The sequence below is a fragment of the Acomys minous genome (assembly GCF_964271855.1).
Source record: "Acomys minous genome assembly, chromosome: 5".
NCBI classification, from domain to species: domain Eukaryota; kingdom Metazoa; phylum Chordata; class Mammalia; order Rodentia; family Muridae; genus Acomys; species Acomys minous.
The window spans coordinates 27,856,634-27,960,782 of NC_140494.1; the positions used below are offsets into that span (position 1 = coordinate 27,856,634).

The 104,149-nt window shown below is 41.2% G+C and overlaps 3 protein-coding genes across 4 annotated transcripts; all 3 read left to right on the plus strand.

Annotated features, from left to right (window-relative positions):
• Positions 1–19,888: 19,888 nt before the first annotated feature.
• On the plus strand, positions 19,889–24,592 carry LOC311597537 (ral guanine nucleotide dissociation stimulator-like; the record flags this gene model as incomplete). The annotated part of the gene is made up of 5 exons (XM_084781730.1): positions 19,889–19,969; positions 21,743–21,939; positions 22,476–22,523; positions 22,986–23,194; positions 23,461–24,592. 5 exons carry the CDS (start codon positions 19,889–19,891, stop codon positions 23,505–23,507), a joined length of 582 nt encoding a protein of 193 aa, XP_084637856.1. The 3' UTR covers positions 23,508–24,592.
• A 13,606-nt stretch (positions 24,593–38,198) lies between these two features.
• Positions 38,199–94,075, plus strand: LOC311598730 (uncharacterized protein). Of its 2 annotated transcripts, none has more exons than XM_084784044.1 (17): positions 38,199–38,511; positions 44,972–45,086; positions 45,243–45,416; positions 48,370–48,476; positions 50,648–50,708; positions 51,794–51,861; positions 52,259–52,352; positions 52,449–52,597; positions 55,039–55,072; positions 55,527–55,662; positions 67,306–67,519; positions 68,288–68,366; positions 72,238–72,350; positions 78,085–78,142; positions 79,386–79,676; positions 80,744–80,987; positions 93,944–94,075. In XM_084784044.1, the coding sequence occupies exons 1-16, from the start codon at positions 38,258–38,260 to the stop codon at positions 80,984–80,986; spliced, it is 2,190 nt and encodes a 729-aa protein (XP_084640170.1). In that variant the 5' UTR covers positions 38,199–38,257; the 3' UTR covers position 80,987; positions 93,944–94,075. The 2 variants fall into 2 exon arrangements, with proteins under 2 accessions (XP_084640170.1, XP_084640171.1); XM_084784045.1 differs by lacking the exon at positions 93,944–94,075 and adding an exon at positions 92,890–92,993.
• On the plus strand, positions 93,816–96,464 carry LOC311598732 (ral guanine nucleotide dissociation stimulator-like). Its single transcript, XM_084784047.1, has 5 exons — positions 93,816–94,099; positions 94,246–94,442; positions 94,997–95,044; positions 95,474–95,682; positions 95,962–96,464. Exons 1-5 carry the CDS (start codon positions 93,923–93,925, stop codon positions 96,006–96,008), a joined length of 678 nt encoding a protein of 225 aa, XP_084640173.1. The 5' UTR covers positions 93,816–93,922; the 3' UTR covers positions 96,009–96,464.
• Positions 96,465–104,149: the final 7,685 nt, after the last annotated feature.

Here is a 104,149-nt window from a genome sequence, read left to right on the forward strand (position 1 = left end):
ATAGACTGTGCAGCTAGGGTAAGAGACCCCACTGATGTTAGACATGGTTGCAGCCCCTACATGTCTATTAGACAGAGAGTATGAGTAAGTAGTGGGGTAGCTCTGCACCACAAAGCAGGTTGTCTGCACATAAAACTAATTGCCCTGTAAAGAAAGAAAAAGTATCAATACCTGAATTCTACTCACTCCACATTGCGATTATGCATATGCAAGGTGTTTTGTTTATTTGTTTTTCTTTTGGCTTTTGCTTTTTCAGAACTGGGTTTCTCTGGGTAGCCCTGGCTGTCGGTGGACTCATCCTGTAGAGCAGGCTGCATTGGACTCAAAGAGATCCACCTGCTTCTGCCTCCACCACCAAGATATGGGCCACCACCACCAGGCTTGGTACATACAGCTTTATTATTTCAGTGTTTGTCACTGCTTAAGATGAATAATGTAGGCAGGTCATGATGCAGAACTTTCCAGAATCCAGGGCCATCTTGCCTTGTGGACTCTCTGTACCAAGAACAGTCTCCAGTGCCCTATCTTTTTAGTTGAGCACGGTAAGTAAAAGCACTTTTCATCTATTTCCTGAGACACAACAGCATTTTGAATGAATAACTGCCCTGGCTTTCCCACAGGTGTAGTATGTGTTTATGGGATGTGGGGCGGGGGTGGTGAGGTACCTGTGGTGAGCAGATGCTGCTATCTGCCATCCTACTTGTAACACAGGAGCAAAATGCGCCAACTTTATAGTCACTCATCTCCTCAGAGTTCCATTCTATGTGTCGTACCCTGTACCACTTAGCCAGATCTCCTAAACTCTCAGGAGTGTAAGAGAATTCTCCACAGACGTCCACGCAGTTACCTAACTTCCTCTCCCATCTGGCTCCTCAAAAGATTATAAAGCCCTTCATGACAAGCAAACACTTTTGTCCCACTGGGACTCAGCTCATTGGGAGAGCACTTGCCTTATACAAACAAAGGCCCTGAGTTCAATGCTTGCAGCTTCTTCCTGCCCCCACCCCACCCCCCCCCCCGCACACGAGCATATGCACGCCTTCTACAGTTCTCCCCATCCCTGTTGATGCTTTCACACTGTTTTATTTTGAGTGAATTCTTCTTGGCGACTCAGTTTTGAACAGAATGGATACAACTTCATCAATGAAAAAGTCGAAAGTAGGAAACACGCGAGAGGTATGAAGCTGTCCACATTCCACAGCTAGCTGTGTGTATGGAGGGTGCAAAGCAAATGCCCTTCTCTGTGCCTCAGAATCCTCTCCCGTTAAACAAAGAGGCTAGCAATGGTAAGCAGCCTCCCTGCCCTGTGACTCCCAACAGTGCAGACTTGGATACAAGCGGGCGTTTACATCACCTTCAAAACCCTATAGAAATAGCAAACGATAGATGTTTTCTTAGAAACAAAGTCTTTGCTCAAAGTGATGTCTAATCCTCTGAATGCCTTTAGATGGCTTGGGACTTCCCAGGTGGCTTCAGGGTTTCCCCCCTCCCTTGAGCTGAAGAAGATGTAAAGTGTGCACAATGCCACTGCCAAGCCAGCCTCCAGCTGGGACAAGGAGATGGTATCTCTAACGGGCGTGAGTCTTACCAGGGACGCTTTGCTTCCACAGCTGGTAGTAGTCCAAGAATCTGGCAAAACAAATTGGTCAGCTAACTTACCATAATTCCAGAAGCTCAGCTCCTCACTGGCAGGTGCAATTCATGCCTCTAGACTGTGGACTCATGAGGGATCTCCCACCAGTAGCAGGAGGCCTTTGGAAACACACTTCTTAGTCTATGGCTTTTTTTTTTTAAAGATGTCTCATGTTCTTATTCACCGTCAGAAGCATTACACAATAAAGTCACCATTAATTAAGGCATACTTGCATGGACATGCCCTGTATTTTTTTTTTTTTTTTCTGTTTGAGACATGGTCTCATGTAGCCCAGGCTGGCCTGAACTCAATGCAGCCAAAGATGACCCTGAACTTCTCTTCCTCCTGCCTTCACATCCAAGTGGGATTTCAGGGTTTTGTTGCTGTATGTAGGTGTTGGAAATCAAAGCTCCCAGCATTCTAGGCCAGTACTTTACCATGAACTCCCTCCCAAGCCTCCAGTCATTAAAACTACTAAGGAGAGGCATGCCCTCAAGTTGCCCATAATCCACCTGCCTCATCCTAAGGGGCTGCCCAATTTTATTATATTTAAACATTCCTAGCTATCACTTTATTTATGGGATGATCAAACCCAGGGCTTTCACAGGCTAGGATGATTTGCTGCTATCTTTGTGTGTGCAAGGTACCTTTGAGCTATGCAACTAGCCCCAGACCACCTAATTTTAAGGTGGGTTTGAAGAAAGGGTGGGAACGCGCACCTTGTATTCTTTTTTCTTAACCTTAGGTTAGATATCTGTAGTTTTCTGGAACTAGCCCTTTCAGTGTAAACAGCACAGAGGAAAAAGGCTGTGCTTTGGGATAATACCAGAGGGTAAAGGAAACAACAGAAGTATTTTCAGGTCAGGTCTTGAATCTTTCCATCACCCAGTCAGAGTCCAGCCCCAGACAGCTCATAGAGAAGGAAATAAAGGTTTTTGTTGTGTTAAAAGGGTGAGGAGCACCCAACCAGAGAACTGACCCAAGGAGTCTGTATGTGTGTATCTCAGCACCTCCCCCTTCCTTGCCAACCCCCCCCCCCGCCGCCCCCACGCCAGCCCCTGCCCTTCTGTATGTATGCGAGTCTTATGTTTCGTGTGTGTGTGTGTGTGTGTGTGTTTGTGTGTGTGTGTGTGGGGGGGAAGAACTGGTTTCTGTTTTATTGGAATGCAAAAAAGAACGCGTATATATTAATTATAAAATAAATGCTTACATCGAAAAGGCAAAAAAGTAGTCTCCGTATGTTTCCCCGAGTCACCACCCGGTCTATAGACAAATACATCCCATGTCCAAGAAGACAAGGGGCCAGAGAGCTAGAAGACAGATGCTCAGCCTCCAGCCATGAGTGAGGAAATGAAGGACTGAGACGTGGCGAGCTCCCTGGGGGAATGCGCACGCTGGAGAGCACCAATTATCATAATTGAAGGTAATGGTGCCTAGGCGCCAAGGAGCGCCGCTGTTTCACTTCACTCAGCCCGACCCAGACGCCGGGCTTGGCTCCTCCCCCCCGCCAAGCACTCTCCCTCCGGGGCTTTCCGGGGCGGGTCCCGCCTGAGCTGTGACGCCCAGACTCAGTCGCCCTCAAGTTCAGGTGCACAGGGCCCGCCCAGCTGCTACCACCTGCCCCTCTGTCCCTAAATGAGAGCTATCCAGATGAAACTGGGACAGAAGCTTTGGTCAGGACATGTTTCCCAACTCACTCAGGGGTTTGAGCCAACCCTATAGCCAAACCTATAAAAACAAGAGAATAAGCATTTTGGTCCCAAATAGTACCCACCCGTAGCCCTTCTCCTCTTTAGTCTGAAAGACCTAGGGACTTTGACTAGTAGACTGTGGTTCCGCTTTACCATGCCCCAGCCTCACCAGCTTCCCTCATCAGTGTGCAGGGGGCGGGGGGGGGGGGAGGAAGGGGGAAGGGAAGGGGACCTCAAACACTAGGCATCACACAGGCTAGGCTAGCACTGTACCCCTAACCCTAAGGGATTTTTTTAGAAGTCTCAAAAACAGCTCTGAAGCTCAGGGTGAGCGTGCTGGGCAGGGATGGGCTCTAATGGACATTAGACCTAGAGTTACAGACGGCTGTGACCCACCATGTGGTTTTTGAGAGTGAAACCTGGTCCTAGGGAAGAACAAACAGGCTCTTAACGGACTGGGAGCCCTCTCCCCAGCCTGTCCTTTGCTTGCCGCCTGTTCTACAGAGTTAACAGAAAGACTCTGTCTGGAGGGAAAGAAGGAGAGGGAGGGAGGGAGGGAGGGAGGGAGGGAGGTAGACAGTCTTTTTAAAATGCCAGTTGGCTTCCTTGCATCTTTCAGGATTTTCTTCCTTTAAAATGCAGCAGCTTGATGTAGACTTGTCTTCAAACTCCAGCCTCAGCCAGGGAGGTGGTTTGGGACCTGAGAGGAAGCTTAGGGGTTAACTGTTTGCCTCATAAGCAATGAGAGAGTGAGACCTGCAGTTTGGACCCCCAGAAAACACGTAAACACCTGAAATGTGGTGGTCCACTTGTAAGCTCAGCACTCAGAAGGGATCCTTGAAACAAGCTGAGTAATTAGACTAGCTGTATTTATGAGCTTTGGGTTCTGTCGAGAGACTCTGCCTCAATAAAGTAGAGAGTACTTCAGGAAGATTCGTTTTTTTAAAATATATTTTATTAATTTATTCATATTACATCTCAATGGTTATCCCATCCCTTGTATCCTCCCAGTCCTCCCTCCCTCCCATTTTCCCCTTACTCATCTCCCCTATGACTGTTTCTGAGGGGGACCTCCTCCCCCTGTATATGCTCATAGGGTATCAAGTCTCTTCTTGGTAGCCTGCTGTCCTTCCTCTGAGTGCCACCAGGCCTCCCCATTCAGGGGACATGGTCAAATATGGGACACCACAGTTCATGTGAAAATCAGTCTCCACTCTCCACTCAATTGTGGAGAATGTCCTGTCCATTGGCTAGATCTGGGTAGGGGTTCAAAGTTTACTGCACGTATTGTCCTTGGCTGGTGCCATAGTTTGAGCAGAACCCCTGGGCCCAGATCCACTTGTAATAATGTTCTTCTTGTAGGTTTCTAGAACCCTCTGGATCCATTTCCAGGGAGATTCTTGACATCACTCTCAGGCCAACACATGAATTAGCACACATTACATGTATACAGAGCATGTAAACACACACAAACACATATACACATACACATGAAAAAAAAAGAGTCTAGTCCAAAATTATGACTATTCTGCTGGAAATGGCACAGAACAGGCTATTTAGGATGTGGATTTGGTGCTGAGGTTGTCTTTTACAGTGGTCTTTGATGAGCAGGAGACACAGCTCAGCGATCAAGGCTGTATTAGCCTGAGACCTGAGTTCTACACCACAGACCTCATGATAGAAGAGGAGAATGAACTCTTGAACCTTTTCCTCTGAGTTGCACACACTGTGATATGCACCCATCCATGAATACATATGACATAAAATTTTAAAAATGTGATTTAAGCATCTTTAGGAGATCTTTGAGGAAATAGAGTAATCAAGTTGGCAAAGACATTTACTAGGACATCTAAACGCTGTGTGAGAAGGGAAGGCAGTCAGGTAAAGAAAGGAATCATCTGTGTGCTGTAGGGGACACACAGACCATGGGTACCAGGTGAGAGGAGTTACGTCAGCTGAAAATGTCACTGTGTAATACAATGCCATGTATAATAAATATACACAATAAGGGCAAAAGAAAGACCTTTCCAGAAATTAATGTTGTCTGAGTACAGGACAGGTAGCCTGGGACTCCCAAGTGCCCAACAAGTCCAGCAAAGGACACATGGAGCAAATGTAACTTTACAAAACTCTTTCAACACCATGGTACTATGATTACAGTTATAACATCTAATAGTCATTTCTTTTAATATTATAGATGACAGTGCTGTGTCATTTTCTGGGACAACAAACTATGCTGTGCAGTAAATTCTTTGGGTAGAAGGGCCAAGTGTTGTTTGTTCTCCTGTGCTCCTCAAGATCAGGCATGGCGGCTGTGTTGGAGGACAGGGCAGTTTTGCACTCAGAAAGGACCGTGCCACCCATGTGGCTGGGGCTGTTACAGGACACCCCAGTTTGTCTAAGCCACAAAGAAAGTATGCAAGGCCCAGCCTGTGGCCGCACCCTTACTAACATAAGTAGATTCACTGCTGTAATTACAGGCAGGACTGAAGAAAGCAGATGCGTTGCCTAAAGACAGCTGAGATCCCACAATCTTAAGTAAACTTGGAGCTGTTCTGGAAACTAATGTGGAGTCTCCCAAACCTAAATTGCCTGTGACCCTGAGACATGTGCCCACGTGTGCACACCAGTCCCCACTCCCATGCTGTCCGTTGTCTAAAAGACACTTTTTCACACTCATTCTTTTTGGGAATAAAGACAAATTTTGTTTGGTGGGTTCCAATAGACCTCACCTTATTAGACATTTCGTAGCATGAAATTCCAAACAAAACCAGCAGATTAAAGGAGACAATCCAATGGGTCTATTTTAATTTATTTTCTTTTAGTGTTTGGAATGGAACCCAGGGCCTGACATGTGGATAGAAGTTTCACTACTGAGCCCTGGCCCCAGGCTGCTCACTCTCGAGCACAGCTGTAGTCCGTTCTATTAGGTCTTGCTAAGTCCCTATTGTTTGATAAGCGTTGTTGAGAGGCCCCCTAGACCCGAACCCTCCTGAGGCAGGAACAGAATAACTGTAACAGACACAGTCTAGCAGCCTTTCTCTCCTGAGAATGCTGTCTGCCGCTGTCCCCTCTACCCCCTTGAAAGTCCTGCAAGCCACTCAGCCTCGGAACAAAACCCGGCAGCTCTGGTAACAGGGGGTTTTTGTGTTGAGTGATCCGATCCTCTTTTATTCCATCTTTTTGAGTTCTTACTAGTCCATAATTCAGACTGGATGTGTGAGCCTGTACTTCCAGCACTTGGGAGGCAGAAGCAGGGGGTGCACAGGTTTGAGATCAGACTGGACTTGTCATAGAGAGACCCAGCCTCACAAAAGCCAAAGCAGAAGGAAGGAGGCATCTTCCAATTTATTTAAAACAAAGTGTTTAATTTCTGAAGAATAGTCATACTCCAATCTCTATACAAGGTTGGGAACTCTGAGGCCCTAACAACCCATCAGGATTTGGGTGTGCTGTGGAACATCTGTGGTCCCAGGTTTCCTCTGGAAGCTGAGGCAGGAGCATTGCTGGAGTCTCAGTTGAAAGCTGGCTAGGGCTAGAGAGCAAGCCTCCTGAGCTTTGCCAGCATAACTGTTCTTTCTTAAGTCAACACAGAAATGTTGATATCTGTTACCACTTTAGTTTCCAAAGAATAAAATGATTACAGCCTTCTTTTTCACGGCAGGCATCCTCCCAGCCAGATGTCCTGTTGTAGGTCAACATCACCCTCTGGTGGAAAACCAGAGCCACTGCTGTTGTTCCTTCATTCACTCCGCCAGCAGCTTTTAGAGCTGGAGAAAAGCAAGGTTCCCTGTATGTATTTGGTGGAGAAAACATTCTCCTTCTGTATGCTATGAATGACAACAGTGACCACTGTTGTAAATAAAACCCGTTTACAAATGGCTGACAGTAAGAATACAGTAGAGGAGTCAGGAACAGGCCCTACCCAGCCCTAGCCACCAAACTTTCAACAGTGGTGACAAACTATACATTGGAAATAAGAAAGACTCTTCAATAAATGCTGCAGGGGAAACTGGATCTTGGACCTGTAGAAGAATAAAACTAGATCCCTGACACTTTGTAATTAGACTATGCAAAGAAATACAAAACTGAAACACCAAAAAAATGAGTTTTCTAACCAGCCAGTGAACCGATGAATTGAGCAGACAGTTCTTAAAAATAGAAACACAAATGGCCAAATATATGGTTGAAAAGATGTCCAACCTTCTGAGCCCTCAAGGAAAGGCAAATTGCAGCTGTATTACTGTTGGGTGCCAATTATAATTGGACTTTTTTGGACCACCAGCTCCCAATAATGACACAGAGACTTTTTTATATTTAGTATAAAGCTTGGCCTTAGCTTAGGCCTGTTCCCCAACTAGCTCATAACTTAAACTGTCCCGTTTAATACTGATCTGCCCTCTGCTCCGTGGCTTGTTACTTTTCCTCAGTTTCTTACTCCCTCACCCTGTTTCTTCCTCTGAACCTGGCTGGCAAATCTCCTACCTCAGATTCTTTCCCAGACTTCCCATCTCTGTCTGGAAGTCCGACTTTTCTTTCCTGCCTTCGCTATTGGCCATTTAATCTCTCTATTGAACCAATCAGAAGGTGTTGGAGGGCGTATTCACAAAACAGGATGCAGCAAAAGAATAACAGTACCAAAATCCACCCTGTACTCAGCTCTCTGCTGGTACGGAAATCAACATTCAAATATACAAAGGCAGTCTTTACACAGTGTACAAAAAGATCGTCCCAACGCAGCTGCTTTGATAGTCCATCTTGTCCCAGTCAGAATGGCTATCATTAAGAAAACAGGAAAGTGATGGCTAGATCTGAGCCCAGGGATTCTGCTTGATCTAAGGCACCAACCATGGACAAAACGGGCAGTCATCATCAAACCCCTACCCAGATCTAGCCAAGGGACAGAACATTCTCCACAGCTAAGTGGAGACTGGGGACTGACTTTCACAGGATCTCTGGTGCCCCATATTTGGCCATGTCCCTTTGTGGGGGAGGCCCAATGGCACTCGGAAGAAGGATAGAGGACTACCAAGAAAAGACTTGATACCCTAGCACCATATTCAGGGGGAGGAGGTCCCCCACAGCCACAGTCATAGGGAAGGGGGATTGGGGTGAAAGTGGGAGGGAGGGAGGAATGGGAGGATGCATGGGATGGGATAGAAAAAGAGATGTAATAGGAATTATTTTTAATTTTCAATAAAAATGTGTAAAAAAAAAATAAAAAATAATAAATAGACAAAAAAAAAAAAACAGGAAAGTACTCATGGTGGTTGGGAAGGTGAGATAGGAGAACCCGTATATAGGGCTTGTAGGACTGTAAGTAGTATGAACACCACAGAAACCAATATGTGTCGGCAGGCGCTTTGTTTGCTTGTTTATTTGTTTGGGATGGGGTTTCTTTGGGCAGCCCTGGAACTTGCTCTGTAAGCCAGGCTGGCACCCAATTCTGAGGTCCACCTGCCTCTGCCTCCCCATTAGTTAAAGGTGCACCACCACCAAAAATAGAACTACAATATGACTGATGTATACTACTTTAGAGGTGCTTGCACATCCATGTTCATTGCTGCTCCATTAACAATAGCTAAGAAATAAAAATCAACCTGGACATTCAGCAACACAAGCATGCATAAAGAGCATGAAGCATACATACACAATGGAGTTTCATTCAACCATAAGAAAACATGAAATCAAGACATATGGCCCCAGATTTCCTGGGTGTTTTGTGCCAGGAACTTTTTAGATTTAACATTTTCTTTGAAAGATCTATCTCTTCAAGCATGTCCTCAACACTGGAGATTCTCTCCTCCATCTCTCGTATTCTGTTGGCGATGCTTGTGTCTGTACTTCCTGTTCTCTTCCCCAGGTTTTCCATCTCAAGATTCTTTCAGTTTGTGTTTTCTTTATTGCTTCTATTTCCATTTTCATGTCTTGAGAAGTTTTATTCATTTCCTTCATTTGTTTGATTGGATTTTCCTGTATTTCTTTAATGGTTTTATTCATTTCCCTTTTAAAGTCCCCTATCATCTTTATAAGTTTAGATTTAATGACATTTTCTTGTGCTTTAGCTGTGTTAGCATATTCAGGGCTTGTTGCAGTAGGATAGTTTGGCTCTGATGGAGCTATATTCCTCTGGTTGTTGTTGGTTGTGTTCTTATCCTGGCGTGTAGCCCTATACTTATTCCTGCTGCTAGCCGGTCACCAGGGATGCAAGTAGAATTGTGTGCTGCAGGATATTTGATTTCCATGTGATCCAAGAGATTGTGAATTGTAAAAACCTGTCTTTGATCCCATGGTTATCCCTGAGATTGTGAACTGTAAAAATCTGTCATTGATCCCATTGTGACCCCTGAGATTGAACTGTAAATCCTTGTTTCTTGTAGTTGAGCCCTAACACACCTTTATTCCAAGAGCTATCTGTGCACAGGATTTAATAAAGTTAACCCCAGGTTGAGAGGTGGAGCAAGAAACCAGCTGCCAAGTCTTATGACCTGAGTTCAATTCCTGGGACCCACACAGTGGCAAAAGGGAACCGATTCCCACAAGTTGGCCTCTCACAAATGCTCTCAAGCTCATGAGGAACAGCAACACTTGCACGTTGCTGGTGTGAATATAAATTGGCACATCCACTACAGAAATCAACATGGAGGCTCTTCACAAAACCAATAGCAGAACCACCACCCAAAGGGCCCAAGACAACACACCACAGAAGTACTTGACTCATGTTTATTGCTGCACTAGTCACTATAGCCATGAAATAGAACCAGCTTGATGCCCAGCAACTGATGGCTAAATGGGTAAAGAAAGAGAGATGTGTCTGTATAATTGTAATTTTATTTGGCTTTAAGGAAAAATAAAATTGTGTTGACAGGAAGATGGTTGCAACCAGAGAGTCTGTTAAGCAGAGTAAACCAGACTCAGAAAACCCACACTGTCTCTTGAGTTCAGATTATATATTTCAGTGTGTGCTGGAGTGGGCACACAGGCACTGAGAGCAGACAGGGGACCATAGAGAGGAGGAAGAGGTGTTAGGGTGGAAGATGATGAAGAGAGAGAAGTGAGTACATGTGGCATGAAAGCAGGAGGGGGAGCTAGAGGACCAGAAACTGGAGAGAATGGGGCAGATGTGGGGAGCATGAGACAGGGGATTGATAAGAAGTAAAATGACATATGTGTGTGAAAGTCCTATAAGAACAACTATTATTTTGAATGAAAATTTAAAAATTGAAAACCCATGCTTAGTGGAGCTGGCTCAGAAGGTAAACAACATGACTTGCAGGAATGGAGATCAAAGTTAGACTCACATAGATAACCAGACACAATGGGATCTGGGAGTAACCTCAGCCCTGGAGTGCAGGTGGGGACATACTGGGCCTCACTGATGAAACAATTTAAAAGCTGGGGAAAATGAAAGTATGTGGTTTTGCTAATGATTTGGGGTATATAACTCTAATATACAAATGTGTATTTGTGTGTATATGTATATACTTATATATACATATTTATATATATGTATATACACACACATATATACATATATATGTACACCCGTGTGACTTAAAATAGAAATATTTAAAAATTTCTAGCAGAGTATCTTTATTTGCATTTATTTAAATTAGCTAACTTGGTGTTATACGTGGGACCACACTATAAGTTTAAAGTCCGGCATACTTTCATTGCAGTAGAATTGTAGTTTCAATAGGTCCCATTTATCAATTATTGATCTTAGTGCTTGACCTGTTGGGGTTCTGTTCATGAAGTTGTCTCTTGTGCCACTGAATTCAAGGGTCTTCCCCACTTTCTTTCCTAATAGATTTAATGTGTCTGGTTTTATGTTGAGGTCTTTGATCCATTTGTTCTTGAGTTTTTTGCAGGGTGATAAATATGGATCTATTTGCATTCTTCTACGTACAGACATCCAGTTAGATCAGCATAATTTGTTGAAGATGCTTTCAGGGGAGGTCCAGGAGAGAATGAAAATCTTTCTGGGAGCATTTCTGGGACAGGAGAGGCCTTCAGGGGCCTATGGGGGTGACTAACTGAAGTCCCTAACAATGGGGGATATGAAGCCTGGAGTGGACACCTTTTGTAACCAGGTGGGACTTCCAGTGGAGAGAGGGTGACACCAACCCAACCATAAAACCTTTGACCCAAAATTTGTCTTGTCTACAAGAAGTGTAAGGATAAAGATGGAGCAGAGGGTTGGAGAGATGGCTCAGAGTTTAAGAGCTCTGCTACTCTTCCAAGGGTCCTGAGTTCAATTCCCAGCAACTCCATGGTGGCTCACAACCATGTATAATGAGATCTGGTGCCCTTTCTGGCCTGCAGGTCTTACATGCAGGTAGAACACTGTATACATATGTAATAAATAAGTAAATATTTTTTTAAAAAATCATGTCTTTAAAAAAAAGATGGAGCAGAGATTGACGGAATGGAAAAATCAGTGACTGGCTCACAAGAGAGAGTCAACCCCTGACACTAGTAATGATACTCTGCTTTGCTTACAAACGGGAGCCTGGCATAACTGTCTGCTGAGAGGCTTCGTCCAGCAGCTGATGGAAACAGACGCAGAGACCCACAACCAAACAATAGGCTGAGCTTGGGGAGCTTTGTGGAGGAGTGGGGGCAAATAGTGATGCAGCCAAAGGGGTCAAGGACACCCCAAGAAGACCCACAGAGTGTTGAGGCACACTAATATTGAAACACCAAGACATGTCTAGCCCTTACTGCCTTGCATATGCTAGCGTAACCATAGCCATTTTGTTTTTAAGTCTCCATTTTGATCATAAGGTATAATTAAGTTCTACCTGCCCAAGAGAGAACTTGAATAGCCCTTTACTTACAGTTATTAAATACTTACTGAATGTTCTGCTTGAATTAATGATATGTTTTGCTTAAACAAAACCACAATACCCTGTTATGTTCCTTTCTCCTGGAACAATGGGCAACTGGAAAGTTCCCACTGCAGGACCAATCAAAATAAAGGTCAGTTAGAAATGCTTTGTTTAGCTGGCCAAAATGGTGTATTGATGCTCTCCCTGGCTTCCTATACCTGGTTCCCCGGCTACGGTTTTTCTTTTTAAAATCTTTCTCCTTCTCCTTCTTTCCTCCTCCTCCTCCTTTTCTTCTTCTTCTTCTTCTTCTTCTTCTTCTTCTTCTTCTTCTTCTTCTTCTTCTTGTCTTCTCCTTTTCCTTCTGGTTTTTGAGACAGGGTTTCTCTGTGTAGCCTTGGCTGTCCTAGACTCACTTTGTAGACCAGGCTGGCCTTGAACTCACAGAGTGGCTTGGTAAGCGTCATTGTTTGAGCTGGGTTCTGTTACCCACATAGCAAGGTATGAGCTAAAGTTAATGGTATGCATGTCTAACCTTGTACATGAGGTCCTTGAACATGCAAAGCATGCACTATGCTGCTGAGCTCCACCTCAGCAGAAAGCTACATGATTCAAAAAAATTCAGGCAGAAATTTCTCAGTGGCATCACACAAGTGAACTTATCAGAACTGACATCATTTCAGACTACACTGCTTATTTCTTTTATGGCTGCTCAGATTCCTTGTCATATTCCTTTAAATTGTACCTCTGTAACTGATCTTGCATCTCTTCTGTTCTTGCATCTTCTATAAGTAGCTGTATTACCCTCTGGTACTAAAAGAGAGATGAAGATGTTAGTCATAGGCCAGAACAAAGCTTTGCAGTCCTGTTTTGTGCTAAAGTGTTCTCAGGAAATATACACATGTCTTCCCCTGCGTGGATTTACTGTGACTCTTCAGTATCTGTATTTAACGGCCATTACAACTGAGCTCTTTTGGCTCTAAAGCCTAAAATGAGATTATCTGGCAATTTTACTCTCAAAATATGTTATTCCTATTTAAATCTTTTGCTTTGTCTGTTACTGAAAATTTCATAATGGACAAAATGGGGAGAAATAGTAAATTACATAAAGTAATCATCCATACTTTTATATGTCACTCACGACTTCACTGACTATAATTGAAAATATAACCATTATTATATATGTCTCAAAGAATGAATTATTAATGTGTTTTTAGTAAATAATTTCCCCTAACAACTGTTCAGCAAAATCTGTTTGAGGAGAAGTACTATCTACATAAGATACTCGTCTCATCATGCCATCATGTACAAATTCACATGTGGACAATGTTTTCTCTCATGTACAAATAACCAGGGCAATGTAAATTTAAGGGCTAAAATGTTTGGAGTACTGGGTGGGCGGTTTGTTTGAGACAATAGTTTTTTTGAGTGTTGCATTGGCTCTGCTGGAACTTCCTCTGTAAACCAGTTTGGCCTCAAAATTCAGAGATCTGCCAACCTCTTCCTCCTGAGTGCTGAGATTAAAGAGATGCACGAACACACCTGGCTGAGAACCAAATTGTTTTAGGCAGGTAAGAGATCCACCTGCCTCTGCCTCTGCCTCTGCCTCCTGAGTGCTGGGGTTAAAGGTGTGTGCCATTATGTGTAGCTTTTCTTATAAAAAGCCTGCTTTTGAAACAGACTGGCACCATTGTTTGGCTACTGAGTCCGCTGTGTCCCTGACCACAGAGTCTGGGGTGCTACGTTAAATAAACCACCCATATCTGACTGAGGTTGATGTCTGAGTGGTTTGTGTGGCTCCTCTTGTCCTAAAAACATTTGCAGGTCCCAGTGAGAAGGCCCCATACATCTACTGTCCCTCAGGTTGATAAACGAACACTAACGAAACAGCCAGCTCAGCCGTAAGGAGGGAGGTTGGGTTATTTTTTTTCTTGGTTTCTTGTTTTTTCTTGATTTCTGGGTTTGGTCTTTTGTCTGGTATGGTCTAGACTCTTGTTGACACATGGAAGAGAATCTCAACATGGTTCTGATCCCAAACTGGCCACCTCCCTGAGCTCAGAAAATAAAGCTTTCATTTTAAGTTTTGTGTCTATGGTAAATTTTCTCAATTTCCACCCTGAACCCAGAGAGCACTCAAACCTGTGACTTGTAACCTGTTGTGTTTTAAATCTAGACCAATCTAGATCCCAAAGAGTAGTGCTACATGCAGCAAAAATCTGGGGTCTCAGCAGCTTGGGAGGCGTTCTGGACACTCACTGGTTGCCTTTGGGGGAACATCTGGTTCTGGTTCTGGGCATGCAGGTCTGTCTGTGGCTGTCAGTCTGTGTCTGTAGTTTTGTTTAATTGCCTGATTGTTGCTCTGTGTGTCATATTCTTGGGGGGGGGGGGGGCCGGGAAAGGCCAGACTTCATCTGCTGGCTGCTTATGCCTGACTAAATTTTAACTCACTGAAGAGTTTGTTCTGTTTTGTTGTTTTTGTTTGTTTGTTTGTTTTTGGTTTTGTTTTGTTTTTTAGAGAAAGATCTGAATTGTGACAACAAAAACTGATAAACTGCCTTTTGAGCCTTGCAGGAGTCTAACACTCCTGAAAAAGTCCTGCCTTCTGCCAGGATCAAGCTGACAGCAAGCCAGTAGCTGCATGATCTGTACAAACTACTCTTAAAGGGACAGCAGCAGCTTCTCAGCTTCTCTGGTAAGAAAGCTGACGGCTAGTCTTCATTCAAAACCTCTGTGCCCATGAGAGCTGGATTCAATAGGTAGAAGGATGCTCCTCTCTCAAAATTACAGCTGGAAAAAGTAAGAAAAATCTTTTCTGTTTTAACTATATAAATTTACTATGGGGCTGGAGAGGTGGCTCAGAGGTTAAGAGCACTGGCTGTTCATCCAGAGGCCCTGAGTTCAATTCCCAGCAACCACATGGTGCCTCATAACCATCTATAATGAGATCTGGTGCTCTCTTCTGGCAGGCAGGTACACAGGCTGAACATTGTATAATAAATAAATAAATAAATCTTTAAAAAAAATAAATTTACTAGGATCTGGCTATCTCGGTTATAGTTGTTCTCTGACCTCCAGATATATACCACAGTTCTCACAATCACATGCAGACACCTCTCACTCAATGAAAAATGTTTTATAAGAAAGAATTAAACCTTGAGGCTGTGGAGACAGCTCATTTAGTAGTTAAATGTTTGTCTTGTAAGTGTGAGGCACTAAGCTCAGAGAAACCCTGTCTCAGAAAAAAAAAATCTGACCTTCATGTATATGTGCACATGCATGCACATAACATATAAACATACAAAATCACATGTTGGCTGAATACTTCATGCTGCAAGATATTGAGCATCCTTCATGCTTTCCAGAGTTGATTTATAGTCTAACTTTATCATCATCAATGCTTAAAACACCAATTCACACCAATGTATAGAACCAGTGGTTCAAGTATGTCTAGGGCCATCTCAAAAATTGTCAGAAATTCTACCCTAATCCCCAGTCAAAATTCACTTTTATGACTTTGAAACCAGTGACTCAAAAAGAACAGCTGAAAATAAAAAACATTATAGCACAATCCAGTTCTAAGATTCTTGATTCCTACATGACAATAGGAAAATTTGGAAGTCTTTGCTTTCTGCTACTAAACCACTGTGTCTGTATAAGTTCTGAAACCATTCTCTGTGCACTTAAAAACAATAACTGTAATTCATAGCAGACAGCAGTGTGCCAGAGCCGTGTTTGCCATGCTCAAGCTGGATAGAGTGTTTTCTTTTTTAAAAATTTTTATTATTAATTTATTCTTGTTACATCTCAATGGTTACCCCATCCCTTGTATCCTCCCATTCTTGCCTCCCTCCCATTTTCCCCTTATTCCCCTCCCCTATGACTGTTCCTGAGGGGGATTACCTCCCCCTGTATATGCTCATAGGGTATCAAGTCTCTTCTTGGTAACCTGCTGTCCTTCCTCTGAGTGCCACCAGGTCTCCCCCTCCAGGGGACATGGTCAAATGTGAGGCACCAGAGTACGTGAGAAAGTCATTGGATAGAGTGTTTTCATCCCCACCTTTTTGTTTTATTTTTGGGTCACTGGGTATAGGGTAGTTGGGTGTCATTCTCTCTGGCTACTTCCTGCTAACAACATTGGGGTATCATTGTTAGGGGACCCAAGGAAGTTTCACTTGTTGCACCGTAGGGAAGTACAGTCTGTGAGGCTGAGCCAGGATGTAGATCTGAGGAAACAGCTGAGGCTGGCATAGAAAAGATAACATTTTAAGTTTAAGGAATTGTTTACCAATGGGAGGGAGAAGCCCATGGCACAAGGTGGGGTGCTTTCATAAGCAGCTTGGGATAGAGAATGTACTAGAATTCAATATCCAGGGACCCATGAGCAGAGGAAATTGCCATGTGAGCATAGGTAAGACGTGCAGGTGGGCAAGGTGGCTTAAAGTGAGGTGTTTAAGAGTTGGCATGAGGTTTCTTTAAGATGGGTGACTTGGGGAGAGGAGAACCATTGTAACAGCGCCCCAGATGTTAGTAGACCACCAGACCTTGGCACAACTCACTGCATGATGGAAAGATAATTCAGGCCATAAAACTAGCGCGTAGACAGCACTACCTACCAAAACAAAGCCAAAGAACTAATCTATTAATGTCTATAAATTTGAGAAAGTGTTTAAATGTATTAACCTTGCCTTTTGGCTCTTGTAAGTCTGCTTTTGGCTAACTTTTCTCATTAATTGGAGTATGTAACATAGAACATGGATTCTGTGCTTAAAAGATCACCCCAAGAAAGGCTCAATGCTACACTGGAATGCCAAACATCTGGTGTAGAAGCCAGCAGCTATTGGTGACTATTGGCTGAAAGCCATGTAGAAATCTTCTCTGGTGGATACCTCACAACACCATCAGCTTCTTTTGGCGTGCACGGGCACTAGGTGAGTACAAGTTACAACACACATTCAGAGAAAACTCATGTCACATAAGATGAAAGAACCTATTTTTTCCCTAAAAAATAAAGGCTCATGTATTCATTGCCACCTAAGACCCCCATGTTTCCTTAGATTTCCTTGTTAGTAAATGACTTAAGTGATTTTCCATGCATTGTCCACTTTATGCCCACTAACATATACGAGAGGTATGATTTCTTCTTGCTGTCACAGACAGCTGCTGTTATCAACTTTGATTTTTTTTTCTTACTCTAGCATATGTGTGTTGCCTGTAAATCGAGGCTTGTGCAGATTTCACTATTGCAGGATGGAGATGGTGTCTTTCCTGCTGATTATTTTCCATGCTTTGTATCTTTGCTGAAACATCTCTTCAGCTTATTTGTTATTTAAAAATTATGGTGTTTTCCCAGCCACAAAACCTTTGACCTATGCTCTGTTCTGCCTGAAAAAATACGCTAGTGCAATGGTGGTGCAACACCGTGAGAGTAACCAACCAATGTCTGTTTTGACTTCAGACCCACTCCGCTAGACAGAAACCATATGACACTGTTTGGGTAACCAAGAACCAGAGACTAGACGTCCCAGAGACCTAGGGGAGCATCAAATACTGCTGGTCCAAAAAAAAAAAGTAACTATAAAGTGACCACTAGTATATTCTGCTACATTCGTAGATCAGTGCCTTTCCAGCCATCAGCACAGAGACTTCCTTCTGCAGCAGATGAGAGCCAGCAGAGGGACCCATAGGCAGATATTACTCAGTGAGAAGACCTTGGAGCACACAGCTCTAAATCAGATGTCTCCATCATGCTGTGTATACAATTCTGGTAGGTTCCCATCTGGGCTCAGAGAACCCTACAGAAGAAGAGGCGGAAAAAGCGTGGGAGCCAGAGGGGATGGGAGGGGATGGGGGCACACCGGAAGAACAAGGTCCAACAAATCAACTGAGCAGAGCTCATGTGAACTCACAGAGACTCCTATAACATTCATGTTACTGTTATTGACCCAATGGACACGTCGGTATCTCCTCTCTCATGAGGTTTAATGTTCCCTGTCAGACTGAGAAGTATGTCTATTACCAGGCCACAAAGATAATGTCTGTGACTTCTTGGAGACTTTTGGTTGGCTGCTTGTTTGTTTTTGAGACAAGGTATTTCTTTGGAGCTGTGGCTGGACAGGCTCGCCCTCAGAGAGATCTGCCTGCCTGCTTTTGCCTCTCAAAGTCTTGGATTAAAATGATGCCCCACCACATCCAGCTGTTCTAGGAGTTTTATTGTTGGGATTTTTCCATTTGGAGCTAGGATCTATTTTTGAGGTCACTTTGGGTGCATTGTGAAGTACTAATCCCCAGTCACTTTCTGAATATGAATATGGGCTTGTTTACATGCTGACAAGGAGGTGCATGTCTGCTCTACAGTCCCTGTCTTTTCCAAAAGGGGATGCTCACTGATGTGTAAACAATTCCTGTAGTTTCTACTGCATTCCTTTGATATATTTGATGTCCTTTTAACTAGTATCACATTATTTTATGATCATAGGTATGTGTTTGAAATCACTCCTTTCTCTTGTTATCTTTTCAGTGCCATTTTGTCAATACACTTTTAAAAGAACTTACTTTATTTTTATGCACATTGGTGTTTTGCCTACATGTATGTCTCCTTGGGGGTTTCAGATCCAATGGAATTGAAGTTACAGGCAGTTATAATTTGCCATGTGCATGCTGGGAATTGAATACAGATCCTCTGGAGCCAGTGCTCTTAATTGCTAAGCCATCTTTACAGTCCTACGTTAACAGTTCTTGAGCATGTTCAATTACGTATGGTTTTATTTAAACTTTCTGAGGATCATTTCCTAGTCCCAACCCCTGTCAATCAAGTACTCTGCCACTGAGCTCAACTGGCAGATTTCTTTTGGAATTCCAGAATCATTGTGGGGAAAAAAAAGCTATGTGTCCTACTAGGAACAATTGTGGGGAGAATTGATATCTTTTAAGCAAATCTTTCAGCTCTTGAACCAAAACTCTCCATATCTTCAGGCTGTTTCATTTGTACCAAGAATGCTTTGTACATTTTAGATATTTTATTAGATGTTTAAGATATTTTGAAAAAGGTTTTAATATTCATTTGAAGTCTGTTTTTATGTTTAATTGGCACATAGCAATTCTACCCATGCATGGGGTTTGCTGTGTCATTTCAGTTTATACTTTTTGTATCACCTCTAGTATAGATGTAAAATCATTGTGAACTTTCTACACAGTCACTACTCACAGTTTCCTCCCTGCACATCTGCATGTGTGCATCTGTAATGTCTACACAACTGATGCTGATTCATCAAATGTGTCTACTCTCTCACTTCTCTTGCCAGCAGACTCAGGATTGTGTTCTCACTATAAATGCACTAACACACCCAATTATGTGCACACACACACACAGACACACAAGCACATGCACACACATGCATGCATGCAAGCACGCACACAAGCACTTAGGCACACTTGTACCTATGGAGGCACACAAACACACAGAGATTAGGTAAAAACACATCAGTTTGCTCTAATTTTACTTAAAATTCCTGTGAGATATACTGAGGTACACTTCACCTGCTACAAGATCCAACTAATATGAACTGTAGGTGCTTTCATAAAGTCACCTCATTAATTTAAGCAGTTGTAAGAACAAAGGCTTCTACGGAGCTAAGTTAATTTTTTTATTTCTTTCATTCATTCTTTTCTCACTTTCTTGAGGCTGACCCAACAATGCAGAGCCTTGGCCTCAAAGTGGCAGAGATCCACCCGCAAGGATGGAGAGTGAGGCAGCAGTCCCTGAAGAGCTGCCTCTGACTCACTTCAGACTCAAGCACTGGGAAAAGTTATTATGGGATGTACAGAGAGAACTGACATTAATTACCTAGTCTGTCTTTTTTTTCATGCCTAGCTCTTATGCCAGTGAAATCTAGATTTCAGACATTCTTACACATGAAAGAATTGCACTGCGTTGCAGGTGACTATTTTTAATATTCTCATTCTCTTATCCTTTTCCTCCACATGAGGGCAGTGGTGAGTCATAGCAGCCATAGGGAAGGCTGGGCAGTGGTGAGGAGCTGTGGCACGCTCCAGGCCTCCTCTCTGGATCTCTTTGCAGTGTCTTTCCCTGCACTGCTTTTGCTGTGAACCCAAGGTACCCAGACTGGAAGGAGTCTGGGTGACAGAACCGCACAACTGCACTTCACATCGACAAAGGAGACAAGATTTTAAGGCGCTCTCTACCTGCCCCACTCTTTAGTTCCATGTGAAGTCCCAAAACATGCACATGGTGCTGACCCACCACATCACTGGCTTGTTAAACACTGGTCCAGATCCTCTGTGTGAATGAATGGCCTGTCCAGGGGATGGATGAGTGTGCAGTGGGGACCACTGGGACCACAGAAAAAAAACGGGGAGTAAAGCAGAGTGAGGAAGATGAGGAAATGGAGAAGAGGTTGGCTGCCAAATAGCGTAGGATGGTGGCAAAGAAAATGTGGTGCGCAAGTTTCATTCTGATGCTGTGCCAAGCACTGTGACTGAAAGCAACTTAGGGAAGAAGGCTTACTGCAGGTTCCAGGCCGCAGTCCATCCCTGAAGAAAGTCAGGACAAGAACTCAGGCAGGAATTTGAAGCTGCAAAAAATGGAGGCTGAATCAGTTCTGAAACAGCGTTGGGGACCTGTATCCATTTTGTCAGCTGGGGATGTGGCTGAGCCATCTGTTTACAGAAAGCTGCAACTCTCTCTGGCCTTGAGCCCTGGGATGATCATGGCATGGGAACTGGTCCAAGGGAATAACAGTTCCTATGCAGGACACCGACACTGTGAGGCCGGTGGCTGGCACGGGTGTGCATGTGCTCGCATCCCAAGCAGAACACACACAAGGTGCCATAGACACAAGCCAACACAGCTGGGGTTTAAGGTGGGCTAGGGAAAGCAGAGTTGAACTTGAGATTATTAGGGTTACAAATCCTGTGCGGCAGTAAGGATTCTGATGGCAAAGCTGGGGTGCTGTGCGTATCCAGGCATCCCTGGGAACAGTGGAATGGTAAATACTAGTATAACTGTGCCCAGTTGTGCATCTGGGAAGAGGGAAGGGACCTAGGAACATTTAGGGAAAGCTCTGTGTGAAGATGTGATAGTAAAGGGACCCAGGGAAGTGACCTCACTTTCTTGAGGATGACCCAATAATACAGAGCCTTGGCAACCAGGCATCAACTGCTTAGAGCCAGCCCACTTGTCTGAGACCCTAGAGAGATCACGATGTTTTTTTGCTGTCTTAGGAGTACTCAAGGCTCAGGCCTCAGAAAAGACAAGCGTGAAGGCCGTGGTGGTGCCTGGAGACGCAGGCTTCACACTTGCCTCCAACGTCTCTGGCCATTTTGCCGGACAAAAACAGATCTGACCCAGGACAGTGAGGACCAGGGCTACATTAAGAAGGGAACCTGTCTGAAATCTCAGTTTCCACTGGTTTTCTCTGTCTGTTTGGCAGTGTAATGATTCAGGAGAACTTGTAATAGTAATAATAATAATAATAATAATAATAATAATAATAATAATAATAACAATAACAATGCATGAGAATGTTGCAGACCTGAGCCTGTTTCAAGCTTAGACCTTGATCTCTCCTCAGGGTGCGCAGGGTCCTACCCCAGAGGACCAGAAAGAGCGCTGTGAACAGTCCCCCATCAGTGCAGACACCTTGGAAAAGCTGGTGAACCACCTGTTGCCTTCCCTGCAGGCTGGGGACCCCTTCTTTGTCCCTGCCTTCCTGTGCACATACCAAAGGTTTGCCACCACCCAGCAGGTGCTGGACCTGCTGTTCAAGTGGTGAGTGTCCACCTCCAAGCCCAGAGGTCTCAGGTCCTCTTGTTGGTTCCAGGAAGGACTCTGTCTACTGACAGCCTACAGTACTGTCAGGACTCAGCACCATGAAGTCAGAAAATGTGTCTCTCAGGCTTGGCCCAAGGGAGTGGGTGATCCAGAGCTGAGACCCTAATGAATGTGCCTGTCCCCTGCACCCTTGAAAAGCTTTCTATCCCTGTCTTAGAATTTTTGAAGCCTTGGGTAAAATCTTCCTATTTATAAAGGATGTTTTATAACAACTGTTGGAATATCCAATAAGATGGGCCCAGGGCGGAGACACATGGAAGGCCATCCGATGGACCCTGTGCCCACTGAGATGTCTGTGTTCACTTATTGCATGAGCATATTTGAAACACCCACTGTATGCAGGTGAACTAATAATTCTGAGAGCATACAGAAATACAAGATCAATTTGAATTCCCCTCTAGGAATATGCCTAGATATCTTTTAGGTGGGGTATGCAGGATTTTACAGGAGACATCCTTTTTGGTGTCTTCTAGGTATGTACACTTCCACCCTTCCTGTGAAGAGGATGAACAAGTAAAGATGTAAGTGGGCTCTTCAGCCAGCAGGACAGTCTTGGGTCTCCAGTGTGGGATCATTTGGGTTCAAAGGGTAAAGCTTGGCCAATGCTGTGATCTCATTCTTTTCTGGTTTCTAGAACCATACTGCTGTCTAAGCATTGACTGCAGAGTGAAAAGAAATGCATGAGCAGGGTTCTTGCAAGCAGTGATATGGCATAATCCTGGGGCCTCAAGTGCCCCTGTGAGACTCTACCCTCATCCCAGCCAACGGCAGGCAGGCTTGCTCAGCTGGTCTCCATCAGAGGCTGGAAAATGGGTGTGTGGAGCTCCTTGTTCACATGGACCTCACAGCCATGCTCACCCTCAGTACTCATATGCACAAGGGCTGGACAGCTTCTTCCTTGCATCCTCCCTGCAGGGAGCCAAGGGAAAGTTGGAAAAGGAAAGGCCTGGCCAGTGACTGTGATGTCCATCTCCTTTCCCCAGCACCCTCTGCGCCTTCCTGGACACGTGGATAGATAAGAACCCTGAGGAGTTCTGTCAGACCTCAGACCTGTCCATTCTGAGGAAGCTGAAGACCTACCTGATTGTGAACATGCCTTACTCAGATCTCATCGTTCGTGTCCACACGCTTCTAACCAAGTTGCAGAAAGAAGAGGCCAGTGAGTCACAGAGAGAGGATGAGAAAGACTCAAGTAGGTGCTTGAGCCCCTGTGTGTGAGGACAGTGCAGTAGCCAGTGTGCTGGGCAGAGGCTTGTGAGTCTCCTGTTTGCAGGAGCTGTCACTGGACCCTGGGTGGGTATGTGTCCTCTTGTAGGACAGGGTCTGGGTTCATTGCAGACGTGGGTCTCCTCTGTCTTTGGAAAGGCTGCAAGGAACCTGAGATATTGACTCCTCCTGCAGCCCCAATGCTGCTTCTTGAGATGCCTATTTCAGCAGCACATCTGTCTCCATCCTTAGATCAGTGGAGCCACGCCTCTGAAGACCCAGAGCTTGAAGTGTGTTAACTGGCAGTGAAACCAAACACTCTGGGGACAGAACCAGCTTGTGTACCAGAGTAGGAGAACAGGAAAACCACAAGAAGGTTCTTTGACACCTCTGCTCTTGCAACCAGATGTGGCAGCAGAGTCCAGCCAGCACACCTGGCAGCAGCTGTGGCACCTGTGTCTCACCACATCAGCAGATACAGTGTGCCTTGCACACGTCTCACCCTTGCTGCATTGGATCCACCTCTTTAGAGAATGGCCCTGCCACACTCTCTCTCTCTTCCCTCCCTTGACAAATAGACATTTTTACTCTTAAAGCCCTTTTCAATGTTTGTTTATTTTTTAGTATTGGTTTTAATAATTTGGTAGCTTTTGTTTTTCTTTTTTTCTTAATGTTTTTTATTAATTCATTCATATTACATTTCAATTGTATCCTTCCATTCCTCCCTTCCTCCCACTTTCACCCTATTCCCCTCCTCTATGACTGTGACTGAGGGGAACCTCCTCCCCTGTATATGATCATAAGATATCAAGTCTCTTCTTGGTAGCCTGCTATCCTTCCTATGAGTGCCACCGGGCCTCCCCATCAAGGGGACATGGTCAAATATGGGGCACCAGAGTTCCTGTGAAAGTCAGTCCCCACTCTTCACTCAACTGTGGAGAATGTCCTGTCCATTGGCTAGATCTGGGTAGGGGTTCGATGTTTACTGCACGTATTGTCCTTGGTTGGTGCCATAGTGTGAGCAGAACCCCTGGGCCCAGATCCGCCTGTAATAATGTTCTTCTTGTAGGTTTCTAGGACCCTCTAGATCCTTCTATTTCCCCATTCTCCCATACTTCTCTCACCTAGAGTCCCAATAGGATGTCCTCACATCTATCCCACTTTCCTGGTAGGTGAAGACTTTCATGGGACATGCCACTTGGGCTAGTGTCCAGATATAAGTGAGTATATACTATTTGAGTCTTTCTGCTTCTGGGTGAATTCACTCATTATGATCATTTCTAGTTCAATCCATTTATCTACAAATTTTGGGAATTCCTTGTTTTTAATAGCTAAGTAGTGTTCCATAGTGTAAATGTACCACAGTTTCTTTAATAATTCTTCTACTGAGGGACACTTAAGCTGTTTCCATGTTCTGGCTATTATGAATAAGACCACTATGAACACGGTTGAGCATATGTCCTTGTTGTGTGCTGGTGCATCTTCTGGTATATTCCAAGGAGTGGAATAGCTGGATCTTGAGGAAGCTTTATTCCCAGTTTTCTGAGATAGTGCCAGATAGATTTCCAAAATGGTTATACAAGTTTGCATTCTTACCAGCAATGAAGGAGTGTTCCTCTTTCTCCACATCTTTACCAGCATGTGGTGTCACTTGAATTTTTGATCTTAGCCATTCTGATGGATGGAAGATGGAATCTCAGTGTTGTTTTGATTTGCATTTCTCTGATGACTAAAGATGTCAAGCATTTCTTTAAGTGTTTCTCAGCCATTCAATATTCCTCTGTTGAGAATTTTCTGTTTAGTTTTTATCCCCATTTCTCAATTGGGTTATTTGGTTTGATGGTGTTTAATTTCTTGGGTTCTTTATATATTTTGGATATTAGACTTTTGTCAGATGTAGGGTTGGTGAAGATTGTTTTCCAGTCAGTAGGCTGTCACTTTGTTCTGTTGACAGTATCTCCTGCCTTACAGAAGCTTCTCAGCCTCATGAGGTCCCATTTATTAATTGTTAACCTTAAGGCCTGGGCTGTTGGTGTTCTGTTCAGGAAATTGTCTCCTGTGCCAATGTGTTCCAGGCTCTTCCCCACTTTTTCTTCTAACCGATTTAGTGTCTCTGGTTTTATGTTCAAGTCTTTAATCCACTTGGACTTGAGTTTTGTGCATGGTGACAAATATGGATACACTTGCATTTTTCTACATGTAGACATCCAGTTAGACCAGCACCATTTGTTGAATAAGCTATCCTTTTTCCATTGAATGGATTTGGCTTCTTTGTCAAAAATCAAGTGACCATAAGTGTGTGGATTAATTTCTGGGTCTTCAGTTCAATTCCATTGATCCACCTGCCTATTGCTGTGCCAGTACCATGCTGTTTTAATTACTGTTGCTCTGTAGTACAGCTTGAGATAGGGTATGGAGATTCCTCTGGAGGATCTTTTATTGTATAGGATTGTTTTTGCTATTCTGGGTTTTTGTTTCTCCATATGAAGTTGAGAATTGATCTTTCAATGTCTTCAAAAATATTTTGTAGGTATTTTGATAAGTATTGCATTTAATCTGTAAATTGCATTTGGTAATATGGCCATTTTTACTATGTTAATTCTCCTGATCTGCAAACAAGGGAGATCCCTCCATCTTCTGATGTCATCTTCAATCTCTTCAGAGATTTAAAGTTTTTTTCAAACAAGTCCTTCACTTGCTTGGTTAGAGTTACTCCTAGATATTTTATATTGCTTGTGGCTATTGTGAAGGGTATAGTTTTCCTAATTTCTTCCTCTGCATGTCTGTCATTTGTATATAGGAAAGCTACTGACTTTTTTGAGTTAACTTTTTATCCAGCCAATTTGCTGAAGGTGTTTATCAGCTATAGGAATTCTCTGGTGGAATTTTGGGGGTCACTGATATACACTATCATATCATCTGCAAATAGGGATAATTTGACTTCTTCTTTTCTCATTTGGAATCCCTTTGATCTCTTTTTGATGTCTTATTGCTCTGGATAGAACTTCAAGAACTATATTAAAGAGGTATGGAGAAAGTGGGCAGCCTTGTCTGGTCCCCGATTTTAGAGGAATTTCCTTGAGTATCTCTCCATTTAATTTGGTGTTGGCTATTGGCTTGCTGTATATAGCCTTTATTATGTTTAGGTATGTGCCTTGTATTCCTGATCTCTCCAGAACTTTAAGCATGAATGGGTGTTGGATTTTGTCAAATGCTTTTTCTGTATCTAAGGAAATGATCATGTGGTTTTTTTTCTTTCAGTTTGTTTATATGGTGGATTACATTGATGGGTTTCCATATACTAAATCATCCCTGCATGCCTGGAATGAAGCCTAGCTGGTCATGGTGAACATATCTCTGATATGTTCTTGTATTTGTTTTGTGAGTATTTTATTGAACATTTTTGCATCAATTTCCATAAGAGAAATTGGTCTGAAATTCTCCTTTTTTGTTGAGTCTTTGTGGGGTTTAGGTATCAATGTGACTGTGGCCTCATAGAATGAATTTGGTAATGTTCCATCTGTTTCTATCTTTTGGAGTAGCTTGAAGAGTATTTGTATTAGCTCTTCTTTAGAAGTCTTGTAGAATTCTGTGCTGAAACCATCTGACCCTGGGCTTTTTTTGGTTGGGAGACTATCAATGATTGTTTCTATTTCTATAGGACAAATAGGACTATTTAATTTGTTTATCTGATCTTGATTCAATTTTGGCAAGTGGAATCGATCAAGAAAATTGTCTATTTCCCTTAGATTTTCAAATTCTGTAGCATATATGCCTTTAAAGTAGGATCTTATAATTCTTTCTATTTCTTCAGTATCTGTTGTTATGTCTCCCTTTTCCTTTCTGATTTTGTTGATTTGGACAGTGTCGCTCTGCCTTTTAGTTAGTTTGACTAATGGTTTGTCTATCTTGTTGATTTTCTCAAAGAACTAGCTCCTGGTTTTGTTGATTCTTTGAATTGTTTTCTTTGTTTCTAATTTATTGATTTCAGCCCAGAGTTTGATTATTTCTAGATGTCTACTCCTCTTGGGTGTTTCTGCTTCTTTTTTCCCCCAGAGTTTTCAGATGTGTCATTAAGTTGCTTATGTGGGAATTTTTTTCTTTTTTTAATTTATTTTTTTCCATTTTCTTTATAAAGGCACTTAGTGCTATGAATTTTCCTTTTAGCACCACTTTCAGTGTGTCCCACAAATGTATGTTCTTTCATTTTCACTGAATTTCAGGAAGTCCTTTATGTCTTTCTTTATCGCTTCCTTGACCCATGTGTCATTAAGTAGAGAGTAATTTAGTTTCCATGTGTATGTAGGCTTCTTGTTATTTCTGTTGTTGAAGTCCAGCCTTAAGCCATGGTGATCTGATAGGATACAAGGTATTAGTTCAATCTTGTATCTGTTGAGGCTTGCTTTGTGACCTACTATGGGATCAATTATGGAGAAGGTTCCATGGGGTCCTGAGAAGAAGGTATATTCCTTTGTGTTTGGGGGAAAAGTTCTGTAGATATCTGTTAGATCCATTTGATTCACGACGTTGGTTAATGTCATTATTTCTCAGCTCAATTCTTGTTTCAATGACCTATCCTTCAGTGAAAGTGGGGTGTTGAAGTCTCCCACTATTAATGTGTGGGGTCGTTGCATGGTTTAAGTGTTGTTAATAGTTCTTTTACAAATGTGGGTGCACTTGTATTTGGAGCACAGATGTTCAGAATTGTGATGTCATCTTGGTTGACTTTACCTTTGATGAGTATGAAGTGTCCTTTTTCATCCCTTTTGATTAATATTGGTTGAAAGTCTATTTTATTGGATATTAGAATGGCTACACCAGCTTGCTTCTTGTGACCGTTTGCTTGGAACATTTTTTTCCAGCCTTTACCCTGAGGTAATGTCTATCCTTGTGGCTGAGATGTGTTTCTTGAATGCAGAATAATGTTGGATCTTGCTTATGCATCCATTCAGTTGATCTGTGTCTTTTTATTGGAGAATTTAGTCCATTGATGTTGAGCGATATTAATGACCAGTGATTGTTAAGATCCTTAATTTTGATGTTAGTTACAGTAGGGAGTTTGTGTGGTTGTATTTTTGCAATGGTGTAGTTCTCTATTTCCTGTGTAGTTTTTGCTGTAGTTTGTTCCTTTGGGGTGGAATTTTCCTTCTATTACTTTCTGTAAAGCCAGATTTTTAGATATGTATTGTTTGAATTTGGTTTTGTTGTAGAATATCTTGTTTTCTCCATCAATGGTTATTGAAAGTTTTGCTCGGTACATTAGTCTGGCCTGGCATCTGTGGTCTCTTAGGGTTTGCAGGATCTCTGTCCAGGCCCTTCTGGCTTTTATGGTCTCTCCTGAGAAGTCAGATGTGATTCTGATAGGTTTGCCATTAAATATCACTTGGCCCTTTTCTCTCACCACTTTTAATTTTTTTCTTTGTTCTGTATATTTTGTATTTTGATTATTATATGATGGGAGGTTTTTCTTTTCTGATCTATTTGGTGTTCTGTAGGCCTCTTGTATGTTTATAGACATCTTTAGAATTGGCAATTTTTCTTCTGTGATTTTGTTGAAAACATTTTCTGGGCTTTGGAGTCTGGTGTCTTCTCTTTCCTTAATGCCTATTATCCTCAGGGTTTGTCTTTTCATGGTATCCTTGATTTCTTGGATGTTATGTGTCAGGAATTTTTCAGATTTAGCATCTTCTTTGATGGTTGCTTCGAGACTTAGAATTGTTATCTTCTAGACTCGAGATTTGTTCCTCCATCTCTTGGATTCTGTTAGAGAAACTTGCCTCTGTGTTGTTTGCTTTCCTCTCTAAGAATTCTCTTTCCCGTTTTTCTTCTGTCCAGGTCTCTACCATTGTTTCCATTTTCATCTTCAGATCTTGAACTCTTTTATTGATTTCCTTCAACTGATTGGTTGAATTTTCCTAGATTCCTTCCAGTGACTGACTATAGGCCTCTTTTATGTATTCTACCTGTTTGGCTGCCTCTTCTTGCATTTGTTTATGGATTTTATTTGTTTCCTCCATTATCATATTCATTACTAGGGATTTGAGGTCTTTTTCTTGTATTTCAATTGTGCTTGAGTTCTTCAGGTTGTTTTCTTTATGATAATTGGGATCTGGAGATGCCATATTGTTTTGGGTTTTGTTGTTCATGTTTCTACGCTGGCCTTCAGTCATCTTGATGTGTCTGATGTTGGCAGGTATCTTCTGGAATCCTTCACTGGTCATTGAGAGCAGTTTGTTGGTAATTTTAGGTCGAGATCCTTTGCCCATGGTGGTCAGGTAACTATTCCCTGACAGAGGCAGGCACCTTGGCTTTGGCTCCTGAAGGTTTTACTTCACACCCTTGGTTCCCCACTGGGTCATCCAAAGTAGGTGCTGGTGCTCTGCAGCTCCAGTATCAGTTTAAGGTAGCGTATGTAGAACCAGTTTTCCTATGTTTGCCTGATCTTTGAATATCCTGCCCTCGGGCCCTGGGGCTTTGGGTTCTAGGCTCCAGTCACTCTAGACTGCCTGAACCCCTGTTGGCTTCTAGAAATTGTTTAGGTTTCTGCCTGCTCCAACCAGGTAGTGGGGACTAGGTTCTGCCTGCCAAGGAGAAAGCAACTACTGCCTTTTGATGTTTGTTGGCTAGATATTTGTTCTATCTCCTCTGACCTGCCCAGCCACTCACAAGAGTGTGAGAATCCCAGGTGGGCTGTGGAACGTGGCTAGGCTGGGACAGTTGTGACCTGTTGTGCCAGGGTAGTCTTCTAGGGCTAGCTGTTTGGTTTCTGCCCAGCCCTGGTCAGAGGGCTGTTGCGGTTCTTGACTCCTGGCAGCGTCTCTGGTCTCAGATCACTCTACTGTGGCTGTGTATCCCTGATTTCAGCAGCTTGCAACTTGCAGGCAGGGTCCAGACCAGGCTCTGGGGCCTGGATTGCTCTTCATTTGAGTTTCGTTCTCAAAGCTTGCAGCAGCTGGGGACTGTACCCACTTCTGACTGGGTGCCCGACTGGCGCCTAGGCTTTCTGTGGGCTTGTGTGTGTCAGGGGGGACGTTCTAAGGCTCCAATCCACCCTTATAGCTTTCCCTAGTCCAGGAGGTTTGAGGCATCCCTGTCATAGATTCAGTCCAAAAACTGAGTTTGCCCTCCAAGAAAGGTCACCGTATTTCCTTCTCTGGGAACACAGTGGCTGGGACTGTACCCACTGCAGACTGGGTGCCCGACTGGCACCTAGGCTTTCTGTGGGCTTGCATTGGTCAGGGGGTGGGTCGGAGGCCCCAAACCACTCTCGTAGCTTCCCTAGTCCAGAAGGATATAGGCACCCTCGCCCAGATTCAGTCCCAAATTCTGAGTTCACCTGCCAAGCAAGGCCACCTCATTTCCTTCTTGGGGCACATAAGCAGCTGGGACTTGTACCCACTGCAGACTGGGTGCCCTACTGGTGCCTAGCCTTTCTGCTTGTGTGGGTCGGGGGCGCGGTCAGAGGTCCCAATCCACCCTTATAGCTTTCCATAGTCTGAAGGAGAGAAACCTGTTCTTTAGGATCCCAAGTGTGGGATCGGAATGGTCTCTTGAGAGAACAGGTGATGTTAATTCACTAGAAGAGCAACCACCTTATGCAGGAGCTTAATTGCTGCCATCTGGAAAGATCCCATGAACAGACTCTGGGAGGAGATATATAAATGAGCCCAGAACTGGCGATGGGGCCGATAGGAGACTTGGGATAGATTTGACTGTTCATCGCTGCCCTTCAAGACACTCCTAGAGAAAACCACTCAACAGAAGGCTTCAGAGCTCCAGCTCCTGCTGAGGCTTTGGGGTCTAGTTACCCCAGGTTCCAGTGGAAGAAATCCTGCACCTCCTGACTAGAGAATTGTTCCTCGGAACTGATATCCTTAAGGTTTTGTTGTTGTGTCAATTAATCCTCATTTCCTACTGTTTTGGTTAATCGGGTTATAATTGACGTAGGCTTGGTCAATAAGTTGTTAATAAAATATTTTGGTTAAAAAAAATTGAGTCTACACTAGTCCAGGAGGATTGAGGCACCCCTGCCGCAGATTCAGTCCTAAATTTTGAGTTTGCCTGCCAAGCAAGGCCGCTGCTCAGAGCTTGTCACTTACAGCCTGGGTCCTGTCCAGGCACTGGGGTACTAGTCTGTCCTTCTTCCTTGGGTGCTGGATGACCAGAGTTCTGACTAACCTGTGGTCCATACTGTGTGGATCTCTCTTGACCAGTTATCCACAGCACCTGCGGTCCGTAGGTCCAGTTAGCGTCTGTGGTCTCTTCCCTGTAGATCAGGCAGCATGTGTCTTTGTGGACACCATCTTGGTTCCCTAGCTTTTGTTTTTCATCTCCTTAATTGTGGTTACTGTGTCCATTCAGCATGCTTGTAGATGGAATAGCAGTGTACCCAACAGATCACACTGGTGCTGTGAGAGGTTACAAGGAGACAGACCATCCTAGAGGAATGGAGGGGAAAGCCCCTGCTTTAGCAGAGACTGGGGGGATGCCTGAGAGTAAATATAGATAGTGACTGCCTTCACCTGAGGTCCTGATGGCTAAGGTCATGTGCTTTGAGGTCAGCTGACCAGGTGTCCCTAAAAGGGGTTTCAGATTCAGATTCAGGCTCCTGAATCTCAGGAGCAGTACTTTTCAAGGTCTGATGAGGACAAATTGGAATGTCATTGGATCCCTGCTTCCCAAGCACACACTCACCTTTGCCTGTATTCAGTACACAATTTGAAGGGAGGAGTGGCCAGAGTTTCAGAGGTGTTTCATGTTTAAACCATTCTGATTTTCTTGAAGGACTCTTGCTTCCGTGCTGGGGGACAGTGTGTGAGTGGCAATGTCATGGTGTCCTTTGTGTTTGCTCCTTTGTTGGTGGATATGACTGGAAACTACCCAGATGCACTCTGCATGCTTTTGTGGCTCTCCTCAAGACAAGTGCACAGACAACACCACCCACTGGTATCCAGCATATGTGACCTTGGTAAGCTAAGGTGCTTGTCTCCCCTGAAGCCAGGGAGATTGTGCAGGACCTCACAAATCTGCTCATCATGGCTTCCTAGGAATGAAGGTCCCTGCCCATGAGTTACCATGACATTGTACATGGGAAAAGATCACATAAGTCTCAGTTCTCTAGAAACAGTCTCCATATTTCAGAGAGCCCACCTCACAGTGTGGGAGTTTTTCAGTAAGGGATGTCAGGGTCAGATGGGGTGGTGCCGGTTGTTCAGGAAGTCAGCTGAGAGACTCCCATCCTGACTTAGGTAGAATCAGGCTTCCTGGTGAAACAAGGAGTCAGAGTGTGCCAGTCCATCATAGCAGGGGCCAGAGCCAGGAGTATCTGTGGACTGACTGTGACAAGGTATTAAAGGAAATACATGATGGATAAGATATCTGTGTGTCCACACACGAACAGCAATGGAAACTGCTCCCACAAGTCACAGATTAATTCGGTATTAAAACAGTGAGTCTTCATATATTCTAATTAGAGGTAACAAGGGACTGCGACATCAGAAGTTAATTATAGATAAAAATGGTATCTTAGGTTTTATAAAGAAATGAGCTGAAAGTGAAATTAACCAAGATTGACATCAAATATACAAAAGTTTATACTTAAAATGAACACAGTAAAAAGTGGAACATTTCCAAAATAAATTTAGGAGTATCTAAGTTACAGTAAAGAGATACTGTATTTCTCTGTTCATGGATTGAGAGGCTCAACAGTCTCTCCAAATGGGCAGTTCGTCTTTAGTTGGCATCATCCTTGTTGGGACCAGGTACTTGCCAGCAGCTAAGCTAGGAGAATCATATCTTGGTTGTCAGTTTCAGAGGCCGTAGTCCATCAGAGCAAGGAGGGCAAGGTGCAGCTGGGTACTTCACACCCCACTGAGTCAGGAAGCAGAAGAGAATCAGGGCGCTTGTCTGTCTTCTGTGAGTGTGGCCAGATGCCAGATGAAAGGGGGCAGTGCACATGCATGTGTGTGCCCTCATCAGTGAATCCTCCTCACATCCACCACTGCAGGCTACACACGCACATGGTCCTCCCCAGCCTCCTGCGGTTTTCTTTCTTTTTAAAATATTTTTTATTTATCTATTTTATTTAATGTTTATGACTGCTCTATCTGCATGTACCCCTGTGTGCCAGAAGAGGGCATCAGATCCCAGGATATATAGATGGTTGTGACCCACAGTGGTTGTTGGGAAATGAACTCTGGATCCTGGAAGAACAGACAGTGCTCTTAACAACTGAGACATCTCCCCAGCCCCGCTCATGGAGTTTTCTAAATGCCCTCAAGTCTACAGTAAACACTGAACATGAAAAACACAGAACAGTGAGTGTGGGAGAAGAAAGCAAAACAGGACATAACAGTTGGTGATGTGTTCTCTACCTGCTTATTTCCCTTTTTATATGTGCTGAAAATGCCTTTTAGCTATTTGCTATTTACTGCAGCTTGATGAAAGTTGGTGTGGGGAGCATTCACCAAGGAGGAGGCAGTGGATTCCAACCAGAGCGCAGATGCTCTGTGCTACAGTGAGAAGGGCACATGCTTCAGAGCTAACAGAAACATGTGCTTCTGTTCCACAGGGCTGTCCGAGTTGCAGAGTTCATGAGAGTGGGACAGCCTTACTGTGGCCTCCTGCCACTGCCTTCATCCTGGCCCCGCTCAGTCTTGCTGACTGCCTCGTCTGTTTCTGTTACTAACTGGTGAGGAGCAAAATCCATGCAAAGTATTCTATGCTTTAATGTCTACTCCCAGCCAATTATTAGGGCTCATCTAGACAAAACCCAAGTCCTGCTCAGCCTGGATCTTTATAAGAAGGCAGGAACCCGCCCTTGTCTGGGTGGCAGATGGTCCTCCCAGGGTCTGTCATCCAGAGGGACATGCAGCCATACCAGGGTGTAGTCCTCCTTTCCAAGGCTAACTCTTGATGGTGCTGTCATCGGCTGTGTGGCCTCTCTGGTCCCTTTTCCCAGTCTGGGGACTGGCGAGCTGCAAATGGATCCCTTCTTACTTAGATGCTCAGTGAGCTGACTCCACAGCTGCCACTAGGGAGGTGGGAGCCTGGATCTGGCAGGGTGTGGATCCTGGGAGCAGAGGTGTGGATGATGGAGACTCAGAGTGACCACAGAGTGAGATGTGGATAGAGGGGCTGAGGACGCGGGGCTCAGGGGCTCAGGGATTGGACATGTGGGAGTTTGAACTGGACACAGCCTCAGGGAATAACATCTACGAAAGGAGGGGGAGTGAGGTGACAGAAGGACAAGGAGGGCAAGTCCCTGCCCAGAGTATGTTCAGGGTCCAGTGCTGGCATGCAGCCTCTCAAAGCAGCATTTCTGCACAGTGAGGAGACTGAGTTGCCAGACAACTGAAGTGTTTATGAAATTAATCTTATGCAATGATCTAAATTCATTAGAAGAAAATAAAGGTCAAGAAGACATGAATTTAATGCTTAGCAGAGACAAGATCCAGAAGCAGGCACAATGCTTTCTCCAGCATCTTCTGAGGCTGCGCTTAGCCTCTCTGAAGCCTGAGCCAACACCTCTTGTTACTGCATCTCCAGTCAGCAAGGCAGCCTCCAGTTGCTGCACATGTGGTGTGTTGGGGCTTAAGCTAGAGGAAGCTATAGGGAGTAAGAGGAGATTTTTTTCTGGGATTGCAGTTCCCTGTGGTCCCCTCTAGGGAAAGTTCAGTGCTGTCCAACATCTGCTTCATGGTGGGGTGTGAGTCTGCATTGAAGGAAGAATATGATGTGTGTCACCTGCCACAGAGAGCTGGTGCTAGAGTTCCAGGTTGTCCACGTGACCTCTCTAATGTGACTGGGCTGATGTGGCATGTGTATGCCAAGCACTGTCAGATAATGTATACCCCATGAGTGTGGGGTATACCTGCAAACTCCTGGGTCTACCACTGTTGTGCCTGTCAGACATCCTACAAGAGAGCAATCCTAACCATCCATCTCAAGTTACAGTGCTTAAAAAATAAATCAAAAGTGACACAGAAAATCAGACATTTGTTCAGTACTCACCAGAAACACAGCTGCTTTGGAAAGCAATGACTGTTAACTTGGTTAATACTCAAATAGCATTTTCTTTCAAACAGGAATCTCTCTCCCAAAAGGTTTTCTGATTAAATAACTAGTTGGATTAATTATGTAAAACTGTATTGGAATTTCTCTGTGGTTGGACACATAGACCAGTTTCCTTAAGGACAAAAGCAGTGCTGACATCCCGCCATACCTGGTATCCCAGCACCTGGAAGCAAAGGTAGGAAAGTTCAAGAATGCCCCGAGGATGCCAAATCAGCTGGAAGGAACCTTAGGAGAATTACACCCCATTTCCTTCCAGAGAGGTCAGGTAGGTTTTTGGTTACTTTCTTTGGTTATTGAGGGTTATTTTCAATGGGAGTTGGTTGCAAGTTTTTATTGGTCTTATTTAGAAAGAAAATAAGATTGGACTCAGGGATGTCTCTCTTTTCCTTTATCTTTCATTCTTAGGTTTGGAGATAGGGGTTGAATAGATAGAAGGGGGAATATAGAAATATATAGGGAAGATAGGAAAAAAAGTAGATTAGTGAATCTACTCCTCAACTTAATGCCTCAATTGTCACTCACAAGGTTATTCTTAATTCACTGGTATAGATGCAAAATAAGTGTAATTTTAGATACAGTGGTATAGAATTCAAATGTAAGATTATTCTTCACACACATTAGATATATTTCTACTTTAATATGAGGTACTATACCCATCTAACTCAATTATAATACAATATTTACTTACAGTACTTTGAAAGTGGTATCGCAGACTGTTTATGACAAATAAGTCCTACAAGTTCACTGTTAGTTGATCAAATCATGGTCATATAAATTACTAGACTATTTTAAACACAAGAATATACATCTTAGGCACAAAAGATAGATATGAATATATAGAAAGATGAGGGAAAATAGATAAGGTCTTAAAATACCTCAGAGACATACGGAATATGGCATTTTAAAATGTTTTTATTTTAAAGATTCACTGACAATGAGACAGGTTAACTCCCGGCAACACCCAGTCTACCTCAAGGAGGAGGATGAGCATAAAAGCAGCTCCTTATGGAGAAGGTGTCAAATGTGGCAAACTCTGCTTGGATGCAGGCAGAGTCGACAGCCAAACTCTACTAAGACAGGGTAAGCAAGTCCTCAATTGTTCCTGCCTCACAAACATGTCTGTCAGATGTATTGGGATAGAAGGCTGAAGATGATGCTCCAGCGTTATAGTTTTGGGTGACTGTTCAGGTAGCAAGCTGTCTCTGTCGTCTTCTTACTTGGAAAGCTGCTAACCTGCACTCCCAGTACACTCAGGTAATCAATTTTATTACTTCTCAAGTCTCTGACGGGGTTTAAGACCAGATAGTTTAGTTTTACAGGTAAGAGTTGTTTAGGAGTTAAGATGTTTTTAGGTCTAGATAGATGTTTTAAGTTGGTAATGAGGAAATATGATAGATATTGATTTACATCCAGAATTTTAGATGCACCAAGATGGAAAGATATTTTCTTCAAGGGTGTCAAATACAAATAGCCAAAACACTAAGAATGTAACATTTATATAATTCCTTATTGTGTCATGGTTCTTCTTGCTATAGGCAGTTTATTGTATATATGTGAAATAATATAAATGTATATGTACATAGTATAAATATATTTAATAAAAACACTGAAAAAAGATTCAAGATTGTGAGAAAAGTCAATGAGGATTAAATGAGAAAGTCATTTCCCCCTGTGGTTCTGGTTAAATGCTTATTTGACCTGTAAGTAGATGATGCTTATGCAAAAAGCAGATGATAATAGGAGGGCTTCTTTACCATGGGTATCCGAGTGAGAGTGGTGATAGTAGCTTCCTGTCCTAGTTCCTGGCTCTGTTGCTGTTCTACAATACTGAGCATAAACAAGACAAAGGAGGAGAGGGTTTCTTTGAGTTTACAAAGGAAAGTATTAGGTGAAGGCAGGAAAGTGGAGGCAGAGACTACCACTGTTTACTGACTCCTTTCCAGGCTAATGTTTACTCACATTTCAGTCTGACAGAATTACCTAGATAAAATAATGAGTTTTAGGCTCCTGCGGAATAAAGTAGTGAAAATTAAAATATTGAAAATTTCCTCAGTAAAGAAGACACATGTGACATCATGGAACCAGAGAAGGCAAGATTGCTCCAAGGGGAGTAGAGGAGAGAGACGGGCACCACTGGGCACGGTGGCTTCGTATTTCATCAGGAAAGGAGGTGCATACATTCTCGCTGAAAAAATGGCAAAGATGGCTAGGGTATCATGGCGCATGCCTTTAATCCCTGTTCTTGAGAGGCATACACAGGCAGATGTGAGTTTGAGGCCAGCCTGGTCTAAGATATGAATCCAGGATAGCCAGGGCTCAGTTATACAAAAACAACAACACTAAAATCTGTCTTGAGGGACCACCAGCCAAACAAACAAAAATAAACAAATACCAAAAACCCCAGAGATATCACTCTTGCTTCTGCTTCTGTAGTCACCAAAGTCATTGTCTTTGCCTTGTTGGCATCCACTAAGCTCCCATAGACAATAGTAGGGGCTCGGTGGCATGTGCCTTTGAATGGAAGTAAAACAATTAGAAAACTACTCCTGGAGACTGAACCAGTTCAGCAAAAGCTTTGTTTGCCTCCCAGAGCCTCTGCTGTTTGAAGGCCCGGATGGGTTGAGCTAGTAAGTGGAGTTCCCAGATAACGTTTTGCGCGTGCGCGTTAAGCACGATAAGAAGCCGTGGCCGATCAAAGCTGTTGGACCTAGGCAGTCTCATTGATGGGAGTGCGCGTGTCTCTATTGAGATGCGTTGCTTGGCGACAGTTGATAGAAGTACCTGTGCTGCTTGGACTCTGTCTTACAAGCTCCACTGTGGGTGCTTTCTTGTGGTCCTGGTGGTGGTGGTGGTGGTGGCTCAGGTGGCTTCCTTTCAGAACTACATTACTGTGTTGGTTCTGAGGGTGGCAAAGAGCCTACAGAGAAAGCAAGGGGTAGGGGCGGGGTGACAGGGGCTGGTGGGGAGCTCCACCATGGGGAGGAAGTTCTTGGGCTTCTGTAATCAGGGGCAGTCTTCCTCGAGCTCATCCACCAGCCAGAGAGAGTCCTTCCCAGGCGCTGGGAGGCAGTGTGGGAGTGCTAACAGCTTCCGCTCCCCGAGACAGCTCAAAAGCTACACAGCCTGTGGAAAGATCTACAAGGCTGCCTGCCGGGGTGATGATGCCACGGTTATGAGCAGACTCAAATTTGGGAAAAATGGCATCAATGAACCAGACAAGAACAACAGGTGACTGGGGCTGGGAGTCAGGAGCAAGGGGCAGGCTGGGAGGCAAACAGAGAAAGAAAAGTGTCAGCCTCGCTAACTAGCCCAGAGGAGGACTGTGGGAGGAGGGAACTGCCAAGGCTTTCCGTGGTGCTGTCCAGTATGTCGACGTTGACCATTGTTATTAAATGTCTTGGTCATCAAAGGTGGTAATGTCTGTGCTTGGCAGTTATTCTACTGTTCCCTGAAGGCGAGCCATCAGAGCCTCTGACAGTAGAGAAGTTCACCACCCAACTCGCTTGACAACTTGAGTTCATGTTTTGATATCCAGCCCTCTTCTTTCCTGTGACTGCTTGAGGCACATGTTTCTCACCCAGGCACTATAGTAGGTTGACCCCATGCTCACCCACTTGTCCTTTTATTGTCTTCTTTCAATCCTTCATAGAAACTCAGTTTAGAAAACAGCCACCCTTTCAGATGGCTGAGTACAGCCATGTGGAAAACACCGAGAACCAACGTGGACTGCTCCAGTGCTAACTTTACTCTCTGGAGTCATTTTCAATGGGACTCTCCAGCTGGACTCCAGGATTGTGGGAACTAAGGTCTTAATATGTGTCCCAGGGCAGACTTGGTATGCATGGCTTGTCTTTGAGAAGTTTTGGCTCATCAGGCTGCTTCCTTGTCACTGTTACCCACCCTTTCTATTGGTCAGTGTTGACCATCATCTGAAAATTATACTGTGGCTTCAGCGTATTCCCCTATCTTTTGCATACATTCTTTTGTTCCCTTCATTTTCTCAATCTGGCTATTAGAAAGAAATCACTTCTAGCTGCCATTCTCGGAAGATGGCACCTTCCTTTTTTTTCTTATCTGTGATTTCTGCCATGAACGCATGAAGAAGTATCGTTACACATTTAACGAAAAAAAAATGTTTCTGGGAAGAGCAAATTTGTGAATATTTTACACAAAGTCATTTCTTTTTAAAAATTTTAAAAATTTATTCACTTTACATCCCGATTGTACCCCCATCCCTCATCTCCTCTGGGTCCTAACCTCCCTCCTCCCTTTTCATCTCCCCCTCCCCTAGTCCTCTGAAAGACGGAGCCCTCCTCCCCTACCATCTAACCCCACCCTACCAAATCTCATCTGGTCTGCCTGGTCCCTCTTCCTCTGTGGCCTGGAAAGGCTGCCCTACCAGGAGGAAGTAATCAGTGAGTGGGCAACAGGGTCCTTATTAGAGGTAGCCTCTACTCCCCATATTATGGGACCTACATGGAGACTGTGCTGCCAATTGGATACACCTGAGCATGGGGTCTAGGTCTTCTCTATGCATAGTCCTTGGTTAATGCATCAGTCTCTGCAGACCATCCTGGGCCCATATTTGTTGGCTCTGTTGGTCTCCTTGTGGAGCTCCTGTCCCTTCTAGCTCTTTCTATCCCCCAACTCTTCCATAAGACTCCCTGAGCTCTGCCTCAAAGTTTGGCTGTGAGTCTCAGCATCTCCTTCCATCCCCTGCTGGGTGGGCTCTTTCAGAGGACCTCTATCTTAGACTCAGTCCTGTTCCCTCTCTTCAAGTACTTCCAGTGTCTATTCTAGGTACCCTTCTGAATGAGCATTCTTCCTAGGGTGGTCCTTGTTATTTAGCTTTGTTAGGTCTGTGGATTGTGGTGTGTTTATCCTGTACCTCATAGCTAATATCCTCTTATAAGTGAGTATATACTATGCATGTCTTTCTGGGTCTGGGTTACCTTACCTGGGATGATCTTTTCTGGTTCCATCCTTTTGCCTGCAAATGTCAAGATTTACCTTTTTTAATAGATGAGTAGTATTCCATTGTGCAAATGTACCACAGTTTCTTTATCCATATCCATTCTTTGGTTGAGGAACATATAGATTCTGGCTATTACAAATAAATTTGCTATGAACATAGTTGAACAAATGTCTTTAGTGTATGATGGAGCATCTTTTGTACAAAATAATTTCTTATATCCTATTTGTTCCTATATTTTGATATATTCTGTGGCCACTTAATCCCTTACAAGTAAAGAACAGCTTTTAGTATAAAGCTGTAGATTTATTGTGTAATCATAGCATTATATACACCCAAGATTTATTACATCAAAATATTAAATGTCATCATTGTAATTGCATTTTCCTAAAATTAGATAGCAAAGATGTTTTTCACAGATGCGTATTTTCCTTCAATTTCTGTAACTTTTCCTTAGATATGATTAATAATGAGCACATTCATAAGAGAGATAAGGAAACCATGGCTTCAACATGAAAATCTGTCTTAAATATGCCCATCACTTTTTTTAAACAATAAAAGAAAGAAGATATTTAATGCTAAAACTACTAAACATATATAGTGACTGGTCCCAGAACAAGAGGAAGACAAAAGCTTAGGTTTGAGACAAGGTAATGAGAGAATCAGAATTATTAACTGAAAAGAAAAGAGCTTGTCAAGAAAAGTGAAACATAGAAATAAGAGGAGACTATGAGATTTTTTTAAAAGTTGTATTTGCACATTGGAAAATTTTAGACACAGCAGACATATCTATCTATATATATATATATCCTCTAAGAATGCTGGATAAACACTGAATGATTAATGTAAGTCCATATATGAAAAACCACAATTTGAAAATACAATTTCATACTCTATTACAACTTTATTCTTTCTTGCAGAGTCTACATATTACTGTATTTGTTTCTCATTAGTCATTGATATATTTACTTATATTTCTGGTAAATTTTGAAGTTTGTCCAGAAAATCAATTACTCATTATGAAACTTTATAAAGGTCACACACAAACACCACCACAGAGAGAGAGAGAGAGAGAGAGAGAGAGAGAGAGAGAGAGAGAGAGAGAGAGGAGAGAGAGAACATTCATATACACACAGACACACAGACGGAAATGACTTCTGTCCAAAAAATGACACTAGAGTAAAAAAAATGCTAATGTTGAAGTTTTAAAGTTAAATTCATTGACTCTTTGGTTGATGTAATTTCTTCACCTTAAGTGAAGAGAAGGATTACAGACAGTACATCATTTTATACCTCATATGCCTTGCTGATAGTTCTAATGTTAACCTCAAACATTACTTGACTTATGATTTTTGAGGTAAAATTAATAAAATTAAAAGTAAAACTTCACAATCATTAAATGTAAAAATTTATCTATTCTTTTTATCAAAGTTTATCAGATACAATTTTTCTACTGCCTATAAATGTCTCTCACCCTTAAAGTGTCCAGATTTCCCTACCCTGTGTAGAAAGTTTAAGTAATAGAACTCAAGTCCAACTGAACCTGTGCCTCTTGCCTTCTAAATAATATTTCTGAAATTAAATTGTAAGGAGTAGCCATTTTGAAAAACTCTAGCAGCACCATGTTCGTATTAATTAAACATTGAAACAACAACTTATTTCTTCACATTGTATAAATGTAAACATTGAATGAAAGGGTCCATAGTGTCTCACTTGAGTCCTGATAATTCTTTATCTGAAGATCATAGAAATGAAAGAGTTATTTCTTTTGATATCATTTTGTTATTATCATTTCCTCTTTACCTACCACACTACTCACATCTTAAATTTATTTAAATATTAGGAGTAGAATTCCCAGAATCATTTAGAATATATCATATGTTTAATATGAATGCCATGGCTTGTGATGTCCACCTACACTATGCATTATGAAATCTAAAAAATGCTGTTAAGTAAGACTTAATACATCATGAATTATAAGTGGCACGCTAATGCAGAGTTGTCAGAGAGTGAGAAGAGGTAACAAGCATAGCACCTGTGCACACTTACAGTGCCAGGTACCAGTTGCCTAAAGTGGGAAGCATGTTAGGTTAAAGGCTCTGAGATGTGCGGTGAATTCAAAATCAGACTGAGCTCTGTAGCAAGACCATGTCTCAAAATGAAAATACCAAAACATCTAAATACTGAGCAATTTTGTGGTAGAAACTGTTGTAAATGCTTTGCATGTCCGCTTGTTGAATCCTCCTGCTGTGTCTTATCATCTGATATTTTGAACTACATTTTATGTGTGAGGGGGTTTAGGGACGGAGAGGCTCAATAATGGTAGCAACAGAGTATAAGGTAGGATTAGCATCAAACTTAAGTTCTAATTCAGAAAGGTTGCTTTGGCCAAGAGTGTTGGATAGCTTAGATCAACTTGACACAAGCTAAAGTCATCTGATAGGAGGGAATAGATGAAAGTTATTTTTATAAAACTGTTTTTGTTGCTGGGGTGCACAATACAGAGCAAATCCTTTCATTTGTTTTGCTTTTGGTTCTCTTCAATCTGGCACATAGCTGCTCACTTTTCTGAGCTTTCTCAACGCACATGAGTTTCACAAAGACAGTGGCAACTTCCAGATCTTGCTTCATTTTAGTTATACTCTCTATAAACCCAATTTTGTAAGATGTACTATTGATTTTTACAAAGAAAGGAAGATTTTCTTTGATTTCTCCTGTTGTTGTGAAATATATTGCCTTGTTTTAAGTAAAAAGTAAAAATTGAATTGTTTCAAGTTGATCAAATTGAAATCATCTACATCTCTAGGCTCTAATTTTAATCTTTGAAAACATATATATTATACATATGCACATATGAACTAAATATATTTTCACCTGTTCAGAGATACATATTCTACATTCTATATTTTAGAAATATTTAATATCTTATCACTATGTTACAATAAGATATTCATGAAAGTTCAATCATAAAAATCAATTCAATAAACCACATGAATAATACTAACATATTACAATTCCTACCTATAGAAAAACTCTTGTTATTAAAACTATGAGTTACATATAAATAGATACCAGCCTTAGACATACTAAAGGACACAGTATTTGGGGAGGGAGTAGAGACAATAAGTTTATTTTATTTTAGAAATTTTACTTTCCTAACAGTATAAGAAGCTTAATGACATATTAGTTTAAATATTGACCTATGTTCTTTATACTTAAATCTTTGTCAAGTACTCCATAAAACACAAAGTAAGCAAGCATCAGTTAGTCAATTATACATATGTATATGTATAAGTAAATTGGTTGTGCATATATGTATAACATACAGATACATGACTATATGAAATTATTAATGGCATGCTTCTAACATTTTAACAGAATGAAAGTGCTGTGTTCAATTACATTTTGATGTGGCAATTAAAATTAAATAGATATCAAAATAAAAAAACAAACTGTTTTTGTTTTCCAGTTCCTCTCTTAGCCCAGCTATCACATAAGTAGTTGAGAGTCTTTTATTTTTGTTTGATAATAAGATTCACAACACGGTAATATTGCAGTTATTACTTTAGTCTAAAACCTCTAAACTAACCAGATTTCTTGCAAGCATACATCCCAAAGATGCTTGAGCTTTGTAGCTTTGCTTGCTGCGCTCTCTCTCCTGGTACATGCGGGACGTCTGAGAGCTGGTGAATCCCCCACTTCCTGCTCTCCGTTATTGGCTGTAAGCTGTTTAGTTGGCATAGCAAACATTCGGGGAACAGTGCCTATGCAACACTGAGACAGGAAATTTCAACCATATATGAGGGGGCGGGGCACAGAATTTACCATTTGGATTACACAATACCCGTATGCCTACAAGGAAACTCAAGAATATGTCTCCATAATATCTTGCTGCATGCAAGCCTACAGGGAATCTTCTTAGTTACTGACTACAGACAGAGAACCCAGTCCACTGAAGTTGGCACAATCCCTACATTTGTTGTCCTGAGTTCTGTAAGAGAGCAGGTTGAGAGTGGTACGAGAATGCCAGTCAGCTGGGCCTCTGCTTGGAGATGGCGTCAGTTCCTTTCTCCAGGTTCCTGCCCTGCTTGAGTTCCTGCTCTTGCTGCCTTTGGAAATAAACGGATATGTAGAACTGTGAATAAAATTAACCCGTCCCTCCACAAATTACTATAGACACTGTGTTTTGTCTCAGCGATGGAAATTCTAAGGCAAGTTGGTAACAGCATAGTGGCATATTGCTGCTTGAGGGAGGATTGCGGAAGGGATTTGGAACACTGTCCACAAAAGACACTGAGTGTTCAGTGCTTTGTGAGCTGCTCCATAGGAGCTGGGAAGATGAGGATGGAGGCCTGGCCTGGGAAATTTCAGAGAGAAATGGAAAGACTATCAGGGTCATTTGTCACTTCCTCCCCATGTTCCTTTGATCATGGCATTTCATCACAGCATTTGAAACCTAAATGAGACATCAGGCGTGCCAGTCAACAAGGGCATTCTTATTTCCCAGGCATAAATGTGTCATGTGTCTAGAACTGCACGAAAAAATTCTCTGAAGTGGCTGCCCTAACTAATTGAGATGTGTGATAAGGGCTGATAAATATTGTCCATACATCAGAAGAAAATTGCTCACATGTTAATAATATTTACAATTAGATGAATACTTGTGTGTTTTTACTTAGTCTTGTTAAAATTCTTAAAATGTCCTCATTTTCACAGAACTATTTTGCATTATGCTTGCGCACATGGCCATCTTGATGTAGTGTTTATCCTAATGGAATTGAGCTGTGACATTGATCTCCGTGACAGTGACAACAGCACGGCGCTAATTAAGGTAGATTGTAGCCAAGCATTCCAGTAGGACATGGATTTGATGTTGATGCTGAGAATAAAGATGATCTCAGCTAAATGCACATTATTAGTGAACTCCATGGAATGTTTGTCTTGCTTTCTCATCTTTCCAATCTCTTTCTTGCTATAATACCCACAGGCTTCCCAGTATGAGCATGAAGAATGCATGGCCATTTTGTTAAGACATGGTGCTGATCCAAATGCAGCGGACAACCGTGGGAACACGGCTCTGCACTATGTCGTTTGGAGTAACAACGCCTCGATGGCAAAAATACTGCTGGCACACGGTGCTAACATCAGTATAAGGAACAAGGTAGTGACCACACAGCTTTGATTTCCAGATTATTTGCACTGGAGTTGCTTTACTTTGACTTATTTGCATATGTATACAGTTTGATTCATAGAACCTTACTAAGGTATGCTTATGGATATTTAAAATTTTCATTAGGATTCTGATATACCTCTTACAGATCAACCTCTGAAAAGTTAAATTTAGTATGTGAATACTCAGATCTCACAAACTTAAGACATCTCTAGCAGAATTTGGATTGATGGGAGCTTCTTCCCCCAAACTCTGCTTCCTAAAGTCACTACACTGTCTTTTCTTTCTTTATTTCCCTTTATACACAGAATTAATGCCTCACTCAGTTCAGAAGATCTTTCCAGTTTCCTCGTGGGTACTCTCGTAACTGTAGCCTTTCAGGATTCCATGTTGTCTCATACTTTCAGTGCATTAGATGAGCCAGCATCACAAAGACACAGGGTTTCTACATTAGAAGTGTGCAAACCACCAATCTTTCTGTCAGTTTAAGCCACATGCTATCCATCTCAGCTTGTCTGTTCAGTTCAGAGAGCCTTGGCAACACCAGCTAGCATTTGTAAATAGATGAAATAGAGCTTATTTTTTTCCCTTAGGGCACGAGGCAGAATCCCTTAGAGTACAGGGTGGCTTTGAACCTTTTATGTTGACGTGCATGACACTGAACTTGAATGTTCCTTTCTTCACCTCTGAAATGATGAGCCTATGGACATTTGCCATCATGCCTGCCTGTGAAACCTCATAGTTTAATTTACTTTGACATTCTTTTCCATCTAAATACTTACTGCATTGACATCCCAAGATAATTCAATATCAGTGGAGTAAAAAGAAGTGCTGGATAAGTTGTTCAAGGGCATATTTGAAATTTACTACATTCCATGCTGTATTTTTTTTTATCATGGTATTATTGTAAAGAACATGACAGAAAAAAGTCAGACACTGAAAGTAGCCAGACCCCAAGTCTGAGCAGGTCAATGAACTCCTGTGTGGTGAAAATTGCTTCACATTAGATTTAAACTTTTACTATAAAGCATATTTTTATGCACTTATCTACCACTATAAGATGAAAATAACCCTGTCATAGATTTTTTGTTCTGTGTAGTTTTGTTTATAATTAAATAGTTAAAGAATTCATATGTGAATGCCTTGTAGCCAACCATTCAGAGACCTCACTGAATAGTAGAGCTCATGTGCTTTGCACTCAGTGTGACCCATAGAGACACTTAAGAGTTCTCTGTGAATTGGATGTACATTCATATTTCAGGAGACCTGGCAAGAAAACTGGACTCTGAACTGCTATAAAAAAGAACCAACTCACCTGTTGTCTGAGCCCCTGTGCTTGAGACCGATGTGTGCTTCAGTTTGCTAGGTGCTGACCCCAGTATTCCCTCATGCCATCAGGTTTACTTCTGGGAGTTTTTAAACTCAGAATTGGTAATTTATACCAATATTATGAATTCCATTTTATTTTAATAGTTAGAAAAGGTATTTTAAAGACTTTTAATTCTTAAGAAGTCACACCCCATTTGAATATCTATAAGACTGATAAATTTAATTGTGGGAATATTCAGAGAGCTTATGATTATTGCAAAGATAATTATATTTATATTCAGCATTATTTCTTGAACACACACAGATAGCTTAGTAACTCTCTGTCTCTCTCTCTCTGTCTTTCTGTCTGTCTGTCTCTGTCTCTGTCTCTGTCTCTGTCTCTGTGTGTGTGTCTATCTTAGTCTCTCTGTCTGTCTGTCTCTTTGTCTCTGTCTGTCTCTCTGTCTCTGTCTCTCCCATCCCTCCATCCCTCCCTCTCTCTCTCTCTCTCTCTCTCTCTCTCTCTCTCTCTCTCTCTCTCTCTCTGTAGCCTCTGTTGTTAGGGAACTTTGTCTCTGCTTACCAAATGCTGGGACTAAAGGCATGCACTCCCACACACAGGAGGTTAATGTTTTCATTGTCCTAAAATGACCCACATGGATGATTATAAGACTCTGTATTAATAAACAATTTTATTGTAATTTCTGTTTTATAGTTTGCCTAAAAATATCTTTAAGTAGTAACTAAAAAGGACATTGCGTAAAAAATAAATTTTAAATAGATGTCTACTAGAGTCACTAAGAATTATTAATAAAGAGATTTATCTTCATGTAAGTAGAAAAATCACACACATCCTTTCTTCATAAACCATCAGAGTACAATCCATTCCTGTGTCATTTAATCCACTACCTCTGTCTTAGTAAACAAATTGAAACAGAGTGTCTACCATGGGCTTCTGATAACATAAGTAGAGTCTAATGAGTTTCTTCCTTACCCTTGTGAGAACACTGCTCTGTCAATGCTGAGTCACTGAAACAGTGAATGTTTTCCATGAAAGCACCTTGTAGGAAAGATTAGGCAAGCCATGATATTTCTTCTATACTTGACTTATTGTGCTCAGGTTTGTAATATTTCTCTAACAGCTCAATATGACACTTATGTGAGGCTTGGTATCCCGAGAAAGTAAATATTCCTTAGAATATGGAGAATTAAAACTTGATCTAGAAATGCCATTCATCTTATCACTCAAGGGAAATAATGAAACCATTTACTACTGTAATTTATTCTTTGTAGCTGTAGAGGCAAAAAGACATAGCTCCTATCCTCAAGAAGCTTTGGTTTAGTTTGCAGCAATCACATGACTCAAACACCACGTGAATGCCAGGGTAGGAGCAAAGTTGATACTCATGCTTGAACGAGCGTCAAGAAATGGCTTTCTCCGGCAGATCCTGGCAGGTTGAGGCTGTGCAAAGGGAAGAACAGTGTACATAAAAGCAACAGGGGTGGTGGTGGTGAGAAGGGCAAGGCTAGGGCTCACTTCACCTCAGAAGACATGAGCTCTACGGTATCATCCAGACGACTTTCTGTTACCTGAAACATTCAAATTCTGAGAGTTACAAGTTATTCTTTTCTACAGGACGGCATCTCACCACTTATACTGGCTTTAACAGAAAACAATAAGGACCTGGCAAAAATTCTAGTTAATCAGAGATCAAAGCTAAAGGAAGTTGATGAGCTGGACAGGTAGAGTTGTTAACTCTTTTGTTTTTATGTCTTTTGGTGTTCTCTATTGAGTACAATCACTCAAGCCTGGATCATTAAATTGGTATGAAAGACAAATACACGTACTTATTAGGATATCAACACATAGTTCAAATTAGATTGAGAACCAATTATCCAGACTGGGCTACACAACAAAGAAAATAATAGAATTCGTGTTACTTTTTAATAAAGTCCAAAGAGTATTACTCATAATCTTATGTTTTTACATTAATGTTTCAATATTACATGAAGATGTTTAATAGTGGAGTTTTTAAAGTACAGGCTTTGAAGTATACATTTTAATATTTGATTGAAAATGAACAGTTTAAACATTTTTTAATGTGTCACCCTTTTTGCTTGTATTTTATTATGTTTCTTTTTTAACATATACATTTATAGTATTACACATGAATAAAATAAACTACAGTCAGCAGGAAGAACCATGAGACAATTAGGAATTTATATAAATGCTACATTCATAGTGATTTGGCTATTTGTATTTGGCAAACTTGAAGTAAACATCTTTCCTATCTTGTTGGTTCTAAATTTCTGAATGAAAATTCATTATTTATCATATTTCATCTCTATTAACTTAAAACATCTATCTTGCTCTTTTAGTTAGTTTGGCTAAGGGTTTGTCTATCTTGCTGATTTTCTCAAAAATCCGCTCTTGGTTTTTGATAGCTCAGTAGTACACCATCGTGTAAATGAACCATTTATCCATTCTTCAGTGGAGGGACATTTAGGCAATTTAAGAGCTGGCGTTTGGGATCCCGTGGTTGCAATGTGGCTACTTAGGAACCCAGGAGCTCTTTCTGTGGTTTTCCTGGGAGACCTATGATTATATCTGCTTTTGATCCTGACTGTGGGGTTGGCTCAGTGCTAGATCCCACAGATGCTGGTGATTTGGCAGTCCCCAGCTAGTTCTGTGCCCTAGGGAATTCAAGAGCTGCCCACCAGGCAGGTGTGTGGTGCTAGCCTTTGGAGGCTATGCACCCGTTTCTGTGGTGACCAGGGACTTTGTGGTTTTTCCAGGGGGCCAGAGGCCAGACCCACCTGTGCTCTACAAAATTTGGATCCCTCTCACCTGTGGGTCACCAGTGTTAGTGTTTTGTGGTTCTCAGATCAGTCCTTAGGTTGTTGAATAGTCACTGTTGTCCTGATCAAACAAGGTGTTGTTAGGAAGAAGAAAAGAAGAAGAAGAAGAAGAAGAAGAAGAAGAAGAAGAAGAAGAAGAAGAAGAAGAAGAAGAAGAGCAACAACAACAACAAGAACAAGAAGAAGAAGGAGAAGAAGAAGAAGAAGAAGAAATCCTCTTGGTCATTTAACCTATCTTTATTTCAAGAATCTGTGCCTTTATAGATCATATAGGTTGAGAAGTTATATGTGAAAACCTCTAGGGAAAACCTCTAGAGAAACATTGGTTAAAAACAAGCAGGAGTCTGCTTCTCCTACACTCTCTCCACTTTATTGCCCACCCAGGGATGGTTTACTGTTTGCTAATTTATGTGGACCTCGACGTGTAAGACCTATATAAAAAAGCTAAATGTCATTCAAAAATTTAATGTTTTTATAACCCCTGAGACTTCTCTCAGAAAATATCATATCCATTTGTTCTTTAAATTTCTACATTTTATCTTGAAAAACTTTCAACTGTTTCTTGAGACTAACTGTACATCTTGGACAAAATGAACTTGTGAGTTATTTTTACAAGTATGCTCTGAACTGAAGAATGAAGATGGCTAATTCTGAGTTGCATAGCTTAGATCTGCAGCAGGGAAACTAGGTGGTACACCTCTCTGCCTTGTGCCTTAGTCACAGGCTTGTTTCAAGTCAGGTAGCAAAATTATGTGAGTCATTAATGTGGCATCAGTGTAGCCTTCATGACCATGATTTACAGATTTTTCTCTTAAGCTCTGCCAGTACATTGATGTCATTCTCTTAATTAGAATTGCAAGTGATGTTTTACTGAATATTTCATGTGTGGAGAGAAGTTCGGGCAGAACACGATAAACTAAAGCTCATTTATAGGAGAAATGAAATGAAATGGCATCAGTGTAGAAACCTCATTTAACACATAGTAGCACAGTGCACAACAGTATTTTAAAGAAAAAAAAACTCAGTCCTGTCTGTTGCATATTTTTCCTCTGAAGGAAGTCCATTGGATCCAATGCTTGTGGTTTCAGTCATTCATTTAAAGAATATGAAGACAAGGTAAAGTTCTTTTTTTATGAGTTAATTTTCTTACCTCTGAAACATGTTTGTGTGGTATTTACTTACCTGTCACCATTTTATTTGGATACTTTGTATAGAAAAAGTATTTCATGAAACCTTGGCTGATTTTACTTTCCTGGCATAAGATTCTTGTGCTCTGAGCTATTTATGTGGCTTTAACTACTTCACCTGTGCTCTTCTTTCTGTTTCTTTTTATTTAGCATTTATTAATTCTGCCTTTTTTGTCCAGAAATTATGAATAGTTGCTTCTATATCTGAATCTTTCTTTGATTCTTCTGATTCACTATATTTTTTTTCAATACTTATCTGCCTAAAACAATTTGGTTCTCAGCCAGGTGTGTTCATGCATCTCTTTAATCTCAGCACTCAGAAGGAAGAGGTTGGCAGATCTCTGAATTTTGAGGCCAAACTGGTTTACAGAGGAAGTTCCAGCAGAGCCAATGCAACACTCAAAAAAAACATTGTCTGAAATAAACCGCTCACCCAATACTCCAAACATTTTAGCCCTTAAATTTACATTGCCCTGGTTATTTGTACATGAGAGAAAACATCGTCCACATGTGAATTTGTACATGATGGCATGATGAGACGAGTATCTTATGTAGATAGTACTTATCCTCAAACAGATTTTACTGAACAGTTGTTAGGGGAAATTATTTACTAAAAACACATTAATAATTCATTCTTTGAGACATATATAATAATGGTTATGTTTTCAATTATAGTCAGTGAAGTCGTGAGTGACATATAAAAGTATAGATGATTACTTTATGTAATTTACTATTTCTCCCCATTTTGCCCATTATGAAATTTTCAGTAACAGACAAAGCAAAAGATTTAAATAGGAATAACATATTTTGAGAGTAAACTTGCCAGATAATCTCATTTTAGGCTTTAGAGCCAAAAGAGCTCAGTTGTAACGGCCGTTAAATACAGATACTGAAGAGTCACAGTAAATCCACGCAGGGGAAGACACGTGTATATTTCCTGAGAACACTTTAGCACAAAACAGGACTGCAAAGCTTTGTTCTGGCCTATGACTAACATCTTCATCTCTCTTTTAGTACCAGAGGGTAATACAGCTACTTATAGAAGATGCAAGAACAGAAGAGATGCAAGATCAGTTACAGAGGTACAATTTAAAGAAATATGACAAGGAATCTGAGCAGCCATAAAAGAAATAAGCAGTGTAGTCTGAAATGATGTCAGTTCTGATAAGTTCACTTGTGTGATGCCACTGAGAAATTTCTGCCTGAATTTTTTTGAATCATGTAGCTTTTTGCTGAGGTGGAGCTCAGCAGCATAGTGCATGCTTTGCATGTTCAAGGACCACATGTACAAGGTTAGACATGCATACCATTAACTTTAGCTCATACTTTGCTATGTGGGTAACAGAATCCAGCTCAAACAATGACACTTACTAAGCCACTCAATGTGACAATTTTTAGAAACATAAGATTATATCAGAGACTCTGTGTTATTTTAAAAATTGATCTGTGAGAATAATTGTTTTAACATATAACTTGTAGACTCGAAATTGAAAACCCCAAGCTAAGAAATAAAACAGAACATCACACAGAAGAAACAGAACAGTTTCAGCCGACCTTGCTTGACACAAGTTCGGTAAGTCAGTCATACAGATATACACATGCTAGCAAGATGTCAATACACTTAAAATATATGAAAAAAGTTAAAAATAATATCAAACTTTCATCCAAGGTCACAGAAAATGCTACGAAGCACAAAGCCAACACGGTGCATGAATCAAAAACACAAAATTACAGTACTGCATCTCCTGTTCAACAAAGACAGGATGGAAAAGCTGAAGAGCCACAGACTCCTGTTGAGGAGAGCCAAGTTCATGACGGGTAAGGCCCTGCTGATATTTATCAGGCCCATGTTACTCTCCACGGAAGCTCATTTGTATGACGTCTTATGTCATTACTTCTTAAACCTGGGACACCCAGTCTTTCACAATCATAAGATGCTAATGAACAATCAGATATTATAACTTCCAATTCTGCTGACAGCTTTTAATACAAAGAAATCCATGGTTGCAAACGTGAGGATAACGCATTGAAAGCAATCTTAGTAACTGAAATCAATGAACAGAATTTGAAGGGTAATTCAGTGAAGCATGTGTCAAAACTTCAAATATTTAACTCTTTTACCTAATTCTTTATGCTTGAAGGAGATATTCTTAGAAAAAATTACTTGTGAAGACGTGCACATGATGTTAGAGACATTCATGTGCTTTATATCTAACATACTACAGATGAATGTACCTATCACATGGACATATCATGTGCATTTTAAGGATGTATAACATACACATTAAACATATTAATTGCATTATGCTCCATATGCATATATGCTGAGTATATTGCTATCTATGGTGAAATCATAAATATTCTTGAATCTCTAAACAGTCATCGAAATGTTGAACTTGTCACATTCACAAAATAATGTATTTTAAAGTTTCTACATGAAAGTCTTTAGACTATAGTAGCAAGTTGTCAGATTGACACAACAGAGAAGAGCATATTTATTTAATTTATTGTGTGTTAATGTCTAAATATTAGGAATCTTATATTAGGAGATTTACAGTGGACAAGGAACCTATTCATATCCACATCTCTGTGGTAAGAGGTTATTTTTCAGGTGGAATATTTTCATCTAATTCAATAAGAGAATTATGACATAAAAGATGAACTGTCACTCATCACATTTAAAAATTAGAAAACCCTATGTTTTCAGATTGCCCATTATCCAAATTTGCCAAAAATGGCTTTATGTAAAAATAAAAATCATATTAACATTCATTTCAAAATTATGTAATAAAAGTAGAATTCAATTACTCATTAAGGGATTCCATAGTATCATCATGAGAAGCTATAATTAAATCAGAAGTGAAAACCAGTGGTCTAGATGCTACAGAAATGGGGAAGCTTTGGTTGTAAATGATAGAAAAGCAGCTGATGTTTTACAGTGTATTGACAATATAGCACAGAGTTATTGGTGGGGAGGTTGCAAAGTTCTAAGTATAAAGGCTTTGACTCCTTGCATTACTTTTGTCATTGACATGTATCTTGTCTCATTATTTGTTGATAGTGTCAATGAAATTAAATAGCAAATGAGATCTATTGAATAACATTTATAAAATATGTTTAATTTACTGAGTGGGTGTCCAAAATTGCCTAGGTATAAAGTGTTCTTGTGGTTATCCGTGTATGTATATGTTCATGAATGTTGAGGCCAAATGACAATCAACTGTCAAACCTCAGGCTCATGCATCCTGTTGAGTCGGAGTCTCTCATTTGCTGTATTTGGCCAGGAAGCTCCAGGGATTTTCCTGCTTCTGTCCCAACAGATCTGTGATTACAAGTGCTCATGGCCATACTCAAGTTTCTAAAAATATTACCCTTTAAAGCTGTGTGCACATGTGTGTGCATGCTCATGCCACGGTGCGTGTGTACATCAGAGCACAACTTGTGGGAGTCACTTTTCTCTGTTTACTGTGTACATCCTGAGCATTGAACTCGGGTCTTCAGGCTTGGCCATGGGCGCCTATAGAACTGAGCCATCTCACCCGGCCACACTTGGCATTTTAATTTCCATTGGAGGGTTGAATCTAGGGACTCAGGCTTGCAAAGGGAAAACATTACCAGCTGAACAACCATTGTCTCCAGCCTTTAGTTTTGGAAACAAATAGTTCAAGATAAGCATGGTGTGTGTTTTCATTTTGTTTTGATTTTGGTTTTCTGAGCCAGTGTTTCTCTGTGTAGCCTTGGCCATCCTGGAACTCACTCTGTAGATCAGGCTTGCATTGAACTCAGAGATAAGCCTTCTTGTGCCTCCTGAGTGCTGCTTGGTTCGTAATTCTTACACTAAGAAAGCTGAGGCAGGAGAACTGGAAATTTTGGCTACACAGACACTTTCTCAGGAAAACAAAACAAAATAACAAAAAATTTGGTTTATGGTCATCCCACACTAAGAGAGCATTTTATCTGATCTCAAAAGCCAAGCAAGGTCACACTGGGTTAATAGCTGGACAGGGCACACCCCCAAATTATCTGTGATCCTATGTTATTAGTTATAATTCTAATAAAATAAAATGATGGTATGATTATCTTCTATTATGTAATTTAAAGTAATGTGAAGATCCTTCTTTTCCTGTATACAGTTCAACTCCCTCATATTAAGTAATTGTCATTGAAATAGCCAATACATTTTAGGAATAGCAGAAAATAAACATAATTTGTGTTTAATATATTTAACATTTTACTGAAAGGATTTTATGTTTTTGTAGGTCCATAGAGAAAAGTTCCAGTGTAAAGAACAAGGTATGGAAAGTAAATTTAAAATATAATTATTGAAATATAAAGTCAAACCAATGCATCATTAAGCTAAACTTATATTATCAAATTATATTTGATTTGATAAACTTATATTATCACATTAAAAAGTTATGGTTATTTTAGTTATATTAAGACACTTCTAAAATTCATGAAGAAAGAGTAGCCACAGTAAAGCTATTTTCTATGAATCATGTTTATATATTTTCATTGTTTGTATAAGGTCTTCCTATGAAGTCTGACTGTCCTGAGCCTCAATATGTAGACCAGGCTGGCCTTGAACTCACAGAGATCCAGCAGCTTCTCTCTCTTCAGTGCTCAGATTAAAAGCATGCACAACCATACCTGACAACCTTTGGGCTACCCTTAAAAATGGATATTTACCACATCTTAAGATTCAGTGTCTGGTATAAATCTGAAATTTCTTTTCCTCACTTCCTAGGTCAAAGAACCAGTCAATCACATGTTTGACCCAGCTGAACTAAGCTCACCATTGGAAAGAAAGGCAGAGGACAGTGAGGTGTTCGGCTTTGACAGTCTTTTGGCTCTTACAGAATGTCTCAAGAGGCAGCGGGAAGGTAGGGGTTTTGCGTGCGGCCTCTGTGTGTGCTCTAGTGATGGGTTCACACGCTGCTTTGCGCTGCCTGGTAGGAGAAGGGAGTATTAGAGTGCCGTTCATGTCACAGATGTGTTTGACATCAAAGAAGAGAGAGAACTAGTCTCAGCAAGTGTTGACACCGAGCTCCAGTGAGCATGTGCAGTACAGATAGCCTGCTCATCCACTTTGCTTCAGTCCTGTGCTCTTCCTAGATCGTGTCTTCATCGTCTCTGAGTATAGACTGACATTGGACCCGTTTTTCCTGCTACTGCAACTCACTTCTGGAAAGCATAGCATCCTTTGGGCCCATTATTAAAAATTTCCTATGAGAATTCCATACATGAATACTACAGTACCTTCATTGAACCCTGTCCCCATTTCCCACCACCTGCCCATGCCGCTGGTGTCCTCCGCATGCATTGAAATGCAGGCCTCCCCTTCTTTATTACTGTTCAACACACACACACACACACACACACGCACGCACGCACGCACGCACGCACGCACGCACGCACGCACGCACACTATACTGAGTCCATTTGGTGAAGCTGGTATGCTCATGTGTAAAACTGACAAGTTTATATTGTGTGACTAATAAAAGGGCTCGTCTCTAGAGAAAACTCATTTCCCACTCTCTCGGCAGCCATTGATTTCCTTTAGCTCTTCCTTTAAGGGTGCGGCCTTGTGGGACTTCCCTGTCGGTGTTTGCATGTCAACTAGTACTGTCCTTTTGCAGGTCTTGTTTAGGCAACCGTAATGCTGAGGTTTCATGGGGGGGGGGGCAGCATTCCTGCGTTGCCTGGAAGACGTTATCTATCTTACAGCAGGCATCCTAGCCTTCTGGCTCTTACCTTTATGCTCCCTCTTTTTGGCAATTTTCTATGAACCTAAAGTGTAGCTGTTGCATTGTAGATATATCAGTTTGGAATGTATACTCCACAGTCACTTGCTCTCTGTATTTTTACCAGTTGAGGATCTTTGTTAACAGCTACTATGTGCTGCAAATAAGCTTCTTTAATGAGGGGTGACAGCTAAGCTTAACAGTGGGTAAAAAGGCACATATCTAGAAAGCAATGGTAGCTCTCTTCTAAAGGATGACAACCATTCTACCCAATGGGTAGTTGTCTGTATTTCTATCTCCAGTCATAAATTCTATCTTATTGAGCAGGCTGAAGTTTAATCACACCCCTGTTTGATTATCCCTAGAAAGACGTCTAGTGTTGTATCCTTGGGGCTGCCTTGGCAGGCTGTATTCCCTAAGCTTTGAAGCTAGGTGGGGCTATCGATTGCTTTGCTCATTAGGTTGCTTGTGCCGGATACTCTGATACTATCAGAGCTAGTCTTTAGGAAGGAGACCTTAGGGTTAGCTCCATCTCACTTTCTCCGCATAGTGTCTGAGTCTTTGGTAGGTTCTTACCTTCAGTCACTGGAAGGCAGCAAGTCAAGGGTAATAGCCTATATTGCTTTAAGATCCTCTTGTATACTGACCAACAACTCAAAGGTATATTTTATTTTTCTGCTGCTATTTGTTAGGTTTTAGATAGACTACAGCTTGTTGGGGAAGCCTTTCATCTTATTCTCTCTCTCTCTCTCTCTCTCTCTCTCTCTCTCTCTCTCCATATATATACAGATATACATAAATATAAACATATGTATATGTATTTAATATAGTGTATATTTTACTATATAACATATATGTATGTGTTTGTATACACATAGAGTAACATATGTATATTTGTGCACTTTAAAATACATAAAAATGATTATTCCTGTCTTTTTCAGACATCATTAGTATTATTTATCTCTCCTTCCTTTCTCCCCTGTGTTCCTTTGTTCCCCAGCCCATGGCTAAAGTAACCCTATGTTTTCCACCTATCTCTTTTCCTAGCACCCACATATTACCATCACCTTCTCCAGAACTTATTACAGCTCCATACCCTCATGGTCCCTCTACTCTTCTGTCTCTGGCAGGTACCTCATCTTGTATGCACACATTTTACAATCCTGGGTCAGGAGATGCTAGTAAGAGAGTACATGCTATGTAGGCCTTTCTGGTGTAGGTTACCTTACTGGGTATGTTATCTGGTTCCTTTCATGACTTCAACTTCACTAACAGCTTAATAGAATCTCACTGTGTGTCTGTACCATGTTTCCACTCTCCATCCATCAGTTGAAGGAGATTTACGTTGTTTCCATCTCCTAACTATGGTGGATAGAACATCACTGAACACAGATGAGCATACATCTGTGGAGTTGGATATCAAAACTTTGCTCATATGCCAATCAGCCATCCATTCATTCTTGATATTTGTCCTGTCCCAGTTTTCATTCAGTATTAAGTTTTAATTGTTGTTGATATCCAGCTTTAATCCATGGTGGTCAGTCAGTAAGGACAGCAGGATGTTATTTCAGTTTTCATATTAGAAGATTGCTTTGTGTAATAATGTGTAATCAATTTTGGAGAAAGTTCTATGGGCGGTTGAGAGAAAGTACACTCTTTCCTATTATGGTGGAAGGTTCCGTTGATGTCTGCTGTATCCATTTATTTCTAATGCTATCCTACTCCAGAGTTGCTATGTTTAGCTTTTGTCTGTAGAGTCTGTTTCTTGATGAAGGTACAGTATTGAAGTTAACCACTATCACTGTGTTATGGTTAGTATGTGGTTTTAGATGCAGTGTGTTTCTTTTATGAAGTTGGGTACACATGCGTTAGAATTACAATATCGTCTTGGTGGATTTTTTTCCTTTAATGATCATGTAGTCTCCTTCCTGATATCCTCCAATTAGTTATTTAAATTTTTATTCTTTTAAGTAAAATGTAATTACATCATTTCCCTTTTTCCCTTTCTCCCTCCAACCTCTCCTGAGTTCCCTCTCTGACTCTTTTTTCATTTCTTCTCTTAAGCTAATACCCTCCTTTTCCCTGATTATTATTTTTATATATACAAATGTATGCACTAATATATAAAAAAGTCTGAGTCCATTTCCTATTGTGTGTATATGGATTTGGGACTGACCACCTTGTCCTGAATGGTTAAGGTGTTATTGCTGCAAGAAACTAACTCTCCCTCCCTCAGTTACCTGTAGTTTTTCTGTCTAGGGATGTCACCCATGAGAAAATCCCCTTTACACAGCAGTATGCCAACTGATGATGACCTTGTTCAGATCTCTTTCATGAACACATTTCCACAAGAGGATTTCTGTTGTTTCACACCAAAGCCCCTAATATTCTGGCTCATACAGCCTTTCCCCTACTCTTCTATGATGTTTCCAGAACCACAAATCCAGTAGCTGTGGTGTAGATGTACCAGTCGGGGTTGAGCGCCCCATAACTCATTCCTCTCTGCACTATGTTCAGTTCTGGTTTCTGTATTGCTATCCATTTGCTGTAAACAGATGCTTTTTTCATGTGAAAGATACACTTATATGGTTACTTTTAATTTGAAGTCTCTTTTGTAAACTATTGCAATATCTTTGCCTTCTTGCTCTTGATTCTGTTTGCTTGGAATACATTTTTTTTTTTTGAAGCAAGCAAAATAAAGTGTTTTTATTTTATTTTATTTTTTTTTTATTATTAATTTATTCTTGTTACATCTCAATGGTTATCCCGTCCCTTGTATCCTCCCATTCTTCCCTCCCTCCCATTTTCCCCTTATTCCCCTCCCCTATGACAGTTCCTGAGGGGGATTACCTCCCCCTCTATATGATCATAGGGTATCAAGTCTCTTCTTGGTAACCTGCTGTCCTTCCTCTGAGTGCCATCAGGTCTCCCCATCCAGGGGACATGGTCAGAGGTGTGGCACCAGAGTGTGTGAGAACGTAATATCCCACTCTCCACTTTACTGTGGAGAGTGTTCTGTCCATTGTCTAGATCTGGGTAGGGGTTTAAGGTTTACCGCCTGTATTGTCCTTGTCTGGTGCCTAGTTTGAGTGGGACCCCTGTGCCCAAATCTGCCTATCATAATGTTCTACTTGTAGGCTCCTAGGACCCTCTGGGTCCTTCTACTTTGCCTTTCTCTCATGAATCTCACATCTAGAGTCCCACTAGAATGTCCTCTCCTCTGTCTCTGTTTCCTGGTAAGTGAAGGCTTTCGTGGGACATGCCCGTTGGGCTAATATGCAGATATAAGTGAGTATATACCATTTGAGTCTTTCTGCTTCTGAGTTAACTCACTCATTATGATCATTTCTAGCTCAATCCATTTATCCACAAATTTTGGGAATTCCTTGTTTTTAATAGCTGAATAGTATTCCATAGTGTATATGTACCACAGTTTCTTTATCCATTCTTCTACTGAGGGACACTTAGGCTGTTTCCATGTTCTGGCTATTATGAATAGGGCTGCTATGAACATGGTTGAGCAAATTTTCTTGCTGTGTGCTGGAGCATCTTCTGGGTATATTCCAAGGAGTGGAATAGCTGGGTCCTGAGGAAGCCCTATTCCCATTTTTCTGAGATAGCACCAGATAGATTTCCAAAGTGGTTGTACTAGTTTGCATTCCCACCAGCAATGAAGGAGTGTTCCTCTCTCCCCACATCCTCGCCAGCATGTGGTGTCGCTTGAATTTTTGATCTTAGCCATTCTGATGGGTGTAAGATGGAATCTCAGCGTTGTTTTGATTTGCATTTCCCTGATGATTAAGGAGGTTGAGCATTTCTTTAAGTGTTTCTCAGCCATTTGATATTCCTCTGTTGAGAATTCTCTGTTTAGTTCCATGCCCCATTTCTCGATTGGGTTATTTGGTTTGGTGGTATTTAATTTCTTGAGTTCTTTATATATTTTGGATATTAGACCTTTGTCAGATGTGGGGTTAGTGAAGATCTTTTCCCAGTCTGTATACTGTCGCTTTGTACTCTTTACGGTGTCATCTGCCTTACAGAAGCTTTTCAGCCTCATGAGGTCCCATTTATTAATTGTTGACATTAATGCCTGGGCTGTTGGTGTTCTGTTCAGGAAGTTGTCTCCTGTGCCAATATGTTCCAGGCTCTTCCCCACTTTTTCTTCTAAGTGATTTAGTGTCTCTGGTTTTATGTTGAGGTCTTTAATCCACTTAGATTTGAGTTTTGTACAAGGTGACAGATAGGGGTCCAGGTGCATTTTTTTACACATAGACATCCAGTTAGACCAGCACCATTTGTTGAAAATGCTATCCCTTTTCCATCGAATGGATTTGGCTTCTTTGTCAAAAATCAAATGACCATATGTGTGTGGATTCATATCTGGGTCTTCGATTCGATTCCACTGATCAACCAGCCTGTTGCTGTGCCAGTACCATGCAGTTTTAATTACTATTGCTTTATAGTACAATTTGAGATCAGGTATGGAGATTCCTCCAGAGAACCTTTTATTGTACAGGATTGTTTTAGCTATTCTGGGTTTTTTGTTTTTCCATATGAAGTTCAGAATTGAACTTTCAATGTCTTTAAAAAATTGTGTAGGTATTTTGATAGGGATTGCATTGAATCTGTAGATTGCTTTTGGTAGGATGGCCATTTTTATTATGTTAATTCTCCCTATCCATGAGCAAGGTAGATCCTTCCATCTTCTCATGTCATCTTCAATCTCTTTCTTTAGGGATTTGAAATTTTTTTCAAACAGGTCCTTCACTTGTTTAGTAAGAGTAACTCCTAAGTACTTTATATTACTTGTGGCTAATGAGAAGGGTGTAGTTTTCCTAATTTCTTCCTCTGCAAGCTTGTCATTTGTGTATAGGAAGGCTACAGACTTTTTTGAGTTAATTTTGTATCCAGCCAATTTGCTGAAGGTGTTTATCAGCTGTAGGAGTTCTCTGGTGGAATTTTGAGGGTCACTTATGTAGACTATCATATCATCTGCAAATAGGGATAATTTGACTTCCTCCTTTCCCATTTGAATACCCTTGATCTCCTTATGTTGTCTTATTGCTCTGGCTAGAACTTCGAGTACTATATTGAAGAGATATGGAGAGAGTGGGCAGCCTTGCCTTGTTCCTGATTTTAGAGGAATTTCCTTGAGTATCTCACCATTTACTTTGATTTTGGCTATTGGCTTCCTATATATAGCCTTTATTATGTTGAGGAAAGTGCCTTGTATTCCCGATCTCTCTAAAACTTTAAACATGAATGGGTGTTGGATTTTATCAAATGCTTTCTCTGCATCCAAAGAGATGATCATGTGGTTTTTTGTTTTCAGTTTGTTTATGTGGTGGATTACATTGATGGATTTCCGTATATTAAACCATCCCTGCATGCCTGGAATGAAGCCTACTTGGTCATGATGAATGATATCTCTGATGTGCTCTTGTATTCGTTTTGCAAGTATTTTATTTAGTATTTTTGCATCGATGTTCATCAGAGAAATTGGTCTGAAATTCTCTTTCTTTGTTGAGTCTTTGTGAGGTTTAGGTATCAATGAGACTATGGCCTCATAGAATGAGTTTGGTAATGTTCCATCCCTTTCTATCTTTTGGAGTAGTTTGAAGAGTATCGGTATTAACTCGCCCTTGAAGGTCTGGTAGAATTCAGCACTGAAGCCATCTGGCCCTGGGCTTTTTTTGGTTGGGAGACTATCAATGATTACTTCAATTTCTGTAGGGGAAATGGGACTATTTAGCTTGTTTATCTGTTCTTCATTCAACTTTGGCAAGTGAAATTGATCAAGAAAATCGTCCATTTCCCTTAGATTTTCAAATTTTGTGGCATATATGCCTTCAAAGTAGGATCTTATGATTCTTTGTATTTCTTCAGTGTCTGTTGTTATGTCTCCCTTTTCATTCCTGATTTTGTTGATTTCAATACTGTCTCTCTGCCTTTTAGTTAGTTTGGCTAAAGGTCTGTCTATCTTGTTGACTTTCTCAAAGAACCAGCTCTTGGTTTTGTTGATTCTTTGGACTGTTTTTTTAGTTTCTAATTTGTTAATTTCACCCCTGAGTTTGATTATTTCCAGGCGTCTACTCCTTTTGGGTGTTTCTGCTTCTTTTTTTTCTAGGGCTTCCAGTTGTGTCATTAAGGTGTTTATGTGCGATGCTTCCAATTTCTTTTTAAAGGCACTTAGTGCTATGAATTTTCCTCTTAGCACTGCTTTCAGTGTATCCCACAGATTTGGGTATGTTGTTCCTTCATTTTCATTGAATTTCAGAAACTCCTTGATTTCTTTCTTTATTTCTTCCCTGACCCAGGTGTCATTTAGCAGAGAGTTGTTTAGTTTCCACATACGTGTAGGCTTTTTGTTATTTTTGTTGTTGTTGAATTGCAACCTAAGCCCATGATGATCTGATAGGATACAAGGTATGATTTCAATCCTCTTGTATCTGTTGAGGCTTTCTTTGTGAACTACGATGTGATCAATTTTGGAGAAGGTTCCATGGGGTGCAGAGAAGAAGGTGTATTCTTTCTTGTTTGGGTGCAAGGTTCTATAGATATCTGTTAGGTCCATTTGACCCATGGCATTGGTTAGTGATGTTATTTCTTGGCTTAGTTTCTGTTTTGATGACTTGTCCTTCAGTGAGAGTGGGGTGTTGAAATCTCCCACTATTATTGTGTGGGGCTTGATGTGTGGTGTAAGCCTTTTTAACAGATCTTTTACAAATGTGGGTGCCCTTGTATTGGGAGCATAGATGTTCAGAATTGTGATGTCATCTTGGTTTACTTTACCTTTGATGAGTAAGAAGTGTCCATTCTCATCCCTTTTGATTAATCTTGGTTGAAAATCTATTTTGTTCGATATTAAAATGGCTACGCCTGCTTGCTTCTTGTGTCCATTTGCTTGGAATATTTTTTTCCAACCTTTTATCCTGAGGTGATGCCTATCATTATGGGTGAGATGTGTTTCTTGGATGCATAAGAATGTTGGATCCTGTTTATGCACCCATTCAGTTAGTCTGTGTCTTTTTATTGGAGAATTGAGACCATTGATGTTGAGAGATATTAACGACCAGTTACTATTAAGAGTCTTAATTTTGATGTTGTTTTCAGTTGAGCGTTTGTGTAGTTGTCTTTTTGCCATGGTATAGTTATCTATTTCCTGAGTAGTTTTGGTTGTAGCTTGACCCTTTGGGATGGAGTTTTCCTTCTAGTACCTTCTGTAAAGCTGGATTTGTGGATAGGTACTGTTTGAATTTGGTTTTGTCATGGAATATTTTGTTTTCTCCATCAATGGTTATTGATAGTTTTGCTGGGTAAAGTAGTCTGGCCTGGCATCTGTGGTCTCTTAGGGTTTGCAGGATCTCTGTCCAGGCCCTTCTGGCTTTGATGGTCTCTGCTGAGAAGTCGGGTGTAATTCTGATAGGTTTGCCATTAAATGTTATTTGGCCCTTTTCCCTTGCAGCTTTTAATATTTTTTCTTTGTTCTGTATGTTTTGTGTTTTGATTATTATGTGACGGGCAGTTTTTCTTTTCTGGTCAATTCTATTAGGTGTTCTGTATGCCTCTTGTATGTTTATAGGCACCTCTTTCTTTAGATTGGGGAAATTTTCTTCTATGATTTTGCTGAGAAGAGTTTCTGGGCCTTGGAGTCTGATATCTTCTCTTTCTTCAATGCCTATTATCCTCAGATTTCTTCTTTTCATGGTGTCCTTAATTTCTTGGATGTTTTGTGTCAGGAGTTTTCCAGATTTGGCATTTTCTTTATTGGTTGCTTCAAGATCTGTGATTGTATCTTCTAGACTTGAGATTCGCTCTTCCATCTCTTGGATTCTATTAGAAAAGCTCAGCACTGAGTCATTCACCTTCTTCTCTGAGGCCTCACGTTCTCGTTTTTCTTCTGTCTGTGTGTTTATCATTGAATCCATTTTCATCTTCATATCTTGAACAGATTTTTTAATTTCTTTCATCTGGTTGCTTATGTTTTCCTGAAAAATTTCCAGTTCTACTCTATGTGCTTCTTTTATGTCTCGCACCTGCTTCGCTGCTTCTTCGTGCATCTGATTTCTAATTCTATTTGTTTCCTCCGATACCATCCTCATTACCAAGGCTTTGAGGTCATTTTCTTGTGTTTCCATTGTATGTGAGTTCTCCGTGTTGTTTTCTTTGGGATAGCTGGGAGCTGGAGACTCCATGTTGTTTTGGGGTTTTTTGCGAATGCTTTTACGCTGTCCCTTAGACATCTTGCCGTCTCTGTTTTTGTTGGGTAACTTCCAGAGTTGAGTGGATGGAGTCTGATGATGGATTCACTTGTTTTCTCACGATTTCCGTAGGCTGGAAGCCCTGATACTTCACTGGTGTGGATGGCAGGAGGTTAGCCCTGTAGTTTTGGGCTCTCACCACCAGTGATCCTCAGCTCCCCTTTGCTGTGGATCCTGCAATCTTTCTGGGTCTCTGAGTGATCGTTGGGTCAGGCCAAGGTAATCACAACCTTTTGGGTCCCTTGCCAAGTCCCGCCAGAGATACTGGGCCCGAGCCACGTGGCGAGCTCAGCTAGTTTCTCAAGGCCTGAACCGTCTGTCACAGCAGGAGAACTGCGATTGCACTGAGCAATCACCCCGGGTGGAAGTGAGTGCTCCACCCACCCCGTGTCTCCGCAGGAAAACCAAGGCTGCTTGAGCAAGCACCCAGGGTATAACTGAGTGCCCCGCCCAGCCCGCGTCACAGCAGGAAAACTGTGGCAGTGCTGCGCACTCACCTAGGGTAGAAGTGAGTGCTTCTCCAGGCTTGTGTCACAGCAGGGAAACTGGGACCTTGATGAGCAAGCACCCAGGGTAGAAGGGAGCGCTCCACCCAGCTTGCGTGGTAGTAGAAAAACCAATGCTGAGCTGGGCAAGCACCCAAAGTAATACTGAGCGCTCCGCCCTGCACGTGTCACAGCAGGATAATTAGGTCTGCGCTGAGCCGGAGCGCAGGATGGAAGCCGGCTCACCGCCCAGCTTGCGTCACAGCAGAAAAACCCAGGCTGCCTGAGCAAGCACCCAGGGTATAACTGAGTGCTCCGCCCCGCTCGTGACCCAGCAGGAAAGCTGAGCTTGCGCTGAGCCGGAGCCCAGGGTGGAAGCCGGCTCACCTCCCAGCTTGCGTCACAGCCGAAAAACCAAGGCTGCTTGAGCAAGCTCCCCGGGTATAACTGAGCGCTCTGCCCCGCTCGCGTCACAGCAGGAAAACCACGTCTGCGCGGAGCCGGAGCTCAGGGTGGAAGCCGGCTCTCTGCCCCGCCTGCGTCACAGCAGGGGAGCTGCGCCTCAGGCAGCCGAGCCAGCCTCTCCACAGCCCAGCTCACTGAGCCCACCCAGGATTCTGGGGCCGAACCGTCCGCTGAGTCCAGCCTGGGTCTCAAGGCACCACGCGACCCAAATCCTGTCCAGAGTCCCCTCTCCCGCAGCAACTCCCACTGTCCACCGCACTAATCGCCTCCACTGGAAGGCTCTGAGCTGCAAACCTCAGCCACCGCCTCTGGCGCTGCCGGAGCCGCTGTGGGCACTGTTGTTCTCACCGCCGCCGCTCTGATCCGAGAAAGTCCTCGCTCCTCCTGTGTGCAGGGGCCGGCAGGTCCTCCGCACCCTGGTCCCTCCGGACCGTGGAGCACTTCTGCTGCCGTGGTGTGGGGACCTTGGTGTTCCTGGCTCAGAAATCTGTGCAATTCCCTGAATTGTTCGCTGGAGCTTTCAAACACGGTCCACACTGCTCGCCGCCATCTTGGATCCAATCTGGAATACATTTTTTCCTTCCTTTTACTCTGAACTGTTTTCTGTTCCTGAAAGGTGAGGTATGTTTCCTAGAAGCAGCAGAAAGGTGAATCCTCTTTTCTTTCTTTCTTTCTTTCTTTCTTCCTTTTCTTTTTTCTCTTCTTCTTCTTCTTCTTCTTCTTCTTCTTCTTCTTCTTCTTCTTCTTCTTCTTCTTCGACAAGGTTTCTCTGTGTAGCCTTTGCTTTCCTGGACTCACTCTGTAAAACAGATTGGACTTCAACTCACAGATATTCCCATGGCTCTGTTCCCAAGAGCTGGTAATAAAGGCCTGTGCCAATACCACTTTTCTTGAATTATTTTTCTAGTCTAATTTGTTAGTCTATGTCTTTTGATTGACGTATTGACATTATTCATATCAGTAATGTCAAGAGTTATTATTGAGCAGTGTTTAGTAATTCCTGTTATTTTGTGACTGTAATATTTTTCCTCATTTGGTTAGCTGTTCTGGGATTATTAATTCCTTGTTCCTTCTTGTATTTCATTAACCCGCCATTTACACTAAAGTTTTCCTTCAGTATCTTCTGGTGTTGGATGAAAGGGTAGAAATTGCTTAAAGTTTTCTTTATTGTGAAATATATTTTCTTCTCCTTTGTGTGATAGTTTTGCTGGATATAATAATCTGGGCTGACATATGTCACATTTCAGAGCTTGTTGAACAACCATTCAGGCCCTTCTGGCTTTCAGCATTTTCATTGATGAGTCATGTGTTATTCTAAGGGCATTGCTTTATTTGTGACTTGGTATTTCCATTGCAGCTTTTAATTTCCTTTCTTTGTGTTGTATATTCAGTGGTTTAATTGCTACTACATGTTACAGAACTCTCAAATAATCTTTCTCTTTCACTTATAAAATGGTTTACATTCTTGTGTCATACAATAATTATATGATTTTTATGAATCACAGTATGATATTTAAATAACTGTTTAATATGTGTTGATTTATCACCTAAGGTTTTTACTGTTTATGCAGATCTTACCATCCTCCCAATAGTCTGGAACAGCATTGACTCATATAAAAGATCAGTGGAACTTCAAAATCACAACTTTGAACTGCTTTGTGAGAAAACTAAAACAATGGAAAATCATGTCAATTTACTACAAAAGAAACTTTTAGAATCAAAAGAAACAAAATTACAGCCAGAGTTTGTGAAGCCTCAACAGCCAGGAGAAATGTCCAATTTGAGGTATGGTATCCCCATTTTAGAGGCACATTGGACCAGTTACCATGCTAAAACTCTTCCACATTCCTCTAAAATGTCAGTTTTATTGCTGCAATGGTGATTTGAACCATTTTTTTCTAGTAGTTACTTTTCCCTTTGCTGAGAAAATATATCCCAGAACAACGTGAGGGGAAATGATGTACTTTGACTCCAGTTCTAGGAGATTTTAGGCCATTCTTGCAAGCAAAGTCTGACAGGCATCTCTGTCAGGGTCAAAAAGAGCATGAGACAGTTGGTTTCTAATATTGCTTTTAGTGGCAAGGATCATGGCATGGACACGTAGAGGCTGTGATGTAAACTGATGGGACGTGTGATCAACTATCATCACATACAGCTAACGCACCAGCCTGAACAACTTGATTATATAACAAAAAGTGGGGAAGTTTGTGGAATTATAAGTACATACTGTGAAACTAGTGAAAAACCCTTCTGACAGTTAACTCCACATATTTTGGGCAGTGGATGGAATTGAGTTGAAATATACATGCGTCATATATCCCTGCATTTGATACAGAGAACCACAATGACACAGAAGGTGAAATGCGTATTTGTTCCATGGCCTATGCATTTTGTGTGATTTCTACATAATGCCACTAGATGAAAGAAAACTTCCACACAATTAGTTTTCAAAATATACAGAATTTATGCAGTTAATACTTCAAATATTTATTCAGAAACTATGTGATATTTAAATGTTTTAGTTCTGATAGTTACTTTTTATGTGCCTTTTAGGACTATACACGAGAATTCAAGTTTAATAAATACAGTCAGACAGAAAGCAGAGAATACTGAACAGCTTCAGAGAAACTCAGTGAGTATACATTTGTTAATAATTTTCACTTCAGTGTTACTGAAAAAGAATTTCTCTTTCACTAGAAGTAGTAATGACAATATTTTAGGCAATATGACTTATCTGGCTGATGTTAAATATAAAAATATATTTTCTGCACTCTGTTGTTTCTGCTCATTTGTGGCAGTGCAGATCCCAACTCATAGAGGTTTCCTCTCAATCCACAGACTTGATGATTTAGTAGTAGGATTTGACATTAGATAATGACTCAAAGCACTTTTCTTGCCTCGTGGCCCAGAGCAACAAAAGCTAAATAAGTGTCCACCTGACTTTACAGAGTTCCCCTGCTACTCACAGATTCTTTCATAGAAGTTGAGATTACAGACTGCATTGTACACGGAATTGTAACAGTGATAAAGCCATTATTTAGACATGGTTTCCATAAGCCACCAAAATTCAGCTTCTTCAGTTACGTTAGACAGAGACACCTATCAGGAGAAGTAGCCATTTTCAACTTGCTGATCTTTGTAATGTAATGTAATTTTGAAGACCTTTGTAAAGTAGCTTTTATTCATCTCTGTAGTCGTCATCTTGGAAGTTTATTGCCTGTCTGCAAACCTAGGCCTAGTCCCCTTTACTAGCTATACGCTTCTAGCCCCCATACAATCTAATCTAGGCCTACAATGTTTTCAGTCTCTGAGACTGTGAAAAAAACTCACCCTTTCTTTTCCTTTCTGAATGTTTGCTTGCTGGTTGAATTCAGCTTTTCTGGCTAAAACTCCTCTTAAAGATGTATAGCTCAACCTGGTTTCTCTCTTGACCTCAGACTAACTCTAGCCATCTGCTCTAATCTTCTGGCTCCTTCTCATTCTCTGGCTCGTTCTGTCTTCACCTGTGTCTAGCTTGTTCTGTCTTCTGCCTGTCTCTGTAAAATTCTCCTGGTCAAACTGCCTTCTCTAACTCTCAGTCTCCATGCTACTCCCTTAAGTATATTACATTTCTTTCTTTTTTTTTTTTCTTATGAGAGTTGGGCACAGCCTATTTTGTCAAATTATCTCTGATTCATCACTTTGTCAGACACTCAGTTAAACATCACTTGCAAACATGGGTGCTTCCCTCTACAAAATAACTTTATCTTCATTATTTGAGATTAAAAGTGAGTAGTAACAGTGCCGTGTCTATGTTTCACCCAGAGTGCTTGGAATAAAGCCCTGTACCCTCATGTCTGGCTTGGGTCTTTAAGAAACCCAGACCCAGAATGAAAATGCCAGATTGATTTCCAAAGTGCTTGTACAAGATTTCACTCTCACCAGCAATGGAGGAGTATTCCCCTTTCTCTATGTCCTCACCAGCACGTGCGGTCACTGTAGTTTTTTATCTTAGACATACTGATAGTTGTAAGATAGAATCTCAGAGTCTTTTTTATTTGCATTTACATGATGACTAAGGACATTGGGCATTTCTTTAAGTGTTTCCCAGCCAAAATATGCTCCAACATATAAGAAGGACATTTGTTCAACTATGTTCATAGTAACTTTATTCATAACAGTCAGAATCTGGAAACAACCAATGTATCCCCTGAACCAAAGAATAGATAAAGAAACTGGTACATTTACACAATGGAATACCACTCAGCTATTAAAAACATGGAAATCTTGACATTTGCAGGCAAAGAGATGCAACTAGAAAAGATCATCATGAGTGAGGTAACACAGACCCAGGAAGACATGCACAATATACAGTCACTTATAAGTGGATATTAGCCCAACATAGATGTCTTCTTAGAGACTCCACCCAGCACAGGATCTGGAGAGATAGTAAGACTTTGACAGGACTCTGTGCCGTGCTCTGAAAGTTGTATGGAAGAGTTGGGGGATGGAAGGACCCAGAGGGGTAAGGAGCTCCACAAGCAGACCATCAAACCAGGAGAATCTGGACCTGGGGTGGGGGGGCTATTCAAACTGATGCACATATACCAAGGACATTGCAATCAGAGAACCTAGAATCCCTGTTCAGATATAGTAAGTGCACAGCTCATTCTCCACATGGGGGAAGGGGACCAGAGACTGCCTCTGACATGAACTCTGGTCCCTTGGGAGGGAAGCCTTGTGGGCATATCAAGGAAGGGGGTGCAGGCTATCCTGATGGGAACTGAGAGGCTGAGGTCAGAAGGTGGGGGAGCGAGGCCCCTCTTTCAGAGGTCTAGTGTCTAGGTCAGGGGAATATGGCAGAAGAGAGAGGCAGTGTGGGAACTGAAAAATAAAATCAAGGGGACAAGAATCAGGATGTAATATAAATAAATTATAATTAATAAAATATTTTAAAAATAAATTAACATGAATTGATGTTTCTTTACCTAATCCCCACATCTACATAATAGCCTTTTTTTTAATTTCGTGACTGATTACAAAGGAGTAATAAATTGTAATGCCCTTTCCATTCTTGTTCTTTTTTTTCTTTCTTTCTCTTCCTTTCTTCCTTCCTTTCTCCTTCTCTTGACTTTTCAAGACAGAATTTTCTATATATCCTTGGCTGTCCTGGAACTCAAACTGTAGACCAAGCTAGCCTTAGAATCACAGAATCTCTGACTTCCTCTGCATGTTCATCATGCATTTCCTATGCTCACCGTAGCTTATTAGCTCATTTTTTTCTAGCATTGAGTAATATTCCTGTATCTGAATGCAACAGTATATTTGTCCACTCTCCTACTGAAGAATATCTTAGATGCTTCCAAGTTTGGGCAATTATAAATTAAAGTTGCTATAAGTATTTCTGTGGAGTCTTTTATGGGAGTATGACGTTCCTGTTGGGAAATTCCAAGGAGTGGTTGCTGGACTACATGCTAGAGGTTTACTTTTGTGAAAAGACTGGCAAACTCTTCCAAAGTAATTGTTTTATTTTCTATTCCTACCAATGTGCACAACACAATCTTTTCTTCCCACAATGTGTCGGTCCTCATGAATGTATAGCTGGAAAAATGGTGTGAATCTATTTCTGGATTCTTTGTTTTACTATATCTATGCACTTAGCAGCTCTTTTAGCAATAACATGCTGTTCTGATTATCATACCTTTATAAGAACTCATTGTTTTTCTTGTTTGTTCTATTTCTCTATTTAAAACTATAGAATCAAAAAATAAAAATTAAGTAAAACATGTGTTTGATAACCTGAATTTTTTGTTTGGTTTTTTTGTTTGTTTGTTTTTCAAGACAGTGTTTCTCCGTGTAGCCTTGGCTGTCCTGGACTCGCTTTGTAGACCAGGATGGGTTCAAACTCATAGTGATCTACCTGCCTCTGCCTCCTGAGTGCTTGGATTAAAGGCGAGAGCCAAGATAATCTGGATATTTTAATAGCAAACATAGGATTGAAAAAGTACATTTAGGGCTGGAGAGATGGCTCAGCGGTTAAGAGCATGGACCTCCTCTTCCAGAGGTCCTGAGTTCAGTTCCCAGCAACCACATGGTGGCTCACAACCATCTATAATGTGATCTGATCATATTGTATACATAATAAATAAATCTTTTTTAAAAAGTACATTTAATCCACATGAAGATAACACATGATGAAACTACTTGTAGATGAGGCCATGTGCTGAGGAATAATTAGGATCCCCCAAAAAGGGAGCACCCCAAAGGAAGCAAGACATGGTTACCATATTTTTAAAAACAAAAATAAAATTGCAGAAAAGTTAATAGTGAAGAAAATGAATGAATTTGATATGTCTTGAGGACGGTGATTATTTTGAAGTCTGTACTTAGTTGTATCAGGCTTAAAAATGTGTTTGTGAGCCTGTCTAAAGGGATATTATTCATAAACCCTTTAGAAGTAATATTTCTAAGAAATAAAAGAGTTGTCTCTATATTTCTGAAAATACTTTTCTTCATTTTGTCAGTCTGAAAATACTGAAGACAAATTAAAGAAGTACACTGAGGTAAATCATACACTGAAATATAGATTGGAGGAAGGAATGAAGAAAATTAACAAACATGAAAATAAGCTAACCAGGTAACATTCAAGATTTCAAGGCATTTATCTATTTATTAAATGAATACTCTGTAACTTTCCCAAAACCTACACAATTTTTTTCATTTCTACATTTACATAGGTAAATTATTCTATGTATAAGTATACTACGTCATATATTTTTGAACTCCTATTTCTGAGCACATTTCACACAGTTTCTTTTTCTTGGTAGTGTCATTTCTTTCTGCATTCCAGTCCACTAATATCTTAATGCCTGTTTCTGTGATTATTTAAAATTTTTTTTCTTTAGAATCAGGTTTATAAAGAAACATGGTCATGCCCTACCCATCACTTCCCCCTCCATCTCCTCTGTTCACCTCCAAGGTGTCCTCCCTCCATCTCCTCTGTTCACCTCCAAGGTGTCCTCTTCCCCACCTCAAGATTTTAGAAGACATAATCCATCTATTGCAGGCAGTGCTGCCTGTTTGTAATTACATGCAAAGATTTCAGGCTCTCCACTAAAGCATAGCAAATCTAGTAGAAATCATATTCAGAAAGAAAAGCATAGACAGAAGGGAGAAGAAGGGAGGGAGAGAAAGGGGGAGTGGGAGGGAAAGGAAGAAAAGGAGAGAGAGAGAGAGAGAGAGAGAGAGAGAGAGAGAGAGAGAGGCAGAGACAGAGACAGAGACAGAGACAGAGACAGAGACAGAGACAGAAAAGAAAAGAGAAAAGAAACTGAGAAAGAAAAGAGAAGTTTCTCTTGCTGACATTTTGGCTGGAGTGACTGTGTGCAGGTCTTACAACTCCACTGTGAGCCCATGAGTGTCAGCCATGTCCAGAAGACAGCATTTTGCAGTACTCTTCCCCACCCTCTGCTCATACATCCCCTCTTCCTCCTCTTCTGTGATGTTGTCTGTGCCTCCTCTTCTGTGATGTGTGTATGCGTGTTGTTTCTTTAACTGTCCCATTTGGAGCTGAGCTCTTATTCTCAGCACTTTGAATAATCTATGCATTGGCTTCTATCTCTGCACAATGTTGAGTGCAGCCCTGTTCTCATTTCAGATCTGATCTCCATGCTGGCTTCGTAGGTTATGCTGAAAAGGTTTCAGGACTATTTTTTTTTTTACAATTTCATAAATTTGTACAATTGATTCTGATTACTTCTAAACCCTATCTTTTGTTGTCTTCTTCTTGTTTATCTCCACTTCTTCCTACAAATTCCTTCCTCACATTCACGTCTTCTTGTGTTGTTTTGGGATCCCCTAAGATTAATCAGGACCATAAGTTGGTAGCTGGTTGAGCTCAGCAGAGGACATACCACTAAGGACAATGACTTCTTCTCTCCCAGCATCCATTCATGGTCAGTGGTTCACCAGGCAAGAGTCAGACTCCATAAGCACCTTCCCTGGCCACGACCAATCACTGAATGGGCCAGTCTTGTGCCAATTCATTCTTGATTGCAATGATTAAAGTGACAAGAAGATGTCATTATATAGCCTTTCTTCCTATCTTCCTCCTTCTACATTCTATCTATCTATCTATCTATCTATCTATCTATCTATCTATCTATCTATCTATCTATCCTGTGAAGGTCTCTTGCATCAGACAGTGCAAAACAATATTTTAAGGCTGAGACATAACCTTAAAACAAACTCCCTATTCCCCTGGCTCTCCTGATTTTTCCTACCCATCTTCCGCAATGAAGTCCTATACAGAAAGCCTTCCCTTACACCTAGATCCTGTGAGAAACTATATGCTTTCTTCTAGGAATTTCAAGCTTAAGTTGTTTACGTCTTTGATCCTTATGGAGTCTGTTTTGATCAAGGTAGTCCATATAGGTGTAACTTTGTTCTTCTTCATTTGGACATGCAGTTCCCCCAGCATCAATTGTTGAAGATGCTTTCTTTTTCCAGCTTATGGTTTGGGCATCTTTGTCAAATAATAAGCGGCTACAATTACATGCAAATATGTTCGACTCTCATATTTTGTTCTAGTGTCCTACAGGTCTATTTTGGTGCCAGTACCATATTAGTTTTATTACTATGACTTGGCAACTTATCCTGAGATCTGGAATGGCAATCCCTTCAGCACTGTTCTTTTTGCTCAGGGTTGTTTTTTTCTATCTGGGGTCTTTTGGGATCCATATGAAGTCTATTTTCTATTTCTATAAAGAATGAGTTGGGTTTTTTGATTGAGATTGCATTGAATATGTAATAGCTTCGGGTAGAATGATAATTTTCACACTATTAATACTGCCAAATCACGAGAGTGAGATGTCTTTCCATTTAGAGGTGTGTTTCAGGGCTGAAGATATGGCTCAGATGTTAAGAGCACTGGCTGCTCTCTTCCAAAGATCCTGAGTTCAATTCCTAGCAACCACATGGTGACTCATGACCATCTAACAGGAGATCTGTGTGCTCTTCTGGTTTGCAGGTGTTCATGCAGGCAGAACACTGCATACATATACACATAATAAATAAATTATTTTAAAAAATAGAAGTGTGTTTCTCTATCCCTTTCTTCAGAGGTTTAAGGTTTTCTTGAACAGGTCTTTCACCTACCTGGTTACGCTTCTTCCTACACATTTCACTTTCTTTGAGGCTACTGCAAATGGAGTTTTTCTATGTTCTCTTTCTCTATACATTTCTTGTTGGTGTATAGAAAACCTAGTGAACTGTACAAGCTTATTCTGTATCCTGCTATATTGCAGACTTTGTTCGTCATCTCTACGAGCTTTTTAGTAGAAATTTTAGAATCTCTTATGCATAATATCATGTCATTAGCAATCAAAATGGTTTGATTTCTTTCCCTAATTGAATCACTGAACTTACTGCACTTGTCTTATTTATCCAGATAGTGCTTTAAGCACAGAAAGTGTTCTCTCTTTATCTCTTCTGGTTAATTTTAGTTTGAAGCTTATATTATCTGTTATTAGGGTAGCAATTCCTGCTTCTATCATAGTATCATTTGAATGGAGTATTTCATGCAGCCTTTTAGTATAGATAGTAGTATCTATATTTCCAAATAAGATGTATTTTTTAAAGATTTATTTATTATTATGTATACAGTGCTCTGGTGCACATACACCTACAGGCCAGAAGAGGGCACCAGATCTCATTATAGATAGTTGTGAGCCACCATGTGGTTGTTGGGAATTGAACTCAGGACCTCTGGAGGGTCAGTCAGTGCTTTCAACCTCTGAGCCATCTCTCCAGCCCAGATGTACTTCTTGTAGGCAACAAATAGATGGATTTCTCCTGTCTCTTCTGTAGTAAAAGCCCATGCAATAAAAATAAAGATCGGAAAAAAATAAATAAATAAAGATCGAAACAACCAACTACTATGAGAATTTCAGACATTATATTTTCTTCATATTCTTTTTGATCCACCAACTCCTCCCAGATCCTAATCTCCTGGCCCACAAACTTTCATGTACTTTTGCTTTCTCAAATACAAAAGCAAAACAGAATAGGACATACATATAAACATGCACTCACATGCGCGTGCGCGCGCACACACACACACACACACACACACACACACTGGAGCTGACGTTGTGTTGCTCCACTACTCCTGATCACAAGCCCTGCCTGTAGTGTAGTTGATGTGTCCAGTCACACTACATTGATGAAAACAGATTTTCACTCTCTCAGAACATATCGGTTATAGACAGCTTGTTTGGGAGGTGAAACATTTTGTCCACCTTTTCCTCTCTGTGCTGGCAGTTTGTCTCACCTGAGCTTGTGTAGGTTGTGTATGCTATAAAATTCTCTTGAGTTCATGTGTGCACTAGCCCTGCTGTGTCTGGAAAATGCTGTTTTCTTGGAGTCGCAGACCACCTCTGGCTCTTATAATCTTAACATCCTTTTCTTCTGCGTAAATTCCTGAGCCCCAATGGTAAGAGTTATTGAGGACATCTCATTTAGAGTTGAGTGCTCCAATGGCTCTCACTCTCTGCAGAATGGCCAGTGGTACATCTCTGTGTTCATCACCACCTACTGCAAGAAGAAATTCCTCTAATGAGAGTCCAGCAATACCCCCATCTATGGGTATAACTACATGTCTTTAAGAGTCATCTTGCTGCTGTACTAATTTACCAGAATAATTATAATGGGTTTGTCTTAGGGCCCATGATTTAACTAGTCTTTGAGTCTTAGCCTCAGTTGTATCTCATTGCCTAGGCCTTAAACTCAATTTTCAAAAGTGTCTGGTAACTCTCATTACATTTGCACCTCTTCTAGAAAAATTTTTTTTTACTTTACATCTCAGTTGTAGCCCCCTCTCACATCTCCTCCTGATCCCACCTTCATTTCCTAACATCCTCTCCCTCCCTCTTGTAGTCCTCAGGAAGGAGAGCCGTTCTCCCCGAACGTCTGACCTCAGCCTATCAAGTCTCACCTGTACTACCTGTGTCCTCTTGCTACGTGGCCTGGCAAGGCCGCCCTGCCAAGGGAAAGTGATAAACATGGTGGGGGCCAAGTCCATGTCAGAAGTAGGCCCTACCAGCCGTACTGTGTGACCCACAGGGAGACTGTACTGCCTATCTACTATATGTGAACAGAGGTTCTAGGTCCACATCATACATGGTCCTTGGGACGGAGAAACTTCCAGAAGATCTTTTGTTATACAGGATTGCCTTAGCTATTTGGTTTTTTTTTTTTTTCCAAATTGAGTTGAGAATTATTCTTTCAAGATCTGTAAAGAATTGTGTTGGCATTTTTACGGGAATTGCATTGAATCTGTAGATTGATTTTGGTAAGATGGCCATTTTTACTATGTTAGCCCTACTGATCAATGAGCATGGGAGATCTCTCCAACTTCTGAAATATTCTTCAATTTCTTTCTTCAGAAATTTGAAGTTTTTTTTCATATGGATCTTTAACTTGTTTGATTAGAGTTACACCAAGATACTTTATGTTTTTTTGTGGCCATTGTGAAGGGTGTTGTTTCCCTAATTTCTTTCCCAGGCTGTTTGTCTTGTGTATAAAGGAGGGTTATTGATTTTTTAAAAATTGATTTTGTATCCAGCCACTTGCTAAAGGTGTTTATCAGCTGTAGGAGTTCCTTGTATAATTCTTGGGGTCGGTTATGTATATAACCACTCTCACAAATAGAAAGATTGAGACAGAAACTAAATGGAGAAATAACAAAACCAATAGACATCATGAATCAAATGGACCTAAAAGATATCTACAGAACATTTCACCCAAGCACAAAAGAGTATACCTTCTTCTCAGCACCTCACAGAACATATACACCTCTTTATACCAATATGCACACATTGAAGGTATATTGTTTCCTTAATGTCTTTCTCAGATTGTTTACCATTTGTATATGAAGAAGGCTTCTGTTTTTTTTTTTTATGGAATTGTGGTAGTATATCTTGAGAACCATGTCAAAGACAAAAAAAATGTGTGCACAATAATATATACATTAAATATATGGATATGTGTGTGAAATGTCATGTGGCATCTTTGATTTTTCATTTGAAGGTTTTTTATTAATAGTAAATCTTTTTAAAAATTCCACACATGTATTTTATGTAATAAATCTAACATCAGTTTTAAAATGATCAAGCATGTGCTCTTTAAAGCTGAGTGTGCTTATATAAGCCTGTGATCCCAGCTCTTGGGAGGTTGAGTCAGAAGGACTTGGATTTCACCATCATTTGCAGCCACATGGCAAAACTGAGACAGCTTATGCGACATGAGGCCCTGTCTTCAAAATCAAGGAAAAGAATAGCACTTACTCTTTCTAAACATTTCTGCCCCCTCAGGGTGAAGAACATTTTTAAAATGAGAGAAAAGAAGTTACTGGAACAAGGGAAGAGAGAGGTTAGTTTTCTTGGAGGTTTAAATACTAGTCAATTTCAAAGAGGTAATAAGATTAATATATACTAAGGCAAAAGGTATGTTTAAATTGATTTAAGAATGAAAAATCTGTTACTATAAGTCTTTCAATGGTTTTACCTATATAGCAGAGAATCATAAAATTTTTATAACCAGAGGTCATTTAAATTGTTGTTTTTTTCTATTCAAATATATACTCTACATTTACTTATGTCTTTACTCTAGGCATGTGATTTAGAGTAGTGTAGGCTGGGCATTTTGGTGCATACCTTTGTTCCCAGAACTACACTAGGAAGGTAGATGCCGGTGGATGTTTGTGAAGTTGAGGCCAGCTTAGTCTCCATGTCAAGTTCTAGACACCCAAGTCTACATGGTGAGACCCTGTCTCAACAGCAGCAAAATCAAAATAAAACCAGGTGGTATACAGCGACCTAAATCTATTTCACAATTACCAAGCAATAGATTTCCCCATTCTCTTCGATGAGTTTTCTGTACTCACCATCTTTTAGCCAACAGATATAGATGTATATACACTTTATATCTCTGCACAAGAACCACAGAATAAGTGGTTCAACTTACCTGAAGAAGGCGTTGTCAAGAGTAGAAGCTTTGGAAATCAGAACGCTGAGAGGATATGTCAAAGACAGTGCCCAAGGCTGTAGACAGAATGTCCAAGTTTCAATGTCATTTTGTATGATATGGAAAATTAATGTTCCAACATAACATAGTATTGCATTTCAACATCAAGGAGCTAGAAGCAATACGCAATAAGCTGTAGTAAGCATATCAGTAAACAGAGAACATGCTTTCAAATACTTTGTATTCAAAAGACACATTTATTTTACCCTGGAGGAGATGGAAAATGAAGCTGGGTATAGCTTATTGTGATAGGGTTCGACCACATAGGATATATCTTTTTGCAGCTGAGTTTATATCAAAGCTTATTTTTAAAAGAATAGTAAATCCATCTCTTTCTGTTTATACATTTATACATATGTTATGGTGTGCATGTATCATGATGATCAGGTGGAAATGGTACGACCACTTGTAGGGACCAGTTTTCTCCTTCCACCATGTGGGTTCTGGCGAACAAACTTATCCTGCCAGGAATGGTGGCAAGCACCTTAATCTGCACAGCTCGCTTTCTGTCCAGATTATTGGTTATATGTTAAATTGTCTTCCTGCCAACTTTCTACTACCTATAAACAATATTAATTTTTTGATCCAGATTGACCATGTCACAGCCAATCTGTACCAAGAATTACTTTCCTGCGAACAGCTGAAAAAGAAAGAGCAGTCTAAGTGTCAGAAGCACGTAAGTTGGACAGCTGCCCGGGTGAAATGTCGAATACTTGAAGAAAGCAACAAGAAGCTCAGACAGGAAGTCTTCACCCTCAAAAATCACATGGAAAAAAATCTGATAGACAACACAGAGGCCGAAATATATAAGCAAGAGACCAAAAGAAGATCTAAACAGCAACTGGAGGAAAATTTTAATGGAACCTCTCTATTTTTAAAGGTTAATTATCATTATCTGTCACCACGATTTCTTATTGCAACCTACATATTCAATGGATATTTTACATGGGTATTTTCTTCATTTATAGCAATTTGTTTTGTAGACTGGTCAAAATAAGACATCTATTTCTTCAGTTAAATACTACTGTTTACACTATTATTATCAGCTAAACACATTATTTAGGATATTGTTTTTAAAGAAAATACCTGATTTTTAGGAGTACATGACTAAAATATAGCTGCTTGGAGAGAAGAAAGAGTTATGTAGAACTCATAATGTTGTTCATAAAGTTTACTATTTAATAGGATCCCATGTATTGATATTACTTAAGTGTTCAAGTCATTCCTTAGCATGTACGAGGCTCTATGCTTCATCTGTAGAATACAATTTTCATTTTAAAAATAATTCTTATCAGGGCAGCGATGGCACATACCTTTGATCCCCCAATTCTGGAGGCAGAGGCTGTGGGATTCTGAGTTCAAGGTCAGCCTGGTCTACAGAGCTAGTTTGAGGACAGCCAAACTACACAAAGAGAAACCCTGCCACAAAGAAACAAAAAAAGTCCCCTAATTTATTGCATTTGGCATTGGAGATAAATATTTCAAGTCCAGCACCCTTTTTGGATATTTAAAACTGTTATCTGTGTCACTGATTCAATTAAGGATATAATTATATGTTATTATCGATAATACTGATTTTTTTATTTTGTGTATGGTACATGTACGTCTGTGTGCCACATGGGTGCTTCGTGCCCTCAGAGGCCAGAAGAAGAAAAAATCAGACCCTTTGGAACTGGAGGTCTACTAGGAATTAAATCTGTGCCTTCTAGAAGGGCAACAAAACTGTTAACTGCTGAGCCACTGCTCCAAGCCTGCATATACTCTTGTTTTATTTTTCCTTTGAACCTGCATGATATGTGGAGGACAGAGGATAACCCAATGAAGTTGGTTGTCTCCTTTCACCATGTGGGCCTTAGAATCGAACTCGGGCCATTAGGCTTGTCATCTGATGCCTTCACTCATCGTGCCGTCATAGGTTTTAATATGTAGCTTTTGGCTTCTCTGCAGATCCAATCTGAAGCACGTAATAAATTAGAGAAGAGCAAAGTGAAACATCTTGCTTCGGTCAGAATTGAAATGGAATGCAGACTTAAAGAAACTGAAGCCACAATCTCCATACAGAAATCACAAAATGAGTCTGATAGACTGGACTTGCAGTCATACAAGAGATGCTCTGAAGAACGGAGAAATCTTAACATGTTGCTGTCTCAAGAAATAAACAAGGAAGCCGAACTGAGCACCAGAAAATAAGGTAAACTGATTAACTTGATGGTGACTCAAACCTTCAGTGAAAATTTTTCGTGAAATCTATAGGAATGAAATGTCAACTCAACATAATTCTGCAGAAATAGCTGCAATATATGAATGTCCCTTAAAAACAAAACTTGAGCACAGATTACATTTCTCGTTGTGTTGTTGTGTTGCTTTCTTCTCTTAATTTTTCCTTAAAATGAAGCTTACATGTTAAGACTTCAGCTGCTTTCTAATTAGAACAGCCCTCTTTATCATTTTTGTTGTGGATATCCGCAAGTAGACAGAATGACAGTTCCAGGGCCACCAAGGGAAAGTACAAATAAATCCAGGCAGATCCATTCCTTTGGCACTGAATCAGTTAACTCAGACTGTGGCCTCTGGGGTTCCCTTGAAGTCCTCTGGGGTTAAACTGTACTTAGACAGTTTTCTGCTTCACCTAAATCCTGCTAATGAGTGATAAAGAAAAGGACAAGGAATGAAGCGAGTACAGTTCGTGAATTGGTGAAGCCTGGTTCCTGAGTCACCGTGGAAGTAGATCAGTAGATCCCATAGTCTCTTGGAGGAGAAGTTGCAATGGTTATTTTGAACCCCAGCTCACTTTTTTTGCAGTTACCCCTAATGGCTGAGGCTCTGACAGATTTGAGAGTGCCAATTACTTAATTTACCCTAACAGGAAAAATGTATCTAGACCTGAAAATATCTTAACCTCTAAACAACTAAGCTTACTTGTAAAACTAAACTCTCTGGCCTTCAACCCCATCATAGACTTGAGAAGGTATAATCTGATTACCTTAGTATACCAAGAGAGCAAGTTAACTTTCCAAATGATAAGATGACAGAGACATCTTCTTCAGCCTTCTGGCCCAATATATCTGACAGACATATTTGTGAGGCAGGAACTATTGAAGACTTGCTTACCCTGTCCTGGCAGAGTTTGGCTGTTGATTCTGCCTGCATCTAAGCTTGCCCTTTTTGAGGCAGAATTCTGTCTGTGGGAGAAACAAGGGCATTTTGCCCAGTGGCTAGTTTCCCACATTTGAAGCCATCTACATAAGGAGGTTCGTTAATGCTCACCATCCTCTTTGAGGTAGGTTGGGTGTGGCCAGGAGTTAACCTGTCTCATTGTCAATGAATCTTTAAAATAAAAAACCAAACAATACACTTGTAAACACCATATTCTGTATGTCTCAGAGGATTTTGAAGACCTTGTCTATTTTACCTTATCTTTCTATAGAATCATATCTATATATTGTACCTAAGATGTAAAATATTGTGATAAAAATAGGCTAGTGATTGGTATGGCCATGATTTGATCAACTAACAATGAACTTGTATAAGTTATTTATCCTAAACAGCCTGCAATAGCACTTTCAAAGTATTATAAGTAAACCTTATATTATAATTGAGTTATATAGGTACAATACCTCATGTTAAAGTAGAATTTTATATATGTGTGAAGAATAATCTTACATTTGACTTCTATACCACTGTATTTAAAATTATACTTATTTTGCATCTATATACAAAATTCTATACCAGTGAACTAAAAATAACCTTGTGGGTGACAATTAAGGCATTAAGTTGAGGAGTAGATTCACTAATCCACTTTTTGTTCTATCTTCCCTATACATGTATATATTCTCCCTTCTTTCTTTTCAAGCCCTATATCCAAACCTAAGAATGGAAAATAAAGGAAAAGAAAGACATCCATGAGTCTAAACCTGCTTTCTCTCTAAATAAGACCAATAATAACTTATAACCAACTCCCACTGAAAATAAACCTCTATGCGGGCATAGTGGCGCATACCTTTATCCCAGCACTTGGGAGGCAGAGGCAGGTGGGTCACTGTGAGTTCGAGGCCAGCCTGGTCTACAAAGTGAGTACAGGACAGCCAAAGCTACACAGAGAAACCCTGTCTCAAAAAAAGACAAAAAAGAAAGAAAGAAAATAACCCTCTATAACTCAAGAAAGCAACTAAAAACTACCTGACTCCCTTTAAAGGAAATGGGGCATCATTCTCCTACAGTTTCTTCCAGCTTATCTGGGATGAATAATACCTTTGTAGGGGCCCAAATAAAGTTTAGGAAATGTTTAAGCAAGATAGGAATAGCATTTGGGTTCAGTTTCTAAATGGTGAAAATTTTCAGGCTTAATTAGAGCCCTGTGTGGGACAGGACTGAAGTGCTGGGCCAATAGAGATTGGAAGCTTTCTTTGAAGGTGTCCTGGGAGCTGTCTTATTCTGATGAGGAACAGCAACTGAAGCACTTTGTGCTGAAACATGAAGGGTGCAGGATGTCAGTGTCCAGCACGCGGAGAGGAATGAATCCTGTCAGATCTGAGCCAATGTCAGTGTCCAGTTCTTTTGTTCTGAAAGTGTATAATTTCTCACAAGCATTATACAGTCTTAAAATTATAAATGTATAAGGTGTGAATGATGCACAGAACAATTAAGGCTGGTTTTCTGCTCTTTGTATGAGCAGGAAAAAAAAGATAGCTGTAAATCTTCATTCATGCCATACAAAGAATGGCATCTAATAATAATTCATAGGGATTCTGTAGCCAACAAGAAACATTGTCTATGCCTGGACATTCATGTCTCAACCAGCCTAAGAGCTATTCCCATATTGGGACTAGCAATATAAGTTACCTGCTTGTTCTGCAGTTTAAATTCTTCACATCCTGATTGTATCCCCCTCCCTCATCCTCTCCCAATCCCCCTCCCTCCATCATTCTCTCTCCCTCCCTCACCTAGTCCTCAGAAAGGAGAGCCCTCCTCCCCCAACATCTGACGTCAATCTATCAAGTCTCATCTGTACTACCTGTATCCTCTTCCTCTGTAGTGTGGTAAGGCTGCCCTGCCAGGGTGAAGTGACCAAACTTCGATGGCCAGAGTGCATATCCAAAGTAGTCCCTACTCTCCACATTGTAGAATCTAAAAGGAGACTGTGCTACTACAGCTGAGTTGAGGATCTAGGTTCACATCATATATGGTCCTTGGTTGATGCACCAGTCTCTGTATTGTAGTGTAGTTATCCTGTATTATGTAGCTAATATCTTTTTATGAGTGAGAATGTACCATGCATGTCTTTCTGGGCCTGGGTTATCTCACTCAGGATGATCTTTTCTAGTTCCATCCATTTACCTGTAAATTTCAAGATTTCCTTGTTTTTAATAGCTGAATAGTATTCCATGATGTGAATGTACCAGTTTCTCTATCCATTCTTTGGTTGAGGGACATCTAGGTTGTTTCCACATTCTGGCTATTATGAATAAAGCTGCTATGAACATAGTTGAGCAAATATTCCTGTTGTATGATGAAGCATCTTTCGGGTATAGTCCCAGGAGTGGTATGGCTAGGTCCTGAGATAGACTTATTCCCAATTTCCTGAGAAAGCACCAGATTGATTTCCAAAGTGATTGTACAAGATTGCAGTCCTACCAGCAGTGGGAGAGTGTTCCCCTTTCTCCACATCCTTGTCAGCATGTGCTGTCATCTGAGTTTTGGATCTTAGCCATTTGGACAGGTGTAAGAGGGAATCTCAGAGCCATTTTGATTTGCATTTGCCAGAAGTCTAAGGACGTTGAGCATTTCTTTGTTTCTCAGCCATTTGATATTCCTCTGCTGAGAATTCTCTCTTTAGTTCTGTACCTCATTTTAAAATTGGGTTATTTGGTTTGGCGGTGATTAATTTCTTGAGTTCATTTATTTTGGATATTATCCCTCTTTCAGATGTAGGGTTAGTGAAGATAGGCTTTGTTCTGTTGGCAGTGTCCTTTGCCTTGCAGAAGCTTTTCAGTTTCATAAGGTCCCATTTATTAATGGTTGATCTTAGTTCCTGAGCTGTTGCTGTTCTGTTCAGGAAGTTGTCTCCTGTGCCAATGAGCTCAAGGCTCTTCCCCACATTTTTTTCTAACATATTTAGTGTGTCTGGTTTTATGTTGAGTCTTTAATCCATTTGGACTTCAGTTTTGTGCAGGGTTATAGATATGGAACTATCTTCATTTTTCTACATGTATCCATCCAATTAGTCCAGCACCATTTGTTGAAGATGCTATCTTTATTTCCACTGGATGGAAAAAACCAAGTGTCCATAGGTATGTGGGTTTATTTCTGAGCCTGTGATTCAATTCCATTGATCAATGAGCCTATTTCTAAGCCAGTACCATGCTGTTTCTGTTACTGTTGCTCTATAGTACAGCTTGAGATCTGGGATGGAAATTCCTCCAGAAGATCTTTTGTTGTACAGGATTGTTTTAGCTTTTCTGGGCTTTTTTGTTTCTCCATATGAAGTTGAGAGTTGATCTTTCAAGATCAGTAAAGAATTATGTGGGTATTTTGATGGGAATTGCATTGAATCTGTAGATTTCTTCAGAGATTTAAAGTTTTTCATACAAATCTTTCAATTTCTTGATTAGAGTTACACCAAGATACTTTATATTATTTGTGACTATTGTGAAGGGCACAGTTTCCCTAACTTCTTTCTCAGCTTGTTTGTCATTTGTTACAGGAGGGCTACTGATTTTTTAGTTGATTTTGTATCCAGCCACTTTGCTGAAGGTGTTTATCAGCCACAGGAGTTCCTTGATAGAATTTTTTCGATCACTTATGTATACTATCATATCATCCATGAATAGTGATAGTTTGACTTCTTCCTTTCCAGATTGCATCCCCTTGATCTCCTTTGGTTGTCTTATTGCTCTAGCTAGGACTTCAAGTACTATATTGAAGACATACAGAGAGAGTGAACAGGCTTGTCCTATCCCTGATTTCAATGGAATTGATTTAAAGTTTCTCTCCATTTAGTTTGATGTTGACTACAGGCTTGCTGTATATTGCTTTTATTATGTATAGGTATGTGCCTTGTATCCCTGTTCTCTCCAGGACTTTTGACATAAATGGGTGTTGGATTTTGTTAAATGCTTTTTTGGCATCTAAGGAGATGGTCATGTGTTTTTTTTTTCAGTTTGTTTATATGATGAATTACATTGATTGATTTCCGTATATTGAACCACTCCTGCATGCCTAGGATACTACTTGGGTCATGTTGAATGATAGTTTTAATGTGTGCTTGAATTCTATTTGCTAGTATTTTATTGTGTTTTTTTACATCAATGTTCATAAGAGAAATTAGTCTGAAATACTTTGCTATGGTTTAAGTATCAAGGTGACTGTGGTCTCATAAAATGAGTTTGGTAATGTTCCTTCTGATTCTATTTTGCAGAATAGTTTGGAGAGAATTTATATTAGCTTTTTTTCTGAAGATCTGGTAGAATTCTGTGCTGAATTCCTCTGGCCCTGGTCTTTTTTTGTTGTTGGGAGACCTTTGATGACTGCCTCTATTTCCTTAGGTATTATAGGACTATTCAATTTCTTTACCTGATTTTAATTAAATTTTAGTAGTTGGTAGCTATCAAGAAAATTGTCCATTTCACTTAGATTTTCAAGTTTTGTGCCATATAGGATTTTGAAGTAAGACTTGATGATTTTTTGGATTTCCTCATGTCTGTAGTTATGTCTCCCTTTCCATTTCTGATTTTGTTGATTTGAATACTACTCCTCTGCTTTTTAGTTATTTTGGCTAAATGTTTGTCAATCTTGTTGATTTTCTCAAAGAACCAGCTCTTGGTTTCATTGAATCTTTGAATTGTTTTCTTTGTTTTTAATTTATTGATTTCAGCCCTGAGTCTGATGATTTCAGCTGTCTACTCCTCTTGGGTGTGTGTGCTTCTTTTGTTCTAGAGCTTTCAGGTATGCTGTTAAGTTGCTAGTATGGGATCTCTCCAATTTCTTTATAAAGGCACTTAGTGGTATGAAGTTTCCTCTTAGCACTGCTTTCATTGTGTCCCATAAGTTTGGGTATGTTGTGCCTTCACTTTCATTGAATTCTAGGGAGTTTTAAATTTCTCTTTTTATTTAGTCCCTTACCTAGATGTCAGAATAGGGAGTTGTTCAGTTTCCATGAGTTTGTAGCCTTTAGGTTGTTCCTTTTGTTTTTGAGTTCCAGATTTAATCCATGCTGCTCTGATAAGAGGCAAGGGATTATTTCTATTTTCTTGTATCTGTTTAGGTTTGCTTTGTGACCAAGTATATGGTCAGTTTTGGAGAAGGTTCTGTGAGGTGCTGAGAAGATGTATTCTTTTGTGTTTGGGTGAAATGTTCTGTAGATATCAGTTAGGTCCATTTGTTTTATGATGTCTATTAGTTTCCTTGTTTCTCCATTTAGTTTCTGTCTTGATGATCTGTCTGTTGGGGAAAGAGGGGTATCAAAGTCTCCCATTGTTAATTTGTTTGATTCACTGTGTGATTTAAGTTTTGGTAATGTTTCTTTTATGAATGTAAGTGCTTCTGTATTTGGGGAATAAATGTTCAGATCTGAGACGTCCTCTTGGTTTATTTTTTCTTTGATGAGTATGAAATGTCATTCCCCATCTCTTTTGGTTAGTTTGGTTGAAAGTCTATTTTATTAGATACTAGGATGAGTATTCCAGCTTGTTTCTTGCATCCATTTGCTTTGAATATCTTTTTCCAGTCCTTTATTCTAAGGTAATGTTTATCTTTATTTCTGAGGTGTGTTTCTTGTATGGAACAGAATGATGAGTCCTGATTATGCATCCATTCTGTTAGCCTGTGTCTCTTCATTGGAGAGTTGAAGCCATTGATGTTGAGAGAAAGGAATCCTCTCCTAATGCTCTCTGAAGGACAGTTGGGAGGGCTCTACAGCTGGAGGAGGGAAAGCTTGGCTTTGAGGAAATGTTTTGTGTATTTACATCATGCTACATATGTCAGGGAAGGCTGAAGAGTTACGTTCGGTGTTTTGTAGGAAAGAGAATTTCGAAGTTTTGTAAAGTGTGAGATGACACTAATTAACCATACACATTTTAAATAATTATTGGGCTCAATCTCATATTTTCACACATGCTATGCAAGCAATCTAATGAATCCCTATATTCCTAGTTCTCTTTTCATTTTATTTTAGTGTGTGAACTATATCTCAGATGAACAAAATCTAAAGATGCAATTTTACATAGTAAATATATTCATAAATTGATAGAATTTTGTGAGGATAAACTTTGATTTCTAGTGAATTTATAAGGTTGATTTGAAAGAATATCTTACTTCTCTTTCCAATTTGGAATCTTAGCCAATTAAATTTTCTATGGCATTTGCCAGATTGTGTACTAATAATTTAATGATATTTTTCATTCTCTCTCTGATGTGAGGATAACACTGAAAGTGTAAAACACTGAAAAGTGAAATTTAAATGATGAAACTGCAAAGAAAACACATGAGAATGTAGAGCTTGTTTTAAAATTGGGGAAAATTGAATATACAAACAAGAAACAGTTTAAATATGATAGAAATGCCATCCATCTAGTTTTTGTTGACTAACATGGTTATTGGTGATTGGCTTGTCCCTTTCAATCAGTGCACCTTGGTGTTGGCTTTGAAGGCTTCTTCGTGATGTTAATGTACAGAGGAGTTACTAGCACTTTGTAGAAGGTGTTTGCAACCTCATTCTTTCCTAGGTTCTTCTTGTATTAGTAATGTTGCACAGGGATATGTTTCAGGGCTCCTGGTCAACACTGAAATTAAATACCTTTATTCAAAGGCAATATGTTAATTGACTACTTTGATGCATAAATTCAAGACCCGCACTGGCTGTAATTTTCATGTCAACAGTTTCAATGTTTTGAAAAACATGACGGGATAAGATTTTAAAAAGCTTACTAGACATGGATTGGGTTCTTATGCACACCAAAAGGATGAATACAAAACACTTTCAGTTATAGTTAAATTAAAAACAAGATAAATAAAATTCTTTTTAGTCGTTATGAAAGAAATCAGGTCATATACCATCTCACATAAGCATGACAATTTAAGGTGTAAATGCAGAAGAGAGCCAAAAGAGAAATTCTTTCCCCTTCTTGAGAAGTTAAATTATATTTTATCTTAAACTATCAAGTAGTTCAGAGGTACATATAATAAGGAAACTATTTTCCTTAGAGAGCATTACTCTGTTAGATCATGCTTAAATTTTTTACTAAGGATTAAAGAGAAGACTTCTGATCACTGTACAAGGCAGATTTTCACACTCTCATCTCTGGTAAATGGCTTGCATGGGTTCTCTCATACAGTTCTTTTAATACAAAATCTTTAGAAATAAGTAAGAAGATAGTTCCTGGAGTCCTAGAAACATGGTCATATCTGCACAAAATACAATCAAAGCAATCTTTTCTTAGCATACTGTCTGAAATCATTTTAAAGGGGGGGAAGTTTGCATGAGGTGTGACAAAAGTGCAGGCCTTGCATTAACACTGATTTAATCCTGTCTGTTAATGGCAATGCATTAACATTTTGATTCAGTTTTCAATTTTTTTCTAGCAATTTTTCTAAATATAAGGAAAGTGTCTATGAAACTATATTTCTTATTGGATTAAAAATTTCCATAACAGTTAGCACCTATCACATGTCTTTCCTAAAATGAAATGAATTCTTGCCATTGAATACCTTAAAATGAGTGTTACAACACATGTTTCACTATCTTTGATTTTGTTTTGTTTTCTTTTTTTGAGATAGGTTTCTCTGTGTAGCATTGGCAGTCCTGGACTTCCTTTGTATACTAGGCTGGCCTGGAACTCACAGAGATCAGTCTACCTCTGCGTCCTTGAGTACTAGCATTACTGGCATATGCCTCTGCACCCGGCCTAATTATTATTTTTAAAATCTTATTTTCTTATTTCTTTTATATAATTTTTTAATCTGCATGTTTTCTATGCATAATATGCATGGCTGATGCCTGTGGAGGCTAGAAAAGGACAGTGGATCTTCTGGGACTGAGGCTACACACGGCCATGGTCAGCCACTAGAGGCTACACATAGCCATGGTCAGCCACTAGAGGCTACACATGGCCATGGTCAGCCACTAGAGACTACACATAGCCATGGTCAGCCACTAGAGGCTACACACGGCCATGGTCAGCCACTAGAGACTACACATAGCCATGGTCAGCCACTAGAGGCTACACATAGCCATGGTCAGCCACTAGAGGCTACACATGGCCATGGTCAGCCACTAGAGGCTACACATGGCTATGGTCAGCCACTAGAGACTACACATAGCCATGGTCAGCCACTAGAGACTACACATAGCCATGGTCAGCCACTAGAGGCTACACATGGCTATGGTCAGCCACTAGAAGCTACACATGGCCATGGTCAGCCACTAGAGGCTACACATAGCCATGGTCAGCCACTAGAGGCTACACATGGCCATGGTCAGCCACTAGAGGCTACACATGGCCATGGTCAGCCACTAGAAGCTACACATGGCCATGGTCAGCCACTAGAGGTCTGGCAATTAAGCCAGGTCCACTGGAAGAAGAACCATTGCTCTTAGCGGCTGTGGTTTCTCTCCAACTCATGTTTTGCTAATTTTAAATTTCTGAGTTTTTACATTATAGTTTGATTTGAGGATATGCATAGCTTTATATATCAGAACCATATAGTTCTACTGGTTTCTTATTTGTTTTCCTTTGAAATTTTTAGGTTATATAATAATGAATAGTTAAATCTCTAGTTAAATTTTTTACATATAGATTTAACTTTGCTAACTGGCCTTTAACATCTTTCCTTTGTGTTGCAATCAAATTCATGGGTGGCTGCATGCTATACACAAGATATATTTGTTTCTCCTGCCCGGTCAATGAGAATCTTGAAAATGCACTACCATTCTATAAAAGGTAAAACCATTACTTGAAATTTTTATGGTCAAAGTTGTTTAACATATTACATTGAGTGAGGTAGCCCAGACCCAGAGAGAAAAGTGCTCCATGTCCTCCCATACTTGTGGATCCCAGCTCTCCATCTACAGGTGTGAGTGTATAACTTGGAGCAACTGCGGAAGCCAGGAAAATAGAAGGGCACCATGGGAAGATAGCAGCCTAGAAGGATATAGTAGGACGTAGATGCTACAGAGAGGGGGATGGTGGGAATGGTAGTGGAAACTGACTGTGGAAGGAGGAGGAAGTGTCATTCAAATTGCCAGGGTCCAGCACAGACGCGATGAAGGCTGGCAGAGGGGCTGAAGCAAGAGCGACAGGGAAGAATCACACGCTGACACCATTTAGTTTCACTTCATGAGAGAGGGACAGAGAGGAAGCACGTCTAAAGATGGCTCAAGCTCCTCTGACAACCCGTGTCTCTTGCAAGCTTTATTTATACACAAAATCATTTCCCCGGAAACTTTTAAGTATTGATTATACAGCTTTAATTCTTCCTTGGTTATATAAGTGTATAGGAACAAGAGGAATAAAGTAAGCAAACAGCAAATTTCATAGGGATTAAAAATTAATATTATTATAAAATAACTTCTCTTTTAACTCGGAGTTTTCTTCTTTAAGATTGGTGGGAATGTGAGGTGTGTAATCCTAACATCATGGTTCCTAAAGCCATTTACTTTGCCTTCAGGAAGGTACCAAGTCTGTGAATAATAGCCTGATCAAAATCTATTCCTGTCCATGCTAGTTTTTTATTTCTGAAGCTGAGCCTGAAAGCCTAGATTCAATGACAGTTTGTCAGCTTCTAAATTTTACCTAGGTTTTTATTCTTTAACATTTCTTCTCAGATCCTCTATCTTATGTTTATTATTAATTTATCATTTATTAATAATCTAAAAGTAAATCTAAATAGGTTCTATGGAAGATTCAACTTTCTACATAGCTGTTTTCCCAGGGAACTTCTATTAGTTTTATTATTTTTCATTAACATCAGACTTTCTTATATTCTTCCAATCCTAGGCTTTGGAGAGAGGGCTTTTAACAGTAAGAATTATCCCCCAAGGGTGGTGAAGGGTCAGTCCAAGATGTCCAGACACTGGAAGTTTGTCAAACAGGCCTTCATGATGCTTGGTTGATGGGTCACTGGAACTTTGTCAAGCAGTGTCCCCAGGAGGCTTGGAGAGGACACTTGGTTGTCTGGGCACTGCAACTTTGTCAAGCAGTGTCCCTGGGAGGCTTGATAATGATGCTTGGTTATCTGAGCACTGGAACTTTGTCAGTGTCCCTGGAAGGCTTGGTAAAGGTTCTTGGTCATCTGAGCACTGGAACTTTGTCAGTCAGTGTCCCAGGGAAGCTTGGGGAGATCACTTTGTTGTCTAGACACTGGAACTTTGTCAAGCAGTGCCCACGGAACACTTGGCCTCATCAACTGAGGGAGAGGGAGGAAGGAGAGATAAACAGCATTAAGGGTGCTTGCAAAGCCACAGGGAACATTATAAGATTATTCAAAATAGATTTACTCTATATATGTGCATATATTGTTTAAATTGAGTCATGTTACATGTGGTGATAATGCTTCCACCAAGAGTCACAGTGCCATAAGAGACATCATTTTTGTATTGTTTGTCACAGGGAGGACACAGAAGACTTCCCACACAACTTATGCTGTCTCAGTTGCCCTTGGTTGCTTCCCAGAGCATGAAGGAAAATCATACTGTATCCCACATCTCAGACACAGGATTGGAGGAGTCAAACGGGAAGTGTTCTGGAAGGTTTTGATGAACGGCTCTTCTGCTATTCAAAGAAGCTAAGAAAGCTGCCAAAGGAGAAAAGCCATCAACAGTCCTACCCAGCTGTAAATCCTATGAACCTCAAAACTAACTAACCTGGCAAGATAACCCAGTGATGCAATGGTGGTGTTTTTATCTTGATTCATGAGCAATGGTTGTCATCTTGTACTTAGGGCTCACGACAGAAAGAAATTAATACAGACTTCTGCAAACCTAGCCAATTTCTACTGGGTGGAGAGTAATAGACTAGAAAGGAGAGCCTATTCCTGCCGTTTTCCTAAATCAGTATGATGACTAACTATATTCTCTATCCTCATCCTTAAATTGACAGGTGAATGAATGTAGTTCTCACTCATCAACGAAGTGTCTTTTTGCAACAGATGGAGACTATTATAGATTACAACTCAACAAAATGCAGAGAACAAGTGACTGTGAGGCATGTAATCCCAACTATCCATAACACAACCCCTAGGCCTAAGGCTCCGGGAATACCATGAAAGAGGGAATAAAAGCCTAAGAAGAGCCAGATGACCAGGCAGTGTTCTGGGAGACAGCGTCTTCTACTCATAGCATGGAAGCCACATTTACAAAATCCCAACACTATGGTTCAATACATTAAAAACTTGTGCATTTTCATGCATTTACACTAAAAAGTATTACGATTGGGAGTTTGAGTTGCTTTGTACTTCTGTGATCAAAGACCATGGAACAGGTGTGGCCTTGTTGGAGGAATTGTGTCGCTGTGGGGGTGGGCTTTGAGGTTTCCTAAGATCATGCTCCACCCAGTGTGGAATGGGTGCCTCTTCTTGTCTTCCTGGGCAAGCCAATCTTCTCCTGGCTGCCCTTAGATCAGGATGCAAAACTCTTGGCTTCTCCAGCACCATGACTGCCTGCATGCTGCCATGCTTCCTGCCAAGACAGTAATAGACCAAAGCTCTGAAACTGTGAGCCAGCCCCAATGAGATGTCCTTTATAAGAGTTGCCTTGGTCATGGTGTCTCTTCACCATGACACCATGACAGGTCATCAATTAGGCTAATTAGGGGTGAGTTTAGGGTTAGGGCTATGGATGTCATTCAACAGCAGGGACTCAGACTGCAAAACTGATGTGCTCCCAGACATCCCTGGGAGCAGTGGAATGGGACACATGTGTGTGACTGTGACTACTTGTACACCTGGGAGGAAAGGATCCGGGAACATTTAGGGAAAGATCTGTGTGGAGAGGGGACAGTAAAGGGATGAGCAGGAAGTGACCTCACTTCCTTGACAATAACCCAACAGTATATAGAACCCTGGTAGTTAGGCAGTCAACTGCTTAGAGCCAAGCCAACAGACTCACTTGTCTGAGACCCTAGAGAGACCATAATGTTCTCTTGCTACCTTCAGACTACTCAAGACTCAGGCCTCAAGAAAGGCAAGAAAGGAGGCCGTGGTGGTACCTGGAGACGCAGGATTCACTCTTGCCTCCGACATCTCTGGCCATTTGTCCGGAAGAAAAGAGACATGGCCCAGGGAAGCCAGGGCCAGGGACACACTGTCAAGGTAACCTCTCTGAAATCTCAGTTTCCTCTAGTTTTGCTCTGTCCGTTTGGCAGTGTAATGATTCAGGGAAACTTGTAATGATGAAAACCAATGAGAATGTTGCAGACCTGAGCCCGTTTCAAGCTTAGACCTTGATCTTTCCTCAGGGTGTGCAGGGTCCTACCCCAGAGGACCAGAAAGAGCGCTGTGGACAGTCCCCCATCAGTGCAGACATGGTGGAAAAACTAGTGAAGCATCTGGTGCCTTCCCTGCAGGCTGGGGACCCCTTCTTTGTCCCTGCCTTTCTGTACATATACCGAAGGTTTGCCACCACTGAGCAGGTGCTGGACCTGCTGTTCAAGAGGTGAGTGTCCACCTCCAAGCCCGGAGGTCCCAGGTCTTCTTGTTGGTTCCAGGAAGGACTCTGTCTACTGACAGCCTACAGTACTGTCAGGACGGAGCAGCATGAAGTCAGAAAATGCATCTCCCAGGCTTGGCCCAAGCAAAGGGGCTGTCCAGAGCTGAGACCCTAATGAGTGTGGCTGTCTCCTGCACCCTTGAAAAGCTCTCTATCCCTGTCTCAACTTTTCTAGGCTTTGGTGAAAGACCTTCCATTTGTAAATGATGTTCTAGAACTGATATTGGAGTTCCCAAGAGCAATGTGTGGAGATACATGGAAGGCAATCCGAGGGACCTAGTACCCACCGAGATGTCTGGATAGAGGCATTTGTGTTCACTTATTGCATGAACACATTTGAAACACCTACTTTATGCAGGTGAACTAGTAATTGTGAGAGCAGACAGAACTTCCAAGTTCTGTACTTTGATACCTCTATAGGAATGAGCCTATACTCTAGATTTCTTTAGGTGATGGGCCTGGGACTACACACAGGTGACATCCTTTCTGTTCTCCTCTAGGTATGACAACTTCCGCCTTTATTGTGAAGAAGATGAGCAAGTAAAGAAGTAAGTTTGCTTTGGAACAAGAGGAAGGGCTTGGGTCCCCAGTGTGGGGACTCTTGAGTGCCAAGGGATGGCCTGTGCTTGCATCTCACATTACTTCTGGTTTCTACTAGCATATTGATGTCCAAGCATAGTGATGCCTGCAGAGTGAGAAGAATTGCATGGGCAGGGTTGTTGCAAGTGGAGAGCGGGTGGGGAAATACAGGGACTTGGGCACCCTTCTTAAACTGCTCGGATGTTCTGCATTAGAGGCTGAGAACAGGGACTGTGGAGCTCCCTGCTCACATGGACTGCACAGTCCTGCTCACCATACCCATATACATAAGGGTTGGGCATCTTCTGCCCTGTAGACATCCCTGCAAGACATCTGACAGGTGTGTCAGAAAAAAAGCAAGCCTGGCCGCTAACTTTGAGTCCATCTGCTTTCCCCAGGACCGTTTGTACTTTCCTGGACATGTGGATGGACAAGAAACCTGATGAATTTTGCCAGTCCTCATGCCTGTCCATTCTGAGGAAGATGAAGGCCTACTTGATCAAGAACATGCCTTACTCAGACCTTATTGTTCGTGTCCACATGCTCCTGACCTATTTGGAGGAACAAGGGGCCGGTGAGGCAGAGAGCAAGGATGAGGAAGACTCAGGTAAATGCTTGAGACCCTGAGTGTGAGGAGGGTTCAGTAGCTGGTGTGCTGGGGGGCAGATTTGGGAGGCTCCATTTTGTGAGAGCTGTTACCTGGGCCTTCATCTGGCCACATGTCCTTTTGTAGGACAGTGTCTGTTCACGTGGCAGACATGGGTCACTTTGGTCTTTGGAAAGGCTGGGAGGAGGTCTCCTACTGGGGATCTGGTCTTCTCCTGCACCCCAAATCCCACCTCCCCATCTCAAGCTGCATCAACAGCATGTCTGTTTCCATCTTTAGATGGGTGGAGCCGTACTTCCACAGATCCAGAGCTTGACGTGTGTTAAGAAGCAGTGAAACCAGCCACTCTGGGGCCAGAACCATCTTGTGCACCAGAGTCCGAGAGCAGAGAAGTCACCTGAAGCTTCTGTGTCAGCTCTGCTGTTGGAGCCAGATGTGGCAGCAGAGTCCAGCCAGCACACCTGACGACAGCTGTGGCACCTGTGTCTCGCCATGTCGGCAGATACAGCATGGCTTTCACACATCTCACCCTTGCTGCAGTGGGTCCACCTCTTGAGAGAATGGCCCCTCCACACTCTATCACCAGTGTGTGTGTGTGTGGGGGGTCTATCTCATATCAGCTCTGCAGGCAGCACCGGTTCTGCTCCCCACCCCCAGTCACCTGATTGCGATCCAGCAGCTATCCCAGCCCCACAGCAGTTGTCTTGTCTCTGACGAAAAAGCCTTCTTGCTCTTCTGGTTCTTTTCAATGTCTTTTCAGTGACTTTAAAAAAATTGTCAGTGCTCCTTTTTTCATTGTCTTATTTGTGGGTGTGATGTCCACTCCCCCTGCTTGCATAAGGCAGTGTACCCAAGCAGGCGACACTGGTTCTGTGAGAGGCTCCGTGGAGAAAGACCATCCTGGAGGAAGGGCAGAAAAGGCCCCTGCTTTGGTAGAGACCTGGGTCTATGCCTGGGAGAGGTGCTAGAAATGCAGCTAGTTGAGGCTGACTGCAGTTAGCTGGGGCCCTAATGGTTAAGGTCATGTGCTTTGAAGTCAATGTGACCACCTGGCCTTGAAAGGGGTTGCTGCTTTTGGCCTTAGGTTTCTAAAAGTGCATAGCAGTACCACGTCAGAGTCCGATGAGGACAAATTGCACTGCCATGAGGTCTCTGCTCCCCAATGAGCATAGAACCAGACACACACGCATTGCTCATATACTGTACATAGGTTAAAGCAGTGAGTGGCCAGAGTTTCCGTAGGTGTTTGATGCTATTGATGCTGTTTAAACCACACTGAAGTAATGCTTAGACTTTCTTGAATGCTGGGGACAAACTCTAATGACAATGTCAAGGGTTTATAATTCTGCCTGTGTTTTTGGATATGGCCTAGAGACAACCCAACTGCACTCATGAGGCTTTTGTGGCTCTCCTCAAGGCAATTGCATTGATGACTACCACCAACAGATGTACATGCAGCTAAGATACTTGTCTCCCAGGTGAGGCCAGTCAGGTTGTGCAGGACCTCTAGGTGGTCACAGATCTGCTCATAACAGCTTCCTAGGAATGAAGGGAACCCCACCCATCAGTCACCATGACATTTTTCATGAGAAAAAAAACTGTACAAGTGTCAGATCTCTCAAGGCAACTGCCTCTATTTATAGAGTCCACCTCATAACACAGGAGTTTAGCTTCAGTAGGAGATGGGTCCTGCTTGTGGAGGAAGTCAACTGAGAGACCCTTATCCTGACTGGGGGTTAGAATCCAGCTTGCAGATGAGTCAAGAGTGTGCCGGTCCAACACAGCAGGGGCCAGAGCCCGTAGCAGTTATAGAATGACTGTGACAAAATAATAAAAGAAATACAGGATGGAGAATATATTTGTATGGCCATACAGATATGGAAAAATAGTGGGCCTCCATGTGGTCTCATCAGACTTATTAAGGAAGTGCCACATCATAAGTGAATTATGAATAAAAGCTGTGCCTTAGATCTTTATCAACAAAAAAGCTGAACCTGAAATTAACACAAGATCAATATCAGTAAAATATAAGAAGAATATATTTAAAACGTGCACATTGAAAATCAGAACATCTCCAAAATACATTTAGGACTCTCTAAATTACAGCACAGACACTGTATTTCTCTGTTCATGCATTGAGAGTCTCAACAGTCTCTCCGTATTGTCAATATTTCTTTAGTTGCTATCATCGTTGCTGGGGGCCAAGCACTTGCCAGCAGCAAAGCAAGGAAAATCATGTCTTGGTTCTGAACTTCAGAGGCCTCCGTCTATCAGAGCAAGGAGGGCAAGATGCAGTTGACCAGTTCACACCGCAGTGACTAGGAAGCAGAAGAGAATCATGGCGCTTGACTGGCTTTCTTCCATGATTCTGTCCAGATGCCAGATAAAGAGGGGACTGTACACATCTAGTGTGGGTGCTTCCTCATCAGTGAATCCTCCTCAGAAACACCAGCACAGGATACACACTCAGGTGCTCCTCACCACCTCCTGGGCGTTTCTAAGTGCACTCACGTCTCCTGTGGATAGTAATCGTCACACACCATCAGTCTAAACAGTCAATGTGGACTTCCTGTGGTCAAACGCCTCCCCTCATTGCTCCTTCCAGAATAGTCAGATCCAGGGAGCATCCTACTGCAAGATAAAGCAACAGGCCTGTTTAACTGCAGGACAGTAAAGGAAGCTTGAAGACTTCGCTGTGAGTGACCAAGAGGTGGCGGAAGCTTTGTGCTCTTCTTTAGCCTCAGCCTGACAAAGGCTGCCTACTAACTTTATTTCACAGTGTTGCGCAGGGGTGACCTTTTGCTGTTCAGCCTGTTTTCTATATTTCTCACATGCTTTTTACCCGGTGGACTGTCTACCCTTGAGGTGTTACTCAGAATGCACTTGACCTGTCAACTCTCTTCACTGTCCGGTTTGTTGATGAGACCCGGAGCATCCTTAACCTCTGTGACATCTACTAGGGAAGAGAACTCAGGGCACCGATCCCAGTCACCAAGCCTCCAAACAGCATCCATCCAGTTCCATCTCAACCACAGGCAGATTCTTGTCACCAGCCTCTTCAACGCTTCAGGAAACTGGTGTTTCCTGTGGTTGCAATACTGCTTTCTGTTGCTCTCCGCTCACATGTTTCAGCTGGGTTTTCCCATGCGAGGACCGAGAGCTCACCCCATCAGCTGGCGCTCCCCTCAAGCATGAGGAGATGGAGCCAAAGCTGTCCTTAGATTGTTGACACTGACAATCTGCTCTTGACAACTTCTCTTAACCCTGGGTCCTTGCTCTTGAATAAGGAGACTGTTTTCTTAACTCAAGCTTTTCTTATGCTGACGCATTGTACATACGTGAAAGTGAACTTTTTCCTTTTAGTGCTTGAGGGAAATGTGAGGGAGAAAACACTTGTAATGAGCACACACTTGGTCTGATGAAATTAGGGTATGCCGTTTGTATTCACATGTTAACTGCTTAGTCACAAGGCAGACAAACATGTGGAACAGACTGGAAAATACAGAAACATCTGGATATATGTAGCTCAAGGCAAAGGAAATTTCCTATTATGAAGGGGAAAAAAAGAATTATTAGAGAAAAAAAGCCTTTTAACTTTGTAGAAAAGTTATTTTTACATTTTACAAAGCAAAGCATTTCATATAGATTTTAATGATATAAGATGAGAAATGTGCCAGTAGGAAAAGTAAATTCTTTTTTAAATGATTTGTTTTTGATGTGTGTGTGTGCACGTGTGTGTGCGCCATGTGTATGCAGGTGCCTATGGAGGAAAAATGAAGGTGTCGGGTCCCATGGAGCTGGAGCTACAGATGGTTCTGAGCTGCCCAGTGTGGGTTCGGGGAACTGAACCCACATCCTTTGCAACAGCATCAAGCATGTTGAACTGCTGAGCCGTCATCACTCCAGGCCCAGAAAAACCAAATTCTTATACTTACAATTTTCATTTTCAAATACTTTACTGAGAAATGACCTCAAAGGGACTTCTATATTTTGGTTACTATTATTGTTGTTGTTGTTTCGGTATGAGGGTCCCAGTGCTTGCTGAACACACACATTCCATCATCAGCCTTAAAGAAATCATTGTGAAGATCAATTTGTTGAAATGAAAATCAATCCTTCTTATAGCAGAAAAACATGCTGACAAGAAAAAATCAACTTTTAGAATATTCACAGGTGTTAGGATGTGTTAGGTTGTGTTAGGGTGTGTTAGGATGTGTTGGCTGGGATGTGTTAGGATGTATTATGGTGTGTTGTGATGTGATATGTTAGGGTATGTTAGGCTGTGTTAGGGTGTGTTAGAGTGTGTTAGGATGTGTTAGGGTATGTTGGAATGTATTGGGATGTGTTAGAATGTGTTTGGGTGTGTTAAGATGTGTTTGGGTGTGTTAGGGGGATGTGTTAGGATGTGTTAGGGCCACAGGCCTCCCTGTCCCGCAGGAGGAGTATGTGACAGTTTTTCCTGTAAAAGGGTACTTATTCACCACTGCAGCCCACTGTGCTGCATTTAATGGAAACACCTCAATGGTGGCCGTGCTTCCTTCACACTGTGCAGACTCAGAGACAGGAGCACGTCGCAGATGGCACAGTTCCATGTCCAAGACACCCGAAGTGCATTCATATCTAAAGTAACACAGTGGGTGCATTTGCCCCTGCAGCAGCTCAAGCGTCCTGAATAAAAATATTTTGAGGTAATTTGTCAAAGTTTCTCTGTATATTTTGATGTTGTAAAGATGTAGTAGAAAGTATAGCCTCTTCTTCTTCCAGGCACTTACGGTAAATATTTGAGAAAATCCTGAATTTGTTAAAAGTAAAACTCATATTTTTCAAAATATTTTTTCAACAAAGATTTTTAACATAGAGACACAAAGTCAGTCCTGGAAAAAGGCTTCCTTGTAAAGAAAACAAAAAAAAAGTATATTTTGTAAAATAAATAAATAAATAAATAAATAAAACAAAAACAAGACTGGAAATCTTGTTGCTGTTGGAAAATTACCAAAGTGATATCTAGAGGTGAGGCTACAGCAAAATTAAGAAGATGAAGAGGAGGAAGAGGGATGAAAGGGAGAAGAGCAGCAGGGAGCACAAGTGTGAAGGACGATTTACAACCAAAGCTGTCCAGGGACATTTCCCAGAGGCAATGTTAATTGAATGCTCAAATATTCTACATTCCGTGTGCCAAAATGACCTGGGGCTAACCATCCTTATTCCTGAGTGACAAACATGGTGAGTTCCAGAAGGCCCAGGAGGCAGCACAGGAGCCACTGTGTGGACACCTGAAGGAGGAGCGGAAGCACACTGGGGTGTTAGCTTTTTCTCTGGCAAAAGCAAGTCCGTAGATAAGAGCTGAAAGTCGGCTTTCAACTCCACAGTTTTGCTCCAGATTTGTATAAGATAGGATGGAGTTACATTTTGAATTTCCTGGCTCCGGTTCTGCACCTAATCAGGGAAATTAGCATTCTTCAGAAGCAAACATGCCGTATTTTATCATGTGGCCATATCCTCAGATGATGAGCAGACTGAGTCTTGTGGGTAATAAGCAAGGCTGGAGGCAATGGTTATTTATTCGCTTTTCAATTACTGTCCACTACTGCCCTCCACAATGACCTGGAGAGAGTTTTGAACATCACAAAGTCAGGCTTCTCCTAAGAGTCTGATTCAAAAGACCTCATATGGTCTGTGCATGCATATTTAAGTGTTTCCTAAAGACACTGGCAACTCTTGATAAGAGTGTAACGTGTGAATTCCAAGATCTCAAAAACTTGTTAAAAATTCTACCAGCATTGGAGTATGATTATATACTATGCCTGAGATCTCTTTTCAATAATATTAGCTTAATGTTCTTTCTTGGCTTCCCTTTATTGGCAAGTTAAAAGAAATTACTGGCTATTAGACTTAATATGGCAAGTACAGGATGCCAAGCCCACAGCTGCCCAAGAAGGACATCAGCCTGGCCTCCTGGTCTGCACTGAGCCACTGCCTCTGATCTCCAAGCCCAGTGGAAGGCAACTGTTGACACCGTGAAAGGACTCAGAGACCAGAAGTCCTGCTTCCAGCTTGGCAGCAAGATGTGGGCAGCCCTGGTACTGGTTTGGATTTCCCCCATGCCATACAGTGCCTGTTGAGCCACACCACTTAGTCACTACCAAAACGTGGCCTATCACAGTAAACAAAACATGCCTAGGGACACAGTTACAAGGGCTGATACTACAGCTACTGAGAGAGCAGCCACAGAGCCGCCTGCTCCCGTCACACCGACCACAGGGACCTAGGCAGCCATCCCGAACTCTACCAAAGCAACAGCAGAGATGACAATGCACTGGACTACAAGCACTCCAACAACTGGAGAGGGTACGACAGACAGTGCGACCTCCAGAACCCTTGTGCCACCTACATTATCTGTGGGCCAGACTACCCATCACCAGGGCTGGGCTTCCATCTCTCAGCGCACCATGTACAGAAGGGCCCAGTACAAATGCCAGCACATCACCAAAACAGCCACAGTGACAACTGTGGCTCCACATACCATGACTGTTGCTGCAGGCCCCATAAACACAAGTGATCCTCCCACAAGGACGCTGAGTCCTGCCAAAAACGCACCCACTAACACATCTGCCATGAGCCCCATGCTCACCTCAGGTGTCCAAATGGAAAGTGTTACCATTTAGGTGACAACAGAACAGCACAGTGGGTAGATCAACACCTAGTCCCTCAGACACCACCCTAGAGTCCACCACCACCTGCTCTGTGGCTTCAGTGTCTCCTACAGTAGTGACCACCACCTGCACTGTGGCTTCAATGTCTCCTACAGTAGTAACCCCCACCCAGGTACAAACCAGGGAGCTTCCTTCTAGCCTGAGTCCTGAAACAGAAGCCACATTCCCCACCATACAGACACGTTCTGCATTATCTACCCAGGGTCCAGGTAGGACAGGTAGGCAGGCATGTCCCTGATAACAGAGCAGATGGAGACCAAAATCACAGCTGGTACTGCTTCCACTGGGCCAACACCCAGGAGCTCAGGGGACCTTAGGGTGCCAACCACAGCCAGTTCAGCACTCAAGGCCAGTACTTAGTAGTCACCACTGAGCCCCTAACCCCATCCTTTGTGAACAGAATGTTACTTCTGGTGGTGCTTGTCCTTGGGGTGACCCTCTTCATCGCAGTCCTGGTGATGTTTGCCCTGCAAGCCTATGAGAGCTACAAGAAGAAGGACTACAGGCAAGTGGACTACCTGATCAACGGCATGTACGCCAACTCGGAGATGTGAGGGCCCCTCAGGAGGCCGGCCTCTTCCATGGCCTTTTATATTGCCTCAGACCAAACTAAGTGCTTCTGGATCTTCCCAGTGCAATTTCAGAGCTGTGCCTGGTGCTTAGACACATTTAATTGCTGTCAGATCAACTCCATGATCATGAGAGAGCTGCCTTTTCATATATTTTAAATGATCATATACACAAGAGTGGCTTATGTTGAGGGGGCCGGGACTACTTGGCCCTCAGTGTGTGAAATCTTGACCAGAATTAAAAGCTAATTATCTTGAGAGAGAGAGAGAGAGAGAGAGAGAGAGAGAGAGAGAGAGAGAGAGAGAGAGAGAGAAGAAAAGGAAGAAATATTATTGGCTATAACTAATGGTTCGCAAAATAATATCACCTTTATTACAACTGTCAAGTCATTTCAGTCAGAAGGTCTTTGAGAGTTGCTTTCTTTCAGACTGCTCCTTAGAGATTCCTTGTCTCCTTGCTGTTATTCTCATGCTCAGGTCAACAACCATGAAGGGCAGGTATGTTAATCAGGGTTTTCCAGAGTAACAGAATTTATAGAATGGCTCTTTCTATATAGAGAGAGGAAGAAGATTTATTTGAATGACTTATAGGCTGTGGTCTAGCTAATCCAACAAAACTTGGCTATGAATAGAAAGTCCAAGAATCCAGTAGTTGCTCAGTCCATGAGGCAGGACATCTCAGCCGGTCTTCACTGTACATCGGAATCCCAAGGAAGCAGGATCTAAAGCTACTAAAGGAATGGACTCAGGCAGGCAAAGATCAAAGCTTCCTTCTTCCATGTCCTTCTATAGGTCTCCAACAGAAGGTGTGGCCCTCGTTAGAGGTGGGCTTTCCCTGCTCAAATGATCTCAATTAAAGGTGCATCTTCCTATTTCAAGATCTAGGTTAAAAGTACACATCTTCCCAGTTCAAGATCCCACCCCAAAGGTCTGGATTAGAGGTGGACTTTCCTACTTCAAAGTAAGGAGAAATCTCTCACAAGAGTGCCCTCCATTTTTAGGTTTTAGTTAATTCCAGATGTAGTCAAGTCCAGATGGCAACCAAGAACAGCAATCATAGCAAGCAAGTTTTCCTCCCAGCAGAGAGTCATAGCCTATCCTGAACAGTTGTGTCTATCATGTTGGTAGACAATGGGATCATCAGCCTAGCGTCTGTACCTAGTGGAAACAGCACTTTTAGAGGGA

Bases quoted from the DNA above. Each gene is read 5' to 3' on its own strand.
- LOC311598730 (XM_084784044.1), top strand. From the start codon at position 38,258: ATGGGGAGGAAGTTCTTGGGCTTCTGTAATCAGGGGCAGTCTTCCTCG. The intron at 52,353-52,448 runs GTAAGTCAGTCA...CTTTCATCCAAG, and splicing joins CCTTGCTTGACACAAGTTCG to GTCACAGAAAATGCTACGAA. The intron at 78,143-79,385 runs GTTAGTTTTCTT...TTTTTGATCCAG, and splicing joins TGGAACAAGGGAAGAGAGAG to ATTGACCATGTCACAGCCAA.
- LOC311598732 (XM_084784047.1), top strand. From the start codon at position 93,923: ATGTTCTCTTGCTACCTTCAGACTACTCAAGACTCAGGCCTCAAGAAA. The intron at 94,100-94,245 runs GTAACCTCTCTG...ATCTTTCCTCAG, and splicing joins GCCAGGGACACACTGTCAAG to GGTGTGCAGGGTCCTACCCC. The intron at 95,045-95,473 runs GTAAGTTTGCTT...TGCTTTCCCCAG, and splicing joins GAAGATGAGCAAGTAAAGAA to GACCGTTTGTACTTTCCTGG.